Genomic DNA, 144179 nt, shown 5'->3' with positions numbered 1-144179 from the left:
TCTGCATGATGGTTAGGAGCACGTAGAGAGGAAGCAACCTGGTCTCATTTCAAGTATCAAACAACATATGAGAGCTGCATGAGATCCTGGAACACCTAACCAACAAGTTAGTTGGAAACCCATCACCAAACCTTAAACCACTCACAGATCTCTTCAACGGACCTAAGTGATGATGGAACAAAGTGCATGACTTAAACTTAATGTACAATTGGGCCTTAGTCATCGATGAGAAGGATGAAACATATCAAGACTTGGGAAATGATGAGCAATCAGATGAAGTTATCTCTAAGGATGAATATGAGGACTGATGTTCCTTTAGTGACAAGAGTAAAGGAGAGATTGACATGATAGAGTATGACATTAAGGGATGGGTGATAGAGCAAATATGAGCAAACTCCAAACCATGCAAGGGAAATGCCTTTAGAATTGAAAGAGGATTCATGTGCATGGGTTGTGATCTCACTTGGTTGGAGCATGTAGATGCAATAGACTTTGAGCAAGTAGGCCTAGCCCAACCAAGTGCCATGCAATTGCTTAAGACAGATTGACCATTGAAGCTACGACCATTGGGAGAGACTTCCTCTTCTAGCAAAGACGGAGAGTTTGATTCCAAAGTCAGAAGTAGCCTCAAATAGTGATCTTGAGATACCTCGACCTTCGAAGACTAGATGCACCAAGGGGGACTTACCTATCCACCTCATGCACCATAGATTAAAGGAGGGAAGAAGGAAGCTGTCTAAGGATGTGCACACAAAGGAGCAAAGAACACCGCAAGACCTACCAAGGAGATTTACCAAGTTCAAGAAAGGTGATAGGGTAGTGATCTTGCTAGGGGCCAAACACCATGGACAAGCAAGCAAATCCCATAGAAGGACCCTCCAAGGTTAAGGAGGTCAAATTTCCAAGGAGGGGGAGACACCCCGACTTGTCTTTATAGCCGATAACCTGACCAAGGTAGAGGAAGCAAGTCTCATTGCTCTTTTGCATGAGTATATAGACATCTTTGCTTGGTCCCTAGAGGAACTCAAATGGGTAGATCTGAGTATAGTAACTCACAATATATCCATGACACCCAATGCAACGTTGGTCAAGTGCAGCGACCACCCCATGAATCCAAAGCATACCCACACTATCAAGGAAGAAATTGATAAGCTAATGAGAGTAGGATTCATCCACAAGATTGAGCACACATAATGGGTCTCACCCATAGTCATTGTACTAAAGAAGAATGGGAAGATCAAAGTGTGCATCAACTACAAGAAGGTAAACATTGCTACGAAGAGAGATAATTATCCATTGTCATATACCGAGCACATGCTCAAAAGAGTAGCTGGTAAAAAGGCCTACAGCTTCCTGGATGGCTTCTCCAAGTACAAGCAGGTGCAAGTGCACCCTAATGATAGGCACAAGACCACCTTTACCATTGAGTGGGGAGTCTTTACCTACATAGTCATGCTCTTTGGGTTGATTAATGCACCAGCTACCTTCCAAAGGCTCATGTGTGCTATATTCAAGGATATGCTTAGGAAGGAGTTAGAGGTTTTCGTCGATGATCTATGTGTTCACTCCACTTAGAAGGAGCACATAGACAAACTCGGAGCTATCTTTGAACGATGTCGATTATATCGTCTCTCCTTGTTGAACCCCATAAAGTGCCAGTTCTAGGTAAAGCATGAATGCATTCTAGGGCACGTGTTGTCAAAGAATGGCATTGCCACCAACTTCTCGAAAGCCAGGGTTATTATCGGGTTATTATCGATCTCCCACCACCAATTGATTACAAGGGAGTTTAGTGCTTCCTAGGCCATATAGGGTATTATTGGCAGTTTGTGTTGAACTATGCATTGATTGCTAGACCTCTATACAAGCTACTAAACATATTCAAATGGACTGAGGAATGCCAACATGCATTTGAGCAACTAAAAAAGGCTCTAACCATTGCACCAATTCTATGAGCCCCAAATTGGACAAACACTTTTCATGTTCACATTGACGCTTCTAAATTCGTCGTTGTAGGAGCAGTATTGTGCCAACGAAGTGAACACAACTTAGACTATCCTAAGAGATTTGCTAGCAGACAACTCATGGATACCAAAATTAATTATTTGACAATGGAGAGAGAGGGGTTAGCCATGGTATTTGCTATAAAGAAGTTTCAGCATTATCTTTTGGCTACGCCCTTTATCTTCTTTGTTGGCCATCAACCCCTGCTCTACCTTGTTAATAAACCATGCACCAGATGACGCATAGCTCGATGTTTACTTCTTCTTTTAGAATTCGACTTCTCTATGGTCATGTGTAAAGGAAAGTAGTATTTGTATGGCCGACCACATGACTCACATCCCCATAGGAGAAGCCGCTGGGCAAGGCATTGCAGATGAACTACGTGATGCACATCTATTCAATCTATCCAACAAAAGAGATTTGTTTAGAGATAATTTGATACCTTATTGAGCAGATGGCATAGTCCAAGTGCTTGAACACAGACTCCCTGGATGACTAATAGAGAAACCCCGACTTAGGTGACTCATTCTCAAAGTCCAACCTTATCAATTGATAGGAAGCCAACTCTATTAGCTAGGGCAAGACAGGTTGCTGCACAAATGTGTGTGCAAGCATGAAATACATGATGTACTTGTAGAAGCACACTTTGCAGAATAGCAAGAGGGCATTTCAGCAAAAGACACAATAGCCCGCAAGGTGCTGCAGATCAACTATAGTGGCCTACTCTTTTCTGAGACACAACACGATGCATAAAGCACTGTGATGAGTGCCAAAGGACCAAGGTACTAGTTTTCCTTTCCCCAACGGAAACACCCATCTAACCTACAGCTTAGGTTTCCTATCCTCTCAGCATTGGTCAAAGTTTTTCAAACAAGTGTAATGCATTCCAGGAGATACCACATGGCATGCTTGATGCAAGGTGTATGACAATTGTGCAGAACCATTTTATGATTAAAAATAGCCATGTGAGGTGTAGAAAAAAACCCTTTCATGAATTTTAACTAAGCATTACGTGTTGCGCTGCTATAGGGACCAGCACCAGAACTTCCGCGCTACTAGTCACCTATATTTAATTATGAAACGATCTCTAAATGCTATGCACAAAGAGGGAAATCAGACTTGTATCTTTTCGGCAATTAAATCATCGTACAAACTTCCTTCCCCCCTCACCGTTTAGGTGTTGCTGTGGTGCATAGGTGTAAATGGTTGTTTTGTATCATTTTTGTATGTAAAAAGTGATAAACACGGACTATAACATAAAAGACAAGGCCAAACTGAGGCTTGACCTCATGCTTTAACCTTTCAAAAATTCACACACATAAATCTTATTTTTTCATATTTTTTGAGTGTGAAAAATCCAAATTTCTCCATTTTTGCTATTTTTCTCTATTTATTATTCATGGAAAATAGGTATTTTATGATTTATTTGTATTAGCTTATTGTTTTGACTGAAACTTAACATTTTCTCTAGTTTTATCCCATTTTCACTCCTTTTATCCAACTATAAAAAAAACCACTAATTTCCACTAAAAATGACATTTTACGGGTTTTAAAGAATTAATAACGACTCTAAATCATCACGGGTTCTATATTTATGTAATTCTAGCCTTAAAAAATGATGTAAACAAGGTTCAAACAAAATTTCATTGCATGCGAACAACATTTGAACCATGAAACAACAAAAACAATCAAATTTCTTTGTAAAATTGAAGCATACCGCGTGTCTTGCATGTTGTGGGTTTTTTAATCATTATTTTGAGCAGCCCACAAACCGACCAACAACCATTCTTTAGTGCTAAAAATATTTCCTCAGCCTTCTCTTCATCTTGAAGCAATCCGATCACAGCTGGACAAGCATTCTTTAGCCCCTCCTCTTCTTGACTTCTTGCACACGAATTTCCTCTATGCAGGAGAGAGAAAGACTGATTTTTGTTCTCTTCACTTAGTACATCATTTCTTGATCCGTTTGTGGCAATAGAGGGCAAAGGATAGGAGCATTCCAAGCCTAGGAGTATTCCTCCTCACTCTACAGATCAGGAAATCATCATCATGGGAGAAAAGAGGGGGCGCAAAAAACTGACAGTCCCCCTCCCCTCCCCCCCCCCCCCCCATCATTTCATTTTCGTGGGATCTTGAGCCTTAAGCTCTTTGTTAAGAGCTTTAAGTCTTAATCCCCAAATGTCTAGTTCATGACTTTGGTTTCACACCTCCGGCAAATGGACTTTTCAGATTTGAGGGGGAAAACAACATCGGAATCAAAATCCGTCTAGACGGGTGGCTTCATGGCATTGAAATCTTCAAGCTGGGCTCTGTTACGCTCTTCTAGGCTTCCAGATCTAGTAGCTGTTTCATAACCCCAAACCTTGCGGGGATTAAATGGGGGATAAAACGATCTCGGAATGGAGATTTGACGCTTGCGTTGGATTCCTAACGTCATTTTACATCTAGGAAAACTCCAGCTCAGCTATCCGCCACCATTTGATTTCCATGAAAATAAGAAATGGTGCCTTAGGGACTTGCTGCTTAAAATCGTACTAATTGCCACCATTGCCTTCGATGAAGTCTATTTTTCCCTTGACATTCATAAATTTTGGCTATTTTTAAGCACTTCTCGACATCAAAAATCATCTATCAAAGGTATTTGGTAGCATTGCATATGTGCATGTTCCTAATAAAAAGAGGAAGAAATTGGATCCTAAAGCTATCAAGAGTGTGTTTCTTGGTTATGCACAAGACCGGAAAGCTTACAAGTGTTATGTACTCTCTACATATGAGACATTGATTAACAGAGATGTTGTTTTTGATGAGCTGGCATCGTGGTATGGTAATCCTGTTGCAGTGGCTATTGATGGATTAGGCAGCACTAGTAGTGCTGAAAATACACCTACAGTGAGTACATCTATGAGTGGTCCTACAGGTGATGGGCCACATACAGTAAGTCCTTGGTCAAGACACTTGTGGAGTCGTACTCCTATGTCCACTGACACAGATATGTCAGTGATGAGGGGGATATTGGATAAGGGAAAATAAAAGATGATTGAGGATGTGACAGGTTTACTTACAGTAGGTTATGAATCATCTAACATTGACAATTTAGATAGTGAGTTGGGTATTCTGTTTATTATGATGCCTCGAGTAAGGCAGAGTCATTATATACCACCTCATGAGAGGCAAGCTCAGAGTGAGCCACAGTTACGGAGATCTGAGAGAGTCAGAAAACCAGTTGACAGGTTTACATATAGTGGTTATTCAGCCTGCCATTATGCATATATGGCTAGTGTGACATATTACAAAGAACCTACAAAGTTTGATGATACAGTTATAAATGATAATTGTTGTGCTGCCATTGATGAGGAGTATGTAGCCCTAGCTAAAAATGAGACATGGGAATTGGTTGAGTTGTCTGAAGGCAAAGTCCTTGTTGGCTACAAATGGGTGTATAAGGTTAAGTGCAAGTTAGATGGTTCATTAGAATGCTATAAGGCTAGGTTGGTTGCAGAAGGGTATGCACATCAATATGGCCTTGACTATGAGGAAACTTTCAGTCCAATGGCTAAAATGGCAATAGTCAGAACTGTCTTTGCTTTGGTAGCATGCAAAGGCTGGAAATTATGGAAAATGGATGTCAAGAATTCTTTCTTGAACGGTGATTTGGTTGAGGAAGTATATATGGAGCAGCCTGAAGGCTATGTTCACCCGGACTTTCCTACACATGTATGTAAGCTGAAAAAGGATTTATATGGACTGAAATAGGTACCTAGAGCATGGAATGCTTGGATCAGTAGTTATTTACAACAACACGGATTTAGATTGTGTGATGTACATCACAGTCTATTCACGAAGAAGACAGATCATGGATATGTGTTTCTAGTGATTTATGTAGATGATCTTATCATCACTGGAGATGATAAAGAGTGCATTACTGAAATTAAATCATGTTTACATGCTAAATTCAGAGTCAAAGACCTTGGAAAGCTAAAGTATTTTCTTGGGATTGAGGTAGTCTCTACACCTCAAGGTATATGGTTGCTACAGAAGCAGTATGCTAATGACATGTTAAAGAAGTATGGTATGACTGAATGCAAGCCTATGGAGACACCTCTTGATCAAAATGTCAAGGTGCAGATTGATGTTGGGAATGACATAGAGAATGTGATGATGTGTTGAAAGATGGTTGGCAACTTGATATACTTGACTATTACCCATCTTGACTTATGTTATGCAGTGGGGCTAATTAGTCAATTCATGTAGAAGCCTTGCAAACTACATTTAGATGCACTCGAGAGGATCATGAGATATGTAAAGGGTACTACAGATTATGGGTTGTTTTATGCATATGGAAAATCCCTTGACTTGAGAGGGTTTATTGATGCTGATTGGGCTGGTTGTGCCTATGACAGGAGGTCAACCACTGGTTATGCATTTGGATTAGGCAGTAGTATGACCAGTTGGCAGAGTAAGAAACAGCCTATTGTTGCATTGTCTAGTATAGAAGCTAAGTACAGAGGAGCTGCCTTAGCAGGTTGTGAATTAGTTTAGTTGATGAAACTGCTGAAAGACTTGGGAATACAACTAGAAAGCAAAGTGAGATTGCATTGTGATAACCTCAGCAATGTTATGTTGGCTAGCAATCCTGTCTACCATGCTAGGTCCAAACATATTGAGGTTCACTACCATTCCATCGGAGAAATGATTCTTACAAGGTAGATTGACTTGATTCATGTGAAGATTGAAGACCAAGTAGCATATATATTTACCAAGTCTCTTGGTAAATAAAATTTCATATACTTCAGACATCTACTTGGAGTTTATCGGATGTTTTAGCTTGAGGGGGAATGTTAGAATATCAAGTTCCTGTTGCTCTTCAGTCAATCTATCTTTATGTGTGTGACTGACATTAGTTGGATACAGATGTACGCGTGTGTGACATTCAATAAGTTGGTGTAGTTAGTGACTTAACCACAGTTATTCTTGGTTAGTCAAACCTATGTGTGTAAGTCTCTTTCAATTAGTATGATGGAAAAATGATGGAAGAAGAACAACAATGAGTTGAGGCTCATCTTCTACTCCACTCTGTCTCTCTCCCTCTCTTCCAACAATCTGACCTATAGATAATAGATTGTTGGTGATCTATGGTATATGAAATACATCATGCAAGTGTTTTTTCCTACCATCAAGCAGCATAACCAAGTGAACAATCCATGTGTATGCTATGTTCTGCTGCTCTGTTGCAAATTATCTCTAGAACATACATAGTGATTAGACCTGTTTTCAGCTCATCAAACTGCTCACCATGTGGTGACATGTGATTTGAGGCAGTAGAATCTATATACCATACATCATCAGACTTTTTTTACTACTTTCCTTTTGTTGTGTACATAAGTCATAGCAAACAATCTCTCACTGGTATCAGGCTCTGCATGACTAGAAGATGCATAGTGTCCCTCCTATCTACCCTTTTGATTAGCTTGCTTTTTCCAATTCTCTTTTGCAATGTGGCCATGCTTGCCACAGTAAGGACTCGTATTCACACCTTAGATCATTTAGGGTCAGAGCCATGAAATCCTCATCATCTACCTCAGTCGTAATGGATGCTAGCTATTCCACAATAGTCTTGATCTTAGTCACATAGTCCTAAGAATGGTCTATCCTTTCCTATCCATCATGTTAAACTTTTGGTTTAGCTATATTTTTTTGGCACTAGTGGTAAAACCATAGTATCTCATCATCATCCCATGCATCCTTTAGTGAGCTATAATTCATTATTTGTATAACCATAGCATAAAAAATACATAGGGATAGCCAATACAATACCCTACGAACTCTCTTAGCCCATGCCTAATGTGCCCTAAGTTGATCAAGAGTTGCATTCTGTTGAGGAGTTTTGGCTTAGCTTCCACACCTCTAATCCTTGTTGATGAGAAAATTCTCCATCCTAACCTTCCAAATAGCATAGTTGTTGTTGTCTAATTTGTCACCCACTATTTGAGTTATGTTATTAGTCCTTTCAACATTTACCATCTATGGGAGCTCTCACTCAATCGCTAATTCCTAGGGATTTCTTATTGCTTCAAGCATTTCAAGTTGAATGAAATAGATACCTCTCACATAGCCGTAAACACTCTCAATCCTATGAGTATAGTGAGCTTATCTTAGTGCTAAAATGAGTAACCTCCTCCCTCAAGCACTTTGGTAGCTCCACGATCCAAGATGTGAGCTCAAGCAAGCTCAATCCTCTACCTCGAAGCTCCATCCTCCATAGACACATGCATGAGATAAGAGAAGAGAAGAGAAGAGAAGAAGAGAGGAGAAGATGGAGAGCTTCTCCACCATGGTCCCTCACCCTCACACACTCACTAACTTACACTCTCACACTCCCTCTCTCAAACACAAGCACAAGCACAAGCAAGGGTAACAAAAGACGAGAGCCACTTTAGCCACACACTAAGAACGAGCTCTTCCATTCACTTTTTAGTTTCTATGTATGCCCTTATCCCTTTAGGAAACCATCCCCTTTTTACATGATTGGGCATATTGCCAAGATCCTCTTTTCCTGTTCCTTTCTATTTACATTATCCCTTCACCTATTCCCATCTAACATAATATTAGTGAGTTTGGGAATCTCCCAATTCCCATTTTTTGAATACTAAAAAGGTGGCACCCGAATAACATGCCCATAAGTTTCTCAAAACCATATGATGTGACCTATCATTGGAAAGTGCTTGAAAAATGGAATCTATTGAGCTATAGAGTGCTCTTTTTGAAGTTATAGTACTCAAGTTATGACAAATCCAAAGATTTGACGATGTGTCCCAAACTTATGGGAAATTCCCATATTCTCCAATATGGTTTTATCTATTCTTTACAAATTGTAGAGAAGGGAACCTGATACTCTTTTATAAAATTTGGGGGCACCTTTGCATTTTAAGATGCAAATTTTCCCTTTGACTTCTTTGAGGTTGCCTTTCCACCTTTTCTTCTTTTGTTTCCTCCGTCGGGTCCACATTTCTAAATTTTCTTGAATTTACTTTTGCTTTCCTTTTCCTTGTCTTGCACTAGGGTTAATATTAATCCCTCCTAGTCAAGTGCCAATCCCATGCCACTTGTTGGTCTTTGTTGGTGAGGGCTCAACAGTGATTGAAGGGTTGTCAGGTGGCTAATGATGGAAAACTTGTTGCAAGGATTTAACATGGAAGAGAAGCACGTCAAAATGGTCAAGGCTTTGGAGAGTCAGGGTATATTGAGTGGTTGAAGGGGGCCTCCAACATCAGTGGTTGGTTGCATTTGTACTTACTTGAAAAGAAAAAGAAAAGTGCACTGCCTAAGGGGTGTGCCAACCATACTGTTTGGTTCATTGTGTCCATGGTGCTAGTGGAACTAGAAGTTGGGTCAAACCACATGCAAACTTAGGGTGTTATTCCACATTTGAGGAACTAGATCATGTATAGGGGAGGTGTAATGGGTGTAGCTCATGGAGATAGGTCTAGCCATAGGTGAGTGTGAACTCCATAGGTATATCCTACCCTGAGTTTGCCCTAAGCATAAAGTGGGAAAAAAAGGGGCTAGGGGGTTAGACACAGCCGGCCAACCAAGGCCACCAGACATGCCTAACTTAAGGATCCCTAGGTCCAGTGATTGTGGCACTCATCAAGTGAGGTGTGTTTTCTGATTTTCCATTTGATCTTCTTTTTCCTTTTTGCTTTTGTCTTTCTTTTTTCTCTTTTCTGAAAGGTGAGAAGGATCGAAGCTTGCACTCGAGAGCTATGGCGGGAGAGCAAGAGCAAGAAAGAGAGAGGCAAGCAATGGGAACTCCAATAGTCACAATGTGTGACCGGGCCTTCCTTTATTCAAATTGTCACTAAAAGAATAAAGAATAAAGTGACGGTGATGGGCGCCCGCCACCTGCACTGTGCAGTGGTGGTGGCTATCAGTGTAGTAATACACGCGCGGCTAGGCGGAGGTGCCTTTACCCCCAACAACCTCCCACTTAAAGGAGAATTTGTCCTAGTGAGGAGTGAAAAGAAAAAAGAAAAAGACAGTACAACATGTACACATGTACAATAGGATGAGGAAAGACGTCATCTCATCCCACACCCATCAACCTCCTAAGGAAGGCAAAGCGCTCTGTAGAGAGGCTTTTCATGAGCAGATCTGCAGGATTCTGGTCAGTTGAGATCTTGACAAGATCAACAGACTTGTCCTCAATGACCCCACATATGAAGTGATATCTCACCTCAATGTGTTTCATCTTCGCATGGAAGACCGGATTCTTGGCTAACTGAATAGCACTTATAGAATCCGAATGAAGTGTGGGGATAGCATCAATGCCAAGGTCAGCAACCAAATAACCTAACCAAATGGCCTCCTTGCAAGCCTCAGTGGCTGCAATATACTCGGCCTCTGTAGTAGAAAGGGTCGTGCATTTTTGCACCTTGGACATCCAAGAAAAACACCTCCAGCATATATGAATACATAGCGGAAAGTGGACTTCCTACTATTTGCATGTCCTGCATAATATAGTCAGTGTACCCCATGACTCCTTTATCCTGGCTACCATAGCATATACACATATCTACAGTGTCCTTCAGGTACCTCATGATACCCTTCACAGCATCCCAATGCTTCTTGCTAGGTGTAGCCATACAACATGCCACAACACCAACTGCAAAGGCAATATCTGGACGAGTGGCTATCATGGCATACGTAAGACTGCCCACTGCAGATGCATAGGGAATCTTGGCCATCTGGACAGCCAATAGGCTTTACGTCCTGCATGCGGAAGCGCTCAAGGACTTTATGAATGTACTCCCTCTGTGACAAGTAGAGGAATCCTTGATGCATGTCACGTCTAATGCGCATACCAAGTATATGAGCGGCCTATCCCAGATCTTTCATCTCAAAGCTCTTCTTGAGTTGAGCCTTAAGAGCATCTAGCTCATCATGAGCTTTCCCTGCTATCAGCATATCATCCACATAGAGGACCAGAATCAATAAAAAACCATCAAGGGATTTCTTCTATAAAGACACGGATCCATAGCACTCCTGTTGTAGCTGTGTGACTGTATAAAGGCATCAAACTTATGATAGCACTCCCTAGGTGCCTGTTTCAAGCCATAAAGACTTTTCTTCAATTTGCACACTAGGTGCTCCCTGCCAGGTTCTGCAAAGCCCTTAGGCTGCTCCATATAAATCTCATCATGCAAGTCCCCATGTAAGAAAGCTGTCTTGACATCCATCTGGTATAAATCCAAGTCAAGCTGAGCAACCAAAGCCAAGACTAAGCATAGGCTGGTCATCTTAACCACATGAGAAAAGAACTCATCAAAGTCCACACCATGCTCCTGCTTAAAACCCTTTACTACAAATCTAGCCTTGTATGCCGGCTTAGGGTGTCCAGGGGTACTTTTCAGCTTGTACACCCACTTGCATGGCAAAGCCTTCTTGCCCTTAGGCAAGGAAACCAAATCCCAAGTCTCGTTCTTATGCAAGGAGTCTATCTCAGATTGCATAGCCCTCTCCCAGGAGTGACTGTCACCCCTGCGCATAGCCTCATCATAAGTGAAATGCTCTCCTGCATCTGTAACCAAGACATAATGCATCGATGGCTAAAATCTATCAGGTGGATGTTTGTCTCTAGTAGACCGTCTCATGGTAGACTCTGTTGCCTGCCCAACTACTTGTCCAACACCCTGACCATGAGCATCTGCTGCAGCTCTGTAGGCTATCCAACTGGCTGTACAGGAGCTCTCGGCTCCTCCTGAAATATGACCCTGCGGATCTCAAAAACTCTCTTAGGCTACCGATGCATCTTGTCTTCATGGAAGACTACATCATCATTGCATATAACTTTCCGCGCCTGCGGATCCCAAAGATGGTAACCTATCTCGCTTGCATCCCCATAACCAAGGAAAATGCATTTGATACTCTTAGGATCCAGCTTACTTCTCTTGTCCCTGGCCACATGGCATAATGCCTCACATCCAAAGACATGGAGATGCACATAAGAGGGAGGTTTTCTAGTCCATACCTCCTCTGCAACCTGGAAATCCAAATCACTAGAAGGTGATCTGTTTATGACATGCACAGCTGTACTAACTACCTCAGCCCAAAAGCTCTGTGGTAGGCCTGCGTGGCTAAGCATACTACGTATACGCTCCTAGATGGTTCTATTCATCCACTCAGCCAAACCATTTTGGGGGGGTGTAGGGGGTGGTCAACTGACACTTAATACCCATCTCATCACATAACTGCTCAAAAGCACGTGAGACATACTCACCCCCATTATCTGTTCTTAGGCATTTTAGCCTATACCCAGATTGGTTCTCAACCAATGCAAGCCATCTCTGAAACACAACCAAGACATCGGATTTCAACTTAATGGGATAAGCCCAAACTTTCTGGGAAAAATCATCTATGAATGTAACAAAATACTTGGCACTACCTATAGACTAACAAGGCATGGGCCCACAGACATCCGAATGTACCAATGCCAAGGGCTCACTCATGCATGGCCTACCAAACTTCTTATGCATAGACCTAGTCTGCCTGCCATAAAGACAATGCTCACATGAATCAAAACATGCATAATCAAGGGGCGGTAAATACTGCAAACCAGAAAGCATTTTCATTCCCTTCAAAGACATATGGCCCAAATGGGCATGCCAAAGAGATACATGTGGGATAGAACCCACATACAAAACATGATCAAGGGAAGAAGCTGATACAATCAAGGGATAGAGGCTGCCAGCCTTGGCACCTCTCGCAATCACAAGTCTGCCACGAGTGATCTTCCATGCAAAGTCTCAAAAACATACATGATATCCTACGTCATCATTCTATCTAGTTGACAAGAGACTGCATGTCAAAGCAGGTACATGACGTACATCCTACATAAAAAAACTACTGCCAGAAGGAAATTGCAGCCTAACATCACCAATGCCCACAATATCAAGAGAGCTCTCATCACCCAAGCGCATAGAACCTGAAACAATACGGTATGAATGAAACCACTCTCGGCAAGGTGTCACATGAAATGACACACTTGAGTCCAAGAGCCAACACTGTGCATACATAGAGTGTATCTCTATCATCTGCGAAGCACTAGAAGAAGCTGCAAGGATATAATCATCATCATCAACATTCTCATGCTGCATAACATTGATCTCTTCAATTTTAACACTGGACTTTGCAGACACTATGATGCGATCAGAAGACTTATCCTGCACTTTGTCTTTTCCCTTATCTTTGAGCCTTTCATTGCACAGTTCATGGCATTGTGGCCTAATATGGCCCTTTTTCCCTCAATGGTGACAAGTAACATCTGCATTCCTACCATGGAATTTGCTACGTGACTTCCCATGAGACTTGGACCGAGATTTTTGAGAATCCCATCCATGGCCACTACCATTGCCATGGTTTCCATATCTATCATTCTTGCCTCTAACTGTCATAGCATGCAACACACGAGAGGCATCCAAATTCTTACAGGTAACCTCTTCCTGTAGAAGAGCACTCTCAACATCAAATAATTCCAAGGTAGTAGTAGAGGCACATAATGCAGTGTGGAATACATCCCATGACTCATTAAGAGTACCAAGCAAGAAAAGAGGAGTGACATCCTCTGCAAAAGTGATGTCCAGCGAAGTCAAGTTCTTGATTATAGCATGGAACTGGCTCAAGTGAGCAGACATGGTCACATTCTCCTTCATGCGCAGATCCATAAGCTGCTTGAGCCAATACATCTGACTCGCTGGACTTTTCTTGTGATAGAGATTCTTGATTTTATCCCACAACTACCATGCACTCTGTTCTTCCTCAAATACATTTTATTGAACCTATTCTGTGAGAGATAATACAATAGTGGACTTGCATAACTCATCAAGCTCAAGCCATTTCTCATCTAGCATAGTTGTAGGCGGGTGCCCGCTCAACCTCAAAGGTTTGATATGTGATTTCTGCACCAACACCTACCAAATCTGGCTCTTCTAGTAAGAGTAATTCGTACCATCAAGCTTAGTGATGTTGAAAATAACATGTTCAGTGGACGAATTCGCCATAATGTAGGATGGAAGACTCTAGACAGTTCAAAATTGCTTGCTGTTTACTACAGAAAATGACCAAAAAATCACCAAAATCGAGAGAAAACGGCAAGAAAAGTGTAACCAAAGCTGCTACCTACCAAGTACTAGTGAAAATACATCATTTTAGAATATTTCAGCATGAAAAATCCATGTCAGTCCATACATATAAGCTTGTAATAAATTACAGATTTCAGTAAATAAGAGCTAACAGTGCCAAAATCGGATCCCAAGTCAATCAGATACTGCCAAGACCAAAGCCGACATCATGCGGGCATAACATAGGCATATGATAGTTGATAAGCATGAATCCAACACCCAAACATGTCATACAAACATCTCCTAGTGAGTAGGCACACCCCCCAGTCAACGGGGCAAAGTGTTCCTGCCACTACCAAAACTTGACACAAGTAGGTGTCAGCTCACAAAGATACGGATCCAAATCTAAGACTCAGCTCATAAGCATACAGTGAACCAATACATATAAACCATGCATCATCCCAAAGGGTAAGAAATCCCAAAGTTTCAAGTGTCTATAACTGCTCAATGCATAAAAGCACCGCCTACTCAATGTCTGATAAGCATTCAAGAGTGCTCTCACTGGCATAAAAGCCGTATGTATGAGCTCAAGAGCTCAAACCAAGGCAAGACACAGTGCCAATGACATAAGTCCAAGACAATACATCAATAGTACATCCTGAACATGTAGGCGGTGAAGCATCTATATGTAGCATCTGTTGAGATATCGAGCTCCACTCGTGATACGCTAGGGTGATCGTTGTGTATTTATGTCACCGACTTGTCAGTTGTTTGCAGACGTGGTTGGTACACCACCCATGAATAATAGCTACATAATAGCTATCCTTATCTACTCTAAATCGTGGCTCAGTTAGTATGCCACCTTAGTTAGTTGAGTTTGGTTTGAGACCCATATATAGGGTTCTTCTATTTCTTTGTACTTGAGTTCTTTTGGCTTACACAACTAAGAAGAGGAAAACTATTTTCAGCCTCCATCTCTGTGTGTATTCCCCCATTGTGCAAGCAAGAAAGCTTCAAGTGAGACTCCTTCCTTCTCTCCTACAATCTTGACATGGTATCAGAGCCTTGTTTATGGTAAGGAGCTCAAGAAAGCAAGCCAAGCTCGCGGTGTTCTGGTAAGAGGAGCAGTGTTGCTTTCATTTTCTATTTTGGGAGTAGATCTCTGCAAGTAGCACAGCCGGAAATTGCAAGAGTGCATTGTCTCAAGTTGAGACGCCCTTCGCGGTGAAGCAAGAGGGCAGTATATGCAAGAGGGCGACCCTATTTTTTTTTATTTGAGGCCATTTTGGGGCCTGTTTTGGAGGCGGAAGTTTTATGCATGCACTCAGGAAAAGGCCCTATTTTATGCTGTGTGACCACTGTTCTACAGGTCAGTGAACAGTTACCACAGAAATTGCATCGTATGCTTGTGTGCAGAGACATTGGGAGTTACAGAATCATCCTTGGTTCCTATTTATGCAAAATCGTCACTAGGAAGTGACTGTGTGGTCAAATACCACTTTCGTCAGTTTTTGCAGATTTGCCTTTGTGAGGCTGAAGCTGTGTTCTTTGCAGTGACATAATTTTTTGTAGTGTTCTGTAATGGCGTCTGATTCTCTCTCACAGATTGTCACTGAAAAGCTTGACAAGAACAACTTCCAAGCATGGAAGTTTAGAATGACGAATTTCCTTATGGGAAAAGGATATTGGGAATTTGTTGCGGGAAATGAAGAAGAACCAGTTCTTCCTGATGTTCCCAATCAACAGTAAATGCAGGCATTTAAAGCATGGCATGAGAGAGCCAGGAAAGTTATGTACTGGCTGTCTATCAGCATTTCAGACTCTATGATTGTGCATATTCAAGATGCAAGTACGCCAAAGGAGGCATGGGATACTTTGTCAAAAATGTATAGCACAAATACGCAAGCCAGGAAAATGCAGCTCAAGCAAGAGTTGCACAATGTGCAAAGAGAAAGTATGAGCATCAATGACTACCACATGAAGGTGAAGAAGATTGCAGATGCACTTGCTTCCATTGGGTAGCCAGTGGAAGATGATGATTTAGTCTCAGTGACCTTGAATGGTCTAGAAAAGGATTATGCACAGTTCCGAACATCCATTTCTGTTCGTGAAAGATTTCCTGATTTTGAGGAGTTGATTGCTCTTCTAATTTCTGAGGAGCAGAGAAATGGTGGTGCATCTTCTTCAGGAGGAACTTCAAAAGAAGTTGTCTTCTACTCAAATGCTGGAAGAGATAGAGGCAGAGGTAGAGGAGGCCGATTTGCAGGCCGTGGCAGAAATCAGAATATGCAGCAAACTCAAGAAAACCAGTCCTATGGAGGAGGACATGGTAACTCTAGAGGCAGGGGGAGCCAAAGAGGTTGTGGTGGATGGCAAAGAGGCCAAAATGCAAACAGTAATGTTGAATGCTACTACTGTGGTAAAATGGGTCATATGGCTAAAGACTGCTATAAAAAGCAGAATGACATCATGAATGGAAAAGTGCAACAAGGGAATTATGCATCTTCTAGTAGACAGGGTGATGACAAAAATGAGCATTTGTTTATGGTGCAACACATGAACAATTCTGTGACAAGTGCAGAAGAAAGCAATGATGTATGGTATGTTGACTCAGGTGCATCAAACCACATGACAGGTCATGCAGAATGGATGGAGGATGCAAGGAAAATGGAAAAAGCAGGATTTGTGGAGACTGGTGATGATACTGCACATCCTATTGTGCAGATTGGAAAATTTCCTTTGTCTATGCAGGATGGGAAAAAGAAATACATGTCCGATGTATTTCATGTTGCAAATATCACTAAGAATCTTGTTTTTGTTGGTCAAATGGTTGAGCAGGGCTTGTAGGTCAGATTTAATCCTCATGGATGCTTTGTTGAGGATATGAAAAATAAAGGTCACTTGATAGCAAAAGGAAAGAAGAAGGGCAGAATGTTTACGTTGGATGCAGACATGCCTGAATTGAGTGCAGCAATGTTTGTGCATGGGACCGGTGTAGTTGCAGATATTGATATATGGCATAAACGCATTGGTCATGTTAATGTACAACAACTTAAATCAATGCAGGCCCAAAATATTGTTGCAGGTTTGCCTAAATTCAAGGTTGCAGAAATGCATAAGGTATGTGAAGCCTGCCAATTTGGAAAATAGGCAAGGAAACCATTTCCTAGACATGTTCAAGAGAGTGAGAAGCCATTGGAATTAATCCACTCTGATGTGTGGACTACTAAAACTGCATCTCTTGAAGGCTGCCATTATTTTGTCACTTTTATTGATGACTATAGCATAAAAGTTTGGGTGTATTTTATGAAAAAGAAAAGTGAAGTTTTTGGGCATTTCAAAACTCTTAAAGCTATGGCTGAAAATGAAACAGGTCTGCAAATAAAATGCCTAAGGTCAGATGGAGGGGGAGAGTACCTCTCAAATGAGTTTGCAAGGTTCCTGCAGGAGCATGGCATAAAGCAGTAATATTTATACAGTCATACCCCACAACAAAATGGAATTGCAAAAAGGAAAAACAGGCATAATGGAGAGGTATCTCGTGCCATGCTCAATGAAAAAGACCTACCAGATTTTTATTGGGCTGAAGCAGTTGTTATAGCAGTCTACATAATGAACAGGACTCCCACTACAGCAATACATGGGATGACTCCAGAGGAGAGGCATACTGGTAGGAAACCAGATATTTCTCATTTGAAAATTTTTTGTTGCATTGCCTATGTACATGTGCCAGATGAGTTGAGATCCAAGTTGGATCCAAAAGCTGAGAAGTGCATCTTTATTGGTTACTCTCTGCAGCAAAAAGAGTATAGATGCTATAACCCTTCTACTCGTAAGTTTACAGTGAGCAGAGATGTTGTTTTTTATGAGATGAGTAGCTGGTATAGACCAGTAAATGTGATTGATGATGTAGATGCACAAAATGGTAATGATGCACTGAATTCATAGCAGCAATCACAAAATATTAGTGGACCTAGAGCGTCCTCTAGCAGTGGTTCACACTCTTCACCATGGACAGGCAGATTGAGATCGGGAGAATCTTCTCAAAGTAATGCAGATAGTGGTATCCAGGTATCACAAAAAGGAAAAGAGAAGGTTGATCAGCCCATGTTTGATGTGAATGCAGGTCACTCTTATGTGGATGGTGGATCCAGTGGCTCAGAACAGAGCATTGATGATGAGTTGGGTATTCCTTCTATTGTTACACCTGGAGTAAGGAAGACCATGGATGTTTTGAGAGCACCTTGGAGTGAACCTACTTTGCACAGGTCTACGAGAGCTAGCTATCCTGTGGATAGGCTGAAATATGATGGATTTACAGCCATTCACTATGCATATATGGTCAAAGTGATACAGGAACCAAAACCCACTTCTTTTGAGCAAGCCATAGGAAAAGAAAAATGGGAGAAAGCCATGGATGAAGAAATGGATGCCTTGGAAGCAAATGCTACATGGGAATTGGTACCTTTGCCTAAAGGTAAAAATGCAATTGGCTGTAAGTGGGTTTATAAGGTGAAGCACAATGCAGATGGTTCTGTGAACAGATACAAGGCAAGATTAGTAGTCAAGGGGTATGCACAAACATATGGCATTGACTATGAAGAAACATTCAGTCTGGTTGCAAGGATGGCAACCGTAAGAGCAGTCATTGCTATGGCTACATCAAAGGGATGGTCTTTACATCAGATGGATGTAAAGAATGCCTTCTTGCATGGTGATTTGCAAGAAGAGGTCTATATGGAGCAGCCACCAGGTTATGTGCATGCTGTTCATCCTGAGTTTGTTTGCAGGTTGAAGAAAGCCTTGTATGGCTTGAAGCAAGCACCTAGAGCATGGTCTGACAAGATAGGACAGTATCTTGTCACTATTGGCTTTCAGATTTCCAAGGCAGATTTCTCACTTTATGTGAGAAAAACAGAGAAAGGTATTATGCTACTTGTCATTTATGTTGATGATTTCATTATGACAGGTGACAGTGATGAAGATATCCTTCATGTGAAAATGCTATTGAAGCAGAAGTTTGAGATGAAGGATTTGGGAGAGCTGCGTTATTTCTTAGGCATTGAGGTGATTAGATCACCAAGTGGGATACAGTTCTTGCAGAGGCAGTATGGATTGGACATGCTGTCCAAATGTGGGATGACAGGCTGTAAGCCTATTTCAGTTCCTTTGGAGCAGAATGTGAAGCTGAGCACAGATGCATGTGAGCTTCTAGAAGACCCTACTATGTACAGACACATAGTAGGAAGCTTGATTTATATGACTATTACCAGGCCAGATTTGAGCTATGTTGTTGGATTGGTAAGTCAGTTTATGCAGGCTCCAAGGAAACCGCATTCGGATGCGGCTAGACGCATACTCAAGTATGTGAAGTCCACATTGCAGTATGGACTATTTAATGAGACTGGGGTTCAGATACAGTTGCATGGATATACTGATGTTGATTGGGCTAGTAGCATTTCTTATAGACGATCTACCAGTGGATATGTGTTCTCTTTTGGGAGTGCTGCAGTCACTTGGAGCAGCAAGAAACAGCCTACAGTTGCCTTATCCAGCACAGAGGCTGAGTACAGGGGCACAACAATGGCTGTATGTGAGGTAGCTTGGTTGCATAAGCTACTTTATGATATGCATCAACCTACAGATGGGCCAGTTGTCATTTATTGTGACAACATGAGTAGTATACACTTGGCAAATAACCTAGTCTATCATGCTAGGACAAAGCACATTGAGGTGCATTATCACTATGTGCGGGAGAGGGTTTTACTAGGTCTTATTGATCTAATTTGTGTCAGCACAAAGGATCAGGTAGCTGACATATTCACGAAGGCATTGGGCACAGAGAAGCTGCGCAAGTTCAGAGACCTTCTTGGTGTGCAGGAATTGGGATTGAGCTCGAGGGGGAGTGTTGAGATATCGAGCTCCACTCGTGATACGCCAGGGTGACTGTTGTGTATTTATGTCACCGACTTGTCAGTTGCAGACGCGGTTGGTACACCGCCCATGAATAATAGCTACATGATAGCTATCCTTATCGACTCTAGTTCGTGGCTCAGTTAGTATGCCACCTTAGTTAGTTGAGTTTGGTTTGAGACCCATATATAGGGTTCTTCTATTTCTTTGTACTTGAGTTCTTTTGGTCTACACAACTAAGAATAGGAAAACTATTTTCAGCCTCCATCTCTGTGTGTATTCCCCCATTGTGCAAGCAAGAAAGCTTCAAGTGAGACTTCTTCCTTCTCTTCCACAATCTTGATAGCATCCATAAGCATGTAAGACATCAAGTACATCCCAATCCAAACTCTAACAAGCCAAGTAACATCCACAACGACTCCACATAATCCAAAATGCATCCAAGGTAGAGCTTCAATGAGCACTCAATCTCAATGTATGCATAGGGTAATCAACCAAGACATGAGCATCAAGCTGTAGGCAACTGGTATGCATAAACCCAAGGAGCATCACTGTCAAAGCATATACCACTGTCAAGCATGAACCATGTCAATGAGTGCATAATGTCAAAGCTCTTCCAAAAGCATCCAAAATGAAATCCAAGCTCGAAGTCGTACCCCCAAGATCAATACTTCATGGCATATATCCAAGACATAGGCCGGAACCAATAGGCATAACCCAAGGCATGTGTAATAGCTTCAGCCCACTTTTATTACGGCCAAGAATGACTGCCAAAACTAAGAAATTTCAGCATGCAAAACCAGTTCCAAATGGTTGCCAAACAATAGGTTTTTACCGTATTTACCGCAGCACAGAGGAGCGGGAAAATGGAAAAAAAAGGAAATAGCAAAAAAGGCGCAGGATAAAAGAAGGAAAAGGCACCCTGAAAATTTAAATGTTCGGGGGCATGACCTTCGAAAAGTCTCAGTGTCGCCCCGAGAGAGCAAAAGAGTAAAAGTCGCACCAGTAAGTGTGGAAGCGCTCCCGAATCCTTGTAAAAGAGTGACAGGCTCACTCCTGTGCAAATTGTATGCATTAGTTGGGAATAGGATAAATTAGAATGGTGGGAAATGGGAAAAAGGGCCTAGGCTACGGCCGGTCATGTAAAAAAGGGAAAAAGGGGATGACTGCCCAAAAGGGACTTAGGTTTTTGTATATAAAGTTGAAAAGTGAATGAGAAGCTCATTCTTTAGTGTGTGGCAAAAGGAGTCTTCTTCTTCCTCTCTTCCTCTCTTCTTCTCTCCTTCTTGCTTGTGTGTGCTCTTGAGAGAGGGAGTGTGGGACTGTGAGGGAGTGAGTGTGTGGGAGTGAGGGATCAAGAGGGTGAAGCTCTTCACCATCTCCTCTTCTCTTCTTCTCGTCTCTTCTCTTCTCTTTTCTCGTGTGCGCGGCTATGGAGGATGGAGCTTGGAGATGGAGGAGGCTTGAGGATGCTTGAGCTATCATCCAGAATCGTGGAGCTATCGAGGTGTGCGAGGGAGGAGGCTACTCACATCGGCATCAAGGTAAGCTCACTACACTCATAGGGTCGATGGCGCATCGGCTAGGTGAGAGATAGCCATTAGAGCTCACTTGAAATGCTTAAAGCAATAAGCAATCCGTGGATCTTGGCGGTTGAGCAAAAGCTCCCACATTTTGTTTTTGTTGCCGGGACCAAGGATTCAAGCTTGAGCACTTGGCGCCTCATATCGAGCATCGAAGTAGGGGATTCATCTCCGAAACGGAGCTTGAGATAGGTAGGAAGTTTGGGTGTTTTTGATCTTCAAAAAAAGTAAGTATTTTGGGATATTTTGGTTGTTTGATGATTGGAAAACATGGAGAAATTAGTTCAGTTTTTTGCTTTCGATTCTTGTTGCGTTTAGAGTAGGCTAACATTAGGAAATCGCACTCGAGAGACATAGGGTTTGCTGGTGTATAACAGGGAGAAAATCAGGAAAAATGAGTGGAAAATGGAAGAAATGCTCATTTGAATGTGGAGGAATCGCAAGGAGAGGGATCAGTAACATCCGGGTAATGTCCAGCAGGGGTATAAGTTCTTGGAGGGCAAGGAAACCCTCATTTGCAACTAGTTGAGAGAGAGAGAGAGAGAGAGAGAGAGAGAGAGAGAGAGAGAGAGAGAGAGAGAGAGAGAGACTTGGGTGACCCATTTTGATCGATCAGTGCAAGGAGTTACATTGCTATCGGCGATCCCCAGGTATAAGATCTCTTCCCCATCACTCCAGCATCATTCCTACTGAATCTTGTAGCCTGTAATAATCAATACCTTAATATTTTTGATGATTTCATACTCAAAAGTGCGTTCGGGTTGGTGGAATTGGACACCCGATCCAGTGTCCGATTCTCGGAATCGGATGTTTGATTCTGAGAATCGGACGCTAGGAAAATCGTCCAATTGGACCATCCTATCCGATCAAACCACTCGAACCACTCGGACCACTTGGACCATTCTGTCCGATTCGTAGAATCGGACACTCGGACTCGGACCACTCGGACCCACCCCTGACTAATTCGTAGAATCGAACCCACGGATTAGGACACCTCAGCAATCGGACCACCCACCTAGTCTGATCGGACCACTTGTCTGATTTTCAAAAATCCGACACTTGACCCGTGTCCGATTTTGAGAATCGGATAGCTCAAAATCAGGCCCACCTGGTTCGACTCTGAGAATCGGACCACTGGTAAATCGGACGTCTGATTCTTAGAATCAGACACACCCTTAGGCAGAAAAAAGAAAACATAAAAAATTGACCCTCGCGCGATTGACTGGAAGCGCAACCCGCTCGAGGACAACATAGCGAATGCCTTGTAGGCAGTTCCTGACGTAGGAGTCACGACCAAGGGATAGGGGGAATAGTGCTGGAGCACTCCCCAACGACCTGATGTATTGAGAATAGAAATCCAATCGTAGGACCTGTGATCGACCCCCGAGTGAACGGCAAGAAGTAGCACAGATCGTAGAATCTGCTAGAATGGCCAGGACTTGAGTGACAAAGCTTATCAGGCCCGAGACGAGACAAGAGGGCTTAAGCATATAGAGATTGTTTGCCACACTCACATTGAATTATGCACTTGAAGTACACATAAGAAAGCTTAAAGCCTGATGGACAACAAGTGCACGAGAAATGACACACACTAAGTGATCATAAGTTGAGGATTGTATTCAATAAGACAAGGAAATCACACAGATAAAACCACTCAAGGAACCTATTAGCAAGAGAGAACCAAGACATAGACAAACCATCAAAGCACAGAGTAGGACCAAGCAAGCAACGCCAACGATGTGGATCTGTCAAGTCTATTCAGCCTGATCGATAGCTTAGTGGAGCACGAGAACTCGACCATGATGGAAGAGAGCTCAAACCATTGGACTAATGAGGAGCTCGATTTGAACGTATTCCCAAATGCTATTCAGCAGTTGGTGAGCAGTTACAATGTGCACGCCCGATACGAGCTCCGCGGTAGGACAGTAGACATAATCATCGCAGATCTAGAATAGGAGAGAAGGCTAGCCCGCAAAGCATTGGAAGGCATAGCCGAGTACAATAGGGATCAACAGGCTAGGAGCCAAAGGCAAAGCATGGAGCTGCATGAGGTACAGCGAGTACTGAACTTAGCTGGCCGAAACCAAACGGGCCATGAGAGAGCACTAGAGGGGGACTTGACATTGAGCGAGCTTCTCATGAAGTGACTGCTAGATAACACGGCTGTAGAACAAAGTGCCATTGCACTAGTGATATCGTTGCTCACAGGACTAGGGGCGAGCCAAGGCTCAAAGAGCCAGTCCAAAATACCGATCATTGCCAAGCAACTCGACAAGTACCAACCCCATGATGACCCATATAGCTTTGTTGAGCAGTTTGAGCAAGTCTATGAAGCCAAGGGCCTCAACGACCTAACTCAACGCTCGCAAGTGTTCGGGCTTTGCATAGGCGGCAAGGGTAGGACGTGATATACAAGCCTAGATGCTGTAGAGCGAGCCAACTTCAATGGCCTCAAGGATCTCTTTGTGAAGAGATTCGTCGAGCCTGGATACTCCGATAACCTACTAGTACGCTTGATGAACATCAAGCAGAAAGAGAAGGAGGACATCTGCGACTACGTAACCCACGTGAGGAGTCTCTTCAAGAGAATCCCTTTGGGCGAGTGACCGACTGAAAGAGTAGTTTCAACTGTATTCATCAACAAAATTCGAGACAAGGAGTTATATAAGGCTTTGGCAGGCAATTCAAGCTTGCAATGAGACACGGTGGCTAGAGTGTTTGAGGAAGCCATCAGAGTCGATGATCAACTGAAAGAGCAGAGCTCCAGGGGCTTGAACGTAGAGGAGACCAACCCACGAGGTTCAGAGAGAGCATGAGCCTCTAGTGAGTGATCAATCCCATCATCCCAAGATAAGGGGAAGGCCACCGAGACAGGCTGATGTCAAGTTGGAATTAGCTAAGTTGCAAGACATGTTGAGACGACCAATGCGCCTGCATGTCCAATGCGTGTACTATGGTGGAAACCACTTATCGGCTGAGTGTCAAGACCCTAGGTCAAGACCTTGTGCTAACTGTGGTAGGTTTTGGCCATGACATTGCGCAATGCAGATTACCAAGAAGACTTCCGTACTCATAGCCCTACGGCCAACCTTACCTAGCGAATAGGCCGCAGCCATTCTTCGGAAGGGGAGCCCCATTGGCTCTTCCCGTGCCTAACGATATGAAACCAGCTGTCCCTAGAATGGGCATAAACCCTACAAGCATTCCTAGACCGCCTGGTCCTTACGTGACCCATCCACCAAGTGAAGCTCCAGTCCACTACGTGGAGGATCCGAATAAGGAAGAGACCTACATATACCCTTACGTCTCGCACGACGACGAGGGCAACGCAGTCCTCATGGATTATCGACCCGTGCCAGTGATGGCGTTAGGAAGGGGACGAGGTAGGGGCCTAGAAGGGTAGACGCAGGATCCAGTCACCTGTTGGACTTGTGGTCACCCCAGTCATGTCTCATCACGCTGTCCTAAAAGAGAGCAGCAAAATAGAGACAAGGCTGACCAAAGGTGCGTAGAGTGCGGAATCACCCATCTTTTCGTAGATTGCCCAAAGCGACAGCCATCCTCTAGCTTAGCCAACGTACCTTCTGTCCCATTGGGGCTATTTGGTGTTGAAAACCTTGATGGGGAGGCCACACCTATCCCATTGCAGGTCATGACCCGAGCCCAAACGAAGCAGGCCAGCATCTCTCTGCCAGGACCTAGCAATCTTGATGCAATCTCAATAGGGAAGAAAAGCCGCAAGCGTAAGAAGAAGAGATCGAAAGCTAAAGTTGCACTAAAAATTGAGAGTGCTATGACTCTGCTTGCGAGAAAGAAGGTTTCAGACGTAGAGGCAGAGACTTCAGCCCCTAAGACGGCCGAAAAGGGAAGCGCTAAGGTAGGGGAATACCCGCATCCAAAGCGACAATTAGAGGCATAGAAAAAGTGAAGGAATGGGTGAAGGAAGCTCAAGAGCATCTCAAGGACATTGAGCCCATCATGGAGGATGAGATCGATGATTTCTCCAGTGTAAGCACGCCAATATCACCGCCTCAACCTAAGTCGGCAGAAGCAACCGCGCCACATGCAGTGCCCCTAAGACCAGGCCTTGAGGCTACAAGGCCACAGATCAGTCAGCCATTGTCCAAGACAATCCAGTTTAGGGGAGAGACGAGCACACAACGATCTCCTGACTATGCTAGTGACCACCCCTGTAAGACTCTGCCTAGGAGATCTGCTTAGGCAGCATCCTAACCTATGGCAAGATTTTAAGCAGTGGGTCGAAGGGTCACAAGAGCAGGTCATGACAGACCCTGAAGACCATGATGCAGAAACGAAATTACCAAGTTTGACACTGCCCTTCGTTCCTAAATCCCTACACATCAATGCCTTCTGGGAAGGCTCTGAGATGCATGCAGTCTTACTGGTCCTAGCTGTCAAGATTGTGGGAGAGAAAAAAGGAGTCTCACTTGTAGCTTTCTTGCTTGCACAATGGAGGAATACACACAAGGGTGGAGGCTGAAAACAGTTTTCCTCTTCTTAGTTGTGTAAGCCAAAAGAACTCTAGTACAAAGAAATAGAAGAACCCTATATATGGGTCTCAAACCAAACTCAACTAACTAAGGTGGCATACTAACTGAGCCACGAACTAGAGTAGATAAGGATAGCTATCATGTAGCTATTATTCATGGGCGGTGTACCAACCGCGTCTGCAACTGATAAGTTGGTGACATAAATACACAACGGTCACCCTGGCGTATCACGAGTGGAGCTCGATATCTCAACACTCCCCCTCAAGCTTAATCCCAATTCCTGCACACCAAGCAGGTCTCTGAACTTGCGCAGCTTCTCTGCGCCCAATGCCATTGTGAATATGTCAGCTACATGATCCTCTGTGCTGACATAAACTAGATCAATAAGACCTAGTAAAACCCTCTCCCGTACATAGTGATAATGCACCTCAATGTGCTTTGTTCTAGCATGATAGACTGGGTTATTTGCCAAGTGTATACTACTCATGTTGTCACAATAAATGACAACTGGCCCATCTGTAGGCTGATGCATATCATAAAGTAGCTTATGCAACCAAGCTACCTCACATGCAGCCATTGCTGCGCCCCTGTACTCAGCCTCTGTGCTAGATAAGGCAACTGTAGGTTGTTTCTTGCTGCACCAAGTGACTGCAGTACTCCCAAAAGAGAACACATATCCACTGGTAGATCGTCTATCAGAAATGCTACCAGCCCAATCAGCATCAGTGTATCCATGCAACTGTATCTGAACCCCAGTCTCATAAAATAGTCCATACTACAATGTGGACTTCACATACCTGAGTATGCGTCTAGCCGCATCCAAATGCGGTTTCCTTGGAGCCTGCATAAACTGACTTACCAATCCAACAGCATAGCTCAAATCTGGCCTGGTAATAGTCATATAAATCAAGCTTCCTACTATGCGTCTGTACATAGTAAGGTCTTCCAGAAGCTCACTTGCATCTGCGCTCAGCTCCACATTCTGCTCCAAAGGAACTGAAATAGGCTTACAGCCTGTCATCCCATATTTGGTCAGCATATCCAATCCATACTGCCTCTACAAGAGCTGTATTCCACTTGGTGATCTAATCACCTCAATGTCCAAGAAATAACGCAGCTCTCCCAAATCCTTCATCTCAAACTTCTGCTTCAATAGCATTTTCACATGAAGGATATCTTCATCACTATCACCTGTCATAATCAAATTATCAACATAAATGACAAGTAGCAAAATACCTTTCTCTGTTTTTCTCACATAAAGTGAGAAATCTGCCTTGGAAATCTGAAAACCAATAGTGACAAGATACTGTCCTACCTTGTCAAACCATGCTCTAGGTGCTTGCTTCAAGCCATACAAGGCTTTCTTCAACCTGCAAACAAACTCAGGATGAACAGCATGCACATAACCTGGTGGCTGCTCCATATAGACCTCTTCTTGCAAATCACCATGCAAGAAGGCATTCTTTACATCCATCTGATGTAAAGACCATCCCTTTGATGCAGCCATAGCAATGACTGCTCTTACGGTTGCCATCCTTGCAACCGAACTGAATGTTTCTTCATAGTCAATGCCATATGTTTGTGCATACCCCTTGACTACTAATCTTGCCTTGTATCTGTTCACAGAACCATCTGCATTGTGCTTCACCTTATAAACCCACTTACAGCCAATTGCATTCTTACCTTTAGACAAAGGTACTAACTCCCATGTAGCATTTGCTTCCAAGGCATCCATTTCTTCATCCATGGCTTTCTCCCATTTTTCTTTTCCCATGGCTTGCTCAAAAGAAGTGGGTTCTGGTTCCTGTATCACTTTGACCATATATGCATAGTGAATGGCTGTAAATCCATTATATTTCAGCCTATCCACAGGATACCTAGCTCTCGTAGACCTGCGCAAAGTAGGTTCACTCCCAAGTGCTCTCAAAACATCCCTGGTCTTCCTTACTCCAGGTGTAACAATAGAAAGAATACCCAACTCATCATCAATGCTCTGTTTTGAGCCACTGGATTCACCATCCACATAAGAGTGACCTGCATTCACATCAAACATGGGCTGATCAACCTTCTCTTTTCCTTTTCGTGATACCTGCATACCACTATCTGCATTACTTTGAGAAGATTCTCCTGATCTCAATCTGCCTGTCCATGGCGAAGAATGTGAACCACTGCTAGTGGACGCTCCAGGTCCACTAATATTTTGTGACTGCTGCTGTGAATTCTGTGCAGCATTACCATTTTGTGCATCTACATTATCAATCACATTTACTAGTTTATACCAGCTACTCATCTCATCAAAAACAACATCTCTACTCACTGTAAACTTACGAGTAGAAGGGTTATAGCATCTATACCCTTTTTGCTGCAGAGAGTAACCAATAAAGATGCACTTCTCAGCTTTTGAATCCAACTTGGATCTCAACTCATCTGGCACATGTACATAAGGAATGCAACCAAAAATTTTCAAATGAGAAATATCTGGTTTCCTACCAGTATACCTCTCCTTTGGAGTCATTCCATGTATTGCTGCAGTGGGAGTCCTGTTCATTATGTAGACTGCTGTAGCAACTGCTTTAGCCCAATAAAAATCTAGCAAGTCTTTTTCATTGAGCATGGCACGAGATACCTCTCCAATATGCCTGTTTTTCCTTTCTGCAATTCCATTTTGTTGTGGGGTATGACTGCATGAATATTGCTGCTTTATGTCATGCTCCTGCAGGAACCTTGCAAACTCATTTGAGAGGTACTCTCCCCCTCCATCTGACCTTAGGCATTTTATCTGCAGGCCTGTTTCTTTTTCAACCATCGCTTTAAGAGTTTTGAAATTCCCAAAAACTTCACTTTTCTTTTTCATAAAATACACCCAAACTTTTCTGCTATAGTCATCAATAAAACTGACAAAATAATGACAGTCTCCAAGAGATGCAGCTTTAGTTGTCCACACATCAGAGTGGATTAATTCCAATGGCTTCTTACTCTCTTGAACATGTCTAGGAAATGGTTTCCTTGCCTGTTTTCCAAATTGATAGGCTTCACATACCTTATGCATTTCTCCAACCTTGAATTTCGGCAAACCTGCAATAATATTTTGGGCCTGCATTGATTTAAGTCGTTGTACATTAACATGACCAATGCGTTTATGCCACATATCAATATCTGCAACTACAGCGGTCCCATGTGCAAACATTGCTGCACTCAATTCAGACATGTCTGCATCCAATGTAAACATTATGCCCTTCTTCTTTCCTTTTACTATCAAGCGACCTTTATTTTTCATATCCTCAACAAAGCATCCATGAGGATTAAATCTGACCTGCAAGCCCTGCTCAACCATTTGACCAACTGAAACCAGATTCTTGGTGATATTCGGGACATGAAATACATCGGACAAGTATTTATTTTTCCCATCCTGCATAGACAAAGGAAATTTTCCAATCTGCACAATAGGATGTGCAGTATCATCACCAGTCTCCACAAATCTTGGTTTTTCCATTTTTCTTGCATCCTCCATCCATTCTGCATGACCTGTCATGTGGTTTGATGCACCTGAGTCAACATACCATACATCATTTCTTTCTTCTGCACTTGTCACAGAATTGTTCATGTGCTGCACCATAAACAAGTGCTCATTTCTGTCATCACCCTGTCTACTAGAAGATGCATAATTCCCTTGTTGCAGTTTTCCATTCATGATGTCATTCTGCTTTTTATAGCAGTCTTTAGCCATATGACCCATTTTACCACAATAGTAGCATTCAACATTACTGTTTGCATTTTGGCCTCTTTGCCATCCACCACGACCTCTTTGGCTCCCCCTACCTCTAGAGTTACCACATCCTCCTCCATAGGACTAGTTTTCTTGAGTTTGCTGCATATTCTGATTTCTGCCACGGCCTCCAAATTGGCCTCCTCTACCTCTGCCTCTACCTCTTCCAGCATTTGAGTAGAAGATAGCTTCTTTTGAAGTTCCTCCTGAAGAAGATGCACCACCATTTCTCTGTTCCTCAGAAATTAGAAGAGCAATCAACTCCTCAAAATCAGAAAATCTTTCACGAACTGAAATGGATGTCCGAAACTGTGCATAATCCTTTCCTAGACCATTCAAGGTCACAGAAACTAAATCATCATCTTCCACTGGCGACCCAATGGAAGCAAGTGCATCTGCAATCTTCTTCACCTTCATGTGGTAGTCATTGATGCTCATATTTTCTCTTTGCACATTGTGCAACTCTTGCTTGAGCTGCATTTTCCTGGCTTGCGTATTTGTGCTATACATCTTTGACAGAGTATCCCATGCCTCCTTTGGCGTACTTGCATCCTAAATATGCACAATCATAGAGTCTGAAATGCTGATAGATAGCCAGTACATAACTTTCCTGGCTCTCTCATGCCATGCTTTGAATGCCTGCATTTGCTGTTGATTGGGAACATCAGGAAGAACTGGTTCTTCTTCATTTCCTACAACAAATTCCCAATATCCTTTTCCCATAAGGAAATTCGTCATTCTAAACTTCCATGCTTGGAAGTTGTTCTTGTCAAGCTTTTCAGTTACAATCTGTGAAAGAGAATCAGACGCCATTACAGAACACTACGAAAAATTCTGTCACTGCAAAAACTCAGCTTCACCCTCACAAGGGCAAATCTGCAAAACTGGCGAAAGTATTATTTGACCACACAGTCACTTCCTAATGACGATTTTGCATAAACAGGAACCAAGGATGATTCTGAAACTCCCAATGTCTCTGCGCACAAGCATACGATGAAATTTCTACAGTAACTTTTCACCGACCTGTAGAACAGTGGCTGAACAGCATAAAACTGAGCCTTTTCCTGAGTGCGTGCAGAAAACTTCCGCCTCCAAAACAGGGCCCGAAATGGCCTCAAATAAAAAAAACGGGGTCGCCTAGAGCTAAAGCTTTGACCCGCAGCATATACTGCCCTCTTGCTTCACCGCGAAGGGCATCTCAACCTGAGACAATGCACTCCTGCAATTTTCGGTTGTGCTACCTACAGAGATCTGCTCCCAAAACAGAAAATGAAAGCAACACTGCTCCTCTTACCAAACCACCGCGAGCTTGGCTTGCTTTCTTGAGCTCCTTACCATGAACAAGGCTCTGATACCATGTCAAGATTGTGGGAGAGAAAGAAGGAGTCTCACTTGTAGCTTTCTTGCTTGCACAATGGGGGAATACACACAAGGGTGGAGGCTGAAAATAGTTTTCCTCTTCTTAGTTGTGTAAGCCAAAAGAACTCTAGTACAAAGAAATAGAAGAACCCTATATATGGGTCTCAAACCAAACTCAACTAACTAAGGTGGCATACTAACTGAGCCACGAACTAGAGTAGATAAGGATAGCTATCATGTAGCTATTATTCATGGGCGGTGTACCAACCGCGTCTGCAACTGACAAGTCGGTGACATAAATACACAACGGTCACCCTGGCGTATCACGAGTGGAGTTCGATATCTCAACACTAGCCCTAGGCGACACAACAAGAAAGGGAATCATAGACATGAGAGCTGGGGTTAGTGTGCTTAGCCACCCAGTGCTTCAGACTTGGGGAAACTCGCCCATCAAAATTGCTAGGTTCAATGTCACATTAGCAAATGGTATGAGAGTGAAGCCATTCGGGGTACTTAAGAATTGGTTAGTGAAGATCGCAAGTGTCCAATTCTCTGTTGACTTTATAGTCATGAAGGGAGTGGACTACGATATCTTATTAGGATGGCCCTAGATGCACAATGCTAGAGTCATCGAAGATTGGGGTAATGGCTTGATCTTCCTTGGCAATAGAACGCATGCTGTAAGGATAGAGATGGACACTTGGAAGACCTCACCAGTCGACCTAGACGCCATCTCTGCTATGCTCAAGGGTAACACTCAGATCAAGAAGTCTTATGGGCCCTTGACCAAGTATATCCCATGCCCAGAGGATGAGCGGGATTGGATGCACGTTCTCACTACAATCAACCTGCCATTCTCAGATCATGAGGCATATGAGCAAGCCATCAAAATGATCGACAAGTCTAATGAAGCACTCTCTATACCAGTCTGCATGATGGTAGGAAGCCTCCGTAGAAAGCCTAAGCCTGTCACCTTCCAAGTACCATCCAAAAAAAGGGAACTCCAAGGGATACTGGAATACCTAATAGACAAGCTAGCCGGAAATCCAACTGCAAACTTCAAACCACTCCAAAATCTCTTAGAGGAATCTAGGTGGCAATGGACCAGGGTGCATGATTTAAACCTCATGTATAACTGGGCCCTAGTTCCTAACCAATGACACAAGACATACCAAACCCTAGGAGACGAAGAGCAGTCGGATGACAAAGATTCTAGCAACGAATATGAAGTCTGCCAATCCTTCAGTGATGAGAGCGAGGGTGAAGTAGATACCGTAGAATACGACACTGAAGGACAAGAAATTGAGCAAATACGAGCAAACTCCAAGTCGCAGGAAAGGCAGACCTGTAGGGTAGAGCAAGGGGTCATGCACATGGAATGTGATCTCGCTTGGTTGGAACATGTAGGAGCCATAGACCTTGAGTAAGTAGGCCAAGCCCAGCCAGGAACGACATCAGTACTTAGGACTGAATCACCGTCTGAACTACAACCACCAGGGGAGACCACCTCTTCTAGCAAAGATGGAGGGTTTGACTCTGAATTGGAAGTTAGTTCAGAGAGTGATCCAGAGATCCCTAGGCTGCCCATGACTAGACGTACCAAGAGGGACCTACCCATCCACCTGAGGGGCAGACGGTTAAGGCAGGAAAAGGCAAAGGAACCCAGGGATACACGAACAGAAGAACAGTGAAAGATGCAGGACCTCCCTAAATGCTTCATAAATTCGAAAAAGGGGATAGGGTAGTAGTTCTGTTAGGTGCCAAACATTAAGGGCAGACGAGCAAACCAATCGAGGCAAAGTCAAGGAGGTAGACTTAGCCCAGGAAGGGGAAACACCCTGACCAGTCTTCATTGCCAATGACTTGACTGGTGCAAAAAAAAAGAGTCTTGTCACTCTCTTGCGAAAGTAGAGGAGCTTAAGGGGGTAGATCCGAGTGTCGTGACTCACAACATGCCCATGATTCCAGTCACAACGCCGGTCAAGCGGAGACCTTACCCTATGAATCCAAAACACGCTCATGCTGTCAAAGAAAAAATTGACAAGCTGATGAGAGCTGGATTCATTTACGAAATTGAGCACACAGACTGGGTATCTCCCATAGTCATTATGATGAAGAAGAATGGAAAAATCTGGGTGTGTGTCAATTACAAGAAGGTGAACGCTACTAGGAAGAGGGACAACTATCCATTGCCGTACACCGAGCATATGCTTGAGAGGGTGGCAAGCAAGGAAGCCTACAGTTTTCTGGACGGCTTCTCGGGGTACAACTAGGTGCAAGTGCATCCTGCGGACAGACCGCCTTTGCCACTGAGTGGGGCATCTTTGCATACATAGTCATGCCCTTCGGGTTGACCAATGCCCCTGCCACTTTCCAACATCTCATGTGCATCATCTTTAAGGACATGCTTCACAAGGAGTTAGAAGTATTTGTCGACGACTTGTGTGCCCATTCGACCTGGATCGAACACTTAGACAAACTCCGCATTGTCTTTGAACGGTGTCGCTTATATCGTCTCTCCTTGAACCCCTTAAAGTGCTAGTTCTGGGTAAAGCACAGATGCATCTTAGGATATGTGGTGTCGAAGAATGGCATTGCCATTGACTTCTCGAAGGTCGGGGTTATTGTTGACCTTCCACCCCAATTAACTACAAGGGAGTTCAATGCTTCTTAGGCCATATGGGGTACTATCGGTGGTTTGTACTGAACTATGCGTTGATTGCCAGACCATTATACAAGCTGTTGATCGTCTTCGAATGGACCGAGGCATGCCAACAAGCGTACGAAGAATTGAAAAAGGCTCTAACAACAACACCAATTCTACGAGCCCTAGATTGGACCATTACCTTCCACGTGCACATCGACGCTTCTAAGTTTGCTATGGGGGCAGTGTTGTGCTAACCTGGAGAACACAACTTAGATTATCCAGTGAGTTTTGCTAGTAGACAACTCACTGAGACGGAAATGAACTACTCGACAACAGAAAGAGAGGGATTAGCCATGGTGCTCGCTGTGAAGAAATTCCGGCATTATCTTTTGGCCACACCCTTTACCTTCTTCATGGACCATCAAGCCTTGCTCTATCTGGTAAACAAACCTTGTACTACAGGACGCATAGCTCGATGGCTCCTTCTACTTCTAGAGTTTGATTTCTCCATGGTAGTACGAAAGGGAAGACAACATTACACGGTTGATCACATGTCACGCATCCCCACGGGAGAAGCCGCTGGACAAGGTATCGTGGATGAATTACCTGATGCCCATTTATTTAACCTGTCCAGTGAGAGAGATTTATTTAAGGCTGATCTAACGCCATATTGGGTAGACGACATAGTCCAAGTGCTTGAGCACGGACTACTTGAGCGACCAATAGAAAAAGCCCGACTTAGGCGCTTGATCCTGAAGATCCAGCCCTACCAACTAATTGTAGGCCAACTCTATAGGCTGGGGCAAGATGGATTGCTGCGTAGATGCATGTGTGAGCATGAGATGCATGATGTGCTCTCAGAGGCACACGGCGGCATTACGAAAGGACACTTTAGCGGAGACACGATAGCACGAAAGGTGCTGCAGTCTCAACTATGGTGGCCCACACTTTTTCACGATGCCACGTGATTCGTCAAGCATTGTGACGAGTGCCAACGGACAAAAGTATCGATTCACAAGGATCAAATGGAGCTGACCCTAATTATTGCTTGCCAACCCTTCGAAAAATGAGGAATCAACTTCATAGGACCCATCAGTCCTATTGCGTAGTACTCACAAGCCAAGTACATCATTGTGGCCACAGATTACCTCACAAAATGGGCAGAGGCAAGAGCCACACGAAAAAACGATACTAGGACAACTGCCAAGTTCTTATGGGAGCAAGTGATCTTGCGATTCGGCTGCCCCATCAAGCTGGTCAGTGACCAGGGCACACACTTCATCAACGAAGTGATAGCGCATCTCCTGTCCACCTTTCTCATTATCCATTGCAAATCATCTCCATACTACCCTCAAGTGAACGGTCAGGCAGAATCCATGAATAAGATTATCGTCAATGTCCTAACCAAAGTAGTCTCAGCCTCACGAAGCGACTGGGACAACAAGCTTATGGCAGCTTTGTGGGCTTACCGTACAGCTTATAAAACAGTTGTCGGTCAAACCCTATTCAGGCTGACCTATGGAACAGAAGCAATCCTACCCTTAGAATTCTTTGTTCCTAGCCTAAGAATAGCCCAAGAACGATGGGAAGGGAAGGAGGCATGGATGCAACGCTTGGACGAGCTCGAATGCCTATCAGAAACCCGTCTTCTAGCCACCCATACACTTATATGTGAGAAGGCCCGTCACAAGATTTGGATTGACGAGCATGTCAGGCAGTGCGACTTTGAATAGGGCGACTTAGTGCTCCTCTACTCCGTTAAGGGATATAAACAAAAAATGAAATTTCGAGGACTTGGACCCTTCAAGGTTCGTGCGATCAGCCGCACAGGCAATGTCGAACTCGAAACCCTAGATGGTGAGGGAATAGGCTTTTTCAATGGCAGTCATGTCAAGAAATACTACCCTCCCACCCATCCTTTACATGAGCCCCCCATGTTAGAACCGCCTGTCAAAGTACGAGTGGCCACAATCATGGAGATTGATGATGAGAATGAGGAAGCCATAGAGCCCGCATACCTCCACATAATGGTCACTACAAAATAAACCTGCACTTTCAACGCTATGATCGATGAGGGAGCAAACTGCAATGTCCTAACTCACGATCATTGGACCAAACTTGGCAGCCCACCACTTCAGCCCACGAATGCTAAATTGAGCCCATATGGGGCCCATTCCTACACACTCATCAACAAGTGCAAAGTAGCGGTTTCTATCGAGTCTGAGACTGTCGCAATGGTTTTTTACGTATTGCCAAATGCTAAAGACGTAGGCACGGAGTCACTGCTAGGGCGAACTTTCAAAAAGCAGTTTCATTGTAATTTCGATTATGAGTCTGAGTGCTTCCACCTCGCAATAGGCAACGTTCACATTGTCACAGCTTTCAGCAAGGGCTGCGCGACTTTACCACCCTCTGTAAAGCCACCGATAGAATTCTCCATGACCAAATCTACAGAGGGGGGTCGTGCACGGCCGCCACCTTCCAAAATTCAGGAATCACAACCCACAGTAGTAAAACATCAAGCTCAATAGCCTAGATTTCAATGGAAGCCCAAACAGTCGCAATTGCCGCCTAGAAGTCAACACTCCTATCCTCATAAGACCAAAAACTCTAGCCCTAGGAGGCCAAGACGCAGTAAGAGAAAGCGCCGCATGATCAAGCAAAGATGGGTTCCTAAAGCCCTCTTAAGTGCACAAGGCTACTACGAGGGAAATACCTGGCTGTGGATCCCTAAGGCCCACACGCCCAAAGGCACCACTCATACACTGTCCTCAAGCTTGCTCAAACCGCGTTCCATCAACCCTCAAAACCGCAAGCCGCAGTGCTCTCCTGAAACACAACCATCCACCCCATCCACACCTAGAACCCAAGGGAGTCCCACAAGTCTACCGACCCAAACCGCAGGCTCAGTCACAAGAGTCATCACCCGCCAAAGTCAATCCACCTCCCCAACTCCAACCTGAATGCAGCAGCCCGTCCGTCATGGCTGCTCCCAATCCACTCAACATCCAAACGGCCCAACCACCAACTCATGAACCCTCCCAACCGCCCATCTTCGTTGTTAAAAGTTCTTGTTCTGTCAAACCTCAGCCACCTGTCGGCCTTACGTCCTCCTATGAATGAAAATCCTTTTTAGCGCTAGCCGCTGACCTTGTGGAGGACACTGGGGATGACATGGTGGAATGCATTAAATGACTCGATGCCACCTTCGTGTAACTAGCCCTCACCTACGACTGCTTAGACTTAGGTTTAATGGAAGAACCCTTTGCAATGGAAGTGCACAATATGCCTTGCTCTTGGGAGACCTTTGAATTCGCATTTGCAAAAGCTTCTCGCTCTGCTCTATTGAGTTGCTCAATAGCAAGATCTCCAAAGAGCAAGCCATTAAACAACGTCTCATCACATCTTACAATTAGTGAACCACTTCTGCTATCACTGATCAGGAAATCGCAGAGTTATCCAAGCTTGTTGATACTGACTCCACGTTTTTGAAGCATTGGTACACTCTTAGGCTACAATGGGAAGGTAAGGGGTGCCACATAATGACCAACGTTGAGCAGCGCTGTGCAATTAAAATAGTAGAGTACGATCCCACTTACGTCGTGGAAACCTTGTATCGAGTATTAACCACTCTTCGTGGCCGACCCATGGAAGAGCACATCAAGGGGCATCCCTACCTTGACCACCTCTTAACAGAGGAAGAACTCCACATTGCTAGTCGCGTCGATTCTGGCGATCTCCTAACCGATGTTCCGACATACATCACGCACGTGGGTATCCGCCCATTTGAATTAGACCGTGAAGCTCAGCTAGAGTACAACCCCAACTTCTATGCTTGGCTCCTGCGCAAATAGACCGATGTTCTTTATGCTGAATGCCCTTGTCCTCTCAACCTCCAATCCTAGGATAGATTCTTCTCGTTCCAAAGGGGGAGGGGATGAGGTGGAATTTAAAAAGGGTAAGGTGGAATTTAAAAAGTGAACCAAGTATGAAATGTCAATAAAAGTTGAAATGCAATGGCAAAATGTAATGTTAAAAGTCTGAAAAAAAAAGTTAAGGCTATACTCAAAATATTTTAGATCAATAAAATCTGCTACGCTTTTCTTCTTTCAGCAAGTTACTTGTCAAAAAGCACTAATAGCGGAAATGGCTGAACCTACAGGCATCTATCATGGCAAGCCAGGACAAGGCTGGCAAGCTCCCCTTCTCGGAGGAGGAGCAAGCGAAGTACGGCCTTACGGTGGAGACTAGAGCCTTTAACCAGTTGAAGTTCTGTCACATCTTCAATCTTGAAGACGTGGCCATCGAAGAGCCGATAGTGCGCCAGATTATAGACCAGTGCCATCTGTAGAAATACCTAGACGTAGTGGGCCAGAGGGTGGACTACACCCAGTGCACTGAATTTTTACGCACCTTTAACAGAAACAGAGGCACCATCATGATGCACGAGAATGAAGCCACCTAGCAAGTACAAATTGAGCTGACCCCGAAATTGGTGGAATGGGCACTGGGGCTACCAAATAAAGTGGAAAGAAAGCCGAAGAGGGACATCTACACCATGTTGGGAATGGACAAGATGAAGGTCCATACTAACGATGGGATTAGCTTGGAAGACATCCCAAACCCAGATATCCAGCTGTAAGCAAAAATGGTGCACACTTTGTTCTCAAGCCAGAGGTACAATGGCATAATGAGCCGGATCGATGTGCCTCTACTCGACAGTATTATGGCAGAATCACTGGATGAGGTAAACCTGAATGGGTTTGTGAGGAGAACCATAGAGTTTTCGGCTAAGGCTCTAGCAACGAGAAGAAGAGCCGCTAGAGGAGAATCCCCATCCTCCAGATCAACACGCAAGGCATCATCCTCCAAGGCCTCAACCATAGGATTTGGAGGCATCCTTACTGCCATAATTTGAGAAGCACTAGGGCAAGGATGGGAAGAAGAAGATAAGAAGGGAGGCGAAGAAGGAAGTGACGAGTCACCGTCACAATCCCCACCTCACATAGAAGAATAGCATAGGTCTTCAGATGAAACAGAGACTGACGAAGACGAAGAGGGAGAGTCCCAGGGCAGCCCACAGAGGCACGGAAAACAAAGAACGAAAGCCTTGCATGGAAAGAGGGAAGAAGAGTGCAAGAAAAAAGAAAAAGAAGATCTGGAGAGGGCTCGGAGGGAGTCTCTTAGGGATGAGGAGGAGAGAAAAAAGAAGACTAAAGAGGAGTTGAGAAGAAAGAAAGAGGAAGAAATAGCGTTGGCCACCCGTCGCTCCATTAAGGAGCAGCACAAAAGAGATGAGGAGGACGCAAAGAGCCCACAGAGAACAGAAGCACCTGGTTCCAGTACTAGTGTGCCGAAAATCGCACCGCTGCCCCTAGCAGAAGGAAAAGGCAAAGAACCAATGACGCCAACTCCCCCTCTCTTCGTACCTACCACACCAGCCACTTTCATCATGACAACGCCCACTACCACTGCCACCCAAGGCTTCACTCCAAAGGTGGATGAGAGCAATATGGTCACATGGCTACAGTTCCTGGTGGAAAGGGAGTTGGCAAGGGAAGCAGGCGTGGCCACCCCAGTGTCAGGAGTGAAGAGGGCAGCCACGGCTGATGTGGAGCCAAGGCTAGAGCTTAAAAGACAGAAAACAGAAGCCACTATCACCGCCGCCACCATGTTCCATCCCCCACCTCCAGCAGGCCAACACGATGAATACGTTAAAGAGCTGCTCTCATAGCTAGAAAAGGCCAAGGAAGAAAAGAGAACTACCATGGAAGAGTTGGCAACAAAGTGAGAAGCAAGAGCTACTCTCCAGCTAGAGAGAACTAAATAGATAGCAGAATACCAAAGGGAGATTGATGTGCTAAAGGAGGAAGCCAGCAATAGAGATGCAAAAGAAGCAAAATCCCTAAAGGAACTTGATGCTGCCTGGGAGGAAAGAAGAAAAACCCTAATTGATCACCTCAACGGAGAGAGGGAGACCACTGCTCACCTGCGGCGCAAGAATGACTAGCTCACTGCAGTCAACCTGGAGGCACAGAACCAGCTTGAGAAGATCAAACAGGAGACTGCAGAGCTAGACCAGCTAAGAGGAGAGCAGGTGCGAAGAATGTAGGTGAAGCTGGATCAGCTCAATGCGCATTAACGGAGAGAGGGAGACCACTGCTCACCTGCGGCGCAAGAATGTCTAGCTCAGTGCAGTCAACCTGGAGGCACAGAACCAGCTTGAGAAGATCAAACAAGAGACTGCAGAGCTAGACCAGCTAAGAGGAGAGCAGGTGCGAAGAATGTAGGTGAAGCTGGATCAGCTCAATGCGCAAATTGCCAATGAACACCAGGAGTAGTCTCGCCTACACCGCGAGCTCGAAGACCAAGAGCAACGACTCATGGCTATGACCCTCCATCAATGGGAGAGCTTGGAGGATATGGAGAAGAGAGTGAAGGAATGGGCGGACCACAACGAAAGAAGGGTATGAGACCTGGCACGCTGACTGGCCAAAGTAGAAGGGGATAGAGTATTGGCTGAGAATCAGGCAGAAGCTACCCAGCTCTCTATGATAGCCCAGCAGCACACCTTCCTCAATACCCTGCTTCACTCCACCAAAACAGAAGAAAATGAGGCCAATGATCAGCTGAAGCTAGCCATTGCACGCAGAGCCCTAACAGCAGGCCTCCACGTACCACTGCAACTAGGAGGCCCGCCGTAGAGCCTAGAGGAGCAAAGAAAATACCTTACACAGGTAGGCCTAACGGTGCAAGAAATCGACAAACTTGGCTTCACAGAAGATAAGGCACAAGAACACGTGCAAGCAGAAGGGGGTGAACCAGAGTTTGATCTAGGACCTCAGGAGGAGGACTATGTCCCACCACCCCCTCCTCCACAACAATATGAAGTGCAACCCACAAACACATCCGCTGAGAGGAAAGCAGCCCTGGCTAAGCGTAGAAGAGAAATGGTAGAGAAGGAAAGGAAGACGCTGAACGTTAGACCTATCCCAAGACAACCTGCCCCTCTCCCACCGCGCCCTGAGGATCTCCCCACTGGCCACTGGATTCCATGTAGAGTTGATCATCTGGGAACAATAGGAATGTGCCCACAACCCCTTCGACTTGAGCTTTGAGCTTCCCACTACACTAAACAGAGTAATGCCCATTGAACTTGTAAATGATGTAATCGCTATGGGTGCAAGGCTCAAGGACAAGTGGCTAGCGGAGCAAGAGGCCAACCCAACTGCTTGGGGAGCTGAGGACTGCGACTTTTGGCATGATAAAGTCCTCCAGGTGCCTAGATCGGTGGAGGGCTATAATTGCCAACCCACATGGAGAAGACACATTTTTTAGGTCAACCTTGACACTTGGATGGCATTTTGTAACACTCTCCCTTTTGAGAGAAACGACCCCACTTTCATGTCGTATCCTCGAAGGGTAGGCGTGGATTTTAATCTGTCCATCCACGGCAGGTTCGACTTCCCCATCATCTATAACGCCAATAGTACCTCCTATAAGGATGCCCTTGTATTTACCCTCCCTAATTTGTACAGTTCTATAGATAGATTCCTTAGTGAGTTCACATCCTGTCCTAACCCCGCCTTCATAACAACTTGTAATTATCTTAGACTAATTAGGGTCCTAATCCACCAAGAGCCTGCACCTCAAGAACGCCACCTCCCATCCCTTTACTTCGACCCCAATGCCATAGATAGCAGCACCATGACTCGCCTCATGATGCGCGCTACTCTTTTGCCATCCTTTTGTATTGCACTGCTTGAGGATATGAGTGTTAGTAAATTCACACAGTGCAACCACCCTTTCCTTTCCACCACCACTCTCAAAACCCGCCTCAATCTCAAGGGCTACTTGCTGAGTCGCAGATTCCTTAACAAATTCCCTCGCCCTCCACAATCCCCTACCCGCCATTCGGATGACAAGGATTAAATTCCCGTCATGCCCTTGTACCACATGCATCTATGTATAGCCTCTTCAAAAAAAAAAAGCCACAAGGTAACAAAAGAAAAGGTGAACTGGAAAGAAGCGACAACAATAAAGAATAGCAAAGCCAAGGGATGAATCTACAACTAAGCAAAGATAAGAGAGAGAGGACTTCACATAATCCGATTGCAACTTTCCTTCGCCTTGTTGTGCACCACAGTCATTGCACCTAGGGTTCTCCCTAGCCCCTTCCCCACTTCACACTTAGGGCACATCAAGGGTAGGACTTTCAGACCTGTCACCCTAAGACTTGCACCGCACCTCCAACGACACACGAACTGGGTCCTCAAGTTTGGGACATTACCAAGGGCTCGCCCAAGGTTAGACCCATCTCCCAATTCCACTGCCACGGGCACCACGCACTATACGGAGAGGCAGACACACCCCTTAGGGAGTCCACAACTTTTCTTGCAGGTTATGTTTGAGTTTCAAGAACTGACTACTCAGCTAAAGAAGATCACCCATGGCATCCTTTAATGACCAAAACTTTTTCCATGTGCCGGACATGACACCATTGCTGTTGTTTTAGAAGCTTTTCTGCATTGGAGTGGACCGACCAACATGCTTCATGTCGCCAACCATATGCCTGCTGATGGCTACCATGATTGAACCAAATCAAGCAAAAGGAGTACTCAGTAATAGATCTACCATTGGCATAGATCTTGGAACCCCATCTTCCAAAGATGCAAGCCTAACGCCTCAAGATCTACGGATCGCTTATTGATTCCACAAGCCTAAAGATTTTCAATGCAAGGTTGAAGATCTTCAACGTAGCACTAAAGACCTTCAACTCAAAGACAAAGATCTTCAAATCAAAGACACCGATTTTCAATGTGAAGACAAAGCATATCTTTGTCAAGGCAGAGTTCGGGGGGGTTCTCTAGGATAAATCCCTCCAATACCATCCTCCTAAGGGATTGCTTATTGATCAAGCATTTCTGATGCTCAAGGGACGATTGGCCACATATTTTCCACCAGCCAACTGGAACCCCAATCATCCATTGCAGAATGGAAGCCACAATTGTGTGAGAAATGTCGAGCATCTTCATGAAGCCTAAAGCGTGAAATCTCTCCTGGTCATCATCATTCAACTCCATCACCTCTCATTCACACCTCACCTTTGAATCTGTATCATTTACCCACCAATTCCGCTTAGCAGTGACCCAACTATCCCACTACTTCCCACTGCAGTTCCATGGGACTGGCACTTGGCTAGGAGGGGGGTAATGTTTACCATATTTACTGTAGCACAGAGAAGCGGGAAAATGGAAAAAAAAGGAAATAGCAAAAAAGGCACATGATAGAAGGAAAAGGCGCCCTGAAAATTTAAATGTTTGGGCAACCTCCAAAAAGTCACAGTGTCGCCCCGAGACAGGAAAAGAGTAAAAGGCACACCATTAAGTGTGGAAGCGCTCCCGAATCCTTGTAAAAGAGTACCAGACTCGCTCTTGTGCAAATTGTACGCATTAGTTGGAACAGGATAAATTAGAATGGTGGGAAATGGGAAAAAGGGCTTGGCCATGTAAAAAAGGGAAGAAGGGGATGACCGCCCAAAAGGGACTTAGGGTTTTGTATATAAAGTTGAAAAGTGAATGAGAAGCTCATTCTTTGGTGTGTGGCAAAAGGAGTCTTCTTCTTCCTCTCTTCTTTTCTCCTTCTTGCTCGTGTGTGCTCTTGAGAGAGGGAGTGTGGGAGTGTGAGGGAGTGAGTGTGTGGGAGTGAGGGATCAAGAGGGTGAAGCTCTTCACCATCTCCTCTTCTCTTCTTCTCTTCTCTTCTCTTCTCTTTTCCTGCGCGCGCGGCTATGGAGGATGGAGCTTGGAGATGGAGGAGGCTTGAGGATGCTTGAGCTAGCATCAAGAATCGTGGAGCTATCGAGGTGTGTGAGGGAGGAGGCTACTCACATCGGCATTGAGGTAAGCTCACTACACTCGTATGGTCGACGGCGCGTCGGCTAGGTGAGAGATAGCCATTAGAGCTTGCTTGAAACACTTAAAGCAATAAGCGATCCGTGGGTCTTGGTGGTTGAGCGAAAGCTCCCACAATAGGCATACATTCCCCTAACATGTAGGCATCATATGGGACCAACCGAACATCAAATGACAATGCCGAGCAAGCAGAAACATCAAATGTTACTATAGCACTATTATAAACTCCATGCGGACTATTATGACAGTCCCGAAATAGTGCTAAATCAGACCATAAGCAATGTCAATGCTCAAACCTTCGATACCAAGCATCAAAGCATGTGCAAATGCCTCAAATGAAGCTTGTTTAAGTGCCCAATGGCCTGGAGCTTGAGTAGTACCCTGTGATGCAGATGGAGACCAGCCTAGAATCAGGCGCAAATAGCATGGACAGGGCTGGAGTGGCTATTGATAAATGTGGCCATAAAAGGGGTGGTAGGGGCTTGAGGAGTGGCCAATGGTGGCCCACAATGAGCCCCAACAAGTCTCTTCCAAGACCAAGTGAGATACAAGAAGAGAGAGCTTCAATGGTGGCTATCGCTTTCTGTTCACAGCCTATGTGACCTAAAAACAATACAAAACCCTATGGAGAATGAAGCAATACCCCTTATGTAATGCCCTGAAGGTGCCCAACAATGCCAGGAAGAAGCTCGGGAAGCCGGGGAGTGGCGGGAGCTCAAAGGATTTGGATATGGCTTCCGGGAAGGAGACCCAATGCGATTAGGGAGTCGATGGGAAGCTGAGAATGCAATGAGCCAAGCTCAAGAGTCAAAAAGACGAGCTCTGATACCAGTTGAAAGGTGAGAATGATCGAAGCTTGCACTCAAGAGCTATGGCGGGAGAGCAAGAGCAAGAAAGAGAGAGGCAAGCAATGGAAACTCCAATAGTCACAATGTGTGACCAGGCCTTCCTTTATTCAAACTATCACTGAAAGAATAAAGAATAAAGTGACAGTGACGGGCACTCGCCACCTGTAGTGTGTAGTGGCGGTGAACTGTTAGTGTAGTAATACATGGATGGCTAGGCAGAGGCGCCTTTACCCCCAACATTTTCATTCTCTCTTTTTTTTTTCTTTCTTTATTTTACATGTTTCCTTGTTCTTTCCTTGTTTTTCTTTTTTTTCTTTTTTGATTTTCTTCTCTTTTTTCTTTGAATGTGCGAGGAACTAATCCTCGGATTTTGGGTTGTGAGAGGAGGTGGTTGGGGGCTTAAGTGATTTACTATGGAAATCCCTACTTTGTGCAAAGTCTTTTAGGTTCATGTGTACAGTTAGAGGAGTTGTTAACAAAAATGGATGACTACACCCAATGAATCATTATGCTTGCTCTAGCAGCCTCTTCCTTCTTTTCTTGGCCTCCTCTTTTCTTTTAGCCATGGAAACCTCAGGTTGTACTTCCTACCGGGCTTACGGTCTTGGAGAGGGTGGTTGTGGAACTTGTTCCTCATCTTGTTGCCTTAGTTCAAAATGTTGCTCCTCTTCTGGTGTGGTGGTATATGTTGCTCTTCCTCCTGAAATCCTAGTAGCTCCACCTCTTAGACTGTCAGCCTTGTCCTTAATAGATACTCTTGTTGATCCTCTTGGGTCATGCTAGTTCCAACTTGCTAGTTGGATACACAATCCATGTTTTATGGCTTTGCATGCAATCTCCACCTTCCTCTTAAGAGTTTCAATGGCCTCCTCCTCTTTTGACTATGTGATGTCCAAGACGGTACTTAGGAAGGCATGTTGTTGGGCTTCCAATCTTGTGTTTGTAGCCTCTACCTTGCTTTCAGCTAACACTCTACACCTTCTGCATAGGCTAGATTACTTGCTAGGTTTTTTACTCATCCTTCACTTTGGGTTACCCATGCTTCGGCCTTCTATTTTATCTTCTCCAGGCTCTCCCTTTGCCTTTGGGCTAAGGCTACTATGATTCGATCTTGGTCTCTCCACTTTTGAGTTTCTTTTTCCTTCTCCTCCTTCAAGTACTTGATTTCTCTTTCTAGCCTTCCTTGCTCCTCTATCCCCCAATTAGCAATCTATTTCTCATTTCCTTTGCCTCTCTTTGTTGCTCTTCTCATGCTACCTGAGCTCTCTTTGCTTCTCCTTCCAACGAGTGGATTAATGGCTTCTTGAACTCTTCTCATCTACCCTACCAGGCCCTCTTATTGTAGGATGAGTAGCTTGTACTGCCTTTGTAAGCCAATTGACTCTTGTGCTTCCTTTATGAGCCTTGCTTTCCACCTATCTTTGTCTCTTTATTTTGTAGCCTTAAGCTCTTGTATCTCTTCTTGATAACTGGCCACTTGGTGAATCCTCTCTAGCTGAAAGGTTGCTAGTGTCTCTCTTTTTGCTTCCAATTAAAACATTGCAGTTTTCTTTTCTTCCTTAGCTCTCTCTAGCTGTGAAAGGAGCTCTTTAACATACTCATTGTAGCCCACAGATAGCGGTACTGCTATAGGAATGGATGTTGTGGATGCCTCTATTTTTAGCTTCTTTGGGTCTTGTCTTGATTTGGCATCTATGCATCTGGTCTCTTGGTTCTTGCCAGAGGGGCTCCTTCAATGGGTGCAGGTGTAATCTCTTGTATCGCTACTACTGACTAAATATTGCACCCAAGCCATGAGGTTTCTCCCATCCACAGTGGTTGAGGTGCCATAGGTGGATGTTGCAGTTGGGGTAGTAGGCATGAGAATAGTTAGGATTGGATATAACAAGGTCTTGCCCTTGCCTTCCATTGCTGGTGGTGATGCACTATCTAGTAGTTGGGCACTAGTGCTTGGGCCTTCTTCTCCTCACAGGCTCATGGCAACCAACTCCTCCTTCTTGGGGGGCTTCTTTATTGACATGCATACTACTAGAGCCATGTCTTCATCCTCCTTTCTTCATAGCTTGTCTGCATCTTCTTCTGCTCTCATCTTTCTTTCCTTTCTCAACTCTCTTAGACTCCTCTTGGATCCTTTGCAGTTTGGCTTCTTCTTTCCTCCATCTCTCTTCTTTAACCTTCTTAGATTCCTTTTGTGCCTTTTGCAGATGTCAGCCTTCTCCTTTTTTTTCATTCTCTCCCTAACTTCTTGTTGCCACTTCTGGGGATTTTTCTTCTTTGCCTTTTTAAGCCTTCCTTGATTGGATGGTGTCTCGTGTTCTTCATTCTCACTTATTGTTCCCTTGTTGGACTATTTCTACTCCTGAGGTGGTGTCCTCTCAGGTGTCTCTCCTTCAAAGGTGATGGATCAAACTTGAAAGGAGAAAGCTATCATTCCTTTCTTTGTAGAGGCAATATAAGTCTTTTTGGTGGTTGACCTGGCTATGACATTACCTTTCTTTGTAGAGGCAAGGAAACTTTTTTTGGTGGTTGACTTGGTAGACTTGCCATTACCTTCCTCATAGCTTTCACCTATCTCTTGGATTTGCTCTTGGAAGATTTTGGAGGAAGAGGAGAGTCATGGGTTTATTAGCATTCTTTCCCTTTCCAAAATTATCTCAATACATCTCTCCCTTATCCACCACATATATGACTTGATGTAATCTTTGCACTGAAACAAAACACACAAATTAGTTGAGAATAGAAAAGAATCTTAACTTAAAATTCAGAAGATAAAAGACTTATAATCAATCACCAAAAGCATCTATATATAAGGGATTTAACTTTAAACATACAAAAAAACAATATGGGAGTGTGTGGAAATATCAAAAAGAAAATTTAAGTCTTGTAATACTTGAACCAAACATTGAAAGAAGATCCACATAGAGAAGTGGACAAACAATAAATATGTTGAAAATTTAATTGTTTAGAGAAGCAATGATGCCATTATAGAAATAAAGCCCAAAATAAGAGAATGAAGGTGCAAGGAGATTTGAAAAAGTTAATAAAAGCAATGACAAGTCTCACCTCAAACAACAATAAACAATAGAATCTAATAGTCTAATTTCTTTCTTCTCTAACATACTCTTGTATTTCAAAGATATGCTAAGGTAATTATCTTTATTTCATCTTGAGAAACATTCACAACTATTTGGCCAAATACTTTTCCCATCTTCACATAGCTAAGTAGACCAACAGAATCAATCTTTCTCTTGCAAATCACATCCTCACTTTCGACCTTTTCTTTAAATTTTCCTTCCATGTGGTAGGCTCTCTACAATTCTTATGGAATATAAGCGACTAGCATATTCAATGATAGGCTCTTTCACTTTTCTCAACTTTAGAGGAATATTGAGGATCTCAAAGGATTTATAATCAGTAATGGGCAAGATAGTGAGCTTCAATACTTTGTCAAACCTATTCTTAAACTTGCTTACAATACTAAAGTCCTTGTTCATCTATGTAACTTAGTATGCCTAGGTCACAACAATGTAAGCATCATTCATGAAATTAGTAATTAAGTCCTTTGTAGCCTCCTATAAACAAAGTATAGCTAAAAGTTGACACTTCTTATGGAATCCATCAATTGTGGCAACCCTAGATAATCTATTTGAGATATTCTTGAGCACTTTGATAAATGTGGCCTTTGGGATAAGATTGTTTGTTACTTTCTTGACTTTCCTAATTTTTCTAAAGTACCTCTACATGTAAAACCGCATTGACTTCCTTTTTTTCTTGGTTGGGGCTAATTTTGAAGGCTCCTCAATTGGCACAACTAAAAGTTCACCATGGTCAAGAGCATCTAGAAGAGGTGAATGCTCCCCTTAGCTAGGAGTAGTAGGAGGGGTTGAAGGCTGAGGATTAGGAGAACTAATTATCTAAAGATGTGGTCTCAACCAGAGTTTCAACAGGAATCTCTTTGAGTCATAGTGGAAATATCTAGAATAGCTTGAAAAACATTTTTCTTTGAAGAAACATCATAAGCTTATGGTTGTGATTGTTGGATATAGATCTTTCTTGCAATCAACTTCCTGGCTAGCTATTGAAGATCTGTGTTCTCACAAGAAAGAGGAGCAAGATGAATACCTTGGGAATAAGAAGGAAAATATAGCATGAGTGGGACAATTGGTGGAGCCACAATGGGGTCTTATCATGCCATACAAGAAGTTGTCAAGAGGATGGCTAATATAGCACAAGAAAGACACTTGGTGGAGCCACATGAAGTGCTATTCACCGTAGGAGAAGTCTTGCAGTAGATGGCATTGGATCTCGTGTTTCAAAGGATGATATGATTGCAGTGACATTGAATGGGTTGGGCAAGGAGTATAAGGCATTTGATACGTCCATTTTTGTGAGAGCAAAGCCCCCTGATTGGGATGAGTTACTTACACTGCTGCTACATGAAGAAGTAAAGCTTGGCTTGAATACATGTTCAAGCACATCTTAGGACAGTGACATTGCCTTTTACTCTAGTTAGCAAGCTAGAGGTGGTAGAGCTCATGGAGCTTTTTGGGGTTGAGGAGACACTCAAAACACACATGGACAGTAGTAGCATTATGAAAAAAATGAAATCACAAATGGGTCCTAAAAATCAATATAGTTTAAGATGTGGGCCTTTTGAATTGTCCAATAGGAAGGCTAGATGTTGACATCCATGGAGGGTGAATATTCTATCTCCAAATCTTGGGTTTTCTATTAAAAAAAGGGAAGTGGGGAATTTTTAAAAAGAAAGAATGAAGAGTGCACAAAATTTGAGTTTTTGTTACCTCGTATTTTCCCCCCCTTTTTTGGAGAATTTTCAATTTCGATTTTTTTTCCCTCTCACAAAATTAGTTTCACCCAAAAGTTGAGCAACATACCACTTTCCCTCTCTTCTCTATATTCGTGAATTTTTGTCTCCATTGAAGCTTCCTGCTGAGAGTAATAAGGGTTTTGAACGTTCTACTTACCTCTACACTTTCTTCTCCATTCAGCTCCAAATTTTGGGCAAGACACAGTTGCCCATCTCTCTTTGCATTTTCTCTTGTTTGCTATTTTTTCAATAGGGTTTGATGTCGTTTCTTACTGTTATTGTTGTTTTATTGCAGAGGTTGTTTTGAGCAAGAGACAAAGGTGCTCATCTCTCTCTCTCTCTTTCTCTTTCTCTCTCTCTCTCCTTTCTTTCCCCCTCTCTCTATGTGTTGTTCTCTTTTATTTTGTATTTTCAATAGAATTTGATGTTGGTTCTAATTGTTTTTTTCTTGCAAAGTTTATTTGGAGCAAGAGGCAAAGGTGTTAATCTCTCTCTCTCTGTTTGGTTTTTTTTTTGTTGATATCTTTTCAATACAACAAAATGTCAGTTCTAATCCTTGTTATTGTTTTATTACAGAGATCATTTTGGGTGACATTTCATAAGTTCTCATCTCTCTGTCCCTCTCTCTTTCTCTCTCTATGTTTCCTCTATTCTACTATTTTTGTAGAATACCTTCATGTAAATACTAATGCTTGCTATTGTCTTTTGAAGAGATCAATGTGGGCAAGATTGGATAGGTGCTCATTTCTTTCTCTCTCCCGCGTACTCACACACTCCCTCTTTCTTCCTCTCCACATTATCCCTTTTCTACTATCTTTACAATAGGGTTTGATGCTAGTTCTAACTTAAGGATCAATTGTTGTTGCAACACTTAACACAAGGTAGAGCAAAGATTCTGTAGCTCAATTTACGGGTAAATCTACCATATTTTGTGGTGCTAAAATTTATTCATTTAATTAGTGACTTTTATGTTTGATGGGATTGATGTTTTCTTATGTCCATCATTTGCAGTGGGTTTTGATAAGCAATGATTCAATCTTATCTTCAGTAGTTTAGCTTATAGGTAAATTGGCCCTATTTTGTATTACTTCTATTCATGCACTTATCTAGATATTTTTTGTTAAAATGGATTCATGCAAGTATTTTTGTTAAAAGGAATTCATGCAGGTATTTTTTTGTACATGTAGATATTGTACAAGGTTTAGATAAAGCACATAATTCTCGATCAACTATTTTGATATGGTGAGTGATTCCTTTGTGCTGGATTATATGGATCTGCTAAAGTCCATGATTCAAAAATCCTCTGCTTTACTAGTCCTATGTGTCTATTTAGATCTCCATGCCAATTGGCAATGATCCATGAAACTCTTATATCATATCATCCATATAACACACAATGTGTTGAGTCTTAGAATATCTTAGGTGTCAATCCAATGTGCCTATTAAGATTTGCATGCCATGTGGCTGCTATCCTTGTAACAACTACTCTGTAATACCCATGTTTTATACAATGTATAGAGTCAAATCAAACTCCTATTCATTATAATAAATTTTATTTTGGCAAAATTCTCTGAGTATTCTTGTGCTATTCTTTTCATTATATTTTATGTAAATGGTATGATTAAAGTGATGCCTTGAAATTGAATCTATACTTTGTGTTGATGTACATATCCACATGCATTTCGATATCAATGTTTGTGTCTATTTACAAAATTGTAAACATCTCTTAATGCCATGTTGATTTGTATGGCATATTGGTGATTACTAGACAGACTTAAAATGCTTATTATTTAGAGGTTAATACATACTTCTTTTCATCTAATGCATAGGTTATAATTCCTGAGAGAAGAACAAGCCTTCTCTCCATAGAAGTACGTAACAGAAAAGATGCAGAAGGGTATTGGATCACTAATACGTATCATTGCTCGTCTTGGGTACATATGCATCAAGTATGAAGGGAGCTTTCAGGGTGAAAGCATCTACAATTGCACATGTATCAAAGAGCTAGAAGGGTAAAATTTTAGCTCTCAAACAAAGAAATGTTGATTTTCACCTTATAAGAGAGGCATTTGTACAACATGTATTCATGCAAAAACAAATACATATTGCACCCGCTCTGCCCTTTCAACAAAACATTGCAAACAGTAAGTATTTGCAGCTCATTGAGAATGAGAAATTTCATGATATCTATGTAACGACTTGTCTCATATTTACAGAAGTATACCCTTTGAATTGCTGTGAATGGCAAAATGTTGAGAGTTTCGTAAGTTCTTTTAAGTGTTACCACCTCAAAATAGGTAGATTGCTCTTTGAGGGGTGTACAGCTAAGTAGCTCCTAGAGGATGTTGTTTTTTTCTATGACTCCAAGTACATATTGCCCAAAGGGGGTCGAGAATATGGAACCCTTGAGTCTATGCATATATCGAATCTCAATAGCATAGAATGTCCATTTTGTAGTAGCGAAAGTTTGCACATGTATAGCACAAAAATTTTAGCAAACATATTGAATTCTATGAAGAAGCACCAGCTCAAAGAATATACATCTAAGCTAGTTCATACCGATTGCAATTTTTGGACACATGTTCAAGGAATGTAAGGTTTGAGACGTACCAAAAGCACGTACATCATAAAAAGTGCATCAGAGGATTATGTAACAAGGACTCTAGGCAAAACTTGGACACAAAAAATGACTCACAATCCTAACACAGTGGAGTGTCAAATCACAACAAGGGACATGGCTTTCATGTAAAAAGTTTCTCTCTTAGTTTACTATTATCTTACTTTGGGATGAATCAGCTAACTTTTCTTTCCAATTACAGGTACTTTGTCACACAATAGACTTTAAGCCTAGTGTTCAAGTATCATAGATGAAGGATGCTCAAGGGTAGATAGTTGCGCCATGATTAAGACATGCATGAAAGTGCAGTTGTGGATGTTATTGTCATTTGTGAGGGCCGCAAGCCCCAAGTGTTGCAAATGGAGGATGATTGGCCCTTGAGTATAATGCGCCAGAAAATTACAATGTTAATGCAGAATCCACTTATTAGCTTCTATTTTAAACTAGATGGTAGAAAATTTCGAAGCCAAGCTGAGGATACTATTACCAGCAGAAAGTATGTGGCTCTACATATTTTAGAAATTGTAGAGTCTTCCTAAAAATACCAACAACACAAGTTGTAATATCCAACACTTGTAAATTTTCAATTTTTTTTTTCCAATAGAATATTATCACTTGCAATATTTAAATATTATGGAATTCATGAAAAATCATACACTTGTTATACACTTTCCACATCAACACATTTACATATGCATGTAAACTTTACAAATACATAAGTAAAGCCATAACTAAATATTGTATGCGAACAACCCTTAATAGTTTAAAACTTAAGGTTTTTAAGGTAAAACTAGTTTAGTTTTTGTTTCATTGTTTCATTTCACACTTTCTCTCTTCATCTCTTTATATCCACCACATCCCTCCTACCTGCTATGATGGATGCTCACATACACTTTGATGAGTGGATTGACAAGACTATGTTTGCTAGCTAGGGTGATGAGATATTTCAGGTTTTCTCTAAGAACTTCAACCTTGAAAGTATACTCTCATTGCTAGATCCCCTTCAAGTTTTGGAAGACTTTGTGAGCACCATTGCTACACCTACATATACTCCATCGAAGGATCCGACATTACTTGGGTGCCTCTGGAATAGCTCATGGTATTTCAGGCACGAAAGAATTACCAAAAAGTGGCGAATAGGTGTCTGGCCCACGTGGATCCTTCACACAGAGTATGCACTGTTCCCATGGGCAATGCACTAGGTACAACACCTTTGGATCTTGTGGAGTATGATTGCTCATTGGCAATTTACCTCCTTGCATTGGATACACCCCTAGAGGAGGAGATCGATGAAGATACAACTCCACAGGTTGTTATCACATACACAGGAAAAGAACCAATTGAAGAGCTCATAAATGTTAAAGAGGAATATCGGGTGGTGGCAGAGCAAGGGTTGGCTCTCATGGTGCCATCTTCTTCAGAACACCCATAAGTCAACAAACCCAACCTTGCCTCCTTGATGCCCATTGAAGTAGACGGTGTACAATACTTGCTTCTATCAGATGTGTTGCAATACTTGGAAATGAAGGAAGAATATTTGTTTTCCATTCTAGTCAGGGATTTGATGGAAGACCTGATCGATTATGATTACATGGATGTGTATCCGATGATGGTAGAGGTTGGAAGATATGATGGCACAAGCTTAGATAGAGTGAGTGCCATCATAGCAGCACAATAGCATATTACCTTGGTTGAAGAAGATTACCTTGTGCCAGATTGCTGAATTTGAAGCACTACAACATGATTTGTTTGGACCAAGGCCCTAGCTTCCTACTAAGGAGTTTGTAGATCCCTCTATCCAAAGAGGTGCCTCACTGATACACAAGGAAATGAAGATACAATATGATTTGGAGAAGATGAGATTTCTTACTATCATATATTTTTATGCGATGAAACTTGACAGTAGGGTGATTCAGGTCCCCCCTGGAGTCCACTAGTGAAACCTTGGCCAAAAATGATGCCTGTAGCTGCCCTGTTCGAATCTGGCATCTAGGGCCACTTTCTAGTCCAAAAAGTGGTCCTAGATACCAGGCTTTGGACAATGTAGCTGCAAACAGCCAAAAAGTGGTCCCAGATGCCAAACTTTGGACAAGGCAGTTGCAGACAGCCAAAAAGTGGCTCCAGATGCTAGAGGATATCTGCACGCATCATTTTTTGCCAAGATTTCACTGGTGGACTCCAAGAGACCCGCTGACACACCCTTCCATCAAGTTTCTTATTTTTTGATAACTCTATATTAGTCGATAAATATATTGTTTGAATTGACTTTGTCATTCAAAACATGCTATATGTAGATGAGTTTGCATCAAGGCAAGGAGGAGCTCAGCATGCGGATCGATAGAAGGACTCAGCTCTGAAGGAGTACATTGGAAACCTTGTTGTAAAATTATGGTCTTCCATAAGAAGTGCTCACCATGAGGGAAAAAAATAATCATGAAAATTTGAGCTTGGACATTTTCAAGTAATATCTATGACATTTAACTTGGAGAAGGTGGTGCTAATCAAGCGATCAAAGTTGGTGGAGCAATGTGTGTGCTTGCTACATTAGGTGACCTTGCTAAAGTGTCAAATTCGCTTCTCCTTGAGAAAGAGATGAAGGAGGAATGCATCATTTTTGAAGCAAAGAAGAAACTTATATTTTCATCAGAAGTTGGCCCCTCCTCTTTAAAGATGAAAAAGGAACAATTGATAGTTCTTGTTGGCTATCGGATTTTTGTATCTACCATCACTATCAGCCACCATCATCAAATGTTTTTTTCTTGATGAATATAATATATTTTAATTTATCCCTATAAATAAGTATTTATTGAATAAATGTGTGGTTTGTGTAAGTGTGATGATAATGCATGGTATGTGAATGATGCATTCACATACGTTAATATAATTCAATGTGTACCATTACACTTCTGATTGTGTAAGTGTGACGAAAATGTGTGGTACATGAATGACGCATTTGCATATGCTAACATAATTCAACATGTAGTACTGTACTTGTGACTGTGCATAAGCAATAACGTAACTCGTATCCGTACGTATTAATACTTTCGATGCGTTCGTATGTTTGAAAAAAATTAAGAGGCATGCGTTTCAAGAAACAAAACAAAAGAACTTTACTCAATTATTTGAATTCAGTACACATCACATGAGATATTATGTTTATATAAATAAATATTCCAATGTGGTAGAGTATACAAAATTTCTTGGCCTCCCAAGATGCTATGGTGCTATTACACTCATTACAAAACCTTGCATTATTAATCTCATAACCTTGGAGGAGTCCCCTTGCCGTGTCGAAGCCGAATGATAAAGTTCATGTCTTTATCTATGATTGTGATATGCTTTGCATGGATGGCTGCAAGCTGTGTATCATTGAACAAGTCGATGAGAAACCCCTCTGTAGCTGTTTGTAGGGTAGGCCTCCATAGATGCAACAGTCCACCTTCTTGTTGATGGGCCATCCCACACTCGTGCCCAAAATCTTCCCATCCCTTTTAGCTCCAAGTCTTGCATGACTTCCCAAACAACCTTATGAAAAGAACTTTTTGGGATGATAAGCTCATATCCACGTTGGATTCTCCTTATCTCCTGAAGGGCGACAGTGCGGTTTCCATCTCCTCTTCTTCTGTGGTGATCCTTGTGATCTATGGGCTCGGGCAAGTTCCTCATGAATGTATGTGTGCATCACTGGGTTCAAAATAAGGTACAATGTATAAAAGACTAGCCCACACCTGCAAATACCACATCACTTAGAGGATTTCTTGGTCTCTCATCATTCTATCGTAGATTTATTAGGCATTATGCCACTATTGCAGCTCCCTTGACTGATAGGCTTAAGAAAGAGGCCTTTTTCTAGGATGCCAGAGTTGATAAGAGCTTTAATCAGCTCAAGGAATTGCTTGCCTTAGATCCCATCTTGGTTTTCCTAGATTTTTTAAAAGAATTCACCATTCAATGTGATGTCAGTAGCATAGGCATAGGGGCTGTATTATTACAAGAGCATGGGGTTATAACATTTGAGAGCCGCAAACTTGTTGAAAATGAGATGACCATGAATGTATATGACCAAGAGATGCTGGCCATCCTTCATGCCATTAAGAAATGGCACCACTACTTGTATGGCAATAGATTTGGGGTCAAGAGCGACCATAAGGTCCTCAAGTATTTTCTCTCTCAGTCTAATCTTACCTGCCCCAAACAACGCAGATGGGTAGCTACATTATAGAATTATGACTTTGACATTACACATACATGGAAAAAATACAATGTAGTTGTTGATTCGTTATCTAGAATGTAGGCCTATAAAGTTTTAGCCATCATGGAACTTCATAATGATTGGATAGAAGAGCTTCAGGAGGCCTATTTGTTAGATGCTGATTTCAATCGCATTTTCCAAAAATTATAGCAATGGCATCATGTGGAAGAAAACTCTCCATATCATCTTAAGAATGGTCTCTTATGGTTTCAGGGAAATATTGCCATCCAATACACTTCTCCATTCAAGCAAATATCATGAAGAGATGCATTCCTCGCCTATAGTTGGTCATTTGGGCATATTTAAAACCTATGACACGATTGTTAAGAGCTTTCACTGGAAGGGACTATGGAAGGATGTAAAAGATTTTGTCTTGAGCTCCATGCCATGTCAGCAAAACAAGGACAACACCTTAAAACCAATTGGTTTACTTCATCCATTGCCTATTCCCAAAGGCAAATGGACACACATTACTATGGACTTCATTACCGGCCTATCGGTGACCAAAAAATGATGGAACAATATCTATTAGCTATGGATAGACTCACCAAGGCATCCCATTTCATTCTTATAAAGACTCAATATAATGGTTTTCAAGTAGCTAGCCAATTCATGGAACATGTTTTCATATTACATCGCTTACCACATATCATTGTGCATGAGCGGGATGCTAAGTTCATGAGTAACTTTTGGCAAGAAATTTTCAGCTCTATGGGCACTCAGTTAGCCCCTTCCATTGCTTACCATCCACAAACCGATGGCCAGATAGAGAGGGTTAACAAGTGACTAGAAACTTACTTGAGGCATTTCTGTCATGATGTGCAGCATGCTTAGGACTCATGGTTGCATTTGGCCGAGTTTTCCTATAATAACTCTACACACTCTAGCATTGGAGTTTCACCTTTTGAGGCATTGTACAGCTATAACGTGCCCCTTCCCATGGTTATCTTCAATGATAAGATAAACCCACAAAGCAAGGAGGATTTGGATAGAATGTAGGCCTTACTTCAGCAGTGTAAAGTCAACTTGCAAAAAGCTTAAGATCAAATGAAGCTTTATGTTGATGACAAAATAAGGCATGTTTATAGAAGGGTGTAATGAAAATGCATTATTTACAAATTGAAAAGAAAAGGGCTATGTTTTATTTAGGAAAAATTCACAGATAAGGATATGTATAAATAGGCCTTGAATGCACGTGATGTAAAGGATACACATATAGTAACTTCCCCGAGTCTATGGGAAGCACCTGTTGTTGCAGTAGAGGAGGCTCCACCTTATGCTCCAGGTGGTGGCGCACCTTGGTGTGAGGTGTTCCCAGGGCCAAAATGGTGACATGCTTGCTTGGTGCATACCATGGAAGCTCGAAGAGGGCAAGATGGAGAAGAGACAGAGATTGGGGGTGTGAGAATGGAGAGAACAAAGAAAGCAAGATGTGAAAATGAGAAGAAGAATGAACTTTTAATCTATTTAGACCCCAAAACCGGGTTAATGCAGCTTCATACGCACTGTCCGTTGTGTGATCATAAATCCATAACCTTTTATCGGAATGTGACCAAACCTTCACACATGCACTTGCTAGGTGGCCAAGAGCCCAAATTATTTTATTTAAAAAAAACAAATGCATGCAGACCCCTAGTCCAAAGTATGGCATATAGAGCCACTTTAGGCCTCAATCTAGGAGCTAGTTATGGCTATCTTAGCCCGTAAAAATAGAGAATCCTAAGAACAAGGGCATGGAGAAAGTAGATGAAAAACGTGCTTGGTCAACCCTCTTGCATGATATATAGAAGAAGATGGATCGGCTACGACACTAGATTTTGAGATTGCCAAAGTTAAGACCGCACAAGAGACTACTATAGACATTCAATAGAAGAAACAATAACATGTAGAATCTACAAAAGATACATACAACCATCGAGAATGAAAAAGTAAAGGAGGCAAGAAAGTGGCTCCAGACGCCAGACTTTGGACCAAGAGTTTGCATGTATTTTTTCTTCAAAAAGATAATTTGGGCTCTTGGCCACCTAATGAGTGCGTGTGTGAAGTTTCGTCGCATTCCCATAAATACAAGTATTTTAAAAATTATCCCACACGAAAATTATGGATGGATTGATAACTGAGAAATCAACATCGCGACTAGTGGCCCTTAGAAACTTCTCACCACATAGACTATATAGAGGCATCAGGAGTAGAATCTACAATAAGAAATGGCAATTTTTTGCATGTTTTTCCTATTGAAATTGACAGTGCTAATAAAAACTATAAGTAAGAATTGAAAATATAGTGAAGATGCACAGTCAAAGGTGAGAGCGAAGGACAAGAGTCAAATTTTAATTCATATTTTAAGGGCGCATACAATAGTTTTGCACTAGGACATAGTCATATGTCCAATGCACAAGGATAACACTATGCCAAAAAAGATAAGATTACAAACTGTGTTCATTCCATTAGAACGAATGCATCCTTCACTGCTTGAATATTTCTTACAAGTTGGAATTTCTTGGGAGTTATAGTGATGCAGTTTGCATGTATTGCACAAGCCATCAAGTCAGCTAAAAACACCTCTATAGCACACTGTAGAGTATGAAGACATTCTTTTGTGAAGCGATCATGTCTATCCTAACCTTATGCCCAAACCACCTCCTGCTTTCTGTGCAGTAGAGGTCTTGCACAATCTTGTGAACAAGTCTCGAGAAGCTTGCCTTCAGAATGATGAGATCAAAAGAGCATTGATACCTCCTAATTTCTCTCAAGGCCATTGTACCTAGCTTCCACTTACATTTCTTGTGGGGATGCTAAGGAGGACCCTTGTGAGGGCGGCTTGAGGAAGCTGGGCTAGGCTGAGAAGGGGGTGCATCTAAGCTAGTAGATGCTCCAAGCAGTTGAACACGATATGGGGATTTGAGCAGAAGCTTATTTGTAACTACCTTAGACCTAGCCATCTTTCTTGCACAAGAGATGTGAGAACTCAATCAATAAGATGCAAAGTGAAACCCTATTTTATATAACCCTAAATTGTAAGACTCGTTCACATAGATACACACTCTCTCTTTCTATCTTAAACTATGAATTGCATTCACACTAAAAACATTGTTCATCTTACTATCTTAGCTCTCTTCGAACCCATTTTCTGCCTTGTTGAAGCCTTGTTTCTAGCCACTTGGCATGGTTTTCTTTGGCACTTGAGGCTTCATAACCCACTCTTTTAGAGACATGAAGTGATTGCATCATGTTTACAGTTGATTCATCAGCAATTTCATTTGCTCTCTTTTGCGATAGTTTAGCTTCATCCGCTACTATAATCCTATACCACCAAGATAGAAATTGGATCATTGGATTGCTACCATTCACTCCTCCACCATGATGAATTTTTATTTGGTATGCACTACGCGCTACCCGATGTGAATTTTCCATCCCTTTTGTGGACCGAATTCCGATGCTTCCCTTTTCTACAAAGTATGGTCCATGTGCCTCAAGGATATGCTACAAAGACACATATTACACATGAGTAAAACTATGCTCAACAATTTATACAATTCATACAGTTTTAAAATATTAACTTAGTACGCACTATGTGATAGAGCTTTTGCCCCATGCTTCCACCATGTTTTCATAGAAGCTATGCACAGCATTGATAAATTCTTGCTTATCTTCATTGTTAAACACCATCTTTCGAAGTAAGGGAGCCAATTTGTTAAGACTTACTCCAACCTTAGCTTTGGCCAACCTTGTTTTTCTTCCATTACTTCGATTAGAAATTGTAAAATGTAACTTTTTCCACCCATCATAGTTCTGCGGCCTACAAACCATGACATTCCCTTCCTCATTGATGAGTGCTAAGAGAAACTTCCTAGCCTTTTCTCCTCCAAAGCAAGGATTTTTTGGCAAGTTACTAGATTTTCATGATCTCTTCTCATATTTTTCAATTGTCACTTGATGCTTGTGTAGCCTAATTTTTAATAGCACTTGCTCCACATTCCTACATGTTGTAATGGCTTCTTTTTCTAGTTGCATCCTATAAGCCAAGAAAAGGTATTCATATACAAGTTTCTCCATGATTCTAACAAAATCATGCAATGAAAAAATGTGAATACGATCCAATGGAATGTTGAAGATGGGCTTCCAAGTGGGATCTTCTCTATTGTGCGTTGGTGCAACACTTGTCACCCTTTGCCAGTTCTTATTTTCGTCCTTTCCTTCCACCCTCTCTGTCAAGAAATATAGGCGTGGATTCTTTGTATTTGCACCATTGGAGATTCCACACATGCATTTTAACGTTTTCAAGTCTCTTGCAAGATGCCATTCAACCAATTTTGACCATACCCTTCAACGGAGAGCATCTCACCATGTTCCTAATGATCAATGATGCTTGGAATGCTTGTCTGCATAAAGAACAGCTACATCACCTCAAATATTTTCTTAGGAACTTCAAATGCAGCTAACCACCACCACATGGCACTCGGATTGAACACTAAAGTTACCTGGGTTGTTCTTGTCGAATTGTAAAGCCCTATTCATCAAAGTTACACTAACTCTTTCAAGCTTTACTCATTTGATGACCTCACTTTCATCTAATTTTATAACAAACTACAATTTACCATTATATTCCTCAATAGAAATATTTTAGTACATTAGCATTTTCGATTGCACCTTGTACAAATCTAAATAGTAATTGTTGAGTTTGGTGAACTTCACCTCATATGCATTTTTTGTCCCAACCTTTAGTGTTTCCACGAATTGAACGTGCATGGGGATCTCCTATCAGCTCCAAAACCTTTGTATTAAGTTAGCATCAGGCCTCTATTAACTTTGAAGGTTGAGGAAGAGACATAATTCTATTTCTCTTCAACACACGACCAAACCCAGCCTTCACACCTTTGAATATCTTTAAGTAAGTCATTGTGCTAATACCATCCCTGTCACAAATAGATTGTGCATCCATAGCTAAAAACTCATTTGACACATCTTTTAATGTGCACTCAATCACCTTATCCTTCACAGCCTTAAACTTAGGAGTTCTCACATCGTTTTCCAATGTACTTGCCTTCAACAATCTACTAATACACGATCCAACCTCACCCTCACCTAGGTTCTCTTCTGAGCTATCTTATATGCTTTGATACGTCACTTCCACTGGCCGCCCCGTCAGGGGTTCTGCCCACCTGCTTCCCTCAATGGGCATTCTTAAGCTATCTAATTAGGTCCTATCACATTTATGTGTGACATTTAAAATCAGCTTCCTTAATTAAGCATTTTAGGGAACAGGGTTTATTCATGTAACTTATGGTACTAACACAAAAATAGTTCAGACAAGCTCCTTGGAAGTAAACTTTATATTAGCATCTTAACTAAAATAAAAATCTTGTCCAAAAAGGACAAATTCCACAATCCACAAGGATGCATCTTATTTTCTCCAAGTTTTCGCCCTTGTACTAGTAACAGGGCCTCAAGATTCTATCTCGAGTCACATAGATCATTTGAGTAGGACTCGGAGGTAGGGAATTTACTGCCAAAGCCTCCCCTAGCATCAAAGCATCCTCCTATATTCAAATTAACCCACAGAGAGACCTCTCGTGATGGGTTTGGTCCACGTTCTCGTCACGGTCATTTGGAACCCCCTTGGCTAGGGTTGGCGACCAGTTGGGGGTAGCTTGGTGCGCCCTCCATAAACTCAACCTGATTCATTATTCACATTTCTTTTGTGAGCTTGGGTCATACATTCCTTTCACAAGCATTGAATCTAGATTTACAAGCACAAACAATAATGAAAACGAGTGCTCAATACATTTGCTAAGGTGGAGTCCTCATCTTTGAACGCTTGGCATTGCCCTTCTCAAGTATTACTTGCCTTGGCATCATTTTCCAATGTCTTCTGAGAGATAGAGAATACCCTCTTCCCGACCTCACTCTTATGTGGTAGGAGCGAGCAATTATGCTATTTGATTTTTATCTGATAGTTTTCAGATGGTAGCTTCCCTAAGATGCTAACCTTTGGTTCTTATCTTAAGGTTCATATCTACATGATTCAAATTAGGATTTCAATTTGGTCAATCGGTAACCGTTTTCCCACCTTAGAATTTTATTGCGATTATAAGTTTACCTTATGGTTTCCTTCTGTAATGTGACCACCTATTGGCTATCCAATAACTTTTTTAGCGGTCCATCTATGCAACGTCGCCCAACACTCCCATGGAATGTCACGGGGTTTGTCACCTAGGGGCTTTAGAGTGCGGCCGAACCCACTAGGATCAACTTGAAACTTGAGTTCCTAGTGGTCAAGGTCTCCTGATAGCATTCTGGGGTTGGGTTCTCGATATCCTACTTTACGCAAAGATACCCAAGCCGAAGTAGACCCATGCTGCACTTGGTTCAAAGAGAATGGGAAACGGGAGGGATGCGGTGCTCCACCTCTTTGCCCATAGGGAATAACCCCATTCTGGTCCCCTAAAACGGCATGGATTGGGGTTCTAACCTTACAATTTCTAAGAATCGTTTGTCAATAAAACCTAACCTTGTGAGAAGCCTCCCAGTTCTGTGGGACCACCTTGCCGTAGGACAGACCCGTTGAGGGTTTTGTCCTCTCACTTCCCTCACTAAGTGTATTTTAGTTATCTAATTAGCCCTATCACTTTTAGGTGTGACATGTAAAAATAGATTCCTTAATTAGCCTTTTAAAAGGACAAGATTCATTCACGTAAACTTATGACACTAACACGAAAAAAAATTCAAACAGGATCCCTCGAAGTACCTAATATTAGCAATTTATCAGAGATACAAATCTTATTCAAAAGAGACAATATCTGCAATCCTTAAGGATGCACTTTTATTTTCACCAAGTTTCTACCTTGCACTAGTAACAAGGGCCTCTCGAAAATCTATTCGGAGTCACACTGATCATTGGAATAGGACCCGGAGGTAGGGAACTTACGGCCATAGTCCCCCCTAGCATCCAAGCATCCTCCTACGTTCAAACCAATCTGCGGAAAGACCTCTCGTGGCGGGTTCGGTCCACGTTTCCGTCACGGCTATTTAGAACCCCCTTGGCTAGGGTTGGCAGCCAACTGGTGGTGATTTGGCGTGCCCTCCAAAATCTCAACCTGATTCACTCACTCATTTATGAGTTTGGGGTTACACAATCTCTCTTTTCCTTTTCTTTTTCTTTTTAGTTGAAGTAGTGTTCCTAAATTTATAAGCACAAACAAAGGTGCAGGTGAGTGCTCGAGACATCTGCTAAGGTGGGGTCCCTCTCTTGACCCTAGCATTTGTCCTTCTTGCCTTAGCGGTAATTTCCAATATCCTCCAAAGGATAGGGAATTCCTTCATTCTGTCCCCCTATGAAGTAACAATAGATTGGCTTAATTTCTTTAAAACCCTAAATAAATTGATTTGATCCCTATCCTTGCGTATATAGGGTTCATTTTTATTGAACAACTATTGAGCAATTATTAGTATTTCGTATGTGCGGTTTACAATTATCTTCAAGATGAATCCTTAGCAGCGCAACTGAAACTGATCATGATGCCACGCAATTTAGAGGCGTATATTTCCTAAGACAATGTTGCAATGCAGCCCTTTGCTTTTGGGAATTCATTTCAACCCGCTTATGCAAAACAAATAGAAACTTATATTTTTTTTATTTTGGGTGGAGGACGTGAAGTTATCAGGCCTAAGGCACAAGTGAACCACTCCTCTCTGAAGGTTTATAGGGTCATAATACCTGTTTTAGTATTACAATGGCCTAGATATACTTAAACGTCATCGTAGCAATTCACAAATTTCATGTACTTGATTCAAATTGTCACTTCTACCTTTCCAATTTCACAAATTTTGTGATGCAAAAAAAAAAAGTATGATTTTTATGCATAAGTGTTTTAACAACCCATTTTTAAGCATGCTAATGTTAGCGCATAATCTAAAGTATTACAAGCATAATCAATAAGGACCTTACTTCTTTTTTCTTTTCTTTTTTTGCATGCATGAATGCAAAATATTCAGTGCAATTTACTCGTTCAAAAACATGCCAAAGTGCAAGTAAGCACAATTTCCAATATGATAAAATGATGTAAACTAAATGGTGGCTAGTTATGCTAGACTTTTTCCGAATAGCTTTCCCTTCCCAATGAAGTCGGCCTATGTCCTTAAAACCTCCCATCACTGTAGGGTGTATGCAACGCACCTAATTACCAAGTGACACAGTTCCTTGACCCGCACCTCTATCGGTTGAGGTAGGATTCGTGTTCAATTGGACCTTGCTTTGTTTGGGAGGCATCATATGATTTGGCTTTTGCTTCACACTACACGCCCAAATTACGAGAGAGACGGCTCGTCTCGCGAAAGGGACTCATTTTCAAGGACCTTCTAGGGGAGAAAGAAGACGGTAAGCTCCAAGAAGCTGAGAGTTCTTTAAGGAGGAAGAAAAAAACTATTTCCTTCTCTCTCTCCCTCACGTTTTTGTCATGACATCCCCCCTTGTGCTGTCCGCCAATTGTGGCGGCGTGAGTTTGGGGGGAAATTTTGAAAAAAAAATTATTAAAAAGGGGGAGAATTATGTTACATTCTTTCCCCCTTAAGGAATTGAGATTTCCTCATCTCGAAAGGAATTGGAGGTATTGTTGGTTGAGAGTACTCTCGTCAGTCCATGTGGCATCTTCTTTTGGAAAATCCTTTCACTGGATGAGGTACTCCATGAGGATCCTACTCCTCAATCTCTTTTCTCGAATGTCTAGGATTCTAGCTAGCCAAAGCTACTTGTTGATAATCAAGTATATGGCTAGGATTTGATATATAGGCTAACATGAAATACATTGTAAACATATACGTTCTCAAGGAGTTGGAGTTTGTAGGCATTGGGCCCTAGGCATTTGAGGATCCTATAGAGTCCGCAATACCTTGGACTCAGTTTTTTTAATCCCCCAAATGACAAGGAACTCCTCTTGGGCCGTAACGAATAAAAACCATATCTCCCTCATTGAAGAGTCGCTCTTGTATATTTCGATCTGCATAGGCTTTCTTCCTATCCTTGGCAGCTCTAATGTCTTATCTAATGGTCTTAACCTGCTCATCCATTCCTCGAGCATTTCCTTAGAAGCCTCTACTCTTAAAGTAGGAACTAAAAATCTCAATGGAGAATGACAATCATGCCCATACAATGCTTGAAAAGGTGTCATTTGGATGCTTTATTAGTAGGAAGCATTATAGGCGAACTCTACTAATGGTAGATATTGAATCCATTTCTTGGATTCATGACAGCAATAAGCGCTAAGGATATCTTCCATGGCTTGATTGACCCTCTCTGTTTGGCCATCAGTTTGAGGGTGATAGGCTGTGCTGAAAGAGAGTTGAGTCCCAATGGCCCCAAATATCCCTCTCTAGAAGTGAGATGTGAAGAGGGAGTCGCGATCACTAATGATCCTTCCATGCAACCCATGGAGCCTGAATATCTCCTTGATGAACATTCTGAAAATATCTGAAGCGACTGGAATGAGGTGTACAACCTTGGTGAGCATATCTACTATAATCATAATTAAGTTGTAGCCCCCTTGCACTGAGGGTAACCCAACACCAAAATCCATGCTGATAAATTCCCACTTCATTTGGGGGATTTCGAGAGGTTGCAGCTTCCCAAGCATCTTGACATGTTTCGCCTTGATGCACTAGCAAGACAAACATTTCATGATATATTTAAGCACGTCTCCCTTAAGACTTCCCCAATGGTAGCTCTTTCTAATCGTGTTGAGGGCCTGGACATATCCGAGATGGCCTGAAAAGGGAGAGTCATGTGCTTCCCAAAGTATTCTCTGTTTCATTTTCCTATTGGAGGGTATGCATAATCTTGTCCTAAAATAGACAAGTCTCTCATTAACGGAGAATTCTTGATATTTGACCTTAAGTTTTGGGTTTTGGTACTTTCCCAAAATTTCCTTTATGATCACGAGATATTCCGGATCATGGCTAGCTTCTTCCTTGGCTAGTTCAAGGATAGGGTTGCTGGGTGTTGACACTATAGTTGCCAAAAATTTGGCCAATGAGGGTTCTTCCATGATAATAGATTTGAGGAACACCTTGCAACTTAGAGCGTTAGCGACCACATTCTCCTTGCCGTTGATCTCAAAATCATACTCCTATAGAACTTCTATCCAACGATGTTGCCTCATGTTGAGGTCGGTCTGGGTGAAGATCCATTTAAGGCTCTTATGGTCTGTGATCAAAGAAAACTTATTACCAAGCAAGTAATGTCACCAAAGTTTGAGGGCGTGGATTACTACTAGCAGTTCTAGGTCATGGGTGGTATAATTCCTCTCATGGGTTTTTAGCTTCCGCGAGGAATAAGCTATGGGAAGACCTTCTTACATTAGTACACAGCCTAGTGCAAGTGTGCTAGCACCCGTGACAACTTCAAACTCCTTGCTTAAGTCAGGGAGCTTCAGAATTGGTGCTATCAGCAAGCTATCCTTGAGTTGATCAAAACTTGCTTGTTCAAAGGGTGTCCACACTATGGCAACTTGTTTTTTCAGCAAATTTGTAAGGGGTGTTGTGATTAAAGCATAGTTCTTAATGAAGATCATGTACCAACCTGTTAATCCAAAAAAGCTACGCACTTCTTTAATAGTGGCCGGGGGAGACCGCTCTTAAACGTCCTTGACCTTGGTAGGGTCTACAGAGATCCCTTCATTTGACATAATAAATCTAAGATATTCAATCTTCCTTTTTAAGAAGGCACACTTTTTCTTCTTAGCATAGAGCTTATGAGTCCTCCATGGTCTCAATGACGATGCGAACTTGGGACTCATGATCCGCCTCCTTCTTGGAATAAACTGAGGTGTCATCAAAGAAGATGAGTACGAAATCATCAAGGTGTGATCTAAAAATGTCTTGCATTAGCCTGTTAAAGGTGAAGGGGGCATTAGTCAATCCAAAAGACATTACTATGAATTCAAAATGACCATATTTGGTATTGAATGCCGTCTTTGGAACATCCTTTATGCGAATTTGATAATACCCTGATCTTAAATAAATCTTGGAGAAGATTTTTGCTCCTTGCAATCAATCGAGTAACTCATCTATCCTTGAAATGGGGTATCTATTCTTGATGGTTACATGGTTCATGCCTCTATAATCAATGCAAAGATGAAATGTACCATCCTTCTTCTTTTGGAACAAGACTGGAGCTCCCCAAGGAGAACTGTTAGGGCGTATGTACCCTTGGTCTAGTAGTTGTTTGAGTTTTTCCTTTAACTCAATGGCCTTAGGAATGGACATCTTGTAGAGCCTTTTCGCAACTGGAGCAGCTGTGGGAATTAGCTTAATCTCATGATCCACTTCTATTGAGTGTGGAAATGATTGGTTTTTGGACTGTTTTTTGTTGTTTTTGTTGCTGGATGGTTGTTTTTGGTGGTTGATTGTTTGAGTTTGAAGATGTTTTGAAGTGTTTGGAGTGTTTTGAGTATGTTTGAAAGGGTTTATGTTGGTTTTTAAAGAAATATGTTGTTCTGAAGAGTTCTGTAATTCTCTCTGTATGGTTTTGTAAGGCCTGATTTTCTTCTGTTTTGGTAGTAGAGATGGTTGAATGGATGTTTTGAGAGATGATTGAGGATTTGATAAAAGGTTTATGAGAGATTGAATTGGTTTTGTTTTGGTTTTTATGGGTTTTGTTGATCTTCTGTAAAGTTCTGTAAGCTTCTGTAGCTCTGTAGTCCTGTTGCTCTGTTGTTCTGTGGTCTGTTCTATTTGTTTCTGTTGAGTGTTATGATGGATGTATGGATGTATGGATGTTTTGGGAAGTGTTCTTGTCTTAGGAAAAGTATGAATGGAAGCTCTATTCAATTCAAAAGAAGTGAAGAAGTAGCTGATGAAGATTCACAAAAGGTTACAAAAGGACAGTGACAGAAGACAAATCTCACAGGACACTATGGAGTCTCTGGTGTCCCTTCATATCAGGCATACCTTTTGGAAGGTGTATCCACGACCTAAGAAGGATTAGTGAGAGTGATTATTGAGTATTGTAGTGAGGATATGATGTATTATTGATGGAGAGAGAGAGAGAGAGTCAAAGATAGTCAATTCTATCAAAACAATGTGATTGTATATGAGAGATTGAGAGAGAGAACTATGAAGACATTGAAGATGAATAATATGTGATTTATTTCCATTCAAAGATGGTGTATTCTCTTGTGTTCTTTGTTCTATTGATGGATTTTGTGAAGATGTTGAAGAATGTGGTTGATTCTATCAAATCCGTGGGAGATATCTACTATGATGCTGCGTGAAGAATTGTTGTTTTCTTTGTTTTGATGATCAAAGGAATGAAATAAAAGCTTGTTGATGTTACAAGATAGACTTTCCTGCAAGATAATTCCCTTTTCCTTGGTGTTCCTCTTGGGGCTCCATGTTTTTGGTGCGCAGCCGGGAAACTTGCCATCAACAAGCACTAGAAGAGGCTGAAAATGAAGGAAATGGCATTGCCAAGAAGAGGAGAATTCAATGGATGTTTGTAAAGTTTCTTTCTTGGAATTTCTCATAATCAAAGCCACTTTCCACAAGAAGTTCATCCCACAATGGCGGAAACACATCACCATCATGATGCATGCTCTATGTGGTGGACTGTTTCCTCTTCCTATTGAAGTAGCAGAAACTTGCATCTTGGTGGTGGCAAACTGTTTGGGAACAAACTGAAGAGCAAAAACAGAGAGAATGACCATCCATGGAAGATTTGGCATTCATTGAGAAGTTTCCAAACATCATCAAGTGGGAGATTGTGAAGAAGCTTCTGGAGTCTTGGTCTGTAGAGGTTCACGAAGACAAGAAGGAAAAGAGTTGGAATTTGTTCGTAGACGCTCAACAGCAAGACAAGTGGGATGCTTGGTGTGGCAACCCACTGGAAGTTGGTAGACAGAGTGTTCTTTACAACATACACTGTTGAAACCATCAAAAGCTGGCATTACTATGATGATGGCACCACCACAATGCTTAGACGTATGCATCTTGACACCTTTAGAACCGAATACCTTCCTCTGTGCAATGGCATGAAAACAGAATTCGGAGACATTGAAAAGGAAGAAGTAGAAGAAATGTTGGTAAGAGAGTCCTCCAGAGACTGAAGCCTTTTGTTATCCCTCTGTGGAGCACTAACATTGAGGTAGATAGGAGATTTGTTGAGATGGCAAGCTCAACACATGCGGACATAGATGATGGACCACCTGGCTAGATGAGTCTGCACATCTACACTTAGCACGTTGGTGGTCATTATGATACTCACATGGCTACTAACTTATCACTTATTATATTTAGTTTGTTACACCTACCAACAGCTGGCAAAGATATAGCGCCAGTTGATTAGTGTAGTCGGTTATGCACTGTTTGACTTAGTAGGCCACTTTCCTTTATGTTGTATCTTATCTATACTTTGTGTACATTGTATAGTGTGTGGAAGAAGAAGAAAAAACCAACAAGAAAACGTTTTGGCATCCATCTCTCTTCTTGTGTTCTTGAGTGAGCTTCCTCTTGTGTATACAGTGTGTGTTTTTGGCACAGCAGCTCAAGCACCACGCGATTCTTGACATGGTATCAGAGCCGCACCACTGAGAGAGGCTGATTTTGAAGGCTGAAGTGAAGGAGAAGAAGCAAGGTTCGAGCAAGCAAGCAATAAGTAAGAAGTGTGGAGCCAACCCCCTGATGAATGATGCAATAAAGAGGCAAGCATTAGAATGAGTCTAGAGGTACGTGAGAAGAGAGAAAGCAAAAAATCAAAGCCAAGAATGTGCTAGCAAGAGAAGCCGCCTTTGATGAGTCCCAATGGCACATCAAGCCCTTCCTCCTCCTGCTGGAGGTCCACTTCCAAGCCAGATCCGTCCTGGAAATATTGATGGCAAGCCAGCGAATGTAGTCCCGTTGCCAATTTTCAAGGGAGAGTACAATGAAGACCCCGATCTTCATGTAGTAGAGTTTATGGTAGCATGTGTGGCTAACAATGCCAAAACCCCTGAGCATTGGTTAGCAATATTCCCTGCCACTTTCAAGGGCACGGCGTTTCAGTGGTATGAGAGACAAGCAGTAGGAACTTTTGGCACATGCGACGACCTAAAGTTGACCTTCCTCACTAAATTCAAGCGTGAAGGTTTTGAAGAGCGAATGCAAGAGAAATTTATGAATTTAAGTGAGTCCTCTGGAGAAAGAGTAGAAGCTTATGTCTCACGAATGGAATCCATCCTGAAGAGATGGACTAACCATAATCTAGATGATGGCATTCAGAAGGGAGTGTTCCTCAAAGGATTACAACTAGAAGTCCATAAGTTTGTGGAGCTGCAAACACTAGCCACACTGCAAGCTGCAACAGAAGGTGCAAGACTGTATGATGAAGTGGAAGCTAGATTGGCGATGAATCTAGGAAGAGGAGTCCTACCTCCTTTGATGTCAGGAATGATGTACCCACCAAATGCAATCCCAGGGACTGTCCCCTACCCCTACCAAACAGATGCCCCCAGTATCACAGTACAGTGCACCAAATCCACAGTGGCCACAATCAATGCCTCAAATGATGGTTCAACCACAACAACAATGGTCCCAACCAATTTCCCCAATGCCAAATTAGCAGCAATAGTGAAACCCTACCAATTGGAGCCAACATCCAACAGTTCAAATAGGAGCTCTGAATCAGAATCAGAACAAAGACCCTTCTGCACCAACCCAACCTGTTTATGCAGTGATTACAGAGACTCCTTAAAACCCTATTGCCAGTGCCTCAGGAGGAGAAAGCTTGAAGGATTATTTATCCAACTCAATTGCAAATATAAAAAAGGAGTTGATAGATGTGATTATAGAGCAGCTACAGACGCTGAAAGTGAATATCGCTAGCATATCCAACGTTGCAGGAGCAGGAAGAGATGTGATGCGATCAAATACTTGGTGTGGTAAGTGTCATCAAGCATGTCATTTAGCCACTGAATGTACACGAAAACCAACCATTCCTGGAGCCTTCTGTTCCTACTGTTTGCAGAGGAACCATACAGAGGATATTTGCTCTCTGAAGGGGATGCATGATAGGAGAAGGAAGGAAGAAGACGCAAGATTCAACTTGCTGGAATCCAAAATGACAACACAAGATATTGGACCAAAGCCTAGGGAGTTTGGTCCTAATTTCGAACCCAAAATATTTCCATCCCAAAGTTACAGAGGAAGACAGTCTGGCGGTGGTGAGAGATCAAAAGTGGAGTGTTACAGATGCGGAGAAAAGGGACACATTTCACCAAATTGCCCAAATCCCAGAAGGTCAGTGGATTACAAGCCCTTATGCAGTTGATGCAAAGGAGAAGGCCACACTGCAAAGGAACCACCTGTCCAGAAATAAAATAACCTTCCTACCTCCAATTTAGTGGAATTTGGTGCACTGTACTACTAATAGTCCAGCCAAGGCCCAAGAGCCTACCTCCAATTTAGTGGAATTGGAAGTTGCTAACATCACGCATGCAAAGAAGAAGGAACCACCTGTCCAGAAATAAAATAACCTTCCTATCAGAACAGTGAAGTTCAATCTTCCAATAGAAGAACAGAACATAACAGATCCTGACAGTGCCGTACAGAACACTACAGTGCCACAAAGGGTCACAGAGACAATTCTAGAGATAGGACCAGAGGTCAAGGAGATAGAAGAGGAGGAAGTGCCACAAGTGGCAAAAGAAGTCCCCATGATGCCCCTATTGGAAGAAAAAAGGAAAATGAAAATGGGTGTTGCCCCATTCCCTAACCGGTTAGAGAAGCCAGTGGATCCTATTAAGGAATACGATTTGGTCAGAGATCTAGATACCTTTAAACCAAACTTCACATTTCGAAAATTGTTGATGTTGTCTCCCAGTTGGCCGAAAAAGGCTCAAAAGTATACTGACAAGAAGACGTGGATTAAGGATTGCTCCCTCAACAGTAACAAAGTCCAACAAAGCTCTAGAGCCTGTAAAAGAAGTGGATGTGGCTAACGCCTTCCTAGATCCGAGTACCCCAGAGACTGGTGTGTGGATAGAAGGTTGCTTTATTGAAAATGCACTAATTGATGGTGGCGCATCAGTGAACATTATGACGAATGTGACAATGAAGGATCTAGGCCTACAAGGTGTGCAACCAACCCAATGGCTCATCAGACTGGCGGATCAGAGCAGAATCAAGCCTTTGGGCATTCTCCCATATGTGAAGACTATAGTGGATGGAAAAGATTATTGGCTAACCTATCTGGTGGTGAAGCCAAACTCTTATGGTACATCCTACCCCCTGTTTTACTAGGCAAACCATGGCTTTTTGAAGCCAGAGCAAGGACGGATTGGTTCAAAGGAACCTTGACCTTGGGTAGAGGACCCAATAAAGTGGTGCTGAAGCTATATGGTGCTCAAAAAGGACATGGATCCACCTACTTGGAATTATCTTCTGACTCCCCCAATGAGGCTACAGATGGAACATCAGCAAACAAAGATGTTATCAAACAGATCCTTCCCAAGAAAATAGATGCACAGTCCCTGACAATGGGCACTGCAAGACAACTTCCTCAAGATGCAAAGTCCTTGTCAATGGGCGAATACTTCCTACCTGAATCAGGAACTCCCTCCGAAATCACTTCTGACAGTGAGATAGAAGCATGGATGTATTGCTCTCCCTGTTACATGGCCACAGCAGAGCCAGTGTGACAGAGGCAGAAGGTAAATCAGAGGACCTGTTCTTCTCTTACAGAGCGCCTACAGAGGCAGAGCCAGAGTCTAGAGAGGATGATGATGAATCTGAGGAATGAGACTTTGAAAGTGAGATAGAAGAAACCACTCCACCCACAGAAGGCATAGATGAGGAGGGAGTTCCAGAAGCTTCAGAAGCAGAAGACTCCATGCTATGGGACAGAATGGCAATGATACCCATTGGATTGGTAAATGGATCTTTCCATAGACAAAGCCTATATAAGAAGTGGATCAAGAAAAATAAGCCATCTTTTATCAGTGATTCTTGTCGCACCCATCCACACTTGTCAAGAAAGGATGATGATGATGCTCCTTGTCAACAAGTACCAATCCCAAGGCTACAACAGAATTCCGAGAGCCCCTTTTTTGTAACATTCTTGGATGCATCCTCTGAAGAGGAGTCCTCAAGCTCTAAGGTAATTAACATTCAAACCAAAACCGAAACAGCGCTGATCCCATTTCAGCATTTCAAGGAGAAACCTAAGTCCTTACTGAAAGAAGACGTTGGGTCTAGTGGGACATCAGAAGAGGACACCACCCCCTTGAAGGAGTTGGATTTGTACCCAAAAGTGGTCCGTGGGACCTTCATCTGTGAAGTAGAAGGTGAAAGGCAGTTAACCTTTGTGGATGTAGATGGCACTGAATGCCATTTGAAGGTGGGTAGCAACCTACCAAAAGAGGAGTTGTCAACCTTGTACAACTTGTTGAAAGAGAATTTGGATGTGTTTGCATGGTCTTACAGAGACCTAAAGGGGATTGATCCCACAATATGTCAGCATCATATTGATTTGGAGCCTGATGCCAAGCCAGTACCGCAATGACAGAGGAGAATGAACCCGAATTATTCCACATTGGTGAAAGTAGAGCTGCTAAAGCTTTTGGAAGCCGAGTTCATCTATCTAGTGGCAAACAGTGAATGGGTTTCACCCATCGTGGTAGTACCCAAGAAGAATGGAAAATTACGAATATGTGTGGATTTCTGCAAGTTGAATTCCAAGACGAAGAAGGATCACTTTCCTATCCCTTTCACAGACCAACTGTTGGACACAGTGGCAGGACATGAGCTTTATTCCCTTCTGGATGGATTCAGTGGATACAACCAAGTGCAGATAGCAGAAGAAGATCAATCCAAAACAACCTTCACCATAGAATGGGGGACCTATGCTTACAGAGTGATGCCATTTGGGCTCTGCAATGCCCCTTCTACCTTCCAACGAGTCATGATGGCCGCATTCCAAAATCATCTGCACAACTTCATTGAGGTATACTTGGATGATTTCTGTGTCTATAGTTTGATCCGTGAACACTGGGGACATTTGGAACAATGCTTTGACCAATGCCGAGAGTATGGGATCTCCCTCAACCCCGAAAAATGCATCTTTGGGGTCTCTTCTGGAGTTCTATTGGGACACATTGTCTCTGCACAAGGGATATCAATAGACCCTGCAAAGATCGAGAAGATCGCAGCTCTGACAGCACCCACCAACCTCAAACAGTTGAGGGGATTCCTAGGCCATGTGGGTTACTACAGAAGGTTCATAGCCCATTTTACAACAAAGGAAACCTCCTTGCACAAGCTTCTGAGGAAAGATGCAGAGTTTATTTGGACGGAAGAATGTGACAAAGCCTTCAACACTCTGAAGCAGTGTCTGATTGAGGCACCCATTCTGCAACCTCCTGATTGGACGAAGGAGTTTCATGTACACACTAATGCATCAGTTGTTTGAAGGGCTAGGTGTTGTCCTATGTCAAAAGGGCCCCTCGAAATTAGATCAACCGATCTATTATGCAAGCTGAAAAGTCACTGATAGGGAACGGAACTATATAGTGACAGAGCTGGAGTGCTTGGCAATGGTGTTTTCCCTAGAGAAGTTTTGCCACTACCTACTGTCTACCCACTTTAAATTTTATGTGGATCATGAGGCCCTGTCCTTCCTGATGAACAAAGCAGACGTGAAAGGATGAATGATGAGATGGCTCCTTCTATTCCAGGAGTTCGACTTTGAGGTAATTACCAAACCTGGTCGTTCCCATGTTCTGGCTGATCATCTGTCGCGTATCCCACAAACTGCAGATGAGGAGAAGGATGATCCAGACCTCCCTGATGCTTGCCTATTCCTGGTAGAAATTGTAACCCCTTGGTATGTAGACATTGCCAATCTGCTGGCAACCCAACAGTACCCTCATGGCATTTCTAGTCGAGAAAGGAAGAAGCTTATGTTAGAATCAGCCCCCTACACCCTGTTAGGCGGTGCACTGTACAAGAAAGACAAAGATGAAGTGCTCAGAAGATGTGTTGCAGGAGATGAGATTGGGATTGTTTTGAAGGCTTTCCATGACGAGCCATGTGGAGGCCACTTCGCAGGAGAAGCTACAGCCAGGAAGGCTCTACTAGTAGGTTACTGGTGGCCGACCATTCATAAGGATGCCCATGACTACTACAAGCGATGTGATGCCTGTCCAGAGGATGGGGAAACCCACCAAGACTAGTGCTATGCCACTGCAACCTATCCTTCCTTTGAAGCCATTCGAGAAGTGGGGCATCGACTTCATCGGCCCAATCGATCCTCCCACCAGAAGGAAACAGAACAGATACATCTTGGTATGTACGGATTATGTCACAAAGTGGTGTGAAGCTAAAGCCCTAAAGTGAGATGATGGTAACAGCGTGGCCCTATTCATGTATGAGAATATCATCACCCATTTTGGCAATCCCCTAGAGCTGGTAAGTGACAGAGGCACTCATTTCATTAATAAAGTCATGGAAGAGTTAACAAAGTTGTATAAGATCCGCCATCGCAAGTCCACTCCTTATTACCCCAAAGCCAACGGCCAAGTCAAAGTCACCAATCACATCCTCTGCTCAATCCTGATAAAAACAATTTCCACACATCGTCATGATTGGGATGATCGACTTACAGAGGCCCTCTGGGCGTACAGAACCTCCCATAAAGCAGCTACAGGACAGACACCCTTCCAACTGGTATATGGTATAGAACTCGTTTTCCCTGTTGAACTGGAGTTGCCCTCTCTTCGAGTGGCTATCACAGAGTGTTTAGGGGATGACGAGTCTCTGCAACGCCGTCTCCTGCACTTGGAATGTTTAGATGAGACTCACCGAATGACTCTTCAGTGTGCATGGAAGCCATGCAAGCCCGACGAAAGGTCTATCATGACAGCTTCATCAAGCACAACGAGTTCAAAGAAGGTGATTTGGTCCTAGCCTATGATTCGAGATTTGGCAATTTTCCTGGCAAGTTGCAACAACGATGGATGGGTCCCTACAAGGTACTTGCTGTCAACCCTAATGGCTCTGTCCAAGTGCAGATCATTGATGCCTCTGATGATCCCTTCCTTATCAATGGCTATCGCTTGAAGAAGTATTTTCCTCCCTAGGGATCCTGACAATCACAGTCGGTCGACTCTTTTCCCTTTGGGCATCGAGCTGTACTCCTTCTAGTGCTTCTAATCTCCATCATGTTTATTCTGATGAGACGGCCTCATTCTGTTAGCCCCTCACAGCCACCTCCCACCCTTACTTTGTTCTCTTCTCATCTAATCCAGCAACAGTGGCGAGGGTGGTTTTGACACATGGTATTTCTACCATTCTCCTTGTTACTTGAAAATTATATATATATATATCGGTCATGGGAGAAAAGGACTTCGGTCCCTGTCATGCCAACCTATTCTTCGAGAAAAGGTGGAAACACCCTCGGGAGTAGGAGAAAAAAAAAAGAAAGAAACAAAAAAAGAGAAAAAAAATTAAACAAAAAAGAAAAAAAACATGTTATGGGAGAAAAGGAAGCAATTCCCTGTCATAGTAGGCCTCGCTCCAAGAAAAGGTGGCAAACACCCTTGGGCGGGAAGCTGGCTGTGGAAAAGGTGGTAACACCCCACAGTTCAGGATAATTGACTCACCAGCAAAAACTTTCCAGAAGCAATTTGAAGCCACCTCCCTTGGTGCGCTCTGTCTCTGCAACTTCATCAGTTGGCTGCCCCTTTAACAGATGATCTTTTCTACAAACAATCGAAGTATCAAACTTGTTGGCTGCCTCCCTGGGTATGCCTCATCTTCAACACCCTGATTCCAACAATAGACAAAGCGATCTTCATCGACAAAAAATCGAGTGATGTGAGCTTTCATCCCAACCGGATGGGGAAGTGAGTATGGTTGCCCTCTATAACTATCAACATAGAGTGAGACAGAGGGTGGGGCGAGTGACCAGTCTTTTCCCTTCAAATCAAAGGAGAGATGAGAAGTGTGAATGAAGTGTTGCACGCATGGGATGGGCCTCTCAATGCACAAAGCACGATCTGTTTCTGTGCACTGCACCATAAGTCTCCCTGGCCTTCCTTTTCACACAGTATACCAGCATAGGGCGGGATGCACAGTTGCACCCTCAAATGCGCACAAGGCATACAACCTCTGCACAAGCGACTATGAGGATTACATCAACAAGTTTCCGGACATGGTTGCCCTCTATATCTTTCAACAGAGCGTGAGACAGAGGGTGGGCTGAGTGTGACTAGAGTTTCTTCAATCAATTACCGAGAGGTGAGGATTGAGGGACGTTACGACCTTTGGCGCAAGGTATGTTCTCTTTCCCTTATGCACCCACGGGGTGGGTCTCTGCCATCATCACAGAACACGTCACCCTGTTCTGTACACTGCATTGTAAGGCTCCCTTACCTTCCTGCTTGCACCTATGCCAGATGGGTTGGACGCACTAATGCACCATCAACTGTGCACCCTAGCATACTCCCTCTGCACCATTTCCTTGTCGATTTCTAAACCGAGTGCGAGCTCTGGGTTTCATCATTATTCACTTGAGTGATGTCAGTAATGGGGTGAGTGACTATTCGGTTATTCCATTTGAGTGATCATGAGTTGAGTGCAATATCCCTCATCATTGATGCATTTCCTGCAATTCCTTCAACTAGCTACCTCCCTGGGTGATGCTGCATGGTCCCTGCCACATTGGACATGTGTTGTGAAGACACCATGGTACCTCCTGCTGACAACGACAGTGGATGTGCCATCGATAGTCAACCTTGATTCTCGACAACATGGGCCAAGTTTTTCTAACCCTACACTTTTTGTTGTCAGTGATGTTCATATTTTAAGTATGGGGACATTAGCAGATGGTCTGATGTGTGGTACTAGGTCCATGCTGTTCAGTTAACCCTATCCGTTAAGGTTTTAAGTGTGGGGACGCATCCCTGCACGTCTACATTGCATATTGCCTTGCATATGCCTCACTTTGATCTTACATATATGCCATGACTTTCTATTACACTCCTGAGGTCCCTTTCCCACCCACCCGTCCACTATCACCCCTCCCTTGGGGCTGTTCCTCCTCCATTTTTCTTTCTTCTTTATTTTGATGTATTTCCTTGTGAACGCACCCTACGTTCCCCCAAATTGCAATCTAAACTTATAGCCATGTTCATCCCTTTGAACTGTCCAATTTTCCTTTTTACCCACCCCTGTTCGAATGCCTGGTTTTTGAGTTATTAATTTTTGACGGGTTGTGCGTACATTCGACGATTTTCCATGTGAACGTGCTTTTCTTGCTTCGGAACCGTGATCTGACACCATAGCCCTGATCGTCACAGCAAATTAGGAAAGTATAGAATTTAATCTAAGTGATGAGTCCATTAGGACTAGGTTGCATGTCATGAACTTGGGTGCTTGTGAGTGTCTATTGGGAATGGACAATGACTATATTGATTGTAGAGGAAAGGCCAAGTCTCCTTTTAAAATCAAAAGGAAACTTTCTGCCCTGCATTCCGGTGAGCGAATTTCCTGAAATTAATCCCCGTATGTGTTTTCGGGGCCATTTTTCGTGTTTTTTACATGTGCACGCTCTTTATTTCCCCCGAAACCCCGTTGCCCTTTTCCCCTATCTTCCCATTGCCGTCTGGTACATTTTTTGTTTTTACACCATTTCGTTTCGATGATCGGATTGTGCAATATTAATTTTTCCTTATTTTTACGTGTTTCGCGCGACTCGTCTCTTGCGTGAACGCCCGCATTTGTGGTTTTACGCGTCTTGCCACGCCCAATCGCGTACGCGCACCCCGTGCCGATGTCCCGACACCATTCCAATCCCGCCACGGCAAAAAAAAATTACCTCGCTCCGCGCATGTGCGCGGGACGGGGGCACACCTTTCTTTTTATTAATTATTTTATTGCTTTATTTATTCATTTATTTACTAATTTATTAAACCCCCCGCGTCCGTTGAAACCACCTCCCCCCCTTCCCTCTTCTCTCTCCTTCTTTCTCTCTCTTCTTCTTCTTCATCTTCTTCTTTCTCTCTCCCAGTAACCCCCCCTCTCTCTCCCCTCCTGCTTCTCGCTCCCTTCTTCTCCTTCCTCCTCCCTCCATCACCCCCTTCCTTCTGTTTCTCCCCTTCCTTCTCCTCCCTCCCCTCGTCCCTCCCCTCCTCCTCCCTTTCTCCCCCTCCTTCTTTCTCCCTCCCTCCTCTCCCCCCTCCACCCTCCTTTCTTCTGTCAGTCGCCCCGCCTTTCCCTGGCGCCTCCACCCTGCGCCCTCCCTCCCAGATGCCCGCCCCAGGTGCCTTCGCCGCCGCCCGGCCTCTTCCGTCGGCCGCTCCAGCCGCCCTAGACCTCCTCTGCTGCCCCACTGCCGCCCTTGAATTGCCATTCCGCCAGGAATCGCCTCCGCCGCCTGCAAGTGCCTTCGCCGCTGCCTGGTGCAAAGCCCTCCCCTCCCTCCTAGTTCCGCTTTGGCGCCCCCTTCTAGGTGCCAGCTTCTTCCCACTGGACCTCCTCTACTACCCGCCCGCCCACCGAAATTCCACCTATTCCCACCCAAACACACACTTCCCCCTTAGCCCCCCATTCCCATAGCCCTCCCACTCCCACCCCCACACCACCCTCAAAACCCCGTTCACACACAATCCCCATTACCCCCATACACACCCCAAATTCCCACCCACCACCATCCCCTAAACCCCCCATTCCCACAGACACACACCCACCCCCCCCCAACCTCCCCCTCCTCAGCCCCTCCCCCCCCCCCCCCCCCAACAACGCAGAACCCACACCATTACTTTAAAAAACAACACAAACACCCACACCCCCTTCTAGGCCCCCTATCACATGCAGGGTGTGCACGTGGTGGCTGTTCACATGTGGGCCTGCCACACCATTTCTGCGTGTTCGTGATCGTGTTTGTGCTTTGTTTTACCGGGCGTTCACGCGCGAGGACGCACTTCCGCCTTGTCCGTGCGGTGGGGTGTTGCAGCCAGCTGTTCACACGCAGCCGGGTACTGCCCTTTTAATTTAAAATCCCGAAAACCCCTAAAAACACATTTAAAAATTCAACAATTCCTTAAAAATCAATTAAAAATTAAAAAATTACCAAAAAAATCTACAAAAATTCCCAATATTTCTCCAAACAATTGACATATTTTTCCAAACTAAAATATTGAAAAAAAAAATTACCAAAAAAATCAAAAATTGAAATTCTTTTCAAAACCATGAAAAAATGAAAAAATTTCCTTTAAATATCATAAAAATATTGAAATAATGTCAGAAAAAAATTTAAAAATTCTACAAATTCTTTAGTACATTTTGCCAATATTTCCTCATTGAAAATGCTTTCCTTAATTGGCAAAAGTATTAATTGGAGCCAAAATCCTAATTTTTAAAAAAAATCAATGAAAAAATCATTTTTAATCCCACAAATGAACTAAAAACAATGAATTAAATCCGATCACCTTCTTTACACTTGATACTCATGATTGGTTTGCTGAAATTTCATGTCCACATCACTTTTTTTTATAAAAAAAACAAACAAACAATACAACCAAACCAAACTTTTTAAAAAAAAAAACAACCCACAAAACCAAACAATCATAATCTTGAATCCCAATCAATCCAAACCCCCAACATCTCCATTTTTTTCTTTGGTCACACGTCACATTTGTTTTATTATTTCTTTTTTGTTAATGTGTTAGTTGTTTTTCCGTTTTCCTGTACGACAGAACGACTAGTTTTAGTCGGTCTTTTGTCAGTTTTGTGGATTATCGGTGGATTGCATCTCTCCCTTTTCGAGGCCGTCGTCTCAAACTTTGCAGACAGACCCACACATTGCCAGGTTTTTTCTCTTTTTCTCTCTCTCACATTGCACCATAACACACATTTAAATTGTAATTAAAATCAATTGACTGTTGCACATACACAAAATTAACAGACTGGACTTCATAAAATGGTAATAAAATGAACCCGAACATTAATTGTAAAAGGAACCCCGCCGTTGCATGAGCACCTTTGCACCATAACCCACTTAATTTTTGTAACTTAAAACCCATTCACCAATGCACACGCGCACGCGTTATAGACACCTTTCACTTGTAATAAAATGAACCCCCCGAAGTCACACATGCATGCACTCAAGTGCCACAGATCATGTAATTATACCAATGAACTGCATTAGTAGAGACCCATTCAAGTAAAGTCGTGTCAAGTCTGAGAGGGGATGGGCTACATTTCCGACTCACCATGCATTAACGAATTAAACATTAATAATGAACTATACTTAATTGATTATTTAAACAAAATGAGTCGTTAGTTTCATCCATCCACTTCACCGCACTGTAGGACCCTGAACGTTTACGACGATTGGGTTTTCTTGGTCAACGATGTCAGTCATATCTGTTCATGTCTATTTTACTAGTCCAAGTCTATGATTCTGTTTTGAGTCTGGTCAATGTCTGGGTTACGGTATGTGTGACACTTTTGTTTTATTTTGTGTGCCTGATACGTGGTTTTGGGTGCCTTTTGTACTGCATATTCACCAAGCTTTTGGTCGCATATGTGCGTAGGTCATGTCGAATTTTTGGTAGGATGTGGTTTGCTTAGGGTGGTTTAGTCCAATCAGTCTTGTCCTAAATCTTTCTCCTATAGCGATGGTCTCAGTGGTGGTTTTGTTTGTGGGCTTTACAGGTTTTCTCTTTTATTCCTGGTTTGTGAGTGTGGTTTTTGCTATAGTCTAAATGGCATCATCTTCTTCTTCTCCCCCTCCGATTGTGGTACAGCATGTTCCCCTCGCAGTCCATGATTATTCTCTCCTTCTAGAGGCAGATTGCATCCGACGTGCAGGCCTCAGACCATTTGTTGCCCTTACATTACCGTCGGTAGATGAGAAGCTTTGTTACTCCTTCTTGGCTTCTTATAAAAACTAGTCTGTCTTGGTTTATAACCGTACCTTCTGCTTATCTACAGCTAATATCCATGAAACGTTGTGCTTGCCCCTTTCTGCTTCCTTTGTGCCTAGCGGTAACCAGTTACTTACTGGTGAAGAGATAGTTACGCTCTTGAAGAAGGAAACTTCTACCCCCTTGCTTCTCAATCAACTTATTAACAGTTCAGGGGTCTCTATTGCTCCTATCTCTTCTCCAGTATGGAAGCAGTTATGTCAGTTCCTCCAGGACCGATTTATGACGAGTAAGTCAGCTTCTAAGTATCTTTCTAAGGAACTGTTCACAACTTCTGTGAAGATCCTAGAGGGTGCTAGGTTCAACTGGGCAAGCTTCTTACTATCCAAGATGGATCAACATTTCCAGCTTGTATGAAAGGGTCAGATCATTAATGTTTCCTATGGTGCTTTCTTACAATGCATTAGTGCATTATCACTTTTGCACCTCCTCCTGGTGGTGTGCCAGTGCCTGATTCTGTTCCTTTACCGCTGCAGCCTCCACCATCAGTCCCTTCCCCTCCACCTATGCAACCAAATTCAGAAGATGAGAAGTCCCCTATTATATTTTCTCGCAAGAAACGCCTTCGTACAAAGGGTCCTTCCAACCCTCTTGTACTTGCTTCCCTTGTACCCGCACATGTTCCTGCTGTGTCTGGTAGTGCCCTTCCTTCTTTCCTCTCCTGTCCTAATTTATTTTCAGCCCAAAAGGAAGGACAAATTGATCAGTAGATGCCTTCATCCTTACATACTATATTGTCTGGACCTATGCTTTCACAGCTAGTTTCAAATGTCCAGTCCACTCTGAAAACCTCCCTTATCTCTTGTCTTCAGACAATGTATACCAGTGTTTATACTTCCTTGCAAGACAAGGTGGATTCCTTGACTAGTCAGTTGAAAAAGGCATTGGAGGATTTGTCTACAGAAAGGGCTACACTCGGTGATATTAATACTCAAATGACTGCTGCCACATCCTTAATGGATTCCTAGAAGGCAACTATCCAAGAGTTAGAATCTAAGGTTGCTAAGTTGGAAGAGGAGAATGCATCCTTGCAGCTTGAGAAAATTTCTTCCCTTGAGGAAATGGTCACTTTGGCTAGTGAACTTGGTACTAGTGAAGGTCAGTTGCAGCACTCTCAGGCAACTGTAGAGTCCCAACAGAAAGTTATTGAAGAACTTAACCAAAAAGTGGTTGTTCTTTTTGTTCCTCCTCCAACTCCTATTGTCTCTTCAGTCATATCTTCCAAAGGAGAGCTTGATCAGTTGCACCATAAAGCTAAATTATGTGATGGGTTCTCCACTAAAGTGGAACGCCTTCAGCAGAGGATGAACTGTGTGCGGGAAGATTTTACCCGCTATACTGAATTGGTGTCACCTCCTCCATCCTTTTGGATCAAATATAATCAACAGAGGTTTTCCCTATACATCTCCTTAAGCAATGTGGATTTGGAACCTCCAGAGGATGGGTGGTCAAATATTTGGTCTGCGGGTCTCTTGAGAGCAGTCTTTGATAGATTTGTGGATGAGTTGTATTTAGGTGCGAGCATACATGAGCTCATTGTACCTAATGCAATCACGAGATAATTTATTCCAATGGTCTTTAGGATGCAATTGACTTACATGGCATATTTGAATACTTTGGCAACCCAAGATGAGCTCATCATACCTAACCTAATCGCGAGATAATTCATTCCAATGGTCTTTAGGATGCAATTGGCTTACATGGCATATTTGCATACTTTTGCAACCTAAGATGCACTTACAAAAGAATTCAAGCCTAATACTCGGTTTAATACTACAACAATTCATAGATGCTTAGTCTATTCATGGCAATTCATGGTTATTAAGCCTTTTTCAACTACCTTTCACATTATGCAAGTTACGCAATGCAAATTATGACTTCTTCCTAATGATTTCCATGCTTTAATATTCCATTCAAGGTATTAGATATAGTAGCAATACCTGATCTTGGGGTGTCGAGTTAGCGTTTACACCCGATATCCTATTCCTGTTAATGGTAGCATCTTTGCTCGATCCTCCTTTCGTAGTTGTGGCCTTTCTAGTTACTTGTAAGAGTTTGCGCTTCTGAGCCATCACGAAGTTTTGGAATATGGCCTTCACTTCTCTCGGAGGATTCCTTGGTGTCGCAGTTCCCTATGCCTTGTCTTGACTTTTGCAATCTCCTTGTCCACTTAAAGTGTGTCAATGGAGAGATCTTGGAAAGTGTCGATGGTGGGGAGAGAGGGTACTTGAGCCTTTGCCCAAGGAAGGAATTGTCCTTGGGCCTCCTCTCTCTCTCTATCTCTCTCTTCCTCTCTTACTCTAGATTTCCCTTCCCTCTCCTCTATCTCTTATTCTCTCCTTCACTACCTCTCTATCTCCTTCTCTCCTTCACAAATTGGTAGCGGGGGGGAGAATAATGTCTCTGCTGAAAGGAAGGGGGGGAATGATCTATAAGGGAAAGTTGGTGATAATTAGGGGGGGGGGGGGGGGGGGGGGGGGGGGGGTGGGGGGGAGAGGATTGGTGTCCTTTCTTAGGGGGGGTTTATAGGGGGAGGAAGGAAGGGTGTTATGGGGGTATTAACATGGGGCCCCCTCCCTCTGCCTTCACCTCGGCAGCCAGATTGGCCCTCTCACCATACGAACTATGCCTTCTAGAAGGAGAAGGACAGGTAATGGGGGTTGGAGGTGGCACACGTGTGCCCGTCCCCCCATCGCGGTTGTCATCTTCGTGATCCTCGGTCCTCTATCCGCCAGCTACACCTTTTTATGTCATGATCTCCTCCTCCACCCTCATTGAGTCATCACTTCCCTCTCCTCCGTTGTTTCTGAGTTTAACTCCCCCTCTCCCGCTCTGCCAATCAACTGTGCTGGCAAGGGGAAGACATAATTAAAAATATTACATTATTTTTAAATTGATTCGTTAAAATTAAAAGGGGGAAGACCTTACGACGCAACAATGGAATATTACAGTTATGTACTACAAATCGAGTTTAACAAACCTAGTTTAACATAGTAATAAAAGGAAGTTGATTTTATATGTCCAAACAGTGTGGTAGTATGCTTTTCTAATTAGAAAACTAAGCAAAACCCATCAAGGAAAGTGGGAGGCTTCGATCTTAACAACCAAACGCATGTGTTTGGGTGGACCAGATAAGTTGGGTAACTTTTCAACACTAGATAGAGCTGATTAAATCTTGGCCCTCTAAATACTGGTAGGATCAGTTACTAGGTTTAACATCGTTTTAGGGGGCTGGAGTTGAGATTTTACCTTATAGGTAGGGGGATCAAGTTACAGTCTCCCTCGTCTCTCACTCTCTTTGAACCAAGTGCGGTGTTAACATCACTCTTGCCTTTGATTGATTACAAATTGGTCTTTCTTAGATGGGCATTAGATTGCTGTTAGGGGTGACTTGTCAACATTTCCCCTGTGAAGTAGAACTAAGTTTCCCATGTTCAACTAAGTCCAAGGTTTCCCATGGGGAGATGGGATGGTGATGTGCATGGATATGAATTTCACTCGACTACTAGAGGACTCTTCCAAGTCTATTGGAGGAGGCACCTCACAAAGGCCCCCTACCTTGCAATTTGTAACATGGTATCAAAGTGATGCTACTGAGAGAGGTTGGTTTTGAAGCTCAAGTGAAGGAGAAGAAGAAAGAATTTGAGCAAGTAACTAACAAGTAAGAAGCTCTCCTATTATTCCAGACACTCTTTCTTAGTACCTTTGAAGGCACCAAAGCAAGGCAAAGCAAAAATCTCAAATTGCTTTTTGGCCATTTGATGTCGTTTTAGACCTGCAAGGTTGTAGATAGTAGTTTTAGGGTATATTGTGATTTTGTTTGTGTCAATCGAAAGTAGATGCATAGATTGTAGATTTCAAATTTGTAAGTTCTATTGTGTTTACCTAGAAGCAAGCATGATTTTTATCTGCTAATAAGTTATAGATGTATGCCAAATATGTATAAATCATGCCCCATATCCTTCATCTCAAATATTCACTTGAGATAAGTCTTCAAACCATCCAACTCATCGTGAGCACTCCCAACAAATCAATATTTTATCAACATATATTAACAAGATAATGAGGCTATCATCAAGGCCTTCTTTTGAAAATATAGGATCCATATCATTGTGAAAATAACCCTATGAATATATGAGTGTGTCAAACTTATGATACCATTCCCTAGGTCCTACTTAAGTTCATAAAGACTTTTTCTCAACTTATGCATTAGATGTTACTTGCCCTTTGCCATAAATCCCTTAGGCTACTACATATAGATGTCCTCATGCAAGTTACCATGTAAGAAATCCATCTTAACATCGATTTGGTATAAGTCAAGATTCATTTGTGCAACCAAGGACAAAACCAAGTAAAGGGTAGTCATCTTGACCATGGGGGATATCTCATCAAAATCAACTCTATTTTTCTATTTAAAACCCTTAGCAACCAAACAATCCTTATATGCAAGCCTAGGGAAACTAAGGGTCCCCTTCAACTTATACATGTGCTTGCATGGCAATGCACATTTTCAATTGGGAAATAGAACTAAATCCCACATATGATTCTCTACAATGGATTAAATACATGGCCAAGCTTAGTACATTCTACTATTGTCTCAAAGACAAAGTAAAAGTGGGTAATCTCACTACAACAATAGCAACAATAAAGAACTCAAAGTTGTAGTAACCCCCAATTCCAAAGAGTGACTATCACCTCTACACATAGCCTTCTCGTAAGTAAGGGGCTTACCAAAATCTATCACCATGACATATTTGCTGAAATATTTGTATTAGTGGTGCTTTCATTGTATGGAATACTATTGAGTAGTTAGTGTGAAAAAGACTACTTAATATATTGTTGTGCATTTGTTGTGGGAAATATTGCACAATACTTGCTTGCTATTTTGTATCAATTTTGTGATAATAGTAGAGAATCGTGGAAACCTTATCATTGAGAAGCTGGACAAGAACAATTACCCATCATGGAAGTTTTATGTGACAAACTTACTTATTGGAAAAGGTCTCTGTGAGTTTGTTTCACATGAAAAAAGAAGCTTGAGTTAAGTAATCCTACAAATGCAGAAGAATTGAAGAGGCAATGTATTGGCTATGAAATGCAAAAGACAAAGAAGTGATGTATTGGGGTTATCTATAGTCATTGATAATACTCTACTGGGATTTAGCAGAAATGCACAAACTTCACATATAACTTGGACAATACATAATGATGTATGATGTATTTATTCAAGTGTATCTATTCATATGACTAGCCATGTTGAATGGTTTGGAGATGTACAACATTTAAAAAATATGGGTTATGTGCAAACAAGTGATGATTCATGCCACCCAATTTCACATATTTGAAAAGTTTCATTTTCCTTGCATGATGATCAAGGACAAAGAGTCTATTAGATGTATTACATATTCCATCCATCATAAATAATTTAGTGCCTATTGTGGTAAATGGTAGAGCAAGGGTTGCAAGTTTGATTTAATGCAAAAGGTTATTTTATGGAAGGCATTAATGATAAGTGTAGGTTGGGTCACAAAAGGAAGTAGACTTGGCGACATGTTTACTTTACATGCTAGAATTCTTGCTATGAATGCTATTATATATGCTAATTTATGCAAAGGAGTGGTTGCAAATGTTAAAATATGGCATAAACATATTGGACATGCAAATGTACAAAGGCTGAAATTAATGCAATCCAAAGGGTTTGTTATAGAGTTGTCTACTTTTAGAGTTGTAAAATTTTATAACTTATGTGAAGCATGTTAGTTTGGTAAGTAGGCAATACAACCTTTTTGCATGATAGAGATGTGGGCCAAAATATACTTGATGTTGTGCATAGAGATGTTTAGGGTCCTATACAAAACATATGTCTTGGTGGTAGTGAAGGGAGTGAGCCCTAAAGTGGAAGCACGGAGTAGAAGCAAGAGCTAGGGTGGAAGGATCAAGAGCAAGAGAGAGACACATACACAGTATGTGGGAACTCCAACAGTCACAATGTGTGACTAGCATTTTCTTTATTTAAATATCACTAAAAGAACAAAGAATGAAGTGATAGTGATGGATCCTTTGCCACATGCAATGTACAAGTGTGCATGTAACTAATACACGGTGTAAGTATTGTCAGTGCAACTAATATATGAGTAACTAGGCATAGGTGCCTTTACCCCCAATAACCTCCCACTTAAAGGCACATGTGCCCCTAGTAAGGAGAGAAAAAGAAAAAGTAAAAATGTACAAATGTACATACATACAATAGGATGAGAAAAGACATCATCTCTTCTAACACCCATCGACTTCCTAACGAAAGAAAAATGCTCTGGTTCAGAGACTTATAGTGAGCAGATGTATAGGATCTTGGTCAATTGAGATCTTGACAAGCTCAATGGACTGTCCTCAGTGACCTCTCTAATAAAGTGATAACACACTTCAATGTGCTTCCTCTTCACATGGAAGACTGGTGGATTCTTGGCAAACTAAATAGCATTCATAGAATCCAAATGCAATGTAGGGACCTCATTAGTAATGCCAAGGTTTGCTATCAGACGGCCTAACCAGAGAGCCTCCTTACAATACACTATCATTGTGTGCACAGTGAGGAGAGTGGACAACATCATGATGCTTTTTACTTTCAATTAGTGTCTTGTCAGTGTCAGTCCATTACACAAGATTGTCTTTATGAATCCAAGCTTCCATCTTGGAACCTAATTCACTTGTGTAACAGTTGGTCTCTCTTTGTTTATGTCAACATGGCTCTACTGGATCAAGATGAAAATAAGGGGTACTAACCAAGTAATGAGATATCCACAAACTCAATGCAAAGAACTATCGAATGTAGATGATTACTCACATAAATAGTGCAATAAACTATAATTACATCATGCTAAAAATAAAGTACAGTAGTAAGAAATCAATGCTAAGGGAGGAGGGGCAATCACAAAGACAAGACAAACTGCAACTGCGAAAGGAATAGCTCCAACTAGCAGTGAGTGAATATGCAATTGGCACTTGAGAACTATCAAATGATTAGTGTGTCAAACTAAGATACATCCCAAAGGCATAACCATCATGCATAGAGTAGGTCTCATGGGTAATAGAAGAGACCAATCAAAGGCACAATGGACTAAGCAATGTAATGGAAGCTCAATATATAGCCGACCAAGACACATATATCACTGATAACATCATGACAAAGATAGGTGTTGGCCCAAAAAGCAATGTTAGATCAGTCAATTGAGCATCAATTGCATACATAAAGCATGATGAGAGCATCTACATGGCACCAAGTCCTATGATCTTACTATAAGAACCTCAAGCTCAATTGCATATCCAAATGCTCAATTAGCATCCAAGTGTTAGGAAGCAACTCCCACTAGAACAAGATTCAAAGGAAACAAAGCTCAAAACGTCATGTGAAAAGCATCCTTACATCCAAGATCCAAGTAGCATATATCTGATAGCATAAAAGTTAATATGTAGTCTTCAAGCCCGTAATAGCGATGGAAGCATAAAACCAAGGTGCCAAAGCATCTAATGTGGCTCAAAATAGAGCCTCAAGTGTCACCATAGACATGTCCAAGCCCATACATCAATGCCAAGTATGTATTTTAGCATTTGTATGATCCGAGAAGCATATAAGCCTTCAATGCATAAAGCTTTCAAGTAAAATACTTGTTGTCCAATTGTATATTCAATAAATAAGCATGCTTCACACTGAGCAAAGAAAGCTAAAACTTGTCCACCAGGAAGCATCTTAGGCATTAATGCATAGGTGTATGAGCACCAATGAAGCTCAAATAGTAAAGTAATGGTTACCCATGTTTGTATTGCAATAAATTGTCCTGAATGTATAGAAAATGACTTAGGTATACACTTGCAAAGAAAGATCCAATGGGTCCCAAACAACCGGAGAGGAGCTACAAGAGGTGCAAATGTTTGCTAGAGTGGTAGGGACAGGAGCTAAAAATCAAGTGCAATCCATGTTGATGATTTTTTTGGTCCCATTGCTAATTAAAATTGGGCACTTAGCAAGGCTTGGGAAAGGGTTTGGGGGGTCTAGAACAAGCCTTAAGTAGAGAAAGAAACTGGGGAAGAAGTGGGAGTAAGATTCATACCTCATGAAGAAAAAGAGGACTCTAATGAACTACCATGGAACCTTCAGGTTGAAGCTTTTCTTGGCCTAAAGTAAATTGAAGGAAAAGAGCCCCTCAATGCCAATGCAGTGGCTCTGATACTAGTTGAAGGAAGTGAGCCCTAAAGTGGAAGCACAGAGCAAAATCAAGATTTATGGTGGAAGGAGCAAGAGCAAGAGAGAGAAAGATACAAGATGTGGGAACTCTAATAGTCACAATGTATGACCGGCCTTTCCTTTATTCAAATGTCACTGAAAGAATAAAGAACAAAATGACAATGATAGGCACTCACCAGCTACAATTTACAAATATGTAGGTAACTAATACATAGTGCATGTACTATCCATGTAACTAATATATGAGCGGCTAGGCATAGGCACCTTTACCCCCAATAGGCAAAAAATATTTTGTCACATTTATTGATCATTTTTCAAGAAAGTTATGGGTGTATTTCATGAAGAAAAAGAGTGATGTGTTGAGCACTTCAAAGCATTCAAGGCAACTATTGAAATAGAAACAAGCTTGAAAGTTAAGTGTTTAAGGTTATATGGAGGGGAAGAGTACCTCTCTAATGAGTTTAGTAAGTCCTTGAGGTCTCATGGGATAAAGAGATAGTTTACTTGTAGGTATATTGCATAACAAAATGGGATTGTAGAAAGGAAAAATAGACATATTGTAGAGGTTGCACAATAATTGATGGCTAAAAATGTTAAAGTTATATATAGCTCACCCTTTCTAGACTAGGTCACACACACACACACACACACACACACACACACCCCGCATTGTGATCAATATGATATACTCTCTTTGGGAGTGTACATGATGTCTCTCTCTCTCTCTCTCTCTCTCTCTCTCTCTCTCTCTCTCTCTCTCTCTCTCTCTCTCTCTCTCTCTCTCTCTCTCTCTCTCTCTCTATATATATATATATATATATATATATATATATATATATATATATATATATATATATATATATATATATATATATATATATATATATATCTGAACATGATATCAGAGCTATCACAATCAACTATAGCCAATTCCTTGAAGAGAACAATCAAGAAGTATACCTATCTAATATCTTTTTAATTATTGATTCATGTTCTTTTATGCTTAACTTTGATGTATTGTGTATATTATAAGCATCTTATGTTATGAATTTTAAGCATAGAAGAAGTTCACTCGATCATAATTTAGATTGCAAATATGTTAAATTGTAGATATATCTTGCTTAGACACCCTAAAAGTTTCTATTCAGGAAACTCTTAAGGAAACGTTCACAAGAAAACCAATTTTTGTGATGTGCTAGGAATTACAAACTTTCTCCTAGCAAATCCATGCTCAATGTAGAGTTTTGTATAAAAAGTTATGTCAGTTTAGGTAAATTGGACTTGAAATAGGAAAACAAATTGGACAACAGCTTTTCGTATAGACTTCTAAGACACATGTTTTGTCATGATTACTCACTTCTAAGATTCTTCTTCTCGCACACGATTGGTCTATTTTGGGTTACTTTATTCTCATCCATGCTTTGTCTATTTTGGGCCGCTTTATTCTTACCCACATTTTGTCTATCTTGGGCCAATTTCTTTTGGCATATGCTTTTTGAACCAAACATCTTTCTTTATAGTATAGCTTCTACATATGACTTGTGCTACACTTTCATCATCATTTCATATATGGTGTGAAAATTCTCTGATCTCATATTGCATGTATTTTCTCGGCTAGATATGTCAAATTCTATAATTATCCAATGGATTTTCTTATTGACAACATTCTATCCCTAACTTGACAAGGATTCCTTGGGTAGAAAGTAAAGATGTTGCTAATGCTTCAAGGTGATGACTTGCATGATATTGTTCTTGGTAATTATGAATGTTTGCCTCAACCAATTGATCTAGCTCATGATAATACCCTTGTAAGTGAATGATCTATCTTTGAAGAATGGCAAATTTCTTATAATGAGTGGGTTAGACACAATAAATCAACTCATTCATATATTCTTTCTGCTCTTCAAGACTCTCTTATGCTTGATGTATGTAATCATTCAACCTTACAAGCTATGCGGTAGTATTTGATAGCAAATTTTGAGAAGAAATCTATTAAAAAAATACTTTATCTTTGTAGTTAGCTCACAGAGTTACAATATAACATCAAAACTTCCATGGCAACACATATCGAATCATTCAAGAACATTATCAATAAGCTTGTTGCTGCTTGCTGGTGATGCCATTCCAGAAAAGCAATTGGTAACACAACTTCTTGACACTGTAAAGAATCTTTCTTATGATATTATTGTTACCATATTATCTAACAAAGATGGAATCAATTTTGATCAAGCTTATATATCTTTGGTTGAATATTCACAATGACATGAAAAATGACACACAAATCAAGAAATAGCTATGATCTCACAAGAGGACACACAGTTTTAAAAAAACGACCAAGCTTTACTTATTTGAAGGCATTCCTTTCCATGTTTTACACATAGGAGTCATTATGGTGTAGCTTCTCTCATCTCAAGTTCTCTGATAGACATTGTTCTTATTGCAGTAGAAATGGTCACACTACAAATGATTGTTGGGCAAAACAATATGATGAAGAACATGGCATTAGAAATAAACAACCACATTTATCTAGGGATTCTTCTCCTTGTGACTATTGTAAAAAGAGTGATCATCCAATCCATCTATGTTTCAAGAGGCATTTTGATTCACATTGTGATAGAGCATATGCTGCTACACATGACAACACTACTGAAGGAGCGATTTGTGTGAGTTGTTATATGTCTCCGAAAAGGATACTTCATGTTCTTGATGGATCTATTTTTTAAATTGATTCTAGTGCTACAAGAAACATGGCATATCAGTCCCAATGGTTACATAAGTATCCTTCTATTCCTGTCAAGAGATCGGTTTATCTTGTTGGTGACATGACATGTCAAGTCAAAGGCATAGGTGATTTATATCTCAGTACTCTTTTTTCAACAAGAATTGTGCATGAAGTTTTATATATCCCAAATCTACAAGGAAACTTCTTTTAGTTGCAAGACTTGTGAATCTTGGTCTCTTTATGAGTTTTGACCATACCAAGTGTTGTATTGATAAAGATAGCCAAGCCATAGCTATCACTCCTTGAAATAGTAATCTTTTTGAGTTATCTTTAAACGAAGATGTTGCAAATGTTGTTATAGCTCCTAGTGATCTTAATAGAAAAATATGCCATCATCACTTTATTCACTCTGATTTTCCTAAGCTTGTTGATCTTTATCAGCGTGACTTTATTCAAGATATGGAATTCAAACCTCATCCTCACATGCATATTTGTAAATATTGTGCACTTGGAAAGCATTTTAGCAATCACTTTTCCATTTCCATCACAACTCATTCAAGATATTTTCTTGATCTTATTTACACTAATATTTGTGGACCTTTTTCTCCATCGAAATCTCAACATTGGTGTTTCATGACTTTTATTGATGACTTCTCAAGATACACCGCTATTTTTCTCTTGTGACACAAATCAAAAACTTTTTTATCTTTTTAGCAATATAAAAAGAAGCAAAACTTTATACTGGTCAACATTTTTAAAAAACTTCAGAGTGATAACGGTGGAGAATACATTTTCAATAATTTTGATAATTATTATAATAATCAAGGTATTTATTATGAATATACTATTTCCTACTCCCCTCAATAGAATGGTATTGTTGAACATAAAAATAGGACTATCCTCAATGCCATGTGATGCATGCTCATTCATTCTAGCTTATCTTGATGTTTTTGAGCTAAAGTAGTCTTAACAGTAGTATTTGTGTAAAATCATCTTCCTACAAGTGCTCCTTCTGGTAAAATATTGATTACTGCTTGGAGAAGTGAAAATCCTCCTATTTCATATCTTCAAACCTTTGAATGTATTGCTTATACTCATGTACCCAAAGAGACTTGCAAAAATTTTGATCCTCCTAATTTGAAAGTTATTTTTATTGGATGTTTAATTTTTTCTAAGGGATACAAGATCTAGCGATGAGAGCACGCCTTCAAGGTTGAAGTTCTTAGAGAAAACCTGAAATATCTCATCGCTATAGCTGGCACAGATAGTCTCGTGGATCCACTCATCAAAGTGTGTGCGAGCATCCATCATAGCAGGTAGAAGGGATGTGGTGGATATAAAGAGATGAAGAGAGAAAGTGTGAAATGAAAAAATGAAACAAGAACTAAACTATTTCTACTTTAAAAACCTTAAGTTTTAAACCATGAAGGGTTGTTCGCATATAATATTTAGTTATGGCTTTACTTACATCTTTGTAAAGTTTACATGCATATGTAAATGTGTTGATGTAGAAAGTTTATAGCAAGTGTATGATTTTACATAAATACCATAATTTTTAAATATTGCAAGTTTGCAAGTGACAATATTCTATTGGCCAAAAAAATCCAAAAATTTACAAGTGTTGGATATTACAACTTGTGGTGTTGGGATTTTTAGGGAGACTCTACAATTTCTAAAATATGTGGAGCTACCACTAGTAATAGTATCCTAAGCTCGAGTTCGAATTTTCCTACCATCTAGTTTAAAATAGAACCTAACATGTGGATTCTACATTAACATTGTAATTTCCTGGCACATTATACTCAAGGACCAATCATCTTCCATTTGCAACACTTGGGGCTCGTAGCCCTCACAAATGACAGTAACATCCACAGCTGCACTTTTACGTGTGTCTTGATCAAGGCACAATCATTTACCCTTGAGCATCCTCCATCTACGATACTTGAACACTAGGCATAAAGTCTGTCATGTGACAAAGTACCTGTAATTGGAAAGGAAAGTTAGCCGATCCATCCCAAAGTAAGATAATAGTCAACTAAGAGAGAAAAAATTTACTTGAAAGCGATGTCCATTGTTGTGACTCGACACTCCACTCTGTCAAGATTGTGAGATATTTTGTATGTCCAAGTTTTGCCTCTAGAATCCTTGTTACATAATCCTCTGATGCACTTTTTATGACGTATGTGCTTTTGGTACGTCTAAAACCCTTACATTCCTTGAACATATGTGCAAAAATTGCAATTGATATGAACCAACTTAGATGTACCTTCTTTGAGCTAGTGCTTGGCTTCATAGATTTCAATATGTCTGTTGAAATTTTTATGCTACACATGTGCGAAATGTTGCTACTATTATGCAATGGCCATTCTATGCTATGGAGATTCGGTATGTGTATAGACTCAAGGGTTCCATATTCTTGACCCCCCTTGGGCAATATGTACTTGGATTCATAGAAAAAAACAATGTCCTCTGCAAGCTGCTTAGTTGTATGCCCCTCAAAGAGAAGTCTACCAATTTCGAGGTGGTAACACTTAAAAGAACTTGTGAAACTCTCGACATTTTGCCACTCTCAACAATTCGAAGGGTATACTTCTGTAAATACGAGACAAGTAGTTACATAGATATCATGAAATTTCTCATTCTCAATGAGTTGCAAATACTTACTGTTTGCAATGTTTCGTTGAAAGGGCTCTGTGGGCGCAATATGTATTTGGTTTTGCATAAATACATGTACAAATGCCTATGTTACAAGGTGAGAATCAACATTTCTTTGCCTAAGAGCTAAAATTTTACCCTTCTAATGCTTTGATACATCTGCAATTGTAGATGCTTTCACCCTAAAATCTCCCTTCATACTTGGATGCATATGTACCCAATACGAGCAATGATACGTATCAGTGATCCAATTCCCTTCTACATCTTTTCTATTACGTGCTTCTATAAAGAGAATGCTTGTTCTTCTCTTAGGCATTATAACCTAGGCACTAGATGTAAAAAAGTATAATATATTAACCCTTAAATAATAAGCATTTTAAGTATCTCTAGTAATCATCACCAATATGCCATACAAATCAACATGGCATTAAGAGATATTTACACTTTTGTAAATAGACACAAACATTGATATCGAAATGCATGTGGATATTTACATCAACACAAAGTGTAGATTCAATTTCAAGGCATCACTTTAATCATATTATTTACATGAAATATAATGGAAAGAATAGTACAAGAATACTTAGAGAAATTTTCTAAAATAAATTTCATTATAATGAAAAGGAGTCTGTTTTGACTCAATACATTGTATGAAACATGGGTATTATAGAGTAGTCGTTACAAGGATGGCAGCCATATGGCATGCAAATCTTAATAGGCACATTGGATTGACACCTAAGATATTCTATGACTCAACACATTGTGCGTTATATGGATGATATGATACAAGAGTTTCATGGATCATTGCCAATTGGCATGGAGATCAAAATGGACACACATGACCAATAAAGCAGAGGATTTTTGCACCATCGACTTCCAATAGATCTATATCATCCAGCACAAAGGAATCACTCACCACATCAAAATAATCGATCAAGAATTATATGCTTCACCTAAACCTTGTATAATACCTACATGTACAAAAAAATACTTGCATGAATCTCTTTCAACAAAAAATATATAGGTAACTGTATGAATATAAGCAACAAAAAATAGGGCCAATTTACCTATAAGCTGATCTGTTGAAGGTAAGATTGAATCCTTGCTGATTAAAACCCATTGCAAATGATAGACAAAAGAAAACATCAATCCCATCAAACATAAAAGTCACTAATTAAATGAATAAATTTTGGCACCACATGGCAATTTTACCTATAAATTACGCTATAGAATCTCTGCTTACTTTGTGTAAGTGCTGCAACAACAATTGATCCTTAAGTTAGTAACCGCTATTGTAAAGATAGTAGAAAAGGGAAAATGCAAAGAGGAAGAAAGAGAGAGTGTGTGAGTATGTGGGAGAGAGAAAGAAATGAGCACCGATCCAATCTTGCCCAAAATGATCTCTGCAAAAGACAATAGCAAGAGTTGATATTTACATGAAGGTATATTGAAAACAGTAGAAAAGAGAAAACATAGAGAGAGAAAGAGAGAGGGAGAGAGAGGCAAGCACTTATGGAATGTCACCCAAAATGATCTCTGCAATAAAACAATAATGAGGGTTAGAACTAACATCATGCTCTATTGAAAAGATAGTAGCAAAAAAAAAACTAAACGCAAAGAGAGAGAGAGAGAGAGAGATTAACACCTTTGCCTCTTGCTCCAAATAAACTCTGCAAGAAAACAACAATTAGAACCAACACCAAATTCTATTGAAAACACAATATAAAAGAGAAACAACACATAGAGAGAGGGGGGAAGAAAGGAGAGAGAGATGAGCACCTATGCCTCCTGTGCCTAAAACAACCTCTGCAATAAAACAACAATAATAGTAAGAAACGACATCAAACCCTATTGAAAAAATAGCAAACAAGAGGAAATGCAAAGAGAGATTGGCATCTATGTTTTGCCCAAAATCTGGAGCTGCATGGAGAAGAAAATGTAGAGGTAAGAAGAATGCTCAAAATCCTAATTACTCTCACCATGGAGCTTCAATGGAGACAAAAATTCATGAGTATAGAGAAGAGAGAGAAAGTGGTTTGTTGCTCAACTTTTAAGTCAAACTGATTTCGTGAGAGGGAAAAAAACCAAAATTAAAAATTCTCCAAAAATTTGGGAAAAAATACAAGGTGAGAGAAACTCACATTTTGTGTAATATTCATTCTCCCTTTTTTTAAATCCCCCACTACTTCTTTTTCTAATTAAAAAACCCAAGATTTGGAGATCATAGAAGATTCACCTTCCATGGATGTCAACATCTAGCCTTCCTATTGGACAACCCAAAAGTCCCACATCTTAAACTATATTATTTTTAAGGGCCCATTTGTGAGTTCATTTTTTTCCTAATAGGCTTCTGGAGCATCAAGAGAGACACCAAGAAAAACAAGGATTCTACTACAAGAAAATCTATCTTCTATCATCAACAATCAACTTTTTCATATTTGATATGATCTCAACAAAGACAATAACACTAGGAACAAGAAATCTTCATGTTGCTTCATAAAAACAATTCTCCCATGGCTTTAACTTTAACAAAATCCATCATCTTCTTTATATTATTCATAGAATTCATTGATAGACCACAAAAACACAAGATAATACACCACTTTGAATGGAAAAATCTAACATATGATTCATATTCAAAGGTTCCATAACTTTCTCTCACAATCTCTCATAGGTAGATACATTGTATTTTATAGAATTGGCTCTCTCTCTCTCTCTCTCTCTCTCTCTCTCTCTCTCTCTCTCTCTCTCTCTCTCTCTCTCTCTCTCTCTCTCTCTCTCTTAATAGTATATCATATCCTCACTAAAATACTCAATAATCACTCACAATAACCCTTATTTGGTCGTGAATAACCCTCCCAAGAGGTATGTTTGACATGAAAGGTCACTAAAGCCACTACAATGACTCTTCATAGCTTATCAAGGTCATTTCACTCCATTTTTCTCAATAGCTACTTCTTTCTCCTTCTTTGAGCTCTTTTGAACTTTGTAGAGGGAGCTCACACTCAACCGCTAAGACCCACAGACCGCTTATTGTTTCAAGCGTTTCAAGCGAGCTCTAATGGCTATCTCTCACCTAGTCGATGCGCCGTCGATCCTACGAGTGCAGTGAGCTTACCTTGATGCCGATATGAGTTGCCTCCTCTCTCGCACACACTGGTAGCTCCACGATCCTAGATGCTAGCTCAAGCATCCTCAAGCCTCCTCCCTCTCCAAGCTCCATCCACCATAGCCGTGTGCGTGAGAAAAGAGAAGAGAAGAGAAGAGAAGAGGAGAAGAGGAGATGATGAAGAGCTTCACCCTCTTGATCCCTCACTCCCACACACTCACACTCTCACACTTCCTCTCTCAAGAGCACACACAAGCAAAGAGAAGAGAAGAAGAGAAAAAGAAGAGAACTCTTGTTAGCCACACACCAAAGAATGAGCTTCCATTCACTTTTTGAACTCTATATACAAAAATCTAAATTCCCATGGGTGCCCATCCCTTTTTACATGACCGATCATTGTGGCAAGGTCCCTTTTTCTAATTCCATATTCTTACTTCATGGCCTCAAGTCTACACCATCTAATATTTTACAATTGGCACAGGAGGGAGCCTAGCGCTCTTTTACATGAGTTTTTGGAGGTGCCTTTCATTTACAATTACGCTTTTGGCCCCAGCTTAGCTTTAGAGGCCGCCTGCGTGTCTTTGCTCTTTTTCCATCCTTTTTCCACTTTCTTGACTTGGGTTAACATTACCCCCCTCTAAGACGAGTGCCAATCGCATGGCACTTTTGGCTGCTGTTGGGGTTTAATAGACAGTTGGCAAAGTAGTTGTATGAGGGTAGGGCCACATGTAAACTCGGGTGCTTGTGGAAGCTTAGTAATGATGTTTGTTGGAGAAGCCAAATGGATAGCAAGTGGATGACAAGGGCCTCCGAAGTCAGTGGTTTGTCGTGCAATGATGCCTGAAAGGAAAATGTGTGGTGCTCTTCCTAAGGGGGGTGTCTATCTTATGGTGTAGTGCATTGTGCTCGTGCTGGTGGAATGGGGAGTTGGGTCTAACCATAGGCTAGCCTGGGTGATGTCCCACACTTTAGGACCCCATTTGTGCAAAGGGAGGTGCGGTGCAAGTAGCTTAGGGTGACAAGTCTAACCATAGGCGAGTGTTACCTCCCTAGGTATGTCCTGCTCTTGATGGGCCCTAAGCATGAAGTGGGGGAGCAAAAAGGGCTAGGGGGTTAGGAGTGGAGCCAGCCAACCAAAGCCACCACGCATGCCTAACTTGAGGACCCCTAGGTGCAGTGATCATGCTTTATGTGGTGCTAAGTACTTCTGCAAGTGAGTTGTTTTGTCCATTCTGTGTGTAATATTCTTCTTGCTTTTCCTTTCATGCTTTTCTTTTTTTTCTTTCTTCTTTTTAAAAAAATAGTATTATACTAGTAAAATGACAGCAATGCCTAATTCTCATCATCTGAATTAGGCGGAGAAGGGGGTCAGATGGATTTGCTCAAAATTTGATAGCTTTGCGTGTATCCTTTCATATGCATGTGGATGTGGAGGGAGGTGGTGGAGAGGAAAGGATGATTGCATCTAGTGAACTGGCTATCGTTCATGTCTTCTAGGAGAGCTAGGCAAAAAGAGGGGAGGAGGCTAGCCCTCGTCATCAGACGCACCATGGCACAACTGTCGATGGCGTTAGGGTCAAAGAATAGGGGAGGCAAGCCACATTCTTGCGGAGTCAAGTCCTGCTTAAGTAATAATTTAAGTAACCTAAGATAATTACATGTAGTTACGAAAGCTGGATCGGGGCATGAAGAGAAATCTGCGAGGAAACGCGTCATGGAGTCATCCAAGCTTTTCGAGTTGAAGAGGAGGGCATGTTCGAAGGAGACAACATTAGAGTTGTAGATGATAGGAAAATCATAATGTCCATGGAGAGTGGCATCAAAATCCACACCTACCCTATGAGGATATGCCATGAACGTGGGGTTATTTCTCTCGTAGAGCAGGATGTTGCAAAAAGCCACCTAGGCAAGCATGCTGATGTTGCACACCTGCCTCCTCCATAGGGGTTGGCAGTTATATCCCTGTACGGTATGTGGTACTTCAAACAATTTGTTTTGCCAAAACTCAGCTTCTTCATTTCCCCAAAGAGTGGGGGTCTTCTCCCTTTCCTCCAGCCACTTCTATCCTAATTGGCTACCAATCATGATCACCTCCTCCATCACCTTGAGAGGTAAGACCCTCTCAGGCTATTGGGCATGAGGAAGCTAAAGGTAAATGGGTCTTTTTCTCTTTCCTGCCGCTCCCAAACTACCAGCTCTGTATGGAATCCAGTAGGAATGTCATCAAGGCACGGTGGGAGGGGTGCAGACGGCTACACGACTGGCTTGGCCCTTAGTTGCTTCCTGGTTTCTTCGACTAACTTTCTCCATCTTTCCCTAAGCGCGGCTTGTCTCTTTGCAGATGTCAAGCTTAGCCTCCTCCCCCTGCCAGTCTCCTTGTTGTGCTCCTTCTTCAAAGCCCATTGCGTCAATTTCTTGGAGGGTTAGGCCGACTAGTAGCAGGTACTTTCGTTGCTCTTTTAGGCTCAGCCTAACCTCCACATGTTGGGTTGGCATCTACAGCCCTACTACGTACAAAGCTCTGCGTGCGATTCTAAGTTTTTCTATACCACCTGCAATGACTCTCCTTCTTCTGGGCCACTGGTGTCCATTAGTGTGTTAATGAAGGCCTTTTGCTGGGCACTAAAAGCTATCTAGGCAGCTTCTGCTTTGCTCTCTGCAAGGATCTTTTCTTTCTCTACCAGAGTGAGGCGCCATGCCAATGTCTTCACCCTTTTTTCATTCTGCACTGCCCATTTCTCTACTCTCTTGTTCATCTCTTCCATGCTCTCTCCCTGCTTCTGTATCAGGGTTACGAGCTTCTACTCTTGGTCTTTCAATTCCCTACTCGTGTTCTCTTGCTCTTTCTTTCCCAAGTGTAGCTGATCGATCATAGACTCAATCTCCTTTTGCTGCTGCTCCTTCTCTTGCTTTCTCTCTTCTTCTTTGGCATTCAATTCCTCCATCATTTGCTTGATGTTGACAGTTTTTGCCTCCAATTTTCCATGTTGCATCAGAAGAAGCTTATACTCTCTCTGCATCTACACCAATTCTTGATTTTCATCCTCCAGCCCACTGCTTATAGCTCTCTTCCATGTCCTCCTTGGCCTTCAATTCGTATTTGAGATCTGAGATCCCTCTTTGCTGCATGGCTATTATGCGAGCCTTTTCAAGCTGGAATGTAGCTACATACTCCTTTTCCGTTGCCACCAACTCAGCCACAGCTATCTTCTTTCCTCCTTAGCCTTCTCTAGTTGGGAGAGTAGCTCAGCAAAGTACTCGTCGTAATTGGCTGGTGGCATCACTGTTGTGTAGATTGGAGTGGTCAAGGCCTCCACTTTCTGACGTTTCTAGTCCTGTCTCGACTCAGCATCTATGGCTAGTCTCTTTTTCCTCGTGGTCGTAGGCTCCGTGCTCTTTTCCTGGGCCATTTCTTTATTAGTAAAATACTACATCTATGCCACGAAGTTGGAGACATAGGGTGGATAAGGGCCTTGCCTTTGCCTTCAAGGACAGCAGGCAATGTGATTTCTATTACTTGCATGCTAGAACCAGGCCCTTTTTCCCTCAGCAGGCTCAAGGCTCCAGGATCATCGGCCCTGGATTGACCGACTCGTAGCTTTGGCCAAGTCCTCCTCCTCCTTCCTTCTAAGTTCCTCTTCTTCCTCAGTAGCTCTTCTTTGCCTTTCTTTGGTGCACAGATTGGATGCTGTACGCTTGCGTAGTGAATGCCGGAAGGTCCCCAAGAACAATAGAACTCTACTTTTTGCACAAAATTCAAGGTAGAAAGCATGAACAACATGAACAAGAGACCAATTGGGTGCAATCTCCCCCCATGCCCTTATGTAAGCACTCCACAAAGCATGTATTTTATGTATTAATCTTCTTCAAGCTCAAATAATAGCCCAAATTACAAAATACAAGCTTTTAGCTTTTGAGTTTGCTTTAGCACAAAATAGAAATAAAGCTAACGGACGGTGCCCAAAGAGTTTGGCATGCCCAATACAATGTCCAAGTACAAATAGCATAATCATGCGCCCATGCGCATACAAAATAATAAATAAATATCCAACGCCTCAATAAATAGGCGCGACAAAATATAGGCGTCATGCCTAAGGTATGCGCCCATCAAAATATAAGTAATAAATCGAATACTCGCTATCCTCCAATGCTTTCCTCCGCCACTGCTGCTATCTCTACACATCAACTGAAGCATTCACAATCGTTAGTAAAATAATACAATTAAACCGACAAAAGTGAATACCTAGCAGTCTTCAGCTACATAAATAAATCAACTGGTTAGAAATCAATCCTAACCTTAATTTATTACGAGTGCGCACTCTAAACTCATAAACGTTTATTAATTTAATATGCATTTTGCGGAATCACCCGCTATGGAATCACCCATGTACACACTAAATTAATGAAACGCCCGAAAAGGACAGGCGTCCCCATCAACTTCTCACACAAACAATCCACTTTGTGTATGAGCCCTGGTCATCAAAGTTTATGGAATCCACCGTAAAACCTCACGGAATCCACCGTGGCATGGAATCCACCATGAAATATACCTCCTGGCATCATACTGATACCACTGGTGCGCAGATCGGATGTTGTACGCTTGTGTAGTGAATGCCAGAAGGTCCCCAAGAACAATAGAGCTCTACTTTTTGCACAAAATTCAAGGTAGAAAGCATGAACAACATGAACAAGAGACCAATTGGGTGCAATCTCCCCCCATACCCTTGTGTGAGCGCTCCACAAAGCATGTATTTTATGTATTAATCTTCTTCAAGCTCAAATAATAGCCCAAATTACAAAATACAAGCTTTTAGCTTTTGAGTTTGCTTTAGCACCAAATAGGAATAAAGCTAACAGACGGTACCCAAAGAGTCCGGCATGCCCAATACAATGTCCAAGTACAAATAGCATAATCCTGCGCCCATGCACATACAAAATAATAAGTAAATATCCAACGCCTCAATAAATAGGTGCGACAAAATGTAGGCGTCATACCTAAGGTATGCGCCCATCAAAATATAAGTAATAAATCGAATACTCGCTATCCTCCAATGCTTTCCTCCGCCACTGCTGCTATCTCTACACATCAACTGAAGCATTCGCAATCGTTAGTAAAATAATACAATTAAACCGACAAAAGTGAATACCTAGCAGTCTTCAACTACATAAATTAATCAACTGGTTAGAAATCAATCCTAACCTTAATTTATTACGAGTGTGCACTCTAAACTCATAAACGTTTATTAATTTAATATGCATTTTGCGGAATCACCCGCTATGGAATCACCCATGTACACACTAAATTAATGAAACGCCCGAAAAGGACACGCGTCCCCATCAACTTTTCGCACAAAGAATCCACTTTGTGTATGAGCCCCGGTCATCAAAGTTTACGGAATCCACCGTAAAACCTCACGGAATCCACCATGGCACGGAATCCACCGTGAAATATGCCTCCTGGCATCATTCTTCTTCGATTTTCCTACACTCTTCCTCCAATTTCTCTTTTTCTTCCTTTTCTTTCCTTTTCCTCTCCTTGGCCTCCTATTTTGATACCTTTTAGCCTTGTTGACTTCTTTCTTTGCCTTTTCTTCTTCCTGTTTCTTCTTCTTCTCCCTCTCCTCGGCCTCCTTGAGGAATTCTCTTTTTGCCATCTCCAAATCCTCTTTCTCTTTCTTGCAGCCTTCATCGTGCTTCTATTTCTTTTGTGTTGTCTTCTTCTTGGGTTTCTTGGCCTGCTTTTTGCTCGATTGTTCTTCTTTTTCTTGCCCTTCCTCATTACTCTTGGTCATGTCACTAGACCTCTCTTGGTCTTGGTGAGAGGGTGACCTATCAGGCATTTCTCCTTCTCCTTCTTTTGCACCTTGTGTCTCCTTTAATGCCCCCTCGATGAGTGCAGTCAAAATGATGTCACTTCGTGTGGTCAGGCTCTTGCGCAAATTTCTCAAGGTACTTGGTGAGGTTGCACTGTCAATGACTTTCTTGGCCGCTTCCTCCTTGGCCACCACACCCTCTATGCTATGAATGGTTCAGAACTTGAGTTGGTTGTAGGCACGGTTTTCAAGGGTTATGCGATATTGCGTTCTTTCCTCCTCCATGAACAAAAGTCGGTGGGTGTGGTCTTGCTGCAACATCTTTTGTTCCTGTCATGATCCCAAGTTTCCATTAGTGCTTTCAAAATAATAATTTGCTGGAAAAGTCATAATTTGCTAGAAAAGAAAGACTCTATATGTTTATTGAATGAAAGCATTAAAATCCAATCCAATGTAGAATCTTCCCTTCAAACTTTAACTTTTTGCCCTTTATTTCAAAGTTCTCGTGCCATTTTTCCTATCTCGCTTGTTGTTTACGTATTTATGTGTTTTTCTTGATTTTCCTTGGTTTTAATTTGATTCACTTCACCCCCCTCCCCTTCCAGCTCGAGAAGAATCCTTCCTAGGATTGAAGATTAGGAGGTCAAGGGCATTCTGCAATGGGTCTAGGAGTTACCGGTGAAGGAACCAAGTGTAGAAATCGAGGTTGTACTCTAACTGAGCTTTGTAGTCTAGATCAAAAGGTTGAATGCCCATGTGTGTGATGTAAGTGAGAACATCTGTTAGAAAGTCACCAAAAGCGACGCAGCTAGCAATATGTAACTCTTCCTCAGTCAATAGGTGATCAAGGTTAGGGTGTCCTTTGATGTGCTCTTCCATGGTCGGCCACAAAGAATGCTTAACACTCTATAGAAGGTTGGCATGACGTAAGTGGGGTCGTAATTTATTGTTTTGATTGCGCGGCACTACTCAGCATTTGTCATGACTTGGCACCCTTCAACTGCCCATTGCAACCTAAGAGTGTACCAGTGCCTCAAGAATGGGGATTCAGTATCAGCAAGTTTTGATAATTCTGCAATTTCTTGGTTAGTGAAAGTAGAAGTGGTTCGCTGATCATATGACATGATGAGGCATTGTTTGAGGGCTTGCTCTTTGGAGATCTTACTGTTGAGCAATTCAACAGCGGAGTAAGCTGCTTTTGCAAAGGCAAGTTCAAACATCTCCCAAGAACAAGGCATTGTACGAACTTCGATTGCAAAGGGTTTGGGCAATAGGCCTAAGTCCAAGTGGTCGTAGCTCAGAGCTAACTCTCTGAAAGTGGCATCTAGTCGTCTAATGCAATCAAACACATCATCCCCTGTATCTACGGCTAGATCTGAGGCCAGTGTCCAAAATGATTTTCGCTCATAGGAGGGTTTAAGATGTGCTGGTGGTTGGGGTTTGATAGCACTAGAGCCTTTGACAATGAATAGTTGCGGTTGCAGGTATTCTTGAGATTGTGGTTGGACCTCTTGGATTAGGGCTAGGGAAGTAGCAACGACATCTAATGGATTGTTGCCTTCAAAATGGATCAGAGTAGTCGAATTGGCTCTAGCAAGTGATGACTCATATAATGATTTCTGTCATTTGGGCCGATAGGCTTGTTCGACTCTCTTGGGCATGTGCGTGGATGAGCTTGATGGATGTGGGTCTAGAAAGCACTGTGGCTTATGGTTTTGAGGTTCTATGGGACTTGGGGTGATCAAGCTTGAGGGTGGCATACGAGTGGTGCCTTTGGCCATGTGGGCTTTAGGGATCCATATTCAGGCATTTCCCTCATACTAGCCTTGCACGTGCAAGAGGGCTTTAGGGACCTATCTTTGCTTGATCATGTGTCGATTTCTGTGAGACTGCACCTTGGTTTCCTAGGTTTAGAGTTTTGGGTCTTATGAGGAAGTGTGCATCGACTCCTAGGCAACGGTTGTGGCTGTTTAGGCTTCCATAGAAACCTAGGCTGTTGGGCCTTAGCTTTTGCTGCTATGAGTAGCAGTTCTTGAGAATTGGTGGGTGGTGGCCAAGCACTACCCCCTCCTTAGATTTGGCTGCTAATACTTCTACCCATGGCCTTTTGGACCATGATGAGGTCATGCAGCCCTTGCTGAAAGTTGTAACAATGCGAATGTTGCCTATGGCGAGGTGGATGCGCTGCAACTCATAATCAACGTTGCAATGAGTTTTCTTTTTTAAGTTTCACCCAAGCAGCGACTTCATGCCTATGTCTTTGCCATTTGGCAACACATAGAAGATCATAGATATAATCTCAGACTCAATAGAAACAGCGGCTCTGCACTTGCCGAGAAGTGTGTATGAGCGGCCCCCATATGGGCTTAATTTGGCATTAGTGGGATGTAATGGTGGTTTGCCAAGTTGGGTCCAATGATCATGAGTCAAGACATTGAAGTCTGCTCCCTCGTCGATCAAGGCATTGAAGGCGCATGTTCACTTGGCTGTGACTGTGATGTGCAGGTATGCGGGCTCTACGGCTTTCTCATCCTCATCATTGATTTCAGTGATTGTGGCTACTCCTACTTTGACAAGCAGTTCCAACATTGGTGGCTCATGTAAAGGATGCGTGGGAGGATAGTACTTATTGACATGGCTACCATTGAAGAAGCCTATTCCCTCACCATCTAGAGTCTCAAGCTCAACGTTGCCCATTCGGCTGATTGTACGAACTTTGAAAAGTCCAAGACCTCTAAACTTCATTTTTTGCTTCTGTCCCTTAACTGAGTATAGGAGCACTAAGTTTCCCTATTCGAAGTTGCGCTGCTTAACGTGCTTGTAAAACTAGCTCTTGCATTGTGCCTTCTCATATATGAGTGCATGAGTGGCTAGAAGGCGAGTCTCCGAGAGGTGTTCGAGTTCAACTAGGCGTTGTGTCCATGCCTCCTTTCCTTCCCATTGTTCCTGAAGTGCTATTATCAGGCTAGGCATGAAGAATTCTATAGAGAGAATTTCTTCAGTTCCATAGGTCAACCTAAAGGGGGTCTGGCTGTGCTGATAGCCGTTTTATAAGCTGTGCAGTAAGCTCACAAGGCTGCCATCATCTTGTTATCCCAGTCACTGCGCGAGGCAGAGACTACCTTGGTCAGGACGTTGGCAAGAATCTTATTCGTGGATTCTGCTTGGCCGTTTGCTTGAGGGTAGTATGGAGAGGATTTCTAATGGATAATTAGGAAGGTGGATAGGAGATGCACTATCACTTCATTGATGAAGTGTGTGCCCTGGTCATCACTGACTAGTTCGATGGGGCAACTGAATCGTGAGATTATCTACTCTCACAAGAACTTGGCAGTCGTTTGAGCATTGTTCATTCCTGTTGCTCTCGCCTCTGTCCATTTCATTAGGTAGTCTGTGGCCACAATGATGTATTTGGCTTGCGAATACTATGCAGCGGGGCTGATGGGTCCTATGAAGTCGATTCTCCATTTTTCGAAGGGTTATCGTAGAATGATTGGGGTCAACTCCATTTGATCCTTGCGAATCGGGACCTTTGTCCGCTGACACTCGTCACAATGCTTAACAAATCATGCTACATCACGAAATAGCGTTGGCCACCATAGTTGAGATTGCAGCACCTTACGGGAAGTCGTGTCTCTGCTAAAGTGTCCACCAGCAATTCCATTGTGTGCCTCTAAGAGCACATTGTGCATCTCATACTTGCACACACATCTGCACAGCAATCCTTCTTGCTCTAGACGATACATCTGGCAGCCTACTATCAACTGGTAGGGTTGGATCTTGAGAATGAGTCGTCTAAGTCTTGTCTTCTCTATTGGTCGCTTAGGTAGTCCATGCTCAAGAACTTGGACTATGTCATCTGCCCAATATGGCATTAGATTGGCCTTGAATAAATCTCGCTCGCTAGAAAGGTTAAAGAGATGAGCGTCTAGTAATTCATCCGCAATGCCTTCTCCAATGACTTCTCCTGTGGGGATGCATGACATATGGTCAGCCATGTAGTGTTGTTTTCCCTTCCATACAACCATGGAGAAGTCAAACTCCAAAAGCATAAGGAGCCACCAAGCTATGCGTCCTGTAGCACAAGGTTTATTCACTAGATATAGCAAGGCTTGATGGTCCATGAAAAAGATAAAGGGTATAGCCAATAGATAATGCCGGAACTTCTTCATAGCAAACACCATGGCCAAGCCCTCTCTTTTTGTCATCTAGTAGTTCATTTCTATCTCAGTGAGATGTTTAATAGCAAAGCTCACTGAATAGTCTAGGTTGTGTTCCTCAGGTTGGAAAAACATTGCCCCCATAGCAAATTTATAAGCATCGATATGCACGTGGAAGGTAATGGTCCAATCTAGGGCTCGTAGAATTGGTGATGTGGTTAAAGCCTTCTTCAACTCTTCATATGCTCGTTGGTATGCTTCAGTCCATTCAAAGACAATTACTAGCTTGTATAAAGGTCTGGCCATCAACATGTAATTCAGCACAAACCGCCGATAGTATCCCATATGGCCTAAGAAGCATCGGACTCCCTTATAGTTGATTGGGGGTGGAAGGTCAATAATAACCCTGACTTTTGAGAAGTTAGTGGCAATGCCGTTCTTCGACACCACATGGCCTAGGATGCATCCATGCTTCACCCAAAACTGGCATTTTAAGGGGTTCAAGGAGAGACGATATAGGCGACACCGCTCAAAGACTACTTGGAGTTTGTCTAAGTGTTCCATCCAAGTCGAGTGAACGCAGAGGTCATCGACAAAGACTTCCAACTCTTTGCGAAGCATGTCTTTAAATATGGTGCACATGAGGCGTTGGAAAGTGGCAGGGGCATTAGTCAATCCGAAAGGCATGACTATGTAAGCAAAGACGCCCCACTCAACGGCGAAGGCAGTGTCGGTAGAATGCACTTGCACCTAATTGTATCCTGAGAAGCCATCCAAAAAACTATAGGCCTCCTTGCCTACCACTCTTTCAAGCATGTGCTTGGTGTATGAAAATGGGTAATTGTCCCTATTAGTAGCATCATTCACCTTCTTGTAATTGGCGCACACTCTAATTTTTCTATTTTTCTTCATCATGATGACTATGGGAGATACCCAGTCCGTGTGCTCAATTTTGTAAATGAATCATGCTCTCATCAGCTTATCAATCTCTTCCTTGACAGCATGAGTGTGTTTTGGATTCATAGGGTACAGTCGTTGCTTCATCGGTGTTGCATCTGGTGTCATGGGTATATTATGAGTCACTACACTCAGATCTACCCCTTTGAGCTCTTCCAAGGACCAAGCGAATATGTCTACGTACTCTTGCAAGAGAGCAACAATAATCATTTCTTCTTCCTTAATCAAGTCATCAATAATGAAGGCTGGTTGGGGTGTCTCCCCTTCCTAGGCTAGGTGTCAAGATTGTGGGAGAGAAGGAAGGAGTCTCACTTGTAGCTTTCTGGCTTGCACAATGGGAGAATACACACAAGGGTGGAGGCTGAAAACAGTTTTCCTCTTCTTAGTTGTGTAAGCCAAAAGAACTCTAATACAAAGAAATAGAAGAAGCCTATATATGGGTCTCAAACCAAACTCAACTAACTAAGGTGGCATACTAACTGAGCCATGAACTAGAGTAGATAAGGATAGCTGTCATCTAGCTATTATTCATGGGCGGTGTACCAACCGCATCTGCAACTCTTGAACCTCCATTCAGAAAAACATCATCAAGCTTGATACCCAAGTAGTCAACTTGAATAGTTGAAACCTTGTAATCTACCACCTCCATCTATGTGGGAATCACCGCTTGACATTCTAAAGTCTGTTCCCTAGCCATAGCATAATGTTTCAGCACTTTATCCTGATTAGACATAATCTTAGCTAAAAGCTGTCAAGATTGTGGGAGAGAAGGAAGGAGTCTCACTTGTATCTTTCTTGCTTGCACAATGGGGGAATACACACAAAGGTGGAGGCTGAAAACAGTTTTTCTATTCTTAGTTGTGTAAGCCAAAAAGAACTCTCATACAAAGAAATAGAAGAACCCTATATATGGGTCTCAAACCAAACTCAACTAACTAAGGTGGCATACTAACTGAATCATGAACTAGAGTAGATAAGGATAGTTGTCATCTAGCTATTATTCATGGGCGGTGTACCAACCACATATGCAGCTAACAAGTCGGTGACATAAATGCACAACGGTCACCCTGGCATATCACGAGTGGAGCTCGATATCTCAACACTCCCCCTCGAGCTCAATCCCAATTCCTGCACACCAAGCACATCTCTGAACTTGCGTAGCTTCTCTGCGTCCAATATGATGGAACCTAGAACAGTCGGCACTGGCTCGTGCACTAGCCGGACCTCTATCTCATGCGCTCAACAACCCCACGTCCTTGCGGCCAGGAGCGTTGATGACACATACATTGCCTTCCTAAATATCTTGCATTTGTATTACGTCGTTTGTAATCCAACTCTAATCCAATCAACACTCCTCAGAGGGAGTCCCTACACATTGCCAAACAGCACGAAGTACAAACATAGGAGGTCCTCCCATGGCTGACTGCCGCTACCTCACTGTGACTCTCCTACACCTTGGGGATTGGCCCCTCGATGTGTCGCTAAACATATATAACATATGCACACAAACTTCTCTCTTTTATGATTCGCGTATTTCCAAGATATATACCATGCTTCCTCACTTTACTTTCCCTTGGACCCAACACCTAACCTACAGCTTGGAAAACCTTACTCACTCAATGTTGGTCATATTCCTCTAAAAAGCAATTGCTATGCATCCAGGAGGTATTATCTGATACTTTTTAAATTTCATGCTTTATGCAAATTGTGAATGTCCACGTGCTCAAACAATTAATAAAATCAGCATTGGTACACATGTGGAAAACATTTCTTTCAATGGATTTCTCTTTCACTCGTATGCGGCGTTGCATGAACCTAGCACCGAGAAACCCTCGTGCTACTAGATTTTTTAATTTTTGATTATCGACCAACCTAAATGGTATGTATAAAAAACCAGCAAGATTTTCATCATTTCATTCAGCATTTACACACTTTTTATACACTCTACCCCCCTCACCCGTTTAGGTTTTGCATATTGCATGGGTTTAGGGTTCATTTTTCATATTTTTATTGCATAAAAATCCATAAAACTCACTAAAACATAAAGGTAGGGCTGAACTGAGGCTAAACCTCATACTTCAGACCCTCCATACATCCACAAACATGAATCTTATTTTTTCTTAATTTTTGGCACTCAAAATCCATTTTTCCCCTATTTTTCTCTTATTTTCCCTATTTTCTTATATTTTTTCCATTTTTCTTCATTTTTTAATTACTAAAAATTCAAAACAGGTTATGGGCTTTGGCCCTTAGGTTTATTTGTAGCAAAAAGACAAGTTTAGTTGGTGTGTCTTATGATATTTTCCATTGATATCTCAAAAACACCCAATTTTCCCATATTTCGTGTGTTTTACGGGTTTTTCACTACTAATTTCATCCACAACACTTATGCTTTTCTGATTTTCTGAGCATAAATAGTTGAAAGGCATTGCAAACAACATTATAATGCATAATCATCTCATGGGAACAAGAATTCATGAAGCAAATTGCATAAAAACACCATTTTCCTTTATAAAAATGAGGTTACCATTCTTTGCGAGTTGCGGGTTTTTATTTGCCATATCTCGGGACAGATTTTCAGCCACCATTAATACTCATGACAGTCCACAATCAGCAATCTTCAATCCTCTTGCACTATGGAGCAATACGGACTTCATTGGACAAGCATCCCTCATTCATTCCTCTTCTTCTTCTTCACCACATGAATCTACCTTTAGGGGAGAGAGAGGGAGGAGAGAGAAAGACTAAAATCAGAGATCTTCATAGAGACCGCCATTGGAGGAGCGAAGCACGGCGATAGAGTCCACAGGCAGGTGGGATTCAAGCCCCATGATTAATTGGGGGGGTTGTTTGCAGCAGCCATGATACCTCCTCCATCCAAGAAGCGCAAATTTCGGGCACCATCTTCCTCCACGTTTTTTCATCCTTCTTCATTCTCTCTCCACGTTTTTTTGCTTCATAAGGTGCGTAAAATTTTAGAGGGGGGGTCCAAACTCAAAAGGCATGCCCAATTTGGCCTCCCAAGTATCCACCTTTTCATATCTTGACCATTTTGTGGCCATTTCCCCATCCGGACTCTGAATTGAACTCTGAAAAATCTTGGGCGTCTGGCTTGGCATCTCGCATTGGCCGGTAACTCTTGTCAACCCGTAGGATAGTTTGAAAATTTATGAAAAATCAACAAGCGTCGCTCGGGCACCTTGAAAGCACTTTGGCGCTTAAAATCGTCCTAGATCGAGCCGCTGCCTCTGACGTTGAATATTTTTCCCTTGATATTCGTAATTTTTAGCTATTTTTAAGCACTTCGATCCCTTCTTGGGCACTATGAGTTGAATAAACAACCTTAGTGGGCTCGCATGTCCCACATTTACTATAATCTAAATAAACTGGTCGTTCAAGCGGCTGAGTGGCTCCTTTGGGAGAAATAATCATAGCTTTGTACTCATTCGAACCTCCTCTATTTGGGTTTTTACATAAATCAGTATTGCGACCCAAACTAGGTAGAGCTTCAAGCCTAGGCACATCACATGGGTGTATCCAAAGGCAGTGTATTTGGTCAGATGTATATCCAATCTTATCCTCTTGGGGGTTCAACAGAATATATCTAGATGGGATCCTTGGCCTTGCATCCAACATTCCTGCCACACTTTTGGAGATTTTGGGTCTCCAAACCCATCTCACATTTCCCTTAATATTCTTGCACTCCCTCAATTTACTGCACTGGTCTAGCGAACTCAATGCAAACTTATCCCTATGGCTAAATGGCCTCACATTCTTTTGACCTTTGTGAAGCACAGGTGGGCTTTTAGCATTTTGCATCCTCTTTACAAAAGATGTCTTTACTTGTTTATGTCCATACTGCAAATTTTCTTCCATAAGAACCATGCTTTCACTAGAAGGAACAACATCCACCCGGAAGCATGATTCCAATACCAAAGGTCTCTCAAGAGCCTTACTAGCAACAAAATTAGAACCACACACAGAATTCTTATCAACACTCATAGGCCCATTGGTGCGATCCATATTTCCATCACAACTATCTCTCGTGGAAGTGTTGCAAGCTCTAATGGGACTTACATGGCTTGGAACTTGTTCACTAAGAGGCATGTCATTCCTACTCATAGGATGGCCATTTTCTGCTCTGAGATTTTGGCCACCAAGGTTCCCCTCATAGGCTACCTTGGTATCAACAAGTGAGTTGTCTTCTTGCAGAAATGGTTGGAAGCTAGGATGCACGTGTACCGAGCGGAAAAAACTCCAAAAGTTTTCCTAACATCTCTGAATACGACCCTCATAATCGATGGCATGCATTTTTGCTTCCCTTAACGACTTAGGATTCCGCAGTCCCACTTGGATTTGCGTATTAATCTCTAAGCCATTCAAAAAGAGCTCACATAGCACATCATCTGTTAATGCAATGGCTCTTCTTGGCCAAAGCCTAAGAGTACTATCAAAGGCTCTAGCATACTCTTTAACAGAAAGATAAGACTCCTATCTAAACTGCATAAGCTGCCCTAAGACCTGAATCATAAGGAGTTGTTTTCCATACTCATCTAGAAATCTATCACAAGACTCCTCAAATGATCTGATCGATCCTCTTGGGAGGCTCCAGTACCATTTCCTTGCCTCTCCCTTTAGGGTACTTGGGAATACAAGCATTTGATGTATATCGTCGAACCCACTTGCAATGCAAGTTAGGTCATATTCTCTTAAATGAATCATCGGATCCTCATTTGGCAACCCATAAAACACTGGGAGATCCCTATAAAGAGGAGGACATTTAGTCCTCCATTTTGGGATCAACACTGGGTCATTAAAATCTTCATATTCATCATGATCTGGGTCCAACCTCTTAGGATCTTTAACCTCTTCCATCCCTGCCCTTTCCGGTGTAGGGGGGTTAATATCCTCATTGACATCCCTTTCTACCAACTCACTGAGTGGTCTAGGGAGTCCTATAAGTTTCAACATGTCATTTTGATCCCCTCTTAGAGGGCCTTCCATACCTTTCCCTTTAAAAGGAAAGTCCATAACGGTTTTATATAAGAGCTTTTGGTCCTTATCTAAAGCAAATTTATCATTACCACTTCTTAAAACTTGGGAACCGTGCCTTTTAAGCAACGGTTTTCCCTTGATAGCTAGGGCTTCTAACATCCTTGTGATGCCTACTATGTCGTCATGGTGGCCCATTACACGGGATGTTTCAACCACAAGAATATTCCATCATATATCCGCACTCTCCCATGGCATTATGGCTTTAGCATGATGACTTGTTGATGCCACAACTACCATAGTTTCCAACATGCTTGTTTCATGCCCTCTAGGTTGATGGATGGTTAAACCTGGTTTCTCTTGGGTAGAGACCACACCAAGGCGAACCTCGGCCCATGCCATCGTACTAGAGGATGGGGTAACCACTAATGGGCTACTCTTTTCATCACATAAATTATCTTCTGCAGAGGACTCATGCTCTACATAACTGACTAAGTCCATTAGTAAGTTTTGTACAGGGAAAGCCAACTTTTTCCATCCTTGAACAAACCCCATTATATGGGTAATTTAGGGTCCCTTGAAACCCTAGATTCGAGAATCGCCACTTATAGGCAGCTCCCGGCAGACGCACCACTGATGGGACCTAAAACGGGCCGGCACTGGCTCGTGCACTAGCCGGACCTCTATCTCATGCACTCAACAACCCTACGGCCTCGCGGCCAGGAGCGTTGATGACACATACATTGCCTTCCTAAATATCTTGCGTTTGTATTACGTCGTTTGTAATCCAACTCTAACCCAATTAACACTCCTTAGAGGGAGTCCCTACACATTGCCAAATAGCACGAAGTACAAACATAGGAGGTCCTCCCATGGCTGACTGCCGCTACCTCATTGCGACTCTCCTACACCTTGGGGATTGGCCCCTCGATGTGTCGCTAAACATATATAACATATGCACACAAACTTCTCTCTTTTATAATTCGTGTATTTCCAGGAGATATACCATGCTTCCTCACTTTACTTTCCTTTGGACCCAACGCCTAGCCTATAGCTTGGAAAACCTTACTCACTCAATGTTGGTCATATTCCTCTAAAAAGCAATTGCTATGCATCCAGGAGGTATTATCTGATACTTTTTAAATTTCATGCTTTATGCAAATTGTGAATGCCCACGTGCTCAAACAATTAATAAAATCAGCATTGGTGCACATGTGGAAAACATTTCTTTCAATGGATTTCTCTATCACTCGTATGCGGCGTTGCATGAACCTAGCACCGAGAAACCCTCGTGCTACTAGATTTTTTAATTTTTGATTATCGACCAACCTAAATGGTATGCATAAAAAACCAGCAAGCTTTTCATCATTTCATTTAGCATTTACACACTTTTTATACACTCTACCCCCCTCACCCGTTTAGGTTGTGCGTATTGCATGGGTTTAGGGTTCATTTTTCATATTTTTATTGCATAAAAAGCCATAAAACTCACTAAAACATAAAGGTAGGGCTGAACTGAGGCTAAACCTCATACTTCAGACCCTCCATACATCCACAAACATGAATCTTATTTTTTCTTAATTTTTGGCACTCAAAATCTATTTTTTCCCTATTTTTCTCTTATTTTCCCTATTTTTCTTGTATTTTTTCCATTTTTCTTCATTTTTTAATTACTAAAAATTCAAAACAGGTTATAGGCTGTGGCCCTTAGGTTTATTTGTATCAAAAAGATAAGTTTAGTTGGTGTGTCTTATGATATTTTCCATTGATATCTCAAAAACACCCAATTTTTCCATATTTCGTGTGTTTTACGGGTTTTTCACTACTAATTTCATCCACAATACTTATGATTTTCTGATTTTCTGAGCATAAATAGTTGAAAGGCATTGCAAACAACATTATAATGCATAATCATCTCATGGGAACAAGAATTCATGAAGCAAATTGCATAAAAACACCATTTTCCTTTGTAAAAATGAGGTTACCATTCTTTGTGGGTTGCGGGTTTTTATTTGCCATATCTCGGGACTGATTTTCAGCCACCATTAATGCTCATGACAGTCCACAATCAGCAATCTTCAATCCTCTTGCACTATGGAGCAATACGGTCTTCATTGGACAAGCATCCCTCATTCATTCCTCTTCTTCTTCTTCACCATATGAATCTGCCTTTAGGGGAGAGAGAGGGAGGAGAGAGAAAGACTGAAATCAGAGATCTTCATAGAGACTGCCATTGGAGGAGCGAAGCACGGCGATAGAGTCCACAGACAGGGGGGATTCAAGCCCCATGATCAATTGGGGGGGTTGTTTGCAGCAGCCATGATACCTCCTCCATCCAAGAAGCGCAAATTTCGGGCGCCATCTTCCTCCACTTTTTTTATCCCTCTTCATTCTCTCTCCACGTTTTTTTGCTTCATAAGGTGCATAAAATTTTAGAGGGGGGGTCCAAACTCAAAAGGCATGCCTAATTTGGCCTCCCAAGTGTCCACATTTTCATATCTTGACCATTTTGTGGCCATTTCCCCGTTCGGACTCCGAATTGAGATCTGAAAAATCTTGGGCGTCCGGCTTGGCATCTCGCATTGGCCGGTAACTCTTGTCAACCCGTAGGATACTTTGAAAAATTATGAAAAATCAACAAGTGTCGCTCGGGCACCTTTAAAGCACTTTGGCACTTAAAATCGTCCTAGATCGAGCCGCCGCCTCTGACGTTGAATATTTTTCCCTTGATATTCGTAATTTTTAGCTATTTTTAAGCACTTCTCGTCATCAAAATAGGGAAGGCGACGGCTCGATCTAGGACGATTTTAAGCGTCAAAGTGCTCTAAGGACGTCCAGGCAACACTTGCAGATTTTTTGTAATTTTTCCATGCGCCTGTGCCAGTCAATGGAGCTGTCAATTAGTGTGGGATGCCGAGACCTGCTCACAGAAATTTTCAGAACTGGATTCGGACACCGTTTGCGAGAGAGGCAGGAAAAGGGCCAAAAGACCGGTCAAAATTAGGGAGGTGCCCAAAAGGAGGAGTGAAGGGGTGCCTTTGGGAAGGGGCACCCCCCCTTCACAAAAAAAAAAGATTTAGGAGGGGGGCAGCGGCTGAACAGAGCCGTCGCGAAAAAAACGCCCCCCCCCCACAAATCGACATGATGGCTCAAGAGCAAGCCATGGAAGCAATTGCAGCAGGCCACTACATTGTTCTCATGCTCCGCATAGCTCCGTTCTGCGCAGACAATGGCAGCCTGTAGAGGGAGAGAGAAAATCAGTCTTTCTCTCTCCTCCCTCTCTCTCCTCTAAGGGGGAGTTCATGTGGGAAGAGAAAGGAAGAAGAAAGAATGCTAGAGGCTTGTCCAGTAACGATTGGATTGCTCCACGGGCTGGAAATGCTGACTTATGATCGTCATGAGCATGAAGTGCTGCTGATTTTCAGATTTGCAACTATGGACATGAAACCCGAAACACGCAAATAAGCGGTAATTCAATTTTTTCAAAGGAAATTTGAGATTTCATGGCTTTTGATTGATAAAATGTTGTTCATGTGGGCTAAAAATTGTTTATGTTGCTGTTTCCCATGAGTACTTGCTGATCATAATCAGAAAATCAGAGAAACATGCATCTTGTGGCCCAAAATAATACACTAAAACACGTAAAATATGGAAAATCAAGGGGAAATGATGTTTTTAGGCATAAAAATGGAAGAATAAATAGGAGTACCAACTATATTTTCATTTTTGTTGCAAGAAGGAACTAAGGGCCACAGCCCATAACCTATTTTAAATTTTTGAGTAATAAAATAATGCAAAAAATAAGGAAAAATACAAGAAAAACAGAGGAAAAATACTAAAAATAGGAAAAATTTGCATTTTGGGTGCGGAAAATTAATGAAAATTAAGAACAATATTCATGAATGTTTGTGGGGACTGAAGCATGAGGATTTGCCTCAGTTCAGCCCCACCTTCTTGTTCTAGTGTGTTTTTCCCGCTTTTTATACATAAAATGATGGCAAAATGACTTATAAATCTATACAACAATGCAACATTTGATTGATGGGAGGGTAGAGTGGTTAAAATGTGTCTAAATGCGGAGTAAAATGATGAAAAGCTTGCTGGTTTTTGTTTGCATACCATATAGGTCGGTGGATAATTATAGAATGAGAGCCTAGTAGCACGAGGGTTTCCTCGGTGCTAGGTTCGTGCAACGCCGCATAAGAACGGTAGTTGAAAACCATTAAAAGGATGTTTTCCACATGTGCACAATATTGATTTTATAATTGTTTGAGCACTTAGCATCCACACTATACATAAATCATGGAAATATTTAAAGGTATCAAAAATCCTGGATGCACAGCAATTGCTTTCATTAGGACATTGACCCACGTTGAGTGAGAGACAGGACACCCTAAGCCATAGGCTAGTCATGGGGTCTAGGGGAAAGAGAAGTAAGGACAATGGTACATTCCTGTTACGATTAAGTAGTACCTTGAGTGGATTTTGTGTGAAATGTTTATATGTTGAGTGACGCACTGAGGGGCCAATCCCCAAGGTGTAGGAGAGTTGCAGAGGGGTGGCGGCACTCAGCCGTTGGAGGACCCCCTATGTCTGTGCTTCGTGCCATTAGGCAATCTGTAAGGGACTCCCTCTGAGGAGTAGTGGGTGAGAGAAGAGTGGATTACAAACGACGTAATACAAATGCAAGATATTTAGGAAGGCAATGTATGTGTCATCAATGCTCCTAGCCGCGAGGCCGTGGGGTTGTTGAGCGCATGAGATAGAGGTCCAGCTAGTGCACGAGCCAATGCCGGCCCGTTCTAGGTTCCATCACAATGCCTTCGTGAATATGTCAGCTACTTGATCCTCTATGCTGATATAAACTAGATCAATAAGACCTAGTAAAACCCTCTCCCGCACATAGTGATAATGCACCTCAATGTGCTTTGTTCTAGCATGATAGACTGGGTTATTTGCCAAGTGTATACTACTCATGTTGTCACAATAAATAACAACTGGCCCATCTGTAGGCTGATGCATATCATAAAGTAGCTTATGCAACCAAGCTACCTCACATGCAACCATTGATGCACCCCTATACTCAGCCTCTATGCTCGACAAGGCAACTGTAGGCTGTTTCTTGCTGCTCCAAGTGATTGTAGCACTCCCAAAAGAGAACACATATCCACTGGTAGATCCTCTATCGAAAATACTACTAGCCCAATCAGCATCAGTGTATCCATGCAACTGTATCTGAACCCCAGTCACATAAAGTAGTCCATACTGCAATGTGGACTTCACATACCTGAGTATGCGTCTAGCCACATCCAAATGTGATTTCCTTGGAGCCTACATAAACTGACTTACCAGTCCAACAGCATAGCTCAAATCTGGCCTGGTAATAGTCATATAAATCAAGCTTCCTACTATGCATCTGTACATAGTAGGGTCTTCCAGAAGCTCACCTGCATCTGCGCTCAGCTTCACATTCTGCCCCAAAGGAACTGAAATAGGCTTACAGCCTTTCATCCCATATTTGGACAACATGTCCAATCCACACTGCCTCTGCAAGAGCTGTATCCCACTTGGTGATCCAATCACCTCAATGCCCAAGAAATAACGCAACTCTCCCAAATCTTTCATCTCAAACTTTTGCTTCAATAGCATTTTCACATGAAGGATATCTTCATCACTATCACCTGTGATAATCAAATCATCAACATAAATGACAAGCAGCATAATACCTTTCTCTGTTTTTCTCACATAAAGTGAGAAATTTGCCTTGGAAATCTGAAAGCCAATAGTGACAAGATACTATACTATCTTGTCAGACCATACTCTAGGTGCTTGCTTCAAGCCATACAATGCTTTCTTCAACCTACAAACAAACTCAAGATGAACAACATGCACATAACCTGGTGGCTGCTCCATATAGACCTCTTCTTGCAAATCACCATGCAAGAAGGCATTCTTTACATCCATCTGATGTAAAGACCATCCCTTTGATGCGGCCATAGCAATGATTGCTCTTACGGTTGCCATCCTTGCAACCGGATTGAATGTTTCTTCATAGTCAATGCTATATGTTTGTGTATACCGCTTGACTACTAATCTTGCCTTGTATCTGTTCACAGAACCATCTGCATTGTGCTTCACCTTATAAACCCACTTACAGCCAATTGCATTTTTACCTTTAGGCAAAGATACTAACTCCCATGTAGAATTTGCTTCCAAGGCATCCATTTCTTCATCCATAGCTTTCTCCCATTTTTCTTTTCCCATGGCTTCCTCAAAAGAAGTGGGTTCTGGTTTCTGTATCACTTTCACCATATATGCATAGTGAATGGCTGTAAATCCATCATATTTTAGCCTATCCACAGGATACCTAACTCTGGTAGACCTGCGCAAAGTAGGTTCACTCCCAAGTGCTCTCAAAACATTCCTGGTCTTCCTTACTCTAGGTGTAACAATAGAAGGAATACCCAACTCATCATCAATGCTCTGTTCTGAGCCACTAGATTCACTATCTACATAAGAGTGACCTGCATTCACATCCAACATGGATTGATCTACCTTCTCCTTTCCTTTTCGTGATACCTGAATACCACTATCTACATTGCTTTGAGAAGATTCTCCTGATCTCAATCTGCCTGTCCATGGCGAAGAATGTGAACCACTGCTAGAGGACGCTCCAGGTCCACTAATATCTTGTGACTGCTGCTGTGAATTCTGTGCAGCATTACCATTTTGTGCATCTACATTATCAATCACATTTACTGGTTTATACCAGCTACTCATCTCATCAAAAAAAACATCTCTGCTCACTGTAAACTTACAAGTAGAAGGGTTATAGCATCTATACCCTTTCTGCTGCAGAAAGTAACCAATAAAGATGCACTTCTCAGCTTTTGGATCCAACTTGGATCTCAACTCATCTAGCACATAAACATAGGCAATGCAACCAAAAATCTTCAAATGAGAAATATATGGTTTCCTACCAGTATACCTCTCCTCTGGAGTCATTCCATGTATTGCTGCAGTGGGAGTCCTGTTCATTATGTAGACTGCTGTAGCAACTGCTTCAGCCCAATAAAAATCTGGCAAGTCTTTTTCATTGAGCATGGCTCGAGATACCTCTCCAATATGCCTATTTTTCCTTTCTGCAATTCCATTTTGTTGTGGGGTATGATTGCATGAATATTGCTGCTTTATGCCATGCTCCTACAGGAACCTTGCAAACTCATTTTAGAGGTACTCTCCCCCTCCATCTGACCTTTGGTATTTTATTTGCAGGCCTGTTTCTTTTTCAACCATAGCTTTAAGAGTTTTGAAATGCCCAAAAACTTCACTTTTCTTTTTCATAAAATACACCCAAACTTTTCTGCTATAGTCATCAATAAAAGTGACAAAATAATGACAGCCTCCAAGAGATGCAACTTTAGTAGTCCACACGTCAGAGTGGATTAATTCCAATGGCTTCTTACTCTCTTGAACATGTCTAGGAAATGGTTTCCTTGCCTGTTTTCCAAACTGACAGGCTTCACATACCTTATGCATTTCTACAACCTTGAATTTAGGCAATCCTGCAACAATATTTTGGGCCTGCATTGATTTAAGTCGTTGTACATTAACATGACTAATGCGTTTATGCGAGATATCAATATCTGCAACTACACCAGTCCCATGTGCAAACATTGCTGCACTCAATTCAGACATGTCTGCATCCAACGTAAACATTCTGCCCTTCTTCTTTCCTTTTACTATCAAGCGACCTTTATTTTTCATATCCTCAACAAAGCATCCATGAGGATTAAATCTGACCTACAAGCCCTGCTCAACCATTTGATCAACAGAAACCAGATTCTTGGTGATATTCGGGACATGAAATACATCGGATAGGTATTTCTTTTTCCCATCCTGCATAGACAAATGAATTTTTCCAATCTGCACAATAGGATGTGCAGTATCATCACTAGTCTCCACAAATCCTGGTTTTTCCATTTTCCTTGCATCCTCCATTCATTCTGTATGACCTGTCATGTGGTTTGATGCACCTGAGTCAACATACCATACATCGTTGCTTTCTTCTACACTTGTCACAGAATTATTCATACGCTGCACCATAAACAAATGCTCATTTCTGTAATCACCCTGTATACTAGAAGATGCATAATTCCATTGTTGCAGTTTTCCATTCATGATGTCATTCTGCTTTTTATAGCAGTCTTTAGCCATATGACCCATTTTACCACAATAGTAGCATTCAACATTACTGTTTGCATTTTGGCCTCTTTTCCATCCACCACGACCTCTTTGGCTCCCCCTGCCTCTAGAGTTACCACGTCCTCCTTCATAGGACTGGTTTTCTTGAGTTTGCTGCATATTTTGATTTCTACCACGGCCTCCAAATCGGCCTCCTCTACCTCTGCCTCTAGCTCTTCCAACATTTGAGTAGAAGACAGCTTCTTTTGAAGTTCCTCTTAAAGAAGATACACCACCATTTCTCTGCTCCTTAGAAATTAGAAGAGCAATCAACTCCTCAAAATCAGGAAATCTTTCACGGACGGAAATGGATGTTCGGAACTGTGCATAATCCTTTCCTAGACCATTCAAGGTCACAGAAACTAAATCATCATCTTCCACTGGTGACCCAATGGAAGCAAGTGCATCTGCAATCTTCTTCACCTTCATGTGGTAGTCATTGATGCTCATATTTTCTATTTGCACATTATGCAACTCTTGCTTGAGCTGCATTTTCCTGGCTTGCGTGTTTGTGCTATACATTTTTGACAAAGTATCCCATGCCTCCTTTGGCGTACTTGCATCCTGAATATGCACAATCATAGAGTCTGAAATGTTGATAGACAGCCAATACATAACTTTCCTGGCTCTCTCATGCCATACTTTAAATGCCTGCATTTGCTGTTGATTGGGAACATCAGGAAGAATTGGTTCTTCTTCATTTCCTACAACAAATTTTCAATATCATTTTCCCATAAGAAAATTCGTCATTCTAAACTTCCATGCTTGGAAGTTGTTCTTGTCAAGCTTTTCAATGACAATCTGTGAAAGAGAATCAGACGCCATTACAGAACACTGCAAAAAAATTTGTCACTGCAAAAAAACACAACTTCACCCTCATAAGGGCAAATCTCAAAACTGGCGAAAGTGGTATTTGACCACACAGTCACTTCTTAGTGACGATTTTGCATAAACAGGAACCAAGGATGGTTCTGTAACTCCCAATGTCTCTACACACAAGCATACGATGCAATTTCTATGGTAACTTTTCACCGACTTGTAGAACAACGGTCGCACAGCATAAAATAGGGCCTTTTCCTGAGTGCGTGCAGAAAACTTCCACCTCCAAAACAAGGCCCGAAATGGCCTCAAATAAAAAAAAACAAGGTCGCCAAGGGCTAAAACCCTCCCGCAGCATATACTGCCCTCTTGCTTCACTGCGAAGGGCGTCTCAACCTGAGACAATGCACTCCTGCACTTTCCGGCTGTGCTGCCTGCAGAGACTTGCTCCCAAAACAGAAAATGAAAGCAACACTGCTCCTCTTACCAGAACACCGCGAGCTTGGCTTGCTTTCTTGAGCTCCTTACCATGAACAAGACTCTGATACCATGTCAAGATTGTGGGAGAGAAGGAAGGAGTCTCACTTGTAGCTTTCTTGCTTTCACAATGGGGGAATACACACAAGGGTGGAGGCTAAAAATAGTTTTCCTCTTCTTAGTTGTGTAAGCCAAAATAACTCTAATACAAAGAAATAGAAGAACCCTATATATGGGTCTCAAACCAAACTCAACTAACTAAGGTGGCATACTAACTAAGCCATGAACTAGAGTAGATAAGGATAGCTGTCATCTAGCTATTATTCATAGGCGGTGTACCAACCGCATCTGCAACTGACACGTCAGTGACATAAATGCACAACGGTCACCTTGGCATATCACGAGTGAAGCTCGATATCTCAACACCCTTGGCTGGTCCCTCCATTGGTTCACTCATTTTCCCTTGCCGTTTGGCACCCAATAGAATCACAACCCTATCTTCTTTCTTGAATTTCATAAATCTTTTAGGGAGATCCCGCATTTTTTGCTATTTGTCTGTTCGTGGATTGTTTCGCCCTTTCCTGCTTCAATCGTCTGCACCTCAGGTGGATGGGTAGGTCCCCCTTGGTGCGTCAAGTCTTGGTGGGCAGCCTAGGTATTTCTAGGTCACTATCTGAACTTACCTCTAACTTAGATTCAAACTCCCCGTCTTCGCTAGAAGAGGTGGTCTCCCCTGGTGGTCGCAGTTCAAATGGTGATTTTGTCCTAAGCACTGGTGTCATTTCCACGTTGGAGGCTAGGCCTGCTTGCTCAAAGTCTATGGCTCCTACGTGTTCTAACCAGGCGCGATCACAATCCATGTGCATGACCCCTCACTCTATCCTGAAGACACTCTTTTTCTGTGGCTTGGAGTCAGCCGGTATTTGTTCTATTTTATGTCCCTCAGTGTCATATTCTACAGTATCTATCTCACCCTCACTTTTTTCACTGAAGGATTGGCAGTCTTCGTACTCGTCATTAGAGTCCTCTATGTCAGACTACTCGTCATCTCCTAGGGCTTGGTATATCTCTTGTCGTTGATTAGGGACTAGGGCCTAGTTGTACATGAGGTTTAAGTCATGCACCCTGGTCCATTGCTGCTTGGATTCGTCTAAGAGATCTTGGAGTGGTTTGAAGTTTGCTACTAAATTGTCAGCTAGCTTGTCCGTTAAGTATTCTAGAATCTCCTGGAGTTCTCTTTTGTTGTTTTGCACTTGGAAGGTGATGGGATTAGGTCTCCCACGAAGGGTTCCTGCCACCATGCAAACTGGTACGGAGGGCGTGCCGTTAGACTTGCCCATCATCTTGATGGCTTGCTCATATGCCTCATGATCCGAGAACGGCAGGTCAATTGTCGCAAGGACATGCATCCAATCTCGCTCATCCTCTGGGCATGGGATATACTTGGTCAAGGGCCCATAAGACTTCTTGACTTGAGCGTTACCTTTGAGTATCATTGAGATGGCATCCAAGTCGACTGGTGAGGTCTTCCAAGTGTCCATCTCTACCCTCACAGCTTCCGTTCTGTTACCTAGGAAGATCAAGCCATTACCCCAATCTTCGATAACTCAGGCATTGCACATCCAGGGTCGGCCTAATAGGATATCGTAGTCCGCTCCCTTCATGATTATAAAGTCGACAGAGAACCGGACACCTATAATTTTCACTGGTCAATTTTTAAGTACCCCGAATAGCTTCACTCTCATGTCATTTGCTAATGTGACATTAAACCGAGTGGTCTCGATAGGTGGGTTTTTCCAAGTCTGAAGTATTGCGTCGCTCAGCACACTAACCCCAGCTCCTGTGTCTACGATCCCCTTTCTCGTCATGTTGCCTAGGGCTAGGACCGATAATACTACATCCATCTTGATGCCTTCCTAGAAAGCATTAACGTGTAAGGATTTTGGCACATAGTGCAGCATTAGACTCGATATTTGTGTTTCTGCATCATGGTTGTGCAGATCATCAACTTGTTCTCGTGACCCCTCAACCCACTGCTTCAGGTCTTGCCATAGGGTGGGATGCTGCTTAAGCAGGTCTCCCAGGCTTAATGTCATAGGGGTGGTCACTAGCATGGTAAGGAGGTCATTGACTGCTCGTCTCTCTCCTAAACCGGATTGTCCTGGCCAATGGCCATGACTGATTTGCGGGCCTACAGCATCAACGCTTGGCCTAAGCGGTGCTGCTTATGGTGCGGTCACATCTCCTAACTTTGGTCCAAGGGGTGAGATTGGCATGCTTATGCTGGGGAGATCATCGATCTTATCCTCTAGGATGGGCTCAGCGTCCCTTAAGTTCTCTTGGGCCTCTTTCACTGAGTCCTTTACTTTTTCTATGGTCTCTGGTTGGTGCTTTGGATGCGGATATTCCCCTACCTTGGCACTTCCCTTTTCAGCCGTCTTAGGGGCTAAAGTTTCTGCCTCTGCGTCCGTGACCTTCTTTCCAACAAGTAGAGTTGTAGCACTCTCAGTTTTCAGTGCAATCTTAGCTTCCGACCTCTTCTTTCTCCGCCTGTGGCTCTTCTTCCCTATCGAGGCTGCATCAAGGTTGCTAGGTCGTGGTATTGATATACTGGCCTGCTTCATCTGGGCACGGGTCATGACCCGCAATGGGATAGGTGTGGCCTCCCCATCAAGGTTCTTGCTAGCAAACAGCCCCAATGGGACAAATGGTACATTGCCACTTGAAGAAGGTTTCTGCTTTAGGCAATCGACAAAGAGATGAGTGATTCGGCACTCAACACATCTAAGGTCAGCTTTGTCTATGTTCTACTACTCCCTCTCAGGGCAACGTGATGAGACATGACTTGGGTGACCACAAGTCCAACACATGATTGGATCCTACGTCTGCCCTCCTAGGCCTCTACCTCGTCCTCTCCCTAACGCCAATACCGGTACTGGTCGATAGTCCATAAGGACTGCATTACCCTCGTCGTCATGAGAAACGTAAGGGTATACGTAAGTCTCTTCCTCATTTGGCTCTTCCACATAGTGGACTGGAGCGTCACTCAATTTGAAAGGTGAGAAGGATCGAAGCTTGCACGCGAGCTATGGCGGGAGAGCAAGAGCAAGAAAGAGAGAGACAAGAAATGGGAACTCCAACAGTCACAATGTGTGACCGGGCCTTCCTTTATTCAAACTGTCACTAAAAGAATAAAGAATAAAGTGACGTGACGGGCGCCCGCCACCTGCAGTGTGCAGTGGCGGGTACTGTCAGTGTAGTAATACACGGGGCGGCACGGCGGAGGCGCCTTTACCCCCAACAACCTCCCACTTAAAGGCGAATCTGCCCTAGTGAGAGAGAAAAGAAAAAGAAAAGACAGTACAAATGTACATAGGTGAGGAAAGGTGACATCTCATCCAACGCCTATCAACCTCCTGAGGAAGGCAAAGCGCTCAGTAGTGAGGCTCTTCGTGAGCAAATCTGCAGGATTCTCGTCAGTGGAGATCTTGACAAGGTCAACAGACCTGTCCTCCACGACACCACGTATGAAGTGATACCTCACCTCAATGTGTTTCGTCTTCGCATGGAAGACCGGATTCTTAGCCAACTGAATGGCACTCATAGAATCCGAATGCAGTGTAGGTGTAGCATCAATCCCAAGGTCAGCAACTAGACGGCCTAACCATATGGCCTCCTTGCAAGCCTCAGTGGCTGCAACATACTCGGCCTCAGTGGTAGACAAAGCCGTACACTTCTGAACCCTGGACATCCAAGAGATAGCCCCTCCAGCATAGGTGAATACATAGCTAGAAGTGGACTTCCTACTATCTGCATGTCCTGCATAATCGGAGTCAGTGTACCCCACGACCCCTGTATCCTGGTTGCCATAGCAAATACACATATCTGCTGTGCCCTTCAGGTACCTCATGATACCCTTCACGGCATCCCAATGTCTGCTGCCAGGTGTAGCCATATAGCGTGCCACAACACCAACTGCATGTGCAATATCTGGACGAGTGGCTATCATGGCATACATCAAACTGCCCACAGCTGATGCATAAGGGATCTTGGCCATCTCGGTCCTCTGCTCATCTGTCTGCGGACAATCGGCCTGTGATACCTTCACATAAGAAGGTAATGGACAGCCAATAGGCTTTACGTCCTGCATGCGGAAGCGCTCAAGGACTTTATGAATGTACTCCCGCTGTGAGAGATACAAAAGTCCCTGATGCCTATCGCGCTTAATGCGCATCCCAAGTATATGTGAGGCCTGTCCCAAATCCTTCATCTCAAAGCTCTTCTTTAGCTGAGATTTAAGAGCATCTAGCTCATCATGAGCTTTCCCTACTATCAGCATATCATCAACATAGATTACCAAGATAAGCAAACTGCCATCACGGGCTTTCTTCGTGTAAAGACACGGATCCATAGCACTCCTGCTGTAGCCCTGTGACTGCATAAAGGCATCAAACTTATGATACCATTCCCTAGGTGCCTGCTTCAAGCCATACAAGCTCTTCTTCAACTTGCACACTAGGTGCTCCCTGCCAGGTTCTGCAAAGCCCTTAGGCTGATCCATATAGATCTCATCATGCAAGTCCCCATGTAGAAAAGCCGTCTTGACATCCATCTGATATAGATCTAAGTCAAGCTGTGCAACCAAAGCCAAGACTAAGCGCAGGGTGGTCATCTTAACCACAGGAGAGAAGACCTCATCAAAGTCCACACCATGTTCCTGCTTAAAACCCTTTGCTACCAATCTAGCCTTGTATGCCGGCTTGGGGTGTCCAGGGGTACTTTTCAGCTTGTACACCCACTTGCATGGCAAAGCCTTCTTGCCCTTAGGCAAGGCAACCAAATCCCAAGTCTCATTCTTATGCAGGGAGTCTATCTCAGACTGCATAGCCCTCTCCCAGGAGTGACTGTCACCCCTGCGCATAGCCTCATCATAAGTGAAAGCTCTCCTGCATCTGTAACCAAAACATAATGCATAGAGGGCTGAAATCTGTCAGGTGGACGTCTATCTCTAGCAGACCGTCTCACCGCAGGCTCTGCTGCTTGTCTAACTACCTGTCCAACATCCTGGCCTTGTGGAGGAACTGCTGCAGGCTGTACTACTGGCTGTGCTGGAGCTTTAGGCTCCTCCTGAAAGATCACTCTGCGGATCTCAACCACCTTCTCAGGCTGCCTGTGCATCTTGTCTTCATGGAAGACGACATCATGGCTGCGTACTATTTTCCGAGCCTGCGGATCCCATAGGCGATAGCCCATCTCTCCTGACTCACCATAGCCAAGGAATATGCATTTAATGCTCTTTGGATCCAATTTACTCCTCTTGTCCTTGGGCACATGGCAGAATGCCTCACATCCAAAGACACGGAGATGCGCATAAGAGGGTGGCTTACCAGCCCAAACTTCCTCTGCAACCTGGAAATCCAATCCACTGGAAGGCGATCGGTTTATGACATGCACTGACGTACTAACTGCCTCAGCCCAAAAACTCGGGGGTAGGCCTGCATGGCTAAGCATAGAGCGCACACGCTCCTGAATAGTCCTGTTCATGCGCTCAGCCAAACCATTCTGGGGTGGGGTGTAAGGGGCGGTCAACTGACGCTTAATACCCCTGTCATCACAAAACTGCTCAAAAGCATGCGAGACATATTCTCCCCCATTATCTGTCCTAAGGCATTTCAGCCTATACCCAGTCTGGTTCTCAACAAGAGCAAGCCATCTCTGAAAAACTGCCAAGACATCGGACTTCTGCTTTATGGGATAAGCCCACACTTTCCTAGAAAAATCATCAATGAAGGTAACGAAGTACTTCGCGCCACCCATAGACATGCAAGGCATAGGCCCACAAACATCGGAATGCACCAATGCCAAGGGCTCACTCATACGTGGCCTACCCGATTTCTTATGCGTAGACCTATTCTACTTACCATAAAGACAATGATCACACGAGTCAAAACATGCATAATCCAAAGGCGGAAGATACTGCAAACCAGATAACATTTTCATTCCTTTCAAAGACATATGCCCCAAACGGGCATGCCAAAGTGATACATGTGGGATAGAGCCCACTGCCAAAACATGGTCTACAGAAGACCCAGATACAACAAGAGGATAGAGGCTGCCAGCCTTGGCGCCTCTAGCAAGCACAAGTCTGCCTTTGGTAATCTTCCAAGTAGAATCCCCAAAACAGACATGAAATCCTGCATCATCCAACTGTCCTGCAGACATAAGACTACGCGTAAGCGCAGGTACATGACGTACATCCCTGAGCAAAAAGGAACTGCCAGTGGAAAACTGCAACTGAATATCTCCACAGCCCACAATATCAAGAGACCTGTCATCTCCAAGTTTGACTGATCCAGATACAGTACGGTAAGAGTGAAACCACTCACGGTAAGGCGTCACATGGAAGGACGCACCTGAATCCAATAACCAGCACTGTGCATACATACTAGGTGTCTCAGTCAAGTGTGAAGCATCAGAAGAACTAGCTGCAAGTATAAACTCATCACCACCATCGGACTCTTCAGTCTGCGTGACATTAATTTCCTCAATCTTGACGTTGGACTTCGCAGGTACTATGCTACGATCAGAGGACTTCTCCTGCACTTTATCTTTCCCCTTATCCTTGCGCTTCTCATTGCGCAACTCATGACACTGTGGTCTAATATGGCCCTTTTTCCCACAATGATGACAAGTGACATTTGCATTGCGTCCACGCGACTTACTACGCGACTTGCCACCACGAGATTTAGACCGACCCTTCTGCGAGTCACGGCCTCGGCCATTACCACGGTCATACCTGTCATTCCTGCCTCTAACTGTCAAAGCATGACTACCACGAGAGGCATCCAAGTTTTTGCGATTCACCTCTTCCTGAAGAAGAGCACTCTCAACATCTGCCAATTTTAGAGTAGCACTAGAGGCACAAAGAGCAGTGCGGAATACATCCCATGACTCATTCAGAGTTCCAAGCAAGAAAAGAGGAGTTACTTCCTCTCCAAAGGTGATATCCTGCGAAGTCAGGTTCTTCAGTATAGCATGGAACTGGCTCAAGTGAGCAGACATAGTCGCATTATCCTTCATGCGCAGATCCATAAGCTGCTTCAACCAGTACATCTGACTCGCCGAACTTTTCTTATCATAAAGATTCTTGATCTTATTCCATAGATCCCATGCACTCTGTGCTTCCTCAAATACATTATAATGTACCTGTTCAGTGAGAGACAATACAATCGTGGACTTGCATAGCTCATCAAGTTCAAGCCAGTCGTCAATGTCCATAGTTTCAGGCTGCTCCCCACTCAACCGAAGTGGCTTAATCTGAGATTTCTGCACCAAAACCTGCCATATTTGACTCTTTCAGTAAGAGTAGTTGGTACCATCCAACTTTGTAATGTTAAAGATGGCACTATCATGCGAAGATGACGCCATTATGCAGGCTGGAAATGCCCAAACAGTCCAAAACTGCTTGTTGTTTTACTACAGAAACTGCCCAAAAATGACCAATACGGGGTCCAAAGGGTGAGCAAAGTGTGCCAAAAGTTGCTGCCCACTTAGTACTAGGTGCGGTACACCAAATCAGGATATTTCAGCATGAAAAGTACACCTCAGTCCACCAATAACTGCTTGCTGTAATAAATTGCAGGTATGCAGTCTAGAGAGCAAACTGTCCCAAAATAGGATCCAATGTCAAGCAAACAATGCTAGGTCCAAAGCCGGCATGAAACAGACATAAGCAAGGCCAATGACAGTGAAAAGAACATGAGCTCAACACCAAGCATGTCAAAATAACATCTGCCAGTGAAAGGCACACCCCCAGACACTCTAGGCAAAGTGTTCCTGTAACTGCCAAAACCTGACACAAATAGGTATCTGCTCAAAGAGAAAGATCCAAATATGAGACTCAGCTTATAAGCATCCTGTGAACCAAGAGTACATCAATGCATATCCATAAAGATCGGAGTATGATCCCAAAGTCTCAATGTGTATGTAGCTGCTCAAGACATAAACTGCTTCAAATACATGTAAGTGCTCCAATAGCATGCAACTGTCAAAGGTCAAGAAAGCATGTAAAATGCTCCCACTGGCACAAAAGGCGTACAAAGCGAGCTCAGAAGCTCAAACAACCCAAGAGAAAGCACCAGTGATAAGTGACCCTGTCAATGCATCAAGCGCATCCGAGAGAGCATGACATACATGAAGCACCAGTCGTATTAACCATGAAGCAATACATAAGCCCAAATAAGCTCTCGGTCAACTCAATGACATCCAAATAGCAACCAAGATCAGTGATCAAGTAAGCCGGGAATGCTCAAATACATCCAAATCCAAGCTCCAAATGTCGGTATGGCATACACGAACCAAATAGCATATGTCACGAACCAAAGCATGTAATGCAAAAGCCTAACTGTCAAGCAGAGACATGAGGCATAGGCGGTCCACGAGCATGTCGAGTCGGTCCAAATGCCAGTGAAGACGGAGCTAATGCGAAGCTCAAAAGCATCCCATAATCTCATACATATGCTCCAAGTCGTCCCCAAATGTCAGAGATATCATGCCAAAGCTCAAAGCATACATCCGGTATCGGTAGGTAAGTGCCAAAGCATGTAAAGTACCTTCAGTCCACTGTTATTCCAGCATGTATTTACTGTTCTAAATAGTAGATTTCAGCCCCAAATTCAAGCCAAAATCATGGTCAAACCAAATGCATACATCCCCAATACATCCGGGTAGGAAGTAGACCGCATACGGGCATCAAACAAGGTAACCGGAGTAGAGTATAAGCATTAAATGCCAATGCCAAGTGTGGCTGCCCTGTTTCCAGCACTGTATAACAGTAAATAACAGTCCCAAATCAGCCAATATTTCAAGCCAAAATCATGGCATAATCATGTGCATACATTCCCAAGGCACTAGGCATCATGTAGACCGCATACGGGCATCAAATAGCACAACCGGAATGGAGTATAAGCAACAAATGCTAATGCCAATGGTGCTGCCCTGTTTTCAGCCTGTTATGACAGTTTATGACAGTCCCAAATCTGAAGAAATCAGCCCCGAAAGATCAAGACCAATACCCAAAGCTTGAATGACATCAAACATGAAGTCTATAGCCCTCTTGATCAAGGTAGAGAGCAAGAAGCAATGGCCAAGTGTGGAGCTGAAGTAGATGAGTGCTCACAGCCTGGAAAAAATGATGCAATCTGCCCTGTTGGTGCTGAACTTGCTGTTGCTCCACATGGGCTGAAAAGGGGGTAATGGGGGGCTCAATGATGGCCCAAGGTAGGCACATACCAAGCCATGAAGGCCCAATGCAAAGGGGAGGGAAGATATGAGCTATGGAGCTCAAGAAGAGTGGCTGCCCTTTGTTCCTGCCCTGTTTCAATCTGAGAATACACTCAAATGCCTGCAAATGCTGAAGCAATACCTCAAGGGCAAGGCCCTGATGAAGCTCAAGAAGGCCAGGATGGAGCTCGGGAAGCCGGGGAGAGTCGGGAGCTCAAGAGGTCGGCTATGGCTGCCGGGATGGAGACCCAATGCGTGAAGCGAGTCGATGCGAAGGTCGGGAAGCACCGAGTCGAGCTCGAGCAAGAGAATGCCAAGCTCTGATACCAGTTGAAAGGTGAGAAGGATCGAAGCTTGCACACGAGCTATGGCGGGAGAGCAAGAGCAAGAAAGAGAGAGACAAGAAATGGGAACTCCAACAGTCACAATGTGTGACCGGGCCTTCCTTTATTCAAACTGTCACTAAAAGAATAAAGAATAAAGTGACGTGACGGGCGCCCGCCACCTGCAGTGTGCAGTGGCGGGTACTGTCAGTGTAGTAATACACGGGGCAGCACGGCGGAGGCGCCTTTACCCCCAACACAATTGATGGATCACATAGGGACCAGGTGGTCTAGGTATGCATGTAGGATTTATGTCCATCCTAGGAACAGTCGGCTTAATGTCGTTAGGTGTAGGAAGGGCCAATGGGGCTCCCCTTTAGAAGAGTGGTTGCGGCCTTTTCGCGAGGTAAGGCTGGCTGTATGGTTGCGAGTATGGAAGTCTTCTCGGTAATCTGCAATGCACAATGTCACGACCAAACCTGCCGTAGTTAGCGCAAGGTCTCGACCTAGGGTCATGACACTTGACTTGCAAGTGGTTTTTGCCACAGTATACGCATTGGATGTGTGGGCACATTGGTCGTCTCAACATGTCTTGTAGCTTGGCTATCTCCATCTTGACATCAGCCAAGTCTAGGTTTATCTTGGTGGCTTTCCCCTTATCTTGGGATGATGGGATTGATCGTTCACTACAGGCTAATGCTCTCTTTGAACTTCTCAAGTTGGTTTCTTCTGAGTTTGAGCTCCTGGAGCTCCGCCCTTTCAACTAATCGTCAACTCTGATGGCTTCCTCAAAAACCCCAGCTAGTGCATCTCACTGCAAGCTCAAGTTTCCTACCAAAGCCTTATACAGTTCCTCATTTTGAATTCCGCTGATGAATACAGTTGAAAGTGCTCTTTCAATAGGTTGTTCGCCCGTAGGGATTCTCTTAAAGAGACTCCTCACATGGGTCCTCACGTGGGTTATGTAATCATGAATGTCCTTCTTCTCATTCTGCTTAACATTCATTAGTCGTACTTGCAGATTGTCAGAGTATCCAGGCTCGAAAAATCTCTTGATGAAGAGATTCTTGAGGCCATTGAAGTTGGCTTGCTCTGTGGCATCTAAGCTTGTATACCAAGTCCTACCCTTGTCATCTAAGCAGAGCCCGAACGCTTGAGAGCGCTGAGTCAGGTCACTAAGGCCGTTGGCTTCGCAGACTTACTCGAACTGCTCTACAAAGCTGTATGGATCGTCGTGGGGTTGGTACTTATCAAGCTGCTTTGCGACTATTGGGATTTTAGACTGGCTCTAAGAGCCTTGGATACTAGTAGTGATGTCACCAATGTTGCGGCACTTTGCTCTACTGCAATGTTGTCTAGCAGTCCCTTCATGAGAAGCTCGCTCAACGTTAAGTCTCCTTCTAGGTCTCTCTCGTGTTCCGTTTGGTTTCTACCAGTTAAGTTCAGCACCCGCCGCTGCACATCACGCAACTCCATGCTTTGCCTTTGGCTCCTATCTTGCTCGTCTCTATTGTATTCGACTATGCTTTGCAATGCCTTATGGGCTAGATTTCTCTCTTCTTCTAAGTCTGCAATGATAGCATCTCTTGTCCTGCCGCAGTGCTCATACCGGGCTGCGCATTGTAGCTACTGACCAACTACTAAATAGGTTCTGGGAAAACACCTAAGTCGAGTTCCTCGTTAGACTTGCGGTTTGAGCTTTCTTCTGCCATAGTTGAGTTCTCGTGCTCCACCAAGCTATCGATCAGGTTGAGTAGGTTTGTTAAATCCACTTCGTTGGTGCTGCTTGCTTGGTCCTACTTTTCACATGTTGATGGTTTGTCTACGTCTTTGGGTCCTCTCCTATTGGTGGGTTCCTTGAGTGGTTTATCTGAGTGAGTTCATTGACTTATTAAATACAATCATCAATTTATCTCCACTCAGTGTGTGTGTTCTTTCCAGTGCAGTTGTGCTCAATCAGGCTTTCAATTTTCCTTAAATATACTTCAAGTGCAGAAAGGGTTGTTTGTAAATAAGAAGGAACCCACTCAGACTTAACAAGCAGAATGAACCCACCAATAGGAGATGACCCTTTCTCTCATTCTCTTCTCTTTTCTTGCTTATGTGTGCTTGAGGGAGGGAGTGTGAGAGTGTGAGGGAGTATTTACGTTCATTCAGTGTGTGCATGGTGCTCTTTCCCTGCATGGTGTGAAATCAAGGTTTTAGTTTTCTTTTTTAAAGTGCACTTCAAGTGTCAAACAATGTGGGGTGCAATGAGAATGGTAAATGCAACTTCTGCACTCCTGTCCATATTCTCAATTGAATATAGCTTTAGGCTGAGTTGCTAGCCACTCTCACTAGTCTCTAGGGTAAGCGCTGCATTTTTCAACTAATCAGGGTCTACAGGTTAGTTTGCGGCTCTAAGAGGGATTAAAAGCTAATGTGACTATTATAGCCACCCAATTGTGATTTCTAAGGTCAAATGCACCTGTAAGGCTTTGAGAGGATTCCCCTCTTGTAAGAGGTGTTCTGCTTTGCCCGAGGTGCACTAGATTTGTCAACTTTTTTACTGTCAAATTTTTTGTATGATTCTGCAATGTCTGATTTTGCAGCGTCCAATCAATAGAATTAGACATCCAAGTGAGGATGATCCGATTCTACCTCGTCCAATTTTCACATTTGATCATAGATTGGTCCAAGTGGCCGATGGCCAATCATCCAAATCTGATTCTATTTGTCTGGTTTTCACGTTCGATCAAAGTGGTTCGATTGTCGAATAATCGGACAAGTTGAGCATCAAATCATCAAACATGCAAGATGTGTCCGAGTGTCCGATCTGATTTTCCGAATCAGACGGTAGTGTCTGATCAGACGAAGCGTGAAGGCAGTGACAATACTAAATCGATTCTATGTAACAATGTACGACATACAAGCCCATAAGATCTCCAGAATGCAAGTATGAATCAAAAACAAGGTTTATATATACCTCTCCCCTTGTGACATCAACACATTCAAACACTCTTTTTCTCCATTTTTTTCTTGTTTGTGCCCTGTTTGGGCCTATTCTATAGCAACAACCCTAAAGCGATTCGCTTCAATTTCTTGATCCTATCCTACTCTCAATGCAACAAAAACCAATACCCAAATATTGAAATGATTTATCCTACTTGTCTACTCATCAAAAACCCAAAATACTTACTTGTTCTAAAGATTTAAACCTATATCAAGCACCAATTCAAGGATGAAACCCTACTTTGATGCTCAATTTGAAGCATGCAAGTGCTCAAGCTTGAATCCATGGTCCCGACACAATGAAACCAAAATGAAGTGGGAACTCACGCTCATCTGCCAAGACCCATGCCAAGACCCACGGACTACTTATTACTTCAAGCATTTCAAGCGAGCACAAATTGCTATCTCTCACCTAGCTGATGCGCTTTCGATCCCATGCGGGTGTAGTGAGCTTACCTTGATGTTCGAATGAGTAGTCTCCTCCCTCAAGCAAGACGGTAGCTCCACAATTCAAGATGTGAGCTCAAGTAACCTCAAGCCTCCTCCTTTGAGCTCCATCCTCCATAGCCACACGCAAGAGAAGAGAAGAGAAGAAAAGAGAATAGGAAGAGAGGAGATGGTGGAGAGCTTCTCCACCGCAGTCCCTCACCCTCGCACACTCACTCCCTCACACTCTCACACTCCCTCTCTCAAGCACACACAACCAAGCAAGAAGGAGAGAAGAAGAGAAAAAGAAGAGACCACTTTAGCCACACACTAAAGAATGAGCTTCTCATTCATCTTTTGATTTTATATACAAGCCCTCAATCCCTGAGGCACCCATTCACTTTTTACATGATCGGGCATCTTGCAAAGGTCCTCTTCGCCTATTCCCTTCTAGTTACCTTATCCCTTCACCTATGCCTTTACAAGTCGCACATGATGCCAGGAGGCATATTACACGGTGGATTCCGTGCCAGGGTAGATTCTGTGAGGTTTTACGGTGGATTCCGTAAACTTTTATTACCGGGGCTCATATACAAAGTGGATTCTTTGTGTGAGAAGTTGATGGGGACACCTATCCTTTTCGGGCGTTTTGTTAATTTAGTGTGTACATGGGTGATTCCATAGCGAGTGATTCCACAAAATACATATTTAAATTAATAAACATTTATGAGTTTAGAGTGCGCACTCGTGATAAATTAAGATTATGATTGATTTCTAACCAATTAATTTATTTATGTAGCTGAAGACTGCTAGGTATTCACTTTTGTCGATTTAATTGTATTATTTTACTAACAATTGTGAATGCTTCAGTTGATGTGTAGAGATAGTAGCGGTGGCAGTGGAAAGCATTAGAGGATAGCATGTATTCAAGTTATCGTCAATATTGTGATGGGCACATATCTTAGGCATGGCGCCTATATTTTGTCACACCTATTTATCAAGGCGTTTGATATTTATTTATTATTTTTGTATGCTCATGGGCGCACGATTTAGATATTTGTATTTGGACATTGTATTGGGTATGCCTGACTTCTTGGGCACCCGCCCATTGGCTTTATTTCTATTTGGCACAAAAGCAAACTCAAAAGCCAAAAGCGTACTATTGTGTAATTTGGGCTATTATTTGAGCTTGAAGATGATTAATTCATAAAATACATGCTTTGTGGAGTGCTCACATAAGGCATGGGGGGAGATTGTACCCAATTGGTCTCTTATTCATGTCGTGCATGCTTTCTACATTGATTTGTGTGCAAAAAGTAGAGTTCTTTGTTCTTAGGGACCTTCTGACGCTCACTACGTGTGCTTACAGCATTCAATCTGTGCAGCAGTGGTATCAGAGTGAAGCTGAGATCGAGAGCTTCCAATCGCTTACCATCTTGCGCGAAGGCGGAGCTTCCGGAACAATCGAGCTCTACAATTAGTTTCATCACGAACGGTCGATACGGGTGACTTCCTGGCAGTCAAGAACCCCTATCTGCAACCTCTGATCGTGAAGGACCGGCCTGAGGAGGCGGAGGACCACAAGGAAAGCTCCTCCTTCTACAAGTCGTTTTTCAACAGACAGTAAACTCTTCTTCCATATCTCAAAAATTTTCAAAAGCTTAAGTAAGCTTAATAAGAAAGTTAAGGCCCCACAAATCAACGAATTTACAGATGGCGAAAAGAAGACATACTAGGCGGTGTCGAATCCGTTGAGAACATATTCATGTCCTAAAATTCCACGACCGCTCAAGCAATTTAAAGCTTCCTAGTCTCAAAAGTCTACTAAGCTTAATCAGTCAAGCTCTATTACTTCTGCAAGTCCTCCAAGTCCACAGAAGTCAACACAGACTTATCCAACTATTCCCATAAAGAGTGTTCCTACACAGAAGCACAGAGTTCGTTTATTGCCCTCTGGAAGACCCTGTTCCTATTTGCAGACTTGCTAAACCAGTTTCAGCAAACGCAAAAGTTCATACGCAGGCCATACGAAGATTATACGCAACTTCTATGAAGACAACAAATCCTGCAATTGCAAAAAACAAAGACTATAAAAGCCAAACAAAAAATTATAAGCCTTGTATAGCCGACTTTGAGCTATGCTCATCCCGTTAATCAGATTTCGAGAGTGTGAGGTCTTTTGAATTTTACAGGATAACGAAACAAAATATGGACAATTTAATAGCTAAAGGTGATTTACCCGAACCGGCGATGGAACAAAAATTGGATTTAATTATGATGCAACTTGATGAAGAACAAAGAGCCCGACAAGCTTTGCAAGTTCAATTGGCCAATCTGCAACGATCTACCACCGACAAAGATGGACTGTGACCCGAAGATCTTATTCCACATACCATCAATGCGACGCTCGAAGCTCAATCCATCCGCAAAGAAACAAAGATAAGTAAAAGAAACTTCACATTTCATACTTTTAATGAATCTTGAGATGGAAAGACTGTACTTGCATTTATCAGTCAGTTTGATTATTACTTTCATGAAGAGACATATGCTGAGAAAGAAAAAATTAAATGTGTCACTAATCATTTAGTTGATCGAGCATCTCTATGGTGGACTGTGGTTCGCAAGAGCATTGATTGTTCCACTAACCTGGGAGAGTTTCAAAAAGAAGTTTTTGCAAATTTTTCTTCCTCCTCAATTCCATGAAAAAGCCATAAAGCAATGGAATCTTCTACAGCAAAAAGATCGTGAATCTATTTCCCAATACACTGAACGTTTTTCGAATCCCCTACTGCAACTACGTATGCTCGAAGATGTACCTGAAGCGACTCACAAACGCAAGTTTATGTCTGGCTTACTTGGACATTACTATGCTATGTTCAAGCCTACAACCCTTGAAGATGCAATTTCCTTGGCTCATGACACTGAAGACAAGATTCGTGGAAGAGACAAGCGTCCACAACAATTTCAAGCTAATGGTAACTATGGTTCCAAACAATTCAATTCAAATTTTAGAAGATTCAATCAAAGTCATTTTCTTCCATCTTCATTCCGTAAGTCTTGGACACGACTACCTGCTTTGCCATCAAATACCAATCCAAACCCTAAGCCATCCTCATAGCCAAATCCCAATATTCCTAGACTTCCTGCCATTGCCAACAATGTATCTAAAGCCAAACATATCGTTTGTTACAAATGCCATCAACCTGGACATATGACATCCAATTGTCAATCGAAAAAGCTACATGTCCAAATCAATTATCTTGGAGCAATGGAAGATGAAGAACATGAGGAAATGCTTGACTTTACAGAAGATGATGACGACATTGGTACTACTTCATGTCAAGATTGTGGGAGAGAAGGAAGGAGTCTCACTTGTAGCTTTCTTGCTTGCACAATGGGGGAATATACACACAGGTGGAGACTGAAAACAGTTTTCCTCTTCTTAGTTGTGTAAGCCAAAAAGAACCCTCATACAAAGAAATAGAAGAACCCTATATATGGGTCTCAAACCAAACTCAACTAACTAAGGTGACATACTAACTGAACCAGAACTAGAGTAGATAAGGATAGCTGTCATCTAGCTATTATTCATGGGTGGTGTACCAACCGCATCTGCAACTAACAAGTTGGTGACATAAATGCACAACGGTCACCCTAGCATATCACGAGTGGAGCTCAATATCTCAACACTCCCCCTCGAGTTCAATCCCAATTCCTGCACACCAAGCAGGTCTCTGAACTTGCGCAACTTCTCTGCGCCCAATGCCTTTGTAAATATGTCAGCTACCTGATCCTCTGTGCTGACATAAACTAGATCAATAAGACCTAGTAAAACTCTCTCTCGCACATAGTGATAATGCACCTCAATGTGCTTTGTTCTAGCATGATAGAGTGGGTTATTTGCTAAGTGTATACTACTCATTGTCACAATAAATGACAACTGGCCCATCTGTAGACTAATGCATATCATAAAGTAGCTTATGCAACCAAGCTACCTCACATGTAGCCATTACTGCACCCCTATACTCAGCCTCTGTACTCGACAAGGCAACTGTAGGTTGTTTCTTGCTGCTCCAAGTGACTGCAGCACTCCCAAAAGAGAACACATATCCACTGGTAGATCCTCTATCAGAAATACTACCAGCCCAATCAGCATCAGTGTATCCATGCAACTGTATCTGAACCCCAGTCTCATAAAATAGTCCATACTGCAATGTGGACTTCACATACCTCAGTATGTGTCTAGCCGCATCCAAATGCGGTTTCCTTGAAGCCTGCATAAACTGACTTACCAATCCAACAGCATAGCTCAAATCTGGCCTGGTAATAGTCATATAAATCAAACTTCCTACTATGCGTCTGTACATAGTAGGGTCTTCAAAAAGCTCACCTGCATCTACGCTCAGCTTCACATTCTACTCCAAAGGAACTGAAATAGGCTTACAGCCTATCATCCCATATTTGGACAGCATGTCCAATCCATACTGCCTCTGCAAGAGCCATATCCCACTTGGTGATCTAATCACCTCAATGCCCAAGAAATAACGCAGCTATCCCAAATCCTTCATCTCAAACTTCTATGTCAATAGCATTTTCACATGAAGGTTATCTTCACCACTATCACCTGTGATAATCAAATCATCAACATAAATGACAAGCAATATAATACATTTCTCTGTTTTTCTCACATAAAGTGAGAAATCTGCCTTAAAAATCTGAAAGCCAATAATGACAAGATACTGTCCTATCTTGTCAGACCATGCCCTAGGTGCTTGCTTCAAGCCATACAAGGCTTTCTTCAACCTGCAAATAAACTCAGGATGAACAGCATGCACATAACTTGGTGGATGCTCCATATAGACCTCTTCTTGCAAATCACCATGCAAGAAGGCATTCTTTACATCCATCTGATGTAAAGACCATTTCTTTGATGCAACCATAGTAATGATTGGTCTTATGGTTGCCATCCTTGCACCGGACTAAATGTTTCTTCATAATCAATGCCATATGTTTGTGCATACCCCTTGACTACTAATCTTGCCTTGTATCTGTTCACAGAATCATCTACATTGTGCTTCACCTTATAAACCCACTTATAACCAATTGCATTCTTATCTTTAGACAAAGGTACCAATTCCCATGTAGCATTTGCTTCCAAGGCATCCATTTCTTCATCCATGGATTTCTCCCATTTTTTTTTCCCCATGGCTTGCTCAAAAGAAGTGGGTTCTGGTTCCTGTATCACTTTGACCATATAGGCATAGTGAATGGCTGTAAATCCATCATATTTCAGCCTATCCACAGGATACCTAGCTCTGGTAGACCTGCGCAAAGTAGGTTCCCTCCCAAGTGCTCTCAAAACATCCCTGGTCTTTCTTACTCCATGTGTAATAATAGAAGGAATACCCAACCCATCATCAATGCTCTATTCTAAGCCATTGGATTCACCATCTACATAAGAGTGACCTGCATTCACATCAAACATGGGCTGATCAACCTTCTCTTTTCCTTTTCGTGATACCTGCATACCACTATCTGCATTGCTTGGAGAAGATTCTCCTGATCTCAATCTACATGTCCATGGCGAAAAATGTGAACTACTGCTAGAGGACACTCCAGGTCCACTAATATCTTGTGACTGCTGCTATGAATTCTGTGTAGCATTACCATTTTGTGCATCTACATTATCAATCACGTTTACTGGTTTATACCAGCTACTCATCTCATCAAAAACAACATTTCTGCTCACTGTAAACTTACGAGTAGAAGGGTTATAGCATCTATACCCTTTCTGCTTGCAGAGAGTAACCAATAAAGATACACTTCTTAGCTTTTGGATCCAACTTGGATCTCATCAACTCACCTGGCACATGAACATAGGCAATGCAACCAAAAATTTTCAAATGAGAAATATATGGTTTCCTACCAGTATACCTCTCCTCTGGAGTCATGCCATGTATTGCTGCAGTGGGAGTCATGTTCATTATGTAGACTGTTGTAGCAACTGCTTCAGCCCAATAAAAATCTGGCAGGTCTTTTTCGTTGAGCATGGCGCGAGACACCTCTCCAATATGCCTAATTTTCCTTTCTGCAATTCCATTTTGTTGTGGGGTATGACTGCATGAATATTACTGCTTTATGCCATGCTCCTGCAGGAACCTTGTAAACTCATTTGAGAGGTACTCTCCCCCTCCATCTGACCTTAGGCATTTTATTTGCAGGCCTATTTCTTTTTCAACCATAGCTTTAAGAGTTTTGAAATGCCCAAAAACTTCACTTTTCTTTTTCATAAAATACACCCAAACCTTTCTACTATAGTCATCAATAAAAGTGATAAAATAATGACAGCCTCTAATAGATGCAGCTTTAGTAGTCCACACATCAGAGTGGATTAATTCCAATGGCTTCTTACTCTCTTGAATATGTCTAGGAAATGGTTTCTTTGCCTGTTTTCCAAATTGACAGGCTTCACATACCTTATGCATTTCTGCAACCTTGAATTTAGGCAATCCTGCAATAATATTTTGGGTCTGCATTGATTTAAGTCACTGTACATTAACATGACCAATGCGTTTATGCCAGATATCAATATCTGCAACTACACCGGTCCCATGTGCAAGCATTGTTGCACTCAATTTAGGCATGTTTACATCCAACGTA

The sequence above is a fragment of the Lygodium microphyllum genome, chromosome 29 (assembly GCF_053477565.2).
Source record: "Lygodium microphyllum isolate KBCC chromosome 29, Lygodium_microphyllum_v1.1.10, whole genome shotgun sequence".
Classification (NCBI taxonomy): Eukaryota; Viridiplantae; Streptophyta; class Polypodiopsida; order Schizaeales; family Lygodiaceae; genus Lygodium; species Lygodium microphyllum.
This window is presented reverse-complemented; position numbering follows the sequence as displayed.